The sequence below is a fragment of the Schistocerca americana genome, chromosome 2, assembly GCF_021461395.2.
Source record: "Schistocerca americana isolate TAMUIC-IGC-003095 chromosome 2, iqSchAmer2.1, whole genome shotgun sequence".
Classification (NCBI taxonomy): Eukaryota; Metazoa; Arthropoda; class Insecta; order Orthoptera; family Acrididae; genus Schistocerca; species Schistocerca americana.
This window is the reverse complement of record NC_060120.1, coordinates 1,103,195,609-1,103,339,787: the sequence shown is the minus strand read 5'-3', so window position 1 is coordinate 1,103,339,787 and position 144,179 is coordinate 1,103,195,609. Positions and strand designations below refer to the sequence as shown.

Genomic DNA, 144,179 nt, shown 5'->3' with positions numbered 1-144,179 from the left:
GCCTGAGGATGCAGTAGGCAACTGGAAACTACTGCATTAAAGACACGTAACGTGTATCCACAGGACATGTGGCCTGAGGATGCAGTAGGCAACTGGAAACTACTGCATTAAAGACACGTAACGTGTATCCACAGGACATGTGGCCTGAGGATGCAGTAGGCAACTGGAAACTACTGCATTAAAGACACGTAACGTGTATCCACAGGACATGTGGCCTGAGGATGCAGTAGGCAACTGGAAACTACTGCATTAAAGACACGTAACGTGTATCCACAGGACATGTGGCCTGAGGATGCAGTAGGCAACTGGAAACTACTGCATTAAAGACACGTAACGTGTATCCACAGGACATGTGGCCTGAGGATGCAGTAGGCAACTGGAAACTACTGCATTAAAGACACGTAACGTGTATCCACAGGACATGTGGCCTGAGGATGCAGTAGGCAACTGGAAACTACTGCATTAAAGACACGTAACGTGTATCCACAGGACATGTGGCCTGAGGATGCAGTAGGCAACTGGAAACTACTGCATTAAAGACACGTAACGTGTATCCACAGGACATGTGGCCTGAGGATGCAGTAGGCAACTGGAAACTACTGCATTAAAGACACGTATCGTGTATCCACAGGACATGTGGCCTGAGGATGCAGTAGGCAACTGGAAACTACTGCATTAAAGACACGTATCGTGTATCCACAGGACATGTGGCCTGAGGATGCAGTAGGCAACTGGAAACTACTGCATTAAAGACTCGTATCGTGTATCCACAGGACATGTGGCCTGAGGATGCAGTAGGCAACTGGAAACTACTGCATTAAAGACTCGTATCGTGTATCCACAGGACATGTGGCCTGAGGATGCAGTAGGCAACTGGAAACTACTGCATTAAAGACACGTAACGTGTATCCACAGGACATGTGGCCTGAGGATGCAGTAGGCAACTGGAAACTACTGCATTAAAGACACGTAACGTGTATCCACAGGACATGTGGCCTGAGGATGCAGTAGGCAACTGGAAACTACTGCATTAAAGACACGTAACGTGTATCCACAGGACATGTGGCCTGAGGATGCAGTAGGCAACTGGAAACTACTGCATTAAAGACACGTAACGTGTATCCACAGGACATGTGGCCTGAGGATGCAGTAGGCAACTGGAAACTACTGCATTAAAGACACGTAACGTGTATCCACAGGACATGTGGCCTGAGGATGCAGTAGGCAACTGGAAACTACTGCATTAAAGACACGTAACGTGTATCCACAGGACATGTGGCCTGAGGATGCAGTAGGCAACTGGAAACTACTGCATTAAAGACACGTAACGTGTATCCACAGGACATGTGGCCTGAGGATGCAGTAGGCAACTGGAAACTACTGCATTAAAGACACGTAACGTGTATCCACAGGACATGTGGCCTGAGGATGCAGTAGGCAACTGGAAACTACTGCATTAAAGACACGTATCGTGTATCCACAGGACATGTGGCCTGAGGATGCAGTAGGCAACTGGAAACTACTGCATTAAAGACACGTATCGTGTATCCACAGGACATGTGGCCTGAGGATGCAGTAGGCAACTGGAAACTACTGCATTAAAGACACGTAACGTGTATCCACAGGACATGTGGCCTGAGGATGCAGTAGGCAACTGGAAACTACTGCATTAAAGACACGTAACGTGTATCCACAGGACATGTGGCCTGAGGATGCAGTAGGCAACTGGAAACTACTGCATTAAAGACACGTAACGTGTATCCACAGGACATGTGGCCTGAGGATGCAGTAGGCAACTGGAAACTACTGCATTAAAGACACGTAACGTGTATCCACAGGACATGTGGCCTGAGGATGCAGTAGGCAACTGGAAACTACTGCATTAAAGACACGTAACGTGTATCCACAGGACATGTGGCCTGAGGATGCAGTAGGCAACTGGAAACTACTGCATTAAAGACACGTAACGTGTATCCACAGGACATGTGGCCTGAGGATGCAGTAGGCAACTGGAAACTACTGCATTAAAGACACGTAACGTGTATCCACAGGACATGTGGCCTGAGGATGCAGTAGGCAACTGGAAACTACTGCATTAAAGACACGTATCGTGTATCCACAGGACATGTGGCCTGAGGATGCAGTAGGCAACTGGAAACTACTGCATTAAAGACACGTATCGTGTATCCACAGGACATGTGGCCTGAGGATGCAGTAGGCAACTGGAAACTACTGCATTAAAGACACGTAACGTGTATCCACAGGACATGTGGCCTGAGGATGCAGTAGGCAACTGGAAACTACTGCATTAAAGACACGTAACGTGTATCCACAGGACATGTGGCCTGAGGATGCAGTAGGCAACTGGAAACTACTGCATTAAAGACACGTAACGTGTATCCACAGGACATGTGGCCTGAGGATGCAGTAGGCAACTGGAAACTACTGCATTAAAGACACGTATCGTGTATCCACAGGACATGTGGCCTGAGGATGCAGTAGGCAACTGGAAACTACTGCATTAAAGACACGTATCGTGTATCCACAGGACATGTGGCCTGAGGATGCAGTAGGCAACTGGAAACTACTGCATTAAAGACACGTATCGTGTATCCACAGGACATGTGGCCTGAGGATGCAGTAGGCAACTGGAAACTACTGCATTAAAGACACGTAACGTGTATCCACAGGACATGTGGCCTGAGGATGCAGTAGGCAACTGGAAACTACTGCATTAAAGACACGTAACGTGTATCCACAGGACATGTGGCCTGAGGATGCAGTAGGCAACTGGAAACTACTGCATTAAAGACACGTAACGTGTATCCACAGGACATGTGGCCTGAGGATGCAGTAGGCAACTGGAAACTACTGCATTAAAGACACGTAACGTGTATCCACAGGACATGTGGCCTGAGGATGCAGTAGGCAACTGGAAACTACTGCATTAAAGACACGTAACGTGTATCCACAGGACATGTGGCCTGAGGATGCAGTAGGCAACTGGAAACTACTGCATTAAAGACACGTAACGTGTATCCACAGGACATGTGGCCTGAGGATGCAGTAGGCAACTGGAAACTACTGCATTAAAGACACGTATCGTGTATCCACAGGACATGTGGCCTGAGGATGCAGTAGGCAACTGGAAACTACTGCATTAAAGACACGTATCGTGTATCCACAGGACATGTGGCCTGAGGATGCAGTAGGCAACTGGAAACTACTGCATTAAAGACACGTATCGTGTATCCACAGGACATGTGGCCTGAGGATGCAGTAGGCAACTGGAAACTACTGCATTAAAGACACGTATCGTGTATCCACAGGACATGTGGCCTGAGGATGCAGTAGGCAACTGGAAACTACTGCATTAAAGACACGTAACGTGTATCCACAGGACATGTGGCCTGAGGATGCAGTAGGCAACTGGAAACTACTGCATTAAAGACACGTAACGTGTATCCACAGGACATGTGGCCTGAGGATGCAGTAGGCAACTGGAAACTACTGCATTAAAGACACGTAACGTGTATCCACAGGACATGTGGCCTGAGGATGCAGTAGGCAACTGGAAACTACTGCATTAAAGACACGTAACGTGTATCCACAGGACATGTGGCCTGAGGATGCAGTAGGCAACTGGAAACTACTGCATTAAAGACACGTAACGTGTATCCACAGGACATGTGGCCTGAGGATGCAGTAGGCAACTGGAAACTACTGCATTAAAGACACGTAACGTGTATCCACAGGACATGTGGCCTGAGGATGCAGTAGGCAACTGGAAACTACTGCATTAAAGACACGTAACGTGTATCCACAGGACATGTGGCCTGAGGATGCAGTAGGCAACTGGAAACTACTGCATTAAAGACACGTAACGTGTATCCACAGGACATGTGGCCTGAGGATGCAGTAGGCAACTGGAAACTACTGCATTAAAGACACGTAACGTGTATCCACAGGACATGTGGCCTGAGGATGCAGTAGGCAACTGGAAACTACTGCATTAAAGACACGTAACGTGTATCCACAGGACATGTGGCCTGAGGATGCAGTAGGCAACTGGAAACTACTGCATTAAAGACACGTAACGTGTATCCACAGGACATGTGGCCTGAGGATGCAGTAGGCAACTGGAAACTACTGCATTAAAGACACGTAACGTGTATCCACAGGACATGTGGCCTGAGGATGCAGTAGGCAACTGGAAACTACTGCATTAAAGACACGTAACGTGTATCCACAGGACATGTGGCCTGAGGATGCAGTAGGCAACTGGAAACTACTGCATTAAAGACACGTAACGTGTATCCACAGGACATGTGGCCTGAGGATGCAGTAGGCAACTGGAAACTACTGCATTAAAGACACGTAACGTGTATCCACAGGACATGTGGCCTGAGGATGCAGTAGGCAACTGGAAACTACTGCATTAAAGACACGTAACGTGTATCCACAGGACATGTGGCCTGAGGATGCAGTAGGCAACTGGAAACTACTGCATTAAAGACACGTAACGTGTATCCACAGGACATGTGGCCTGAGGATGCAGTAGGCAACTGGAAACTACTGCATTAAAGACACGTAACGTGTATCCACAGGACATGTGGCCTGAGGATGCAGTAGGCAACTGGAAACTACTGCATTAAAGACACGTAACGTGTATCCACAGGACATGTGGCCTGAGGATGCAGTAGGCAACTGGAAACTACTGCATTAAAGACACGTAACGTGTATCCACAGGACATGTGGCCTGAGGATGCAGTAGGCAACTGGAAACTACTGCATTAAAGACACGTAACGTGTATCCACAGGACATGTGGCCTGAGGATGCAGTAGGCAACTGGAAACTACTGCATTAAAGACACGTAACGTGTATCCACAGGACATGTGGCCTGAGGATGCAGTAGGCAACTGGAAACTACTGCATTAAAGACACGTAACGTGTATCCACAGGACATGTGGCCTGAGGATGCAGTAGGCAACTGGAAACTACTGCATTAAAGACACGTAACGTGTATCCACAGGACATGTGGCCTGAGGATGCAGTAGGCAACTGGAAACTACTGCATTAAAGACACGTAACGTGTATCCACAGGACATGTGGCCTGAGGATGCAGTAGGCAACTGGAAACTACTGCATTAAAGACACGTAACGTGTATCCACAGGACATGTGGCCTGAGGATGCAGTAGGCAACTGGAAACTACTGCATTAAAGACACGTAACGTGTATCCACAGGACATGTGGCCTGAGGATGCAGTAGGCAACTGGAAACTACTGCATTAAAGACACGTAACGTGTATCCACAGGACATGTGGCCTGAGGATGCAGTAGGCAACTGGAAACTACTGCATTAAAGACACGTAACGTGTATCCACAGGACATGTGGCCTGAGGATGCAGTAGGCAACTGGAAACTACTGCATTAAAGACACGTAACGTGTATCCACAGGACATGTGGCCTGAGGATGCAGTAGGCAACTGGAAACTACTGCATTAAAGACACGTAACGTGTATCCACAGGACATGTGGCCTGAGGATGCAGTAGGCAACTGGAAACTACTGCATTAAAGACACGTAACGTGTATCCACAGGACATGTGGCCTGAGGATGCAGTAGGCAACTGGAAACTACTGCATTAAAGACACGTAACGTGTATCCACAGGACATGTGGCCTGAGGATGCAGTAGGCAACTGGAAACTACTGCATTAAAGACACGTAACGTGTATCCACAGGACATGTGGCCTGAGGATGCAGTAGGCAACTGGAAACTACTGCATTAAAGACACGTAACGTGTATCCACAGGACATGTGGCCTGAGGATGCAGTAGGCAACTGGAAACTACTGCATTAAAGACACGTAACGTGTATCCACAGGACATGTGGCCTGAGGATGCAGTAGGCAACTGGAAACTACTGCATTAAAGACACGTAACGTGTATCCACAGGACATGTGGCCTGAGGATGCAGTAGGCAACTGGAAACTACTGCATTAAAGACACGTAACGTGTATCCACAGGACATGTGGCCTGAGGATGCAGTAGGCAACTGGAAACTACTGCATTAAAGACACGTAACGTGTATCCACAGGACATGTGGCCTGAGGATGCAGTAGGCAACTGGAAACTACTGCATTAAAGACACGTAACGTGTATCCACAGGACATGTGGCCTGAGGATGCAGTAGGCAACTGGAAACTACTGCATTAAAGACACGTAACGTGTATCCACAGGACATGTGGCCTGAGGATGCAGTAGGCAACTGGAAACTACTGCATTAAAGACACGTAACGTGTATCCACAGGACATGTGGCCTGAGGATGCAGTAGGCAACTGGAAACTACTGCATTAAAGACACGTAACGTGTATCCACAGGACATGTGGCCTGAGGATGCAGTAGGCAACTGGAAACTACTGCATTAAAGACACGTAACGTGTATCCACAGGACATGTGGCCTGAGGATGCAGTAGGCAACTGGAAACTACTGCATTAAAGACACGTAACGTGTATCCACAGGACATGTGGCCTGAGGATGCAGTAGGCAACTGGAAACTACTGCATTAAAGACACGTAACGTGTATCCACAGGACATGTGGCCTGAGGATGCAGTAGGCAACTGGAAACTACTGCATTAAAGACACGTAACGTGTATCCACAGGACATGTGGCCTGAGGATGCAGTAGGCAACTGGAAACTACTGCATTAAAGACACGTAACGTGTATCCACAGGACATGTGGCCTGAGGATGCAGTAGGCAACTGGAAACTACTGCATTAAAGACACGTAACGTGTATCCACAGGACATGTGGCCTGAGGATGCAGTAGGCAACTGGAAACTACTGCATTAAAGACACGTAACGTGTATCCACAGGACATGTGGCCTGAGGATGCAGTAGGCAACTGGAAACTACTGCATTAAAGACACGTAACGTGTATCCACAGGACATGTGGCCTGAGGATGCAGTAGGCAACTGGAAACTACTGCATTAAAGACACGTAACGTGTATCCACAGGACATGTGGCCTGAGGATGCAGTAGGCAACTGGAAACTACTGCATTAAAGACACGTAACGTGTATCCACAGGACATGTGGCCTGAGGATGCAGTAGGCAACTGGAAACTACTGCATTAAAGACACGTAACGTGTATCCACAGGACATGTGGCCTGAGGATGCAGTAGGCAACTGGAAACTACTGCATTAAAGACACGTAACGTGTATCCACAGGACATGTGGCCTGAGGATGCAGTAGGCAACTGGAAACTACTGCATTAAAGACACGTAACGTGTATCCACAGGACATGTGGCCTGAGGATGCAGTAGGCAACTGGAAACTACTGCATTAAAGACACGTAACGTGTATCCACAGGACATGTGGCCTGAGGATGCAGTAGGCAACTGGAAACTACTGCATTAAAGACACGTAACGTGTATCCACAGGACATGTGGCCTGAGGATGCAGTAGGCAACTGGAAACTACTGCATTAAAGACACGTAACGTGTATCCACAGGACATGTGGCCTGAGGATGCAGTAGGCAACTGGAAACTACTGCATTAAAGACACGTAACGTGTATCCACAGGACATGTGGCCTGAGGATGCAGTAGGCAACTGGAAACTACTGCATTAAAGACACGTAACGTGTATCCACAGGACATGTGGCTTGAGGATGCAGTAGCCAACTGGAAACTACTGCATTAAAGACACGTAACGTGTATCCACAGGACATGTGGCCTGAGGATGCAGTAGGAAACTGGAAACTACTGCATTAAAGACACGTAACGTGTATCCACAGGACATGTGGCCTGTAGGTGAAAAAGTGTCATGATGATCTCTCCATTGGCGAAAGATTCCGGAATAGTCCCCCATTCAGATCTCCGGCAGGGGACTGCCAAAAGGGAGACGACCATGAGAAAAAGATTGAATAGTCAACCAAAGCATAATGACTTAAGAGTCGGGGCGTGAAATGTCAGAAGCTTGAATGCGGCGGGGAAGCTAGAAAATCTGAAAAGGGCAATGTAAAGATGGCTGGCTCTGAGCACTATGGGACTTAACATCTGTGGTCATCAGTCCCCTAGAACTTAAAACTACTTAAACCTAACTAACCTAAGGACATTACACAACACCCAGTCATCACGAGGCAGAGAAAATCCCTGACCCCGCCGGGAATCGAACCCGGGAACCCGGGCGTGGGAAGCGAGAACGCTACCACACGACCACGAGCTGCGGACCAATGTAAAGACGCAATCTAGATGTAGTTGAGGTCAGTGAAGTGAAATGGAAAGAAGACAAGGGCTTCTGATCAGATGAGTATAGGGTAATATCGACAGCAGCTGAAAATGGTTCAAATGGCTCTAAGCACTATGGTACTTAACATCTGAGGCCATCAGTCCCCTAGACTTAGAACTACTTAAACGCAACTTACCTAAGGAAAGCACACACATCCATGACCGAGGCAGGATTCGAATCTACGACCGTCGCAGCAGCGTGGCTCCGGACTAAACCCCTAGAACCGCTCGGCCACAGCGGCCGGCAGCAGCTGAAAATGGTACAATGGGAGTAGCATTCGTTAGGGCAAAGAGTGGGTTACGGGGAAAAATTCAGTGATGGGGTTGTTCTTATCAGACTCGACAACAAACCAACACCGACAACGATAGTTCGTGTATACAAGCCGACGTCGCAAGCTAAGGATAAGGAGACAGAGAAAGTATATGATGATATCGAAAGAGTAATACAGTACGTAAAGGGAGATGAAAATCAAATAGTAATGAGGGACTGGAATGCAGTTGTGGGGAAGGAGTAGACGAAAACGTTACAGGAGAATATGGGCTTGGGACAAGGAGGAGAAAGACTAATTGAGTTCCGGAATAAATTTCAGCTCGTAATAACGAATACTCTGTTCAAGAATCACAAGAGGAAGAGATATACTCCAAAAGGCCGGGCGATACGGAAAGATTTCAGTTAGGTTACATCATGGTCAGACAGAGATTCTGAAATCAGATTCTGGATTGTAAGGGGTACTCAGGAGCAGATACAGACTCCGATCACAATGTAGTAGTGATGAAGAGTAGGCTAAAGTTTAAGAGATTAGTAGAGAAGAACCAATAGGCAAAGAAGTAGTAAGGAACGATGAGATACGCTTTAAGGTCTCTATGGCTGTAGATACACCAGTAAAGAATAACTCAGTTGGCTGTACAGTTGAAGAGAAATGGACGTCACTAAAAGGGGCAATCGCAGAAGCTGGAGAGAAAAGCATAGGTAGAAATAAGGTAATTTCAAAGACACCACAGGTAACAGAAGAAATACTTCAGCTGATCGATGAAAGAAGAAAATATAAAAACGTTCACGGAAATTCAGGAATGCTGAGGAATGAAGTAAATAGGAAGTACAGGGTAGCTAAAACGAAATGGCTGCATGAAAGATGTGATGACATCGTATAAGAAATGATTGTCTACGATGAAATTAAAAAACGAGGGTGGTAACATTAAGAGTGCAACGGGAATTACACTGTCAAATGCAAAGGAGAAAGCGGATAGGTGCAAGAATACATTGATTCTATGAGGGGGAAGATTTGTGATAGAAGAAGAAACAAGAGTCGATTTAGAAGAGATATGGGATCCACCATTAGAATCAGAATTTAAGAGAGCTTTGGAGGACTTAAGATCAAATAAGGAAGAAGGGATCGATAACATTCCATCAGAATTTCTAATATTATTAGGGGAAGCGGCAACAAAACAACTGTTCACGTTGGTGTGTAGAATGTATGAGTCTGGCAATATACCGTGTGACTTTCGGAAAAATATCATCCACACAATTCCGAAGACTGCAAAAGCTGATAAGTACGAGAATTATCGCACAGTCAGCTTAACAGCTCATGCATCCAAGTTGCTAACGAGGAAAATACACAGAAGAATGGAAAAGAAAATTGAGGATGTGTTATATGACGACCAGTTTGACTTTAGGAAAGGCAAAGGCACAAGAGAGGCAATTCTGACGTTGCGGTTGATAATGGAAGCAAGACTAAAGAAAAATCAAGACACGTTCATAGGATTTGTCGACCATGAAAAAGCGTACGACAATGTAAAATGGAGCAAAATGTTCGAACTTCAGAGAAAAATTGGGGTAAGTATATGGAGAGACGGGTAATATAATGTACAAGACTCAAGAGGGAATAATACGAGTAGAACGAAATGCTCGGATTATAAAAGGGTGTAAGACAGGGATGTAGACTTTCGCCCCTGCTGTTCAAACTGTATATCGAAGAAGCAATTATGGAAGTAAAAGAAAGGTTCAGGAGTGGATTTAAAATACGTGGTCAAAAGGTATCAATGATAAGATCCGCTATCGACACGCAAGTCGCCGAAGGGGCGTCAAATCGAAAGACTTGCACCTGGCGAACGGTCTACCCGACGAGAGGCCCTAGTCACACGACATATAAGATCCGCTGATGACATTGCTAACCTGAGGGATGGTCACCAAGAAGATGAAATTAAGGAATTCTGCTACCTAAGCAGCAAAATAATCAGTGACTGCTTCCATTTAAGTGAGGTGTTTAAGTGAGAGCCAGTTTCCCTGAATACACAACTGAATGCACCTTCTAAACGATCTGCAGACGAGATATTGAACTGCGACGATCTTCCTCGACGCGCTAATTGAAGTCATGTTTTTCGTAGAATGTATCCTTACGCCGCCGCAACAAGGCAGGTCGGAATGCAGAAACATTCTAAATTTAGTCTTCTATGGGTACTGACGTGGAATAAACGTAGCATTCACATCCATCGACTACGTTGATATGTTGCTGATGCTCGGCGAATACTGACACCGTGCCAATGAAGCAGTCGTCACTGCTCCTGTAGCTTCTTACGCGCTGAACAACAACTTAGAGAAACAAGTACTTTGAGAAGCTGCAGCGGTAAGAGACAAAGACTGCCAACAAATGAGGATACGCACAAGCTTTCTAATTAAAATAAACCACGATCCTCCTGTCAGCTTACGAGAATCTGTTGCAGCAATTGGTATCAGCTTTTCATCTATATGGCGAGTAGGACACGGTCACAAATTTCACACGTACGACTCACATCTATATGGCGAATAGTACGTGGCAACCAATTTCGCACGTACGACCTGTCACAAACACACAGGAGTTGCATGGGAGCCGTTTCAATCAGAAAAATAGTTACTGCAAATGAACTGCGAAAAATTTTACCCTACAAGCCTTTTTTATGTTCTTTGATGAATACTAGTTCAAAAATTATGGTGCACGGAGTCGTCGTAATAAGCATCCTATGTGAGTGCTTTAATTCCATCGTCAAAGCAGGTAGTTAATTAATGTGTGGTGTGAAAACCTTATCAATGATCTAGTATCTCTCCTTCCAAATGTCAGACCAGACGTTAGAAGAACTTGTGGCTGCAACATAATGGTCACCAGACCATTCTACGCGTGTTGTGCGCAAATTAACAACAGTTTTCATGTAACACCCGCAGATTTCTTTTAGTGGGAATGCCTAGAAAATCTTGTTTATGGTAACGAACACACGAACACAGAGAACACTAGCAACTTCATATCTCGTCTGCAGGTCGTTTCGAAGGTGCATTCACTTGTGCGTTCAGTCAAATAGAATCTCCTTTGAATACTTCATTGAATGAACATTCTGACAACAAAGCGTGCAAAATAATAATAATAATAATAATAATAATAATAATAATGGTTCAAATGGCTCTGAGCACTATGGGACTTAACATCTGAGGTCATTAGTCACCTAGAACTTAGAGCTACTTAAACCTATGTAACCTAAGGACATCACACACATCCATGCCCGAGGCATGATTCGAACCTGCGACCGTAGCAGTCGCGCGGTTACTGACTGAAGCGCCTAGAACCGTTCGGCCACATTGGACGGCAACAGAGCGTGCATCTGAACACAGCCATCTGTGTATACCAAGTTATATCTCCGCTAAAAATTTTAATTTTTCTAGCTCCCTTACTAAAAGTGATATACATTTGATTGAAACTAATTTATACGTACTGGGTTTAAAGACACAGCTACATGATTGAAAAAATATACTATTCAGAGAATTATAGCTTGTTGCTACAGCTCTCTGGAAAATAGCAAAACAATTTATGGTTCTAACACTGCAGAAAGGGTAACGTTTCTCACGATTCCCTATCTAAATGAATGTTCCTTTCGACCACTATTTTGTAAGGTACAGAGAAAAATATCTGCCCTGTAATTATCATAATCGCTGCCTTTGAATGTCATTCAGATGGAACCCATTAAATTCTAACTCATCTTTTGACAGAATTTTTTCGGTACCGACACGCAGTTTACTATCAAAAAGTTACAGTTGCCATGCCATGGTCAGCTGCCAGGAATAACTGGTTGCAAAGACGGTGCGTGTTTGTTTGTTTGCTTGCGGCGCTGTGCTTACCCAGCCGAATTGGACTCTCTGCACACAGCTGGCGATTCTATTTCTTTGTTTACAGTCTGTAACGCCGCTTGCCATTAACGAAATGATGAACTGTTGACATTTTGAGCTAGCTTTGAGTTTCTACGGTAATAAAGACATTTCATATCTCCCTAATTCCAAGAGGAAGCCCTCTGTTTAATACAAACTGTATTGTACTCTTGTCATTGTATAACATCCTTTTGCATTTTGAGCTAAAAGCTTTACATCAAATAACGCAAATTACGTAACACTAGAAAGTGTACATTTACTAGTACTAAAAAGGAATTATGAACGGATCTGATTGTGATACCACCTCATACTCAGAGGAGCGTAGAACTGCTAAAGTAATTCACTTGTAAGATAGTCCATGAGATTTCGAAAATTAGTCTGATTAAAACGATGAGTTTAATCGCTGGAGTTGGAGAAGACAGCTTGCAATCTCCTTCCTATTGTATTCTTAATTCAAACAGGTTTCTTTGCGGTTGCCAGACATGAGTTAGGCATAGTTAACAAAGAGAAAATTCTCCGTACGAAACCTGAACTTCGCGTTTAAACAAAAGCGTGTGTCTTTCATATTGTGCTTCAGTTTTAGGCGACAAACGGAGATTCGAAAGGATAAAAGTTCATACCATTTACTTCGCTTATTATGTTCGTAAATAATGCGCTTCCTAACGTGGCTACACCCATCCAGGCTCGTATTGCCAGGTACGTGTTTTTCTATTTTTACACGGAAGTTTTCCGTTGCTGTGTTACCTTTCTAAATCAAATTATTCTGCTATAACATTTCCATGTAGATGTAATAATTGTTAGTATAATAATGTAGCCCAGCAGTACATCCTGCTAACTGAGAATGACTGAGAATGATTTTCATTTGTCCACTGATTTCATGTCTAATTATGTGCACTGTCAACGAATATACGAATCAATCGCTCACTGCTGCTCTACCAAACGACGGAAAATTTCAAAATTTATATTTTATCAATATCTGCACACTATTCATTTGCAGCGTACGCTCGATCCACACACAGCCTCAACGATTGCTTTCACCTCCCATAAAGGGGCGTCAGTGGTAGCGATTGGAGTTCGTAGAACGAAACAGAAAGACAGTGACTCTTGCGGGAAAAGGCGGCTCTGCTCCGAATGTTCCAGAGAACCAGACAGGGGCTCGTAAAGAGTATGACTGACTACGTCATACACCGTCTATAGTAGTACCTCTTGCGAGTCTCATGTCAGGGCTGTGAAAATTAATTTTGCTTGAAAAACGAACCAGAGCACCTCAACCGAAATAGAGGTACAAAGAAGCAATAATGAAACACGTTCTTTTTTAATTCTAAAATAAGCAGATTATACTGAAAAATTAATATTTGTGCATATTTGGTGGATAATCAGATAAAGTTATTAGTGAATCAGATAAAGTTATTAAAATTGGCGAGGTCCGCGTTCTAAATAAACTTGTTATTTGTTGACATAATTATATTTTTCATAATCCAAGCTTAGTAAGGATTTGCAATTTCATAAAGCTCGTCACTGCAACGCAACTTTTACGTTGTCTTTAAAGAAGGAAGTATAAGGGGATGTAACAAGCTGATGATGACGGACCTATCACCAGTTATCAGCAAAACATGCTTTAGCTACCCATAAAACTACATTATTTGAACTTCAGCAATTCGTAGTGAAAGGTGGGTATTCCATCCATTTAATTGAGACCTTCTGAAGTGTTCATATCTAAGATAGGTTTCATTGACAAACAATAATCGATGGCAATAACAATATTCTGTATAATTAACGATAAAAAATTACAGCTGCTTTTGGACAGTGTGCTTCGCGTTTCATTCCGTACTAGAGATTCGTCCGCGCAAGCAGTTGTACTTCGATCTTCGTACCGGCTTCTCAGGACAACATAAACCTCAAAGTATCTGCAATGAAAAATACTGTGAATAATTCTTCATGGTATTCCGAAGAAACCGATGAGTATACATGTCGATATATTTAGCTCAACGAAGGACAATCCTCTGGTAAAAATTACGAAAGTCTTTTGGGAGAACAGATAATTTCTGTGGTTGAGAGGTTATTTCTTGCGTGTATGCTCATTTAGAGAAACGAGAAAGCTCCTGTTATTTCTGATTTTGTGTTGCAGTTTCCTCAGAATGGAGACCAATTTTTGCAAATTTTATGAATCGTATAGAACAAACATCACAATAAAATAAGTTTTCTGTTGACTTCATGAAGTAGAAGAGTCTGTATTGTCAACAGCCTCGAGATCTCTGTAATTTGAAAAGAATACTTCGGCAAAGGATTATACAAAATTTCGCTGACTCCAAAAACTTAGGCACACACACACGCACACACACACACACACACACACACACACACACACACACACACACACACACAAACGCGTGCGCTCTCTCCTTGTGTGTAAGTTTAGCGTTTAATCTTCCATTACTTTTATTACAGATAGATCTATAAGCAGACCACATTCCAGATCGCTCGTGATTCTGTTGCTGCAAGTTATTACAACGTTTCTTGTTTTCATAGTCGAAAGGACTGAGTTTACTGAAGAATATTCGCACCAATCGTAATCGTTATCATCATCATCATCATCTTAAGCGGTTCTGCCTGTTGGGAGGTTCCTGGCCCCACTGCTGTCATCACCTCATGCTGTTTCAGGCCAACTGCTTCGTAATCTGATATCTTCCTCTTTTCAGTTCATCCAGCATTTTTATTCTTCTTCTGCCTACTTTCTTACGTCCTTCCACTGCATCTACTATAACTGTTGCTATAGCGGGCCGGCCGGTGTGGCCGTGCGGTTAAAGGCGCTTCAGTCTGGAACCGCGTGACCGCTACGGTCACAGGTTCGAATCCTGCCTCGGGCATGGATGTATGTGATGTCCTTAGGTTGGTTAGGTTTAAGTAGTTCTAAGTTCTAGGGGACTGATGACCACAGCAGTTAAGTCCCATAGTGCTCAGAGCCATTTGAACCATTTGGTTTTTCCTCGTAGTATATGACGCGGTCACTCTGTTTTCCTTTCCTTAACCAGCTTCAGGAACGTTATTTATTCCTTTATCCTTTCCAGTACATCACCGTTCTTCTCTTTATATACCCGTTTTGTTTTATCCATTCTCACCAAAATCCACATATCGAATGCTTCAGTTTTGTTTCTTTTTCTCTTCTTCACGGACTAAGTTTCACAGCCGCAAAGAAAAACACTCCGCACGAATCACGTAACGACCTTTTTTCTTAACTCTGATTCCCATTTTCTGCAAAGTAACCGTTTATGTCGTTGGAACTCTTGGTCTGACTCTGTAGTTCTTGATCTTATTTCTCTTTCTCTCACGCAGCTGTCAAGTTAGAATGGTTCCCAAATATAAGAACAGTGCATTATGATCAATTAATTGTCATTGTTATCCTCTAAGAAACCACAATGGACCCACGTAGACCCAATATAAATTCATCATATGAAACGGCACAGGTGTCTTCCTACGTAAAAGAATCAATGCTGTTCTGTGAAAAACGTACTCGAACCCTGAAATCTTTACACCATACCTATACAATCTGTTAGTTTCGGGGCGTGTGGTTTTCAAACAATCTGGTACCTCAAATTCGTCGCTACGTCGCAACTCATGCTGTTTACAAAGTGAGATGTGTGAAGGTGTACGTAACAGAACGTTCACTTCTCCCTTGTGGCAGCTGTCCCAGTTCCTAGCAGCAGGAGGCCTCCATTTTTGTGACATGATGCGCATTGTTGACCTGCAATGCCCGTACGCCATCTGCAGAGAATTGCTCCCTTGTCAGCTGCGGTTCTCAAGAACACGACGACTTAATTAAATTTCCTTGCTTTTGTTTCTGCAGCTGACTGTGCCCTTCACGCAAATGGAAGTTTTCACGCCTCAGGCAACTCGAATACGCAGTACCGACTCCCAGGGCTTTCATCAGCCTAATGACGATCTGCATTTCGTAAATGGCGCAAAACTGAGAACGGCGTTCCATTGTCGTAGACGCTGTAGTTTCTTCTACAGGCTTTCGTAGCTAAGAATGAGAAAAAATTTGCAAAAATTGACGGGATTTTTTTTTCTTTAAACGATAGTTTTATTGGAGTTGAAGTAAATTGTGTGATGTGGCTCTGGAGAAGAAAGTGCAACAATTCTGATAACAATTTACTTCTTATTAAAATTAAACTGTAGGATAAAGTGCCCATATTTCTGGCGGGTCCCTAATTCCGGTTAACTGAGTAGCTCCTTGCTTGGTGCTAAAGTCCTTCCGAAAACCAGTAGCGGAGGTCCTTCTGATTCGCCATGTGAATTGTTACCGGTGCTGTTAACGTTAAGTTCTCCACAACTACCTTTGCATTGTGTTCAATATATATACAGTTTTGATAGTGTACAGTTTGAAGTCCATCCTCTAGCCGGGTGAGACGTATTTTCAAATATTTCATATCGGACACTAGTTTGAAGCATGCTTTTTCTTATCTAATTGATAAACGTGTCGTCCACTGCTCACGTAAGGATCATACTGTGCTTAGGTCGTGCCTAAATAGAAGTAAGATGGTTCAAATGGCTCTACGCACTATGGGACTTAACATCTGAGGTCATGTCCCCTAGACTTAGAACTACTTAAACTTAACTAACCTAAGAACATCACACACATTCATGCCCGAGGCAGGATTCGAACCTGCGACCATAGCAGCAGCGCGGTTCCGGACTGAAGCGCCTAGAACCGCTCGTCCGCAGCGGCCTAGAAACAAGAGATGGTCCCTAATAATAGAGGGTAGTAGTAGGTTGCAGTATATCGGGTAACCGAAACTTGGCTTTAGTTTGTACAAATAGATGTTCTGAATTTTATCCCCGATGGCATCTTGGCAGTGATTGAGAGACAAAGACGTTGAGCCATTGATTGGTTGGGCATATTGCAGAGCTACAACATTAGATGTGGCTGCAAATGGTTTTAAAAAATGTGGGATTTGCCCTTGTGACTCTTAGGTTTTTTCATCTATGGACTTTCCTCCTCAGCAATCTGCAGCATTTGCTGATAAGCATTCAGAAGCTACAGCAAGGCTATCGTCGATTACAGTGGACTGGAATGAAGCAACAGCGGTTTCTACTTTTGAAATCATATCACCTCCTCTGCTTCCACCATTACATCCAACACGAAGACCAGGTAAAGTAACACCGTTGTCGTCATCTCGTTTTAAAATGGCTTTGGAGGAGTCCCTGGATAAAGGAAAAAAGAAAGCAAGTACCAAGATTACAGGGCAGGCACCATCTTCAACAAAACTTACTCCAGGAGCTTCATGTGACGTATCTGACAGACCATCAACATCTGGCACTACCAAAAGGAAGCTCTTCGTAAGAAAAGAGTTCAAAGTCTCATCATCTGAATATGAAGAGGACGAGGAGTGCATTTACTGCAACCAACTGTGCTCAACTGACACTCCTAAAGATACCTGGATTAAGTGCATCGGCTGCTTTCGCAGGTGTCTGAGGTGATACTCGGAAAGACTATAAATTCAACTTCTGTATAAAAAATCACAAACACTATTATGGCTGAAACGTCTGCAGACTAACCGACAATTACGGCATACTGTTTATGTTATATTGCTAGAGAAGGCCGAAATGCACGCTACAAGCTCACGCAGGATGGCGCGAGGTCTGAAACAGGATACGTAATGAATGCTATAGAGAAAAGTAAGTAGCTGCTGGAATACTTAACTTTAATCCATCATTTGTATACATCGTTCTTGATGAGACATGCTTCATACGATAACTATCAATTGCTATGGCGCCTTGCTAGGTCGTAGCCATTGACTTAGCTGAAGGCTATTCTAACTATCTTCTTTGCAAATAAGCGAGGCTTCGTCAGTGTAGTCGCTAACTAAGTCGTCCGTACAACTGGGGCGAGTGCTAGTAAGTCTGTCGAGACCTGCCGTGTGGTGGCGCTCGGTCTGCGATCACTGACAGTGGCGACACGCGGGTCCGACGTATACTAATGGACCGCGGCCGATTTAAAGCTACCACCTAGCAAGTGTCGTGTCTGGCGGTGACACCACAGTTTACTTCTGAAACAAACATGTCGTACGAATAAAGGCTGCGTTCCTAACTCATTACACTTTAGATTTATTTTCAGTCCTTAATTAGGAAACCCGATAACCAAGAAGCAGGAAATGCATTTTTCGGAAAAAAAATTGGACGTTGTATGTCCTGTTATCACATAATGAGAAAAATTTGGGAAATCTTTTGTAATGGTAGTATTTAAATATTCCCAAGTAATAGTGCAGCACAGTTTCCGTGATTTAAATACTGGTTGGTGATCTTAAGTTTGAAAATAATACACGATAAAAAGACACTACCTCCACTAGCCCTCAAAGATTTGTGAAACACTGGCTACAGAACAGAAAAGAAAAAAACTTGTTGCGGTTGATATGTGGTGTTACTGAAGGACGTTGAATTATAAAAGAATTAATAATTTTAAAAACAAAGAAGTTCTCTGAAATATCAGAAATAAGTGAAGAAAACAAAAAGAAGAACTAACAAGATTTTGGGACATTTGTTAATACATCATGAAACAATTTCTACGGTAAAAAAGGAGCCATCGAGGACAAAAACTGTAGGATAAGACAGAGATGTAACAAATACAAGAAATAACTGAGGGCATGTGGTACAGGTAACACTTTCAAAAGACAACATTGGTACAGGAGACAGGACGGGATCTAGTTGAAGGGGGGAGGGGGGGGCGGCAAACCGGGCTATCTACTTCGGGCAGCAATTTCAGGGGGCGCCAAACTCAAATTCTTGAAGGAAAAAAAACCCCTTGTTTCACAAAGTACCTAACATCCAGTGCACGCTAGTCTATCGATTATTCCTGTGTTTTTGAAACCCATCTCAGTTGGTCTTTGAACATTTTTGCATACATTCAAAGTTAATTTCTTGGCGAATCATAAGTTGAATTTTGAATGCACGCATAGTGTACGTGATTTCTCTACCAGGGAAATCCGCGTCGCATCTAGAAATAAAAAGATTTCCCGTAGAGAAAAGGAGACAGGGTTGTACGAGCTGAGCCGAATAAACCCAAATGGCTGAATGCCAATCGCTGCTTGTTTATGTGCTTGATTGGGAGTGTGAATAATCAGTGTTGTTATATTTATTGACGAAATCCATAGATTCAGACTACCAGAGTGGAAATAGACGACTAACAGGAATAACAGGTGAAAAGCCCTACACTACTAATGGACAGTTGTACAGTCCCAGTTAGCAGCCACTTAAATTAAGTACTCAGAGTAGCACAAAAAACGCACTGTACGAACACATAATAATGTGTAACTGGTGAATATGCATGGGATAACTGGTGAGTATTGGGACAAAGTATGATCTACGCCAAAGTACCTTTATCCAAGTTGGCGGCGATGACGTCATTCAAGATGGTCCTCCCCTCCCCCAGAAAATGGGAGGAAGTTCAAATTCCAACTGGGTAATGCATCAAACCATGGTTATCTCTACTAACCTAAGAAAATCGCAGGAAGATTGGCCATTTGGCTACCTCCACTAACTTATGTCACCTGACCACCACCTCTTCCTAGGGATTGGTGGGAAAAGGACTCAGCCTGCACTGGGCTAGTGGAGAGAGGAAGGAGTGCACCTTACTCATTTTGGAACAATTTATTTAGGATGGAGTATATTTATCACAGTGATACAGAACACATGCTGTGACATGCTACACAGTATACAGACCTGCAAACTACTGCTAAATAACTCATGTATATTGCTCTACACACGCACCTGCTAGTTGTTAACTGTCAAAATAACGCATCGCACAGCCTACAGACATGCAAACCACTCATAAATAATGCGGTACATTTACGTCCAGTGAGCCAAAAAACTCGTAAATTGTCAAAATAATATTCCATCTAAGAGACTCTGCAAACATGCTTGCTATTCGTCAGCTGTCGAAATCATACACCAGTCTTCGTTTAAACAATTAGAGACAGCACCACGATCCAGTGTGTTCACTTGGCCCACTCTCCAACTGACCTAGTACACTGTACCACCACCAGAGGGCTCTGTCGTCCGTTCCTTGATGTATGGTGGCCATGATGTCAGCTGATGACGCAAGTACCATTATCCAAAATGGCGCCAAGCAGTGTCTTCACAACGAGGTTTGGACCTAGTACACAGTACCATCACCAGAGAGGGGTTGTCGTCAGTGTCGTGATGTAATCTAAGATGGTGGGGGGGAAATGGTGGGAGAACGATTCTGCCTATGTTGGACATAAGTTTTTATTTTGCTTGCAATGTCTCCATCACAAGATCTTGACTCCAGCTGACCTAGTACACAATACTGCCACCAGAGAGTGCTATTATCCCTCCTGTGATGTAATCCAAGATGGTGATCTGGAGGTGGGAAAAGGCGCGAAAATGATTCAGCCTGCACTGGGTTTCTGGGTAGGGTAAGGAAGGTGTGTCCTTTATTTATTTTGGAACAATATATTTAGAGATGGAGGATATTTATCACATGGATACAAAACACATACTTGGGGTCACATGTCACAGCCCACAGAACTGTAAACTACTCCTAAATAATGTTCTGCAGACATGCAAACAGCTCCTAATTTACCGAAATAAATTCAGTACAGGCATACAGTCTCCTTCTAAATACGCCATGACCAAGCAGTTCTAGTCTGGAACCGCATGACCACCACGGTTGCAGGTACTAATCCAGCCATGGGCATGGATGCGAGTGATGTCCTTAGGTTAGTTAGGTTTAAGTAGTTCTAAGTTCTACAAGATTGATGACCTCATCTGTTATACAATAGTGCTCAGAGTCATTTGAACCATTTTTGAACTCCTGCTAAATAATGCAGAACACAGATGTCAAGTTCGACCTCAGTGGTTTAGATTTTGAGCTTTCTTAAGCACCGAAATGGCACCCGCGGCGATCTCTTTCTCCATCATGCTGATGACAGTTCATTCTGTTGATTTTCGTTCTGCACGATGCTGTTGAGATAGCCGTGTGAACTTCCCCTTCTGTTTTACTGTGGTCTTATTTTGCGATGACACCTGTTGTGCAGTGGTGGCCGCATCGATCCACTTCCAATCTACTTTCAAGAGTACCTCTGTCAATTGCAGATGGAAAGCCAATAGCTCGCGACCGTTTAAATCCAGCTGCCTCCTAGTGAAGTGTAACCTTTCCCGCAAGAGGGCAGAGCTTATTCTCCCAGTTACAAATAAACCCACACAGTATTAATTGTAGGTTCTTTGTGGGACGTGTAACACCAAACAGACTGACTGGGAGCAGGAGAGGCACCACAGGGCATTTAACTTTCCACTGTCCTGAGTATAGGCTTGATGACCTCCATTACCAAATATACACGTTTGAATTCCACAGAGCGAAATACAGTGACATGAGATACAAGAATGCTGAGTGAAGAGGCGTGACATTGCACTATGTCAGACCTAAGAACAAATAACATGTGATACTTTTCCTCGATTGTACGTGTTTCATATATCAAAGTGTTCAGGAAGTTGTGTCCTACAAAACGAACATATTTTTGAAAAATCTTTTTTAAAATTTTTTTATATCCTATTTCAAACGCTAGAGTGAAGAAGAGGGCGCCACCATAACGCTTTTTCCCCAGTTCTCCAATGTCGTAGATCTGGGGCTGACAGGAGAGAGAGAACCATGGTGGGCTACATCAAACATCGCCCCGACCGTCCTCCATCGCCAGAAAATAAGAAAAGGACACAGCGAAGTAGATTTCTCATTAAATCAGGAAGAGAGCAAGGGTGAATTTACAGCAGCTTTGGTGTATGATATTACGATACTGGTGGTTATACCTGCAGCCAGAAATGGTGGTTGGTGTGGGTTTGGTGTATTTGAGGGAGCAAACTGAGGTGAGAAAAGTCATGTAATAGCTCGTGTGCTGGCGTACCATGGCGTTAGCAGACCATTTGGCATAAGGGTTACAAGAGTATCGATAGAGGCCAACGACAAGACTCGCTGAAAACGTGCCGCCAACGGCCTCTCAGCCGCCATTGTTTAGGATCGCCACCACGGACCAGAGGGCCAGTTCATTAGTTTACCCACTTAGTTCGAGCCTGTTACGTCAGTTAGTTCGAGTCTGCACTACATGGAGTTCCAGTGTGTCACCGAGCTGGAGCCACAGACTTACCATCTAGCACAGAGACACACAGCACATAGAAACCTTGTAGTCAACATAGCGGAATTCTACTTCAACAAAATTGAGGCTACGTGGGTTATACAGAAGAGAGCTTGTAACACTGCTCATGGAAACTGAAGTCAAGCCGCTCTTCGTTTATGAATAAAGAACCCATTTATTAATTGCCTGCAGTTTGTGCTATAGAATGAGGATACCGGCCACCAAACAACCTCCTTTCCTTGCTTCCCATGGTATAGCCCTACTGAGACAACGAGACTACACAAAAGCGCCTAAAGAGAATACAACAGCTGTTAATATCGAGCTGGACCTCCTTTTTCCCAGTATAGAGCAGCAGCTCGTCGTGACATGGACTCCACAAGTCGTTGGAAGTCCACTGAAGAAATATTGACCCACGGTGCCTCTATAGTAGTCCAAACTTACGAAAATGTTGTCGGAGCAGGATTTTGTGCACGATCTTACCTCCTGGTTATGTCCCACAAATATTTGATGGGATTCATGTCGAACAATTTAGATGGCTAAATCATTCGCTTGAATTGTCCAAAATGTTCTTCAAACAAATAGTGAACAACTGTGGCTCAGTGAGATACTGCATTGTCATCCATAAAAATAATGTCCATGGACGGCTGCAAATGGTCTCCAAGTAGTCGAAGATAACCATTTCCAGTCAATGATCGGTTCAGTTGGGCCAGAGGTACTAGTGTACTCCAAGTAAACACAACCAACACTACCAGTTTGTACATTGTCGTATTGGCAACTTGGGTCCACGTGTTTGTGGGGTTTGCACAACACTCGAACACTACTACAGCTCTTACCAACTGCAATCGGGACTCACCTGAGCAGGCCACGGTTCTCCAGTCATCTAGCGCCCAATCGATATGGTCACGAGCCCAAGAGAGGCGCCATAGTCGATGTCATGCTGTTAGCAAAGGCGCTCGGTCCTCTGCTACCACAGGTCATTAACACCAAATTGCGCCGTGCTACCCTAATAGACAAATTCTTCATATGTCCCACATTGATTTCTAGGGTTATTTCACGCAGTGCTTCTTGTATATACATACACAGACAACTATACGCAAACGCCGCTGTTCTCGGTCGTTAAGCGAAGGCCGCAAGCTGCTATGTTTTCCTTGTTGAAAGGTAATGCCCGAAATTTGGTATTCTCGTCACACTCTTGACACCTTGGATCTCAGAATAATGAATTCCTAAATGGTTTCCGAAATAGAATGTCCCATGAGTCTAGCTCCAACTACCTCTCCACTTTCAGCGTATGTTAATTCCCATCTTGCGGCCCTAATCACGTTGGACACTTCTCACATGAATCACCTGAGTACAACCGATAGCCCTGCCAGTGCACTGCCCTTTTGTGCCTTGTGTATGAGATTCTACGGTCATTTGTATACGTGCACATCGCTGTTCCGTCACTCTTATCACCTCAGGGTGTATACGTGCGGGGAGAATGTTAGCGGAACAGCTGTGCTAACTGCACTTACAATGGTATATTTAACGTCTTAGCGTGAGTTCTCTCCTACTCCTCTTCCTAATAGAACCCCATCTACTCGAGCTTACTGAAGCGATGAGACCACTGCTAATTATCGTGAGGTATAGCAGCTGTTCGCATTGGGACAGCAGCTCTGCTAACCTTCTCTCAGTACACGAACATTTTGATGGTAGTCAATGAAATCCTTGTAACTCCATTTGTCTATGAAAACTCATCATTCCAGTAACCAGTAGCTCCATTAGCAAAGAGAGATTTGTAAGTGTATGGATCTCACTAATCTGTCAATAACTAAGCTTCTACTATATTGTTTGTAAAGTGTCCGGATTTTTCGGACCTTACATTAGCTTGATGACAGTACGATACAGTATGAGATCCTCGGAAAATAGTAATTATATTATATCAACAAAAGGCAGTTGCAGTAATCTCATGTACCAAAAACCAACAAAACAATATCTACTAGTAGGGACAGGAGCACTAATAAATAAGTCAATGTGAAACGTGTTTTGGACACGAACCAAGCACGTGGTTCAAATGGCTCTGAGCACCATGGGACGTAACTTCTGAGGCCATCAGTTGGTTGGTTGGGGGTTGGGTTGTTTGGGGAAGGAGACCAGACAGCGAGGTCATCGATCTCATCAGGTTAGGGAAGGATGGGGAAGGAAGTCGGCCGTGCCCTTTCAAAGGAACCATCCCGGTACTTGCCTGGAGCGATTTAGGGAAATCACGGAAAACCTAAATCAGGATGGCCGGACGCGGGATTGAGCCGTCGTCCTCCCGAATGCGAGTCCAGTGCCTAACCACTGCGCCACAGGCCATCAGTCCCCTAGAACTTAGAACAACTTAAACCTAACTAACCTGAAGACATCACACACATCCAGGCCCGAGGCAGGATTCGAACCTGTGACCGTAGCGGTCACGCGGTTCCAGACTGAAGCGCCTAGAACCGCTCGGCCACTTCGGCCGGCTCAGGTGGTTAATGGCATCGGAAAACCCAGTTAACAAGATGACAGTGAGCTTCAGAGCAGAAAGGGATAAGGCGAGAACAATACATTATTCCTTTCAACGTAAATACGGCTAGAACCAAGGGTAAGTGGCTGGATGACTTTTTAACAGGACTACGCTGCGACCCGGCACGAAAAATAAATTAGACGGCGATTGGCTGAAGCCATACTGGGCGAAGCAAACGCGACACGTTGGGGAGATCCCCATTATACAAAAGCATTTTGAGAACTAAAATTTCAAGATATCTCTGTCGTCTCGCGGCGGACCGCACAAGTGTTTGGAAAACAGCAAGGGCGTTGAGAGCTTTGCTTTCTGTGAAGTGTGAACGATACGCTTCACGTATCTTGGCGACCGATTGCAAAGAGGTGGTTAATTATTCCCGCAGGAATCTTTACGTGAAAAAAATTTGTGCACGTCGCTCCAGCCCTTGGCGAGTGTGCAATAGCCATTATTTCTACGAGGGAAAATTTAACTTTCTACAGAATGCAGGAAAGTTGAGACTGAATGAGTTCAGTCAAGGCCAGACAAGGGAGTTAGCGTTTCAGGTCCAGCATGGAAACAACACCATTGCAGATGCCGCTTGGTAAAGTACCAGCCCACATTAGGCCACAGTAAATGTTGAGACGAGATTATGCTCACTCCAACTTGCCTATGTTTTGACCATTAAATATCAACGCTAGGATATTAACCTACCCTCACATTGAGTACATGAATCCTCTCATTGGTTTAAAAAGTAAATTTATACCCCACCAATTCAGTGCATTGACCAGTTACGACACTGTAGATGTAAATGAGCTAATGAAGATTTTAATCATTCTTTCCTGTGATAAAAAATTTATCATATGTAGAGATAACGATTTTCATAATCGTCAACAATATGTCCAAAAGTTAAATATTTTTTTATTTAGTGTCAGAAGTAACTGAACATGGTTGTTGCGTATCACTTGACCCTTGAAAGCACAGCTGATAATGTTTATGTAGAGAAAAAAAGGTAATAGCTGTTTTATCTTTCTAGAATAAACCCAAAACTTTCACTTTTATTGATTCATGCCTTCTAGTTACGTGACAGCAGCATTTCTAATGATTCTTGTTACAATCCGCACCTTATCGCAGCTGCGTTACAGGGCCATCTTTATACAGAATGTCTGTTTAACACCCTGGGTTTGAGAAGACCGTTCAGTCGGTTTGCCCATTTGCGCGCTAAGTGGTAAGCTAAGTTTGCACACATTAGTCAACTCACTGTGCAGATACAAAGTGCGGACAATCTCACAAATGGCGACTCTGGCAGGATGCGAAATTACAGCATTCTGATAGATTGAGGGTTTGATTTTTATGGGTACAAAACACATCATCCCTCCAAACAATAAGCTGATGCAAATTGGAGAAGAAACATGTAAATGTAAATGTGACTCAACTGTGTAGTAAGTGTAGATAGAATTGTTTTCATGTATTTCTCACTTGCTGGCGCAACACATCGTTGAACTAGGTTGTGTTGACTTCTGACTCAACTCCATTAACCAAAAGGCTAAATAAAAGACCAGGAAAATGATTCAAATATTGAATATAGGACCGTGGATGATATACAAGTTTTATGATCAGATGTTGACGCGTAGTCAGGTTCAGAAAATCAGCAAACAGCAATGCTTACTGAAACGCTCAAAAATGACAGAAAATAATAGATTAAGACAAAGAGAAGTTATCGAAGATCTTGCTAGGCTCGATCTGGATACGCAACAGGTAGACCAGAGTGAACAACACGAGACAGAACAAGTGGAAATACCGAATGAGGCCGAAAATGCAACACCTGTTGCTCGATATGGTCCAAAGGATGGTCATAAGAACGGCGTTGTTCAAAATCGTTCAAATGGCTCTGAGCACTATGGGACTTAACTGCTGAGGTCATCAGCCCCCTAGAACTTAGAACTACTTAAACCTAACTAACCTGAGGACATCACATACATCCATGCCCGAGGCAGGATTCGAACCTGCGATCGTAGCGGTCGCGCGGTTCCAGACTGTAGCGCCTAGAACCGCTCGGCCACCCCGACCGGCACGGCGTCGTTAATGAATCAGACGCTGAGTCTGTAGTGATTTACAGCATATTGAACCACATATATATTGAATCAGGCAGGCTTGTAATTGCATGACAGAAAGAGTGTTAGTGCTCTTACACTATGTTCGGAAGTGAAGAAAACAGTTCACGAAAAACGAGATAGTGAACGGTTACATTACGTGGCAACTGGCGAAAATGGCGTAGATGAAAACGCCAACATATTTGGAATGTTGCAGCGTTTATTAAAACAATCTAAGGAATCAGAAAAGCGCATAGAAGAGCGCATAACACTGCGGCTGAAAGAAACTAACAAGGAAATACAAAAGACTCGTGATAATATTCAAGGCCAATTAGATCAAACACGAACTGAAGCAAAGGAAGTGCAAATCACGCTTCAGACGCTCGTTACAGGACACAAACACCTGAGAACAAGCATCGACACTGTCCAAACAGACTTGATAACGTTGCGTGAAGTTACGCAACAAAGTGTCAAAAAGGTTAAACAGCAGGTCAAAGCTTTTCCCATCAAAGCGATTACGAAGGCGAAACATGTTATTGCTAAGACGACGTCTCACGGAAGAACGACAAAAGCAGCATTAAAGAAATTCGATGCTCGTATTCTAAAAGTACAAGAGAACATCAATTTCAACGGCTGAGATCGGAAGTCTTACGTTCGATCGAAAGCCGAGGTAACGTAGAAGGCGTTAGTGAGGAGTCGCAGACGACGACAGAATCCACTTCAGTGTCGGTAGATACTGAAGTGTTGGCAAAAGAGCCAACACCGTGTTGCTAGAGGAGGCCGAAATGCACGCTTTTAAGCTCACGCAGATTGGCGTGAGGTCTGGAACATTACAAGGAAATGAGAACTTAGAAAAACGGACGCAGTTGCTGTAATACTTAACTTTAATCCATAATTGTAGAACATCTCTCTTGACTGTACATGCTTCAATAATTTCAGTATTAACTGGTAATGGTGCCTTGCTAGGTCGTAGCAAATGACGTAGCTGAAGGCTATGCAAACTATCGTCTCGGCAAATGAGAGCGCGTTTGTCAGTGAACCTTTCCTAGCAAAGTCGGCTGTACAACTGGGGCGAGTGCTAGAACGTCTCTCTAGACCAGCCGTGTGGCGGCGCTCGGTCTGCAATCACTGACAGTGGCGACACGCGGGTCCGACGTATACTAATGGACCGCGGCCGATTTGAAGGCTACCACCTAGCAAGTGTGGTGTCTGGCGGTGACACCACAGATACTACTGCGAAGACCGCAAAATCAACAGTTGCCGATAATAAGACAGGAAGGTTACGCGAAATTACGTGTGACGTAAGACGGAAAGGCACATGTGTATGCCAGTGCGAAACCGGAAACGGAGAACGGGAAATTAGTCCAAACCAGTGTATGCCAGAATATCACGGTAACCGTAAGGAACAGTGTGGATGGCGACGACTTGTTCAAGAAAGAATAACAGGTCAATCGGGAATACAAGAGTGTGGTTTGCAGCAAGGTTCAGTACGTCAAGTACAACGCATGACATACCCTGATCAAACCATAGAGACGCGTTACGCAACGCCACAACCTGTAGGACGAATGCCGACGGGTTTTACTACGGCGTCTAACGAGCAAGAATCGCTTACACGTCAAGATATAGAACCGGTAGCGGGCGTTATGCACCCATATTGGCAATGAGACCTGCAAGTGATTCGACGGCACAAATGTCACAGAATGAGTCAAGTTACACACGTTTGCGTAGATCTGACGCAAACTAAGGACAGAATTCCAGTCTTCAAAAACCCAGAAGGTACATCTGAGAGAAGCGAGAGATTTTGATGATAACCACTTTCTTACAGCGCGCAGATACCAGCACTATAAGGAAGATGCAAATATTCTTCTCCACCGCATGTTTATTGACCAATTCAAAGTAGGAATACCGACAGATTGGCCAGTGAAACATAAGTTAGATTTCATTTGTGCACATTTGGAAGGAGGTGTTGCTGAAACCATGCAGAAGATAGCAGAAACTTGCGATTCATATGATTCGCCTAGACCTGACTTAATAGAAAGATATTGGTCACCTGAGGCTCAGATGGGAATAAAATATGGATTATCATAAAATCATTGGAAAATTCGTGTGAGAAAACAGGTCACATTCTTTGAGAATATGGCTAAAAGGAACCAATACTCAGATACCCCATATAACGATGGAGAATTGATTCAAATACGCAAAACGAAACTGCCTATGAAGTATCAATAAGCCTTGATAGGACGGGGGGGGGGGGGGGGGGGAGGGGGGAGGGGGGGGATAATGTAGAAACTTTCAAAGGTGTTTTGAGAGAAGTAGAATTCATGTATGAAAACGACGCTCAAAGACGTCGCGATTAAGGACAAAATAATTTTGAAACAACACTTAATAGTAAGGAAAATAACAATAATGGTAGCGATGGCAGGCCGGTGCTGGGAAAGAATTCTGGACGAAATGGGAAAATTACGGAAATGGGAATAGTGGAAACACTAGACCACAGCATAATGGATATGGTTTTAATAGTGGTTGGAACAGGCGGAGTATAGACGAAAACAGAAATGGAAACTGGAGAACTCGGGATAACCGACAGAATGATTTTAATCAGCGATCTCCAGGTCCATGGAGAGAAAGCAGATGGAGAGGTGGTGCGGGAACGCAGCCGCAGGCAAATGCTTCGGGTAATTACTGGAGAAATGAACCTCAGATGTATGTTGAATCACGACCACCAAATCCTGGGAAGGGTGAGGATTGACTGACGTCAGATATTGCAGGAGTTCAAACAGATTATACACTTTCAGCAGAAACGGATGATAAGGCGACCGCAGCAACAAATACACTACTGGCCATTAAAATTGCTACACTACCAAGATGACGCCCTACAGACGCGAAGTTTAACCGACAGGAAGAAGATGCTGTGATATGCATATGATTAGCTTTTCAGAGCATTCACACAAGGTTGGCGCCGGTGGCGACACCTACAAAGTGCTGACATGAGGAAAGTTTCCAACCGATTTCTCATACACAAACAGCAGTTGACCGGCGTTGCCTGGTGAAACGTTGTTGTGATGCCTTGTGTAAGGAGGAGAAATTTGTATCATCATGTTTCCGACTTTGATAAAGGTCGGATTGTAGCCTATCATGATTGCGGTTTATGGTATCACGACATTGCTCCTTGTGTTGGTCGAGATCCAATGGCTGTTAGCAGAATATGGAATCGGTGAGTTCAGGAAGGTAATACGGAACACCGTGCTGGATCCCAACGGCCTCGTATCACTAGCAGTCGAGATGCAGGCATCTTATCCGCATGGCTGTGACGGATCGTGCAGCCACGTCTCGATCCCTGAGTCAACTGATGGGGACGTTTGCAAGACAACAACCATCTGCACGAACAGTTCTACGACGTTTGCAGCAGCATAGACTATCAGCTCGGAGACTATGGCTGCGGTTTCCCTTGACGCTGCATCACAGACAGGAGCGCCTGCGACGGTGTACTCAACAACGAACTTGTGTACACGAATGGCAAAACGTAATTTTTTTTCGGATGAATCCAGTTTCTCTTTACAGCATCATGATGGTCGCATCCGTGTTCGGCGACATCGTGGTGAACGCACATTGGAAGCGTGTATTCGTCATCACCATACTGGCGTATCACCCAGCTTGATGGTATCGGGTGGCATTGGTTACACGTCTCGGTCACCTCTTGTTCGCTCTGACGGCACTTTGAACAGTGGACGTTACATTTCAGATGTGTCACGACCCGTGGCTCTACCCTTCATTCGATCCCTGCGAAACCCTACATTTCAGCAGGATAATGCACGACCGCATGTTGCAGGTCCTGTACGGGCCTTTCTGGATACAGAAAATGTTCGACTGCTGCCCTGGCCATCACATTCTCCAGATCTCTCACCAACTGAAAACGTCTGGTCAATGGTGGCCGAGCAACTGGCTTGTCACAATACGCCAGCCACTACACTTGATGGACCTGTGGTATCGTGTTGAAGCTGCATGGCCAGCAGTACCCGTGCACGCCATCCAAGCTGTGTTTGACTCAATGCCCAGGCGTATCAAGGCCGTTATTACGGCCAGAGGTGGTTGTTCTGGGTACTGATTTCTCAGGATCTATGCACCCAAATTGCGTGAAAGTGTAATCACATGTCAGTTCTAGTATAATGTATTTGTCCAATGAATACCCGTTTATCATCTGCATTTCTTCTTGGTGTAGCAATTTTAATGGCCAGTAGTGTAGGTTAAGGTGTGATCAAAAGTTCGACACGCTACAGAATCTACTAAAATCCTTCCACAAAACTTTGAAAGAAAAGCAGAAAAAGTCTGACGCGTTGCGGATAGCAGGAATCGAACAGAATCAGGAAGAACAAGGCGATAATGGAAAGGTAAATGACAGCGAAAATATCCCTTCTGGGATCGGGAAACGAACCAGATTATAAAACATGTGATCAGTATGATAAATCATATTCAAAAATATCAAATTTTGGCACATACGAGGACATAGTATGGGAGTATTACCGAGACTATGTAACTATCACACCAGACACAGAAAACAGCTTCGTAATAAATGACGGCATAGCTGAAAACTTGAAACTCTCAGTGTCAGATAACAAATATAACGAGTTGAATCAGGGTGCGAGTACAGATACAATTAATGTACGAGGGCAGTTCAATAAGTAATGCAACACATTTTTTTTCTGAAACAGGGGTTGTTTTATTCAGCATTGAAATACACCAGGTTATTCCCCAATCTTTTAGCTACACAACACTATTATTCAACGTAATCTCCATTCAATGCTACGGCCTTATGCCACCTTGAAATGAGGGCCTGTATGCCTGCACGGTACCATTCCACTGGTCGATGTCGGAGCCAACGTCGTACTGCATCAATAACTTCTTCATCATCCGCGTAGTGCCTCCCACGGATTGCGTCCTTCATTGGGCCAAAAATATGGAAATCCGACGGTGCGAGATCGGGGCTGTAGGGTGCATGAGGAAGAACAGTCCACTGAAGTTTTGTGAGCTCCTCTCGGGTGCGAAGACTTGTGTGAGGTCTTGCGTTGACATGAAGAAGGAGAAGTTCGTTCAGATTTTTGTGCCTACGAACACGCTGAAGTCGTTTCTTCAATTTCTGAAGAGTAGCACAATACACTTCAGAGTTGATCGTTTGACCATGGAGAAGGACATCGAACAGAATAACCCCTTCAGCCTCCCAGAAGACTTTACCGGCTGACGGTATGGCTTTAAACTTTTTCTTGGTAGGGGAGTGGGTGTGGCGCCACTCCATTGATTGCCGTTTTGTTTCAGGTTCGAAGTGATGAACCCATGTTTCATCGCCTGTAACAATCTTTGACAAGAAACTGTCACCCTCAGCCACATGACGAGCAAGCAATTCCGCACAGATGGCTCTCCTTTGCTCTTTATGGTGTTCGGTTAGACAACGAGGGACCCAGTGGGAACAAACCTTTGAATATCCCAACTGGTGAACAATTGTGACAGCACTACCAACAGAGATGTCAAGTTGAGCACTGAGTTGTTTGATGGTGATCCGTCGATCATCTCGAACGAGTGTGTTCGCACGCTCCGCCATTGCAGGAGTCACAGCTGTGCACGGCCGGCCCGCACGCGGGAGATCAGACAGTCTTGCTTGACCTTGCGGCGATGATGACACACGCTTTGCCCAACGACTCACCGTGCTTTTGTCCACTGCCAGATCACCGTAGACATTCTGCAAGCGCCTATGAATATCTGAGATGCCCTGGTTTTCCGCCAAAAGAAACTCGATCACTGCCCGTTGTTTGCAACGCACATCCGTTACAGACGCCATTTTAACAGCTCCGTACAGATCTGCCACCTGTCGGAAGTCAATGAAACTATACGAGACGAAGCGGGAATGTTTGAAAATATTCCACAAGAAATTTCCGGTTTTTTCAACCAAAATTGGCCGAGAAAAAAAATGTGTTGCATTACTTATTGAACTGCCCTCGTAGAATCTGACGAATCCCCAGAAACCAATTATGAAGTATGGTCACACTTAAAGAATACTTGGCAGGCTCTGAAATCCAAATTAAACACTATTACACAGATGTGTGATGAGGAGACAAACTTAAAGGAAGTGGCAAGGTGTGAAAATGAGGATTCCAAATCTTTACTGTAGAAGCTGATCTAGGAGCAGTGAGACCACAGTTAAACAATTAAAAAAAGGTAAGGACTTCTCCTGCCCAGTTTGCAAGAAATCCTATAAATCCTACTCTGTTCTAAACGTTCAAATGGTTCAAATGGCTCTGAGCACTATGGGACTCAACTGCTGAGGTCATTAGTCCCCTAGAACTTAGAACTAGTTAAACCTAACTAACCTAAGGACATCACAAACATCCATGCCCGAGGCAGGATTCGAACCTGCGACCGTAGCGGTCTTGCGGTTCCAGACTGCAGCGCCTTTAACCGCACGGCCACTTCGGCCGGCGTTCTAAAAGTGTTTAACAGAATGTGCATAACAATATTCCAAGTAGAAGAAGCAGGAGTATGCCTCCTATATTTCAGTTTACTGGCAAACTACATAGCGCATGGGGATTCATTTGTTATTAGCGTTTTTAGTGCTTTTTGAGGAGGTTACAGGAATGATGTTATCCTCCCTCTCGTCTTCCTGCTGAGTATGTTGTCACTTATGGTAGGACCACAACCATTGCTGTGTGCTATTTCTTTATAATTTTTCATTCATTTTCAAAATCTTGTTAGTTAATGGTATAGATAGTAGTTGGTATTGATGTGTTGGTAAATGTGCCAACACCTTGTAGATAGAGGAGGCCTAAATGCACGCTATTTACTGCAGACGGGCGTGAATTCTGGAACAGGATAAGTAGTGAATGGTAATAAGAAAAGTACGCAGCTCCTCGAATACTTAACTTTTATATAGTCCTTTGGTACATCGCTCTTGATAATACAAATAAGACTATCTTCAGATACGGTTAATGGCGCCTTGCTAGGTCGTAGCCATGGACTTAGCTGAAGGCTATTCTAACTGTCTCTCGGCAAATGAGAGAAAGGCTTCGTCAGTGTAGTCGCTAGCAAAGTCGTCGTACAACTGGGCGAGTGCTCTTCCGTATCTCGAGACCTGCCTTGTGGTGGCGCTCGGTCTGCGATCACACAGTGGCGACACGCGGGTCCGACATGTACTAAACGGACCGCGGCCGATTTAAGCTACCACCTAGCAAGTATGGTGTCTGGCGGTGACACCACATTCCTCCCCCGCAAATCGGCGAACGGTCGTGTTATAAGGCTTCCGCCCGCCGTGGGGAGGACCCCATGTTGACGTATGCGATGAGGTGGGGAGCCTAACAACAGGCGAGGCTGTGCCACCCGCACCCGGCCATTCGGTCCGAGGGGAGCTAGTAAACGCCTGAAAACCTAGTCCAGGGTGCACGTCAACATGCGGTGTATGCGCCCGTAAAGAGACAGGAGGGGCCGAAGGGTCGACCTCCATTGCGTCGGGGTACCCGACGCGCGATGACGTCATGTGGTCCGGAGTGGGCAAGAGTTCCATGGCGGAGAACAGCTGGTCACGGGAAGCGATCGGCGGCGCGTGACCCAGGGAGGCGCTTGGCGGCTGCAGCGAAGCGTCGAATGCGGGCGGCGCCGGCGGGAAACAGGCGGCGGCGGCGGCGGCGGCGGCGGCTGTGGCGGCGCGTCGCCATGAGGCAAAAGGGAAGGCATCGTCGGTAACACCTGGGGATGAGGCGAGCCAGTAGATGGGTCCCCAGGGCGCTGACCGGACGGCACCGTCGCTGAAAGCAGACGGGGAGCGGCAGAACCAGTGCGACGACAGAGGCGCAGCTGATTGAGATGCCGACGCACCTCACCAGAGGCCCCCAAAACCAAATACATCGCGCGGCCGAGGCATCGAAGAATGCGCCCTGCGAGCCAACGCCGTGAACCTCGATAGTTGCGATAGAATACAACGTCGCCTGGAGCAAAAGCAGGAGTCTGCCGCTGCACAGGAACCTGATGCGGCGGATGCAGCAAAGACATCAAGGTTCGATGAGGACGACCATGGAGCAACTCAGCCGGCGAGCGACCATCTCGGGGCTGAGAGCGATACGATGACAAAAAGAGAAACAACGCGTCCTCCCGAGAATGCGACTCTTTCAACTTCAACATCTGTGACTTGAAAGTCGGGACCAATCGTTCAGCGGCACCGTTTGACTGAGGCGAAAACGGCGCGGATGTCAGATGTTGAATACCATTGGCCTGGCAGAATGACCGAAATTCTGCGGACATGAATGGTGGGCCATTGTCGGAAACAATAGTCTGCGGAAGACCTTCAATGCAAAAGATAGCAGACAACGCTTGGATGGTGGCAGAGGACGTCGTGGAAGACATCCGGACAACAAAAGGAAAATTACTGAAGGCATCTACCAGAACCAACCATCTAGCATTCCAGAATGGACCAGCAAAATCGATGTGCAAGCGTTGCCAAGGGGAAGTGGCTTTTGGCCATGCAAAGACTTTCCGCGGCGGTGCGGATTGTTGTTCGGCACGCGCCATGCAAGAAGAACACATATTCGTAATCGCAGCATCGATTCCGAACCAAGTACAGTGCTGACGAGCAAGTTGTTTCGTTCGCACTATACCCCAATGTCCTTGGTGAAGAAGCCGTAAAACAGAGAACTGTAACGAACGTGGGACCACGACTCTGGACTGATCATTATCAGAACGCAACAACAAAACACCACGTCGAACAAAAAGTCTCTCCTTGTGAGCAAAGAATCGGCGAACCAACGGATCCTCGATCCGAGACTTTGACAAAGGCCATTGCGTAGCAACAAAACGCAAAACGGTAGCAAGGACAGGGTCAGCAGCCGTGGCTGTAGCTACACGACGAAAATCAATCGGAAACGATTCGACCACTTCATCGGTTTCCGCATCAATGAACATGCAAGCAAGTTCGGAAGAATCGAATGCTCTATCCTCAGCAACAGGCAAACGGGACAACGCATCGGCGTTTCCGTGCTTAGCAGTGGACCGATACAAGATATCGTAGCGGTACTGCGAGAGGAAAATAGACCAGCGAATGAATTTCTGCGCTGTACGCGGAGGGACAGGCTTGTTCGGATGAAAAAGCGACGTCAAAGGTTTGTGGTCTGTGATGATGGTAAAGTGACGACCATACAAGAAATCATGGAACTTTGTAACACCAAAGACGAGAGCCAAAGCTTCTTTCTCTATCTGGGAATAATGTCGTTGCGCAGACGAGAGCAATTTGGACGCAAAGGCAATAGGGCGATCATACGACCCATCCTTGTGCGCAAGCACAGCCCCGATCCCGAAATCCGAAGCATCTACCATCAACAAAAGGGGTTTCTGGGGATCGAATGGCGTAAGGCAAGTATTTGAAAGCAACGCCGATTTCAACTGGCGAAAGGCGCGTTCGCATTCCGTGGTCCAGACGAACGGAACACCCTTACGGCGTAAGCTATGAAGCGGAGCTGAAATAGAAGAGGCATTGCGCAGAAAGCGATGATAGTAGTTAATTTTACCCAACACACTCTGTAGCTGCTTCACATTTTGTGGTGAAGGCAAATCTTGTATGGCACGGAGGTGCTCTGGACTCGGATGTATGCCTTGGGCATTGATAACATGTCCCAGGTATGGTAAGTCACGAGCAAAAAACACACATTTGTCCTTCCGCAAGCGAAGACCATTTTGTCGCAATACCTGAAATAATGTTCGTAGGTGTGCTAAATGCTCGTCGGCTGTCTTTCCGGAGATCACAATATCGTCCAGATAGTTCGCAGCAGTAGGGACCGACGCACAAACAGTTTGTAAATATTGCTGAAACAATGCAGGGGCGGATGCACACCCGAATGGCAGTCTTTGGAATCGGTACAAACCAAGATGCGTGTTAACCACCAAGACGCGCTGGGATTCGGCGTCCACTGGGATTTGCAAGTACGCATCTGCTAGGTCCAACTTGGAAAAGTATTTACCCGGGCACAGTTTATCAAAAAGATCTTCCGGGCGGGGTAAAGGAAAAGTTGCAATCACGAGTTGTGGATTCACTGTTGCCTTGAAGTCCACACAAAGTCTCAGTTTTCCGGAAGGTTTTGCAAAATTACTAAGGGTGAGGCCCAGAGAGAAGCTTGCACACGTTCAATTACACCCTGTGATTCTAAATCATTTAATGTTCTTGCGACCTCATCACGCTATGCGTGGGGAACATTGCGCGCTCTGAAAAATTTCGGTTGCACGTTGGCTTTCAGTTCCAAATGTGCTTCATAGTTTTTAGCGCAACCTAAGCCCGGTGCAAAAATGTCTGCAAATTCTTCACATAGACGAGAAACACTGTCGGAAGGCACAGTCTGATTCACTGATAGGACCTGATTTACTATAGACATGTTAAACAATTGAAATAAATCTAAAACAAACAAGTTCACTGCAGTAGAAGAACGAAGAACGTAAAATGACACAAGTTTTGTTTGTCCCTTGTATGTTGCAAGAAGAGTGCACTGTCCTAACACAGGGATCTGCTGTCCTGAATAACTTTTTAACTGAACATTTGCGGCACGCAACGGAGGTTTGCCCAGTTGTTTGTACGTGTCGTGATTGAGCAGTGAAACTGCAGCTCCGGTATCCAGCTGGAATGGTATGACCTTGCCATCAAAGTACAAATGTACAAAAAGTTTATTGTCCTGCTGACGACAAGAGCGACTGTTTTCTGCAATTTGAACAGACACTGGTACAGAACCACTTGTTAATTGACATGATTTCCGGCGACGTCGACGCACACGTTTTGTGGGACGAACACAGTCACTGTTAGAGAAAGTGGCACTGGACGAAGTGGAATTAACTACATGAATGTCCATGGGCGAAGGTTCACGAGCCTGAGTGTCCTTGGTTCGATTCCGCCACGAAGCAGAAGGCCGGGAATGATTGTGATTGTCTGATCTGAGCTTTTTCTGGCGAACACTTTGAACATGTCCTTTCTTATGACAGAAAAAGCAAATAGCTTGGCGTGAAGGGCAATTTTCACGCGAATGTCTAGTTGCACACCGCGGGCATGATTTCAGCACTGCATTTGCTCGCTTTCGCGGGACACGTGGTTGTGCGGACGTGTGCGAAGGCCGTTTACAGTTCCTTGCAGCGCGCCCGGCGGGCCGGTTAATGCTACACACTGCTGGCGAAGTTTCAAAAGATTCCTGAGCACAGTCAAGTGTGTCTTGTCTATCCAATATGTCTATCACTTGTTGAAGGGAGGGATTAACTAGTTTCAAAATCTGTTCCCGTATACGAACATCAGAAACGTTCTGTGCAATTGCATCACGCACCATAGTATCTGAATAAGGAAGGCCACAGTCACATTCAAACGCACAATCCCTTGTAAGGCCTTGCAATGTTGCAACCCACTCCCTATTAGTTTGACCGGCCGTACGTTTTGTACGAAATAAAGTATACCTTTTTGCAACTACATTAACTGTTTCTTTGAAATAGGCGTCCAATGCCGACAAAAGTTCTTCGTAGGACAGAGTTGCTACGTCGCGTCGGGGAAACAATTTCACTATCACACGGTACGTTTGCACGCCGACACAAGACAATAAGTGAGGCTGCCGCTCGTTACCTTGCATTCTGTAGGCGGCGAGATGAAATCCAAACTGGCGTGACCATTCCGTCCAGGATTCGTGCGCCGCATCAAAACTGCGAAACTGCGGCGCAACTGCAAGTTGTGGCTGCGGTAGCGGTGAAGCGGCGGCTGCCGCATCGTGTTGCAGTGCACGTTGACCCTGGACGAGCTGTCCAAGGGCATCCAATAACGCCTGCGTCTGCTGATTCTGCAAGCGATAAAATTCGGACAGTACATCTGGCGAAGCCATGACACCAGTAAATGTAAGCAATAAGAAAGAACAAGACCCTTTCCGTTGCCTCGTCGCCAATGATGTGTTGGTAAATGTGCCAACACCTTGTAGATAGAGGAGGCCTAAATGCACGCTATTTACTGCAGACGGGCGTGAATTCTGGAACAGGATAAGTAGTGAATGGTAATAAGAAAAGTATGCAGCTCCTCGAATACTTAACTTTTATATAGTCCTTTGGTACATCGCTCTTGATAATACAAATAAGACTATCTTCAGATATGGTTAATGGCGCCTTGCTAGGTCGTAGCCATGGACTTAGCTGAAGGCTATTCTAACTGTCTCTTGGCAAATGAGAGAAAGGCTTCGTCAGTGTAGTCGCTAGCAAAGTCGTCGTACAACTGGGCGAGTGCTCTTCCGTATCTCGAGACCTGCCTTGTGGTGGCGCTCGGTCTGCGATCACACAGTGGCGACACGCGGGTCCGACATGTACTAAATGGACCGCGGCCGATTTAAGCTACCACCTAGCAAGTGTGGTGTCTGGCGGTGACACTACAGGTATACCACAGAATGCAAAGCTACGTAGTGTTACGGGATGCTGAGAACGGACAGGTACTAATGTAGAAGTTACTTTCCTCTATATCTTGAAAATATGTTGTCACTTACTATTATCAGTGATAATGTCAGTATTGGGGCAACAATCATACGGCACCACTCTCCATTGTTGCCAGATGTATCCAAGATGGCTGCCAAAACGTCATCCAAGATGGTGGATTCTGGCGGGAAGTTTGTCTTTTGGTGGGAAAGTGCCTTGCCCCCCTCCCCAAGAAAAACTGGCAGATAGCTCACTTGGGCTACCTACACTACCTAACTCACCTGACCGCCAGTTCTGCCTATTAACTGGCACCAAATTTTGGTGGTAAACAAAGGTCCATTGGGGTTTTGCTACCAACCTAAGAAACTCGAGAGTTGATAGGTCACTTGGCCTACCTCCACTAAGTCATCCGACTGCCACTTCTTCATATGAACTGGCGCCAAGTTTGAATTTTGGCGACAAACAGAGATCAATTCGCATATCTCTACTAAGCTAAGAAAATGGCACGAAAGAAAGCACACTTTTACTAACCTTAGTCACCTGACCACCACCCCCTCCTAAGAATTCGTGGGAAAAGGACTTGGACATAAGGCTTTATTTAATCATTTTCATGCAGTACGGTCATCCAGTGTGTTCACCACGAATTCCGGACTCCAACTGACATTGTACACATCGCAAACACCAGAGGGCCCTCTCATCTGTGACGTAATCCACAAAGGCGGCAAACAGTGTGTTCGCCATGAGTTCTGCACTCAAACTGACTTAGTACACAGTAGCAGCACCAGAGAATGCTACCATGAAGACAGGTATTGATGCAAGTACCATTATTCAAGATGGTGGCATGCACTGAGTTCGCCACAAGGCCTAGTACATACTGTGGACTTGGAATGAATTTTCGCTAATGCCACACCCACCTGGACTAGGAAGTAAATAGTTAAAGCCTCCACCACGATCCTCAACCGACCGCCACGTACCCTAATCAGACAACAACATATACTAATGTGCACTAACGTGTACTAACGTGCACAGTGCATGACGTCATCCAAGATGTTGGGATGAAACGGCGAGAAAACAACTCTACTTATGATGGACGTAAGTTTTTGTTTTGAAATGAATTCACCATGAGATCTAGACTCCAATTGACCTAGTATACAGTACTCCCACCAGAGAGTACTGTCATCCCTCCTGTGACCTAATCCCAGATGGTGGTCTGCAGAGCGACAATGGCACAAAAATTAGGCTGTGCTGGGCTGCTGGGGAGAGTAAGGAAGCAGTCCAATCTATTTATTTTGGAACATTTTATTTAGGGATCAAGTATATTTATCACACCAACACAAAACACTCGCCCTGATGTGCTTGGGGTCACAATACACAGTATGCAGACACACAAACAACTCCTAATTTTCCAAAATAATTTCAGTACAGACCTGCAAATTGCTCCTAAAAATGCAGCACAGTGATGTGTAGATACGCTCAGTAATCATAACCTGTCCAAATACCGCATGGCACAGCCTACAGCCCCACTCACAAAATAAAGCAATCAATGCGTGAAAGCACAACCCCACACTCTCTCCACTGCACCGTGAAGAGACGCAGTCGTCAGCTGTCAAACCACACACAGATGCTCGCACGTACGAGGCGGGGATCTCCCTTTCATACTTCATTTCAGAGAAATTCCTGCTGGCCGGAGTGGCCGAGCGGTTCTAGGAGCTACAGTTCGGAACCACTAGACCGCTACAGTCGCAGGTTAGAATCCTGCCTCGGGCATGGATGTGTGTGATGTCCTTAGGTTAGTTGGGTTTAAGTAGTTCTACGTTCTAGGGGACTGAGGACCTCAGGTCCCATAGTGCTTAGAGCCATCTGAACCATCTGAGAAATTCCTATCCAATACGTAATCACCTAGGGGCCATTATGACTCGATCGGACGGGAGCAAAGACATATACAGAGCGCAGATGCTCCAAGCCGGTCCAAGCAGGTGGGCTCATCTCTACCCTCCCTCTAACTGTGGTCTGGCAAAGACGCAGCAGAAATCCATTCAAGGATAGCACAAACTGCTTTCTCCTTAGCGCTTCTACTGGACCATGCATGATGTGTGGCAGACGGATCACCGCGCACAGCTACTCACGATTGCAAGCGCATCTACCAACATTCCCAATGTTATACAATTCTATCTAATATAATAACCAAGTCGAACTCTAGTAAATTAACCTGCGCCTCTGTAGGAGTTTTCGTGTTGTCTTAGCTTGTATGCACGGTAATTCTTGCCCTAACAGAACCTCTTTACGAAAATAATGCAGAATAACGTCAAATGCAGTCTTCCTGGCGGACTTAGCGTGGTACCCACTGCATCACGTGCTGCCCATCCTGCTCTAAACATATGCTAATTTTCTCACAGCTATGTAGAGACTCCTATATCCCAGCACAGAAGATGTGAATGAATCGAGCATTATGACTGGCTCCTATCGAATTTACCTGTCGAATTACTGATGCTACCGGTATCCAAGCACCATCCGCCTCTTCTTTCTGGGACTTCCAGCGGTAAAATTATTTTGCACAGATCGCTAAAGTGAATTGCCAGTTAAACCCATAAATTCGTCTATAGATCATCAAATACAAGACAGACTCACAAGGATATTGGAAGCCAGGAACATATCTACTATCGTAACTACATTTAAATATTACCATTGCTGCTACATTCTGACACCGATCGTTGTATAGTTAATGTATCCTCTTGACAGCTGTTCTTCTGGAAGCAATCTCAGTACCTATAGCACACGTAATTTTCCACATAAAAAATCTCTTATGGTTACCGATTTTCTGAATCTGTACGTCCCTCATGATAGAACACACAGTCATACTCTCTAGTCATGCCACAACATAAACCACAGTAACTTTACAATGCAATATATACACAATTTACACAACATAAGCCACAGTAACTTTACAATGCAAAATATACACATTTTACACAAACAGTGCAGTTATCTTTTATATCTTACAGCACCCAAAAAATTATCGTATGCTTACACTCACACTGGCTTTATGTCACGATGCTCCTGAGTCCTAGGGAAGCACCATCCACCTTTTCTTTCTTTCTACAGACGTGACATTTAGCGGCAGTAAATTGTTTTACACTGATAGCCATATTGCGCAAACAACTAAACTTCGGAAAGTGCCATACATTTCATTAAATACGGAATGACTCTTAATCAATTGCACTGTTCTCCCACTAATTACAGGAGCTTGAATATTAGTGCATCAAACTGATCTCCAACTCAGCAATATACCAGTGCACGCTGTGTCGATGTAGTAAACATACAGTTCATATCCTCCGCCATACAAAATCATCCCTTTTACCTGAGAAAGCTGTCAGTGGATCGAAGTCAGTCTGAGAAATGTTGTGCAAATACTGGCTCTCCACCCCCCCCCCCCCCCCCCCGGTATAAACGTGTTACTGTTTCTGGTCCAGAGTTGCCTGCTTGCTCGCGTTTCTACACCTTTCTCCAGACTCTGGGATTACAAGAACATATCTAATTTCGCATGGTTCGCACACAGCAGTATCCTCCGAAGATATAGCCTGGGAATTATTTCTATGCAAACCCAAAATTTTAGGTTTGTGGAGCATGCTCTAGACCACTCCGTAACTAGAAACAAACAGACGGAAAATGATATATCCACCCGTGAATACCGATCTTGGTAATGTAACAGATTCGAAATCATCCCTATAATTTACAATGTCAACTAAGGTGTTTCTTATAGCTAGAGAACTGCCAAACGTGTCTTCTACATGCTAGATGCACACCCCACAACCTTTCTTCTCTTGACTAAATAAAGGCACGAAATGTGCAGAAGCAGTAAATTGAACAATTTACATAGGAGGGAATAATGGTCCAGCGCAAATGCACCTCCATATTCATTCTCAAATTTCCACATGATCACGAAAGGTATCAAATGGCTCTGAGTACTATGGGACTCAACATCTGAGGTCATCAGTCCCCTAGAACTTAGAACTGCTTAAACCTAACTAACCTAAAGACATCACGCACATCCATGCCCGAGGCAGGATTCGAACTGCGGCCGGCACGAACGCTATCCAACACATACTATTAGTTCGCTATTCAGTAGTCTAGAAGACAACACCTTAATTCATCTACATTGCTACACTCCAACAGGCCTCTCCATTCTGACAGCTGCTACCAGTAAACTGAAACGTGAATCACACCCGCACAGGTCACCGGTGCCACAGGCAAAGCACGCAATGTTAGAATCGATCACATATATATATCATCCCTGTTCTTACACTATATGTTAAGCGTTGCTGTTTCTGGTCCAGATCTGACTGCTTGCTTGCATTTCTACACCCATCTCCAGACTTGGGGATTACACGGACACAAGTATTTCTGCATCGCTTGTCAAAATATTATATCATTTTAGCGGTACTTCTCGATAGCCAGCACACAGCAGTAGCCTCCCGATTGCTCACGCAACATAGCTCCAAAGATATAGACTGGAAATTATTCCTATACAAACCCGAAACTTTAACTAGGTGGAGCATGCTCTAGACCAATGAGTAACTAGAAACAACATGATAAAAAATGATATTTCCACCCACGAATACCGATCTCGCTCATGTAACTGATTCCAAACAATCCCTCTAATTTACAAGCGAACTAAGGTCTTTCCCATGTCTAGAGAACAGGCAAACGTGGCTTCCACATGCCACATGCACACACCACAATCGATCGTCTCTCAACTAAATAAAGGCGAGAAATCTGCAGAAGCAGTCAACCAAACAATTTTTATGGGAGGGAATAACGGTCTAGCACAAACGCACCTCCATACAGAATCTTCTCAAATTTACACTTGATCACGAAAGCCGTGCATCTTATGATCGCTGTCTCAATTGTCATTCGATAATGAGCGAAGTATCGTAAATACACCCTGTTATTGGCAGTGTCTCTGGAAATATAAATATGACTACCTGTCTTATGACTTGATGTACTCTTCCCTTTGATATCACAGTACTCCAAGTCAAATCCATACCCTCCTTACGGCTGGACATAGTCCCTTCCTTTACACAAACACATACTTTGTAAACCTGATGCTCAAATGCGAACATATCATGTATACCCCACTACTAAGTATAATACCTTGTCAATAGATGATTGCCTACGATACGAAATAATACTGAGCGAAAATTAACGATGGGTGTGCATGTCTCTTAGATTTCTTCCTGCGAGTGCTACCACTGTGTTTTAGATATAGACATAATCGGCCAGATTTAAAAAAAAAAAAAAGGGGGCTATCGCAACAACTACCACATGTTACTGTCAAATGTTATTGGTTCTACACATGCGCACAAGTATCCATGTTAAAGGCTATACCCGCTTTACGAAGCGAGGTACGACATTACCTCTGAATGAGGTGGATTTTTCCTGAGAAATACATGGGTGGTGATGGTAGGAATGTGTATTATCAGCCCACGATGCAACCTCATGATAAAATTACCACATTTTGAAAGTGATTCATCTAAGGAACATAGTAAGTAAGCATCAGGTTTATGAAGTATGTGTTCGTTTATAGGAAAGGACTATGTCCAGTCGTAAGGAGGGTATGGATTTGACTTGGAGTATTGTGATATCAAAGGGAAGAGTATATCTAGTCATAAGAAAGATAGTGATATTTATATTTCCAGAGTCACTGCTGACAACAGGGTGTATTTCCAATACTTTGTTCATTGTCGAATGATGATCAATTGAGACCGCGATCATAGCATGGATGGCTTACGTGATTAAGTGGAAATCTGAGAAGATTCTGTATGGAGGTGCGTATGCGCTGGACTGTTATATCCTCCCGTGTAAATTGCTCAGTTGAATGCTTCTGCAGATATCTCGACTTTATTTAGTTGAGAGAAGATCGATTGTGGTGTGTGCATCTGTATGCGGATGACACATGTGCCTCTTCTCCAGACATGGGAAAGACCTTAGTTGGCTTTAAATTACAGGAACGATTTAGAATCTGTTACATGAGCGAGATTGGTATTCGAGGGTGGAAATATCTCCTTTTATCATTTTGTTTCTAGTTACTCATTGGTCTAGAGCATGCTCCACCTAGTTAAAGTTTCGAGTTTGTAGAGAAATAATTTCCTGTCTATATCTTCGAAATTATGTTGCGTGCATGATCGGGAGGCTACTGCTGTGTGCTTGATATTGATAAGAAGCATCAAAATGATATAATAGTATGGCAAACGATGCAGAAATATTTGTTTTCTTGTAATCCCCGAGTCTGGAGATGGGTGTAGAAACGCAAGCAAGCAGACCGGTCCGGACCAGAAAGAATAGCGTGTTTGAACCGAGGGGGGAAACGAGCCTGTCTTTGCACATCAGTTTTGAGAGTGACTTCGATTCACTGAGGGCTTTCTGTTGTAAAAGGGGTGATTTTGCTTGGTGTAGGATGCGAATTGTATGTTTACTACATCGACAGGATACGCGTTGATATATTGCTGAGTTGGAGATCGGTTTCACGCAGTAATAGTGGGAGAACAGTGTAATTGATTAAGAGGCATTCCGTATTTGACGACATGTATGGCACTTTGCGAGGTTTATTTGTTGGCGCAATATGGGGATCAGTGTAAAATAGTTTACTGCCGCTGAATGTCATATCTGTAGAAAGAAAGAAAAGGTGGACGGTGCTTCCCTAGGACTGTGGAGCATCGTGACATAAAGTCAGTGTGAGTGTAGGCATACGATAATTTTTCAGGTGCTGTAAGATATAAAATATAACTGCACTGTTTGTGTAAAATGTGTATATATTGCATTGTAAAGTTACTGTGGCTTGTGTTGTGTAAATTGTGTATATATTGCATTGTAAAGTTACTGTGGTTTATGTTGTGGCATGACTAGAGAGTATGACTGTGTGTTCTATCATGAGGTATGTATAGATTCAGCACATCAATAACCGTAAGAGATTTTTTACGTGGAAAGTTACGTGCGCTATAGATACTGAGATTGCTTCCAGAAGAACAGCCGTCAAGAGGAGACATTAACTGTACAACGATCGGAGTCAGACTGTAGTAGCAATGGTAATATTTAATTGTAGTTACAATAGTAGATATGTTCCTGGCTTCCAATATCCTTGTGAGTCTGGCTTGTATTTGATGATCTATAAACCAATTTACAGGTTTAACTGTTAATTCACTTTAGCGATCTGTACAAAATAATTTTACCGCTGCGCTCTGTAAATAAGTCTTCGCGCCCATGCTATCACAACGGTGATTACGTATATAGATAGGATTTTCTCAGAAATGAAGTATGAAAGGGAGGTCCCCACATCATACTTGCGAGCATGTGTGTGTGTGTGTGGGGGGGTGGGGGGGGTGGGGGACGGGGGGGGGGGGTGGGGGGGAGCGGTGCTTCCGCGTGTTGATTGCATTATTTTGTAAGCGGGCCTGTGGGCTATGACATGCGCTATTTGGACAGTTATGACGACTACTCAGCGTGTCTACACACCACTGTCGTGCATTATTTAGGAGCAGATTGCAGGTCTTTACTGAAATTATTTCGAAAAATTAGGAGTTGTTTGCGTGTCTGCATGATGTGTATTGTGACCCCAGGCACATCAGAGAGAGTTTTTTGTGTCAGTGTAATAAACATACTCCATCCCTAAATAAAATCTTCTAAAATAACTAGTGCGCACTATTTCGTTACTCCCCTCAGCAGCCCAGCGCAGCCTGAGTCATTTTTGCGCCATTTTCCCCCTACATACCACCATCTGGGATTAGGTCACAGGAGGGACGACAGTACCCTCTGGCGGCAGCAATGTGGATTAGATCTGTTGGAGTCTAGATCTCATGATGAAGACATTGCCTGCAAATTAAAAACTTATGTCCATCATAGGCAGAGACTTTTCCCGCCCTTTCGCCCCACCATTGGATGACATCATGCACTGTGCACATTAGTACACTCGAAGTCTTAGTTTCCCTACACTTCCTATTTATTTTGATCCTAATTGACTTGTATTTCTGTATCCCTGAATTTCCCCAGATATTTTTGTACTTCCTTCTATCGTCAATCAGCTGAAGTATTGCATATGTTATCCGTGGTATCTTCGCAGTTGTCGTGGGGCTTGTACCAATGGTTTTCTTTCTGCCCTACCTTCCTATTCATAACGAAACCTAATCCCGTTATACAATTTTACGCTATTGTTGATATTACCCGGTACTCATCTGACCATAAATTCTTGCCCTCTTTCCATTTAACTTCACTGACCCCTACTATATCTAGATTGAGCCTTTGAATTTCTCTTTACAGATTTTCTAGGCTCCCTACCACGTTCAAGTTTCTCACATTCCACGCCCCGACTCGTATAACGTTACCCTGTAGTTAGTTATTAAGTCTTTTTCTCAAGGTCACCACCTCCTTGGTAGCCCCCTCCCGGAGTTCATAATGAGGTGGTTGTAATTAAACTGCAGCTAATCACGGTAGTCCAATGTGGACTGTACTTAGTATGGTAACGATACTTGATATATAAAAGCTGAACATTAAAAAGACCGACAGACTGCAAAGACAGATTTCTGACTGACAATGGAGGAAAAAATGTCCTATGAACATGTGCCCGGAAATGCATCGTTCCCATGGTAGAAGGGCCCTGACGAATGAAGGTTCCTCTGGCCACGTGACGTGTTTTCCACCTGTGTTGTAGGCTGTATGACTGACGCAGCATACCGAAAGCAGCTTAATGGTCCGGTATTCATGTCGGGCACAAGCCGAGATGGTCTTTGTGTACGGCCAAGCCGTTGGAAACAGTCGAGAGGCAGCGCGGCTGTAACAAAACAAGTACCCTTACGAACACCAACCACATCCGACAACGACTTGTGTGCTCGTGGGTCCTTTCACAGACAAACGTGCAGGGAGGCGGTGAACTGTGCTTACATTAAGTTTGGAGGACGGGTTTCTACAGGATACTGAAACGAACCATAGTAAAAGTGGCCCGCCAACATGGTGTAAGACAAAGTATGATTATGTGTGTGCTGTATGATAACCGTTACTATCCCTATCACATGAAATCCCATGGAAGCTACTTTGAGCATCTGTTGTGATGTGGATGCGATGAAGCTTCTGTACTGTGTTCCGGAGATCTGTTGATATGTTAACAGAATCTTCCGTCGGTTCTTGGTAGAACAACGTTATAATAAATGAAAAGCACCAGTTCGCTTTTGTTCTACTATACTGTAGAACAAAAGATCTGTTGTCGTTGCGCCGGCCGGAGTGGCCGAGCGGTTCTAGGCGCTACAGTCTGGAACCGCGCGACCGCTACGGTCGCAAGTTTGAATCCTGCCTCGGGCATGGCTGTGTGTGATGTCTTTAGGTTAGTCAGGTTTAGGTAGTTCTAAGTTCTAGGGGACCGATGACCTCAGCAGTTAAGTCCCATAGTGCTCAGAGCCATTTGAACCATCTGTTGTTGCACACATACTGTACATTTCCGATACATGTTCATAGGCGCTTTCTTCCTCCATTTCCACTCCTGAATCCGTCCCTGCATTTTGTCGTTTTCATTAATGTTCACCCTGTCTATGCTAATCCGTTAACGTGGAGCTCATTAATGATCGATAAAATTATTTACAATTTTGGCCACGACTTCCGAATCTGGGTCTATGCACTGTTTGTATGACGCTATGACATCTAAGCTGTCATTTGACAAGTCATAACTTGAGGTAACTGGATGGTTATCGAGAAGAGAGACAATGCACTGTTTGTAAAATTGTTTTGTGTGATGGCAGCAATCACAGTGTTACGTTGTGAGACTATCACCGACTAAAAGGTCTGGGGAGAGGCCTGATATCGTTAAATGGTTTAAAGAATATGATAATGAAATTCAAAAATACGAGTGAGTTTGGTGTGGCACTTAGAAGAAGAGGGAGTGCAATCCCAGTGGAGGTTATTGACGAGGTTGCTGCTGATCATACAGAGAGCGCCTCGGGTAGTACTAGTGCTGGTGCAGTGTCACTAGAATTGTCGGTGGTAGGGTCAACAGCACGGAAAGTTTCATGATCCATTACACACTGGTACCCTTACAAGATACAACTGAATCCTCGTGATCCACAGCAACGTTCTGAATTTGCACGTCAGTTTCTGGAAGGGATCTAAGTTGATGACGTGTGACTGGGAAATATTCTATGGAGTGATAGGACCCACTGTACACTGCAGGTTGTGGTGAATACACGGAGCTGCCGAATTTGGGATACTGTTAAATTGCGTGTTGTGCACGAAGAGTCGATGAACTCGTCCTATATGACTGTGTGGCGTGGATTCACAAGCACCTTCATTCTCAGTCTGTTCTTCTTAGAAGAGAATACAGCCAGAGGACATGTCACGTGAACCGTGACGTTTGCACGTTATCGAGACCTCCAGCATGTAATTCGTGCGCTGGAAGAGCGCGACTTTGTGAAAACCACCTTTCTCATGCGATATGCGGCAACACCTCATGTCGCTCATCCAGTGACAATCTGCTTAATACAAACTTCCACGAACATATTACCTCCAGGGGTTTCCCAGATACATGCCCTGCAAGATCAACTGATCTAAATCCATGTGACGTCCGGCCCTGCGGGGATCTAAAAGAACGCTTTTACCAGGACACGTTCGGCCTCTGCCTGATCCGAAGTCCAATATACAGGAACACGTTGCTCAGATTTCACCACAACTGCTACGAGCAACTGTTGATGACGTCGGTTTAGGAATGCAGCATTTCTTCGATGTCTCCGATGCTGCTATTGCTCAGACTATGTAAGCAGCGGTTAATAATAAAATTAAAATTACGCCTTTCTCACTTGGCCCATTCTGTCTACCTCCTGGTTCTTATCCATTACATACGGAGCCATTTCTACACGTCTTTCTTGCATATATAGCTCCAGATTTGCCAGTTTTGACAACGACATCATTAAGCTTCTCTGGGACGTGTGTGGCTCATGTAGCAGACCTGGTAGTTGTTGCTGGGTCATCAGCAAACGAGAGAAATTTGGCATTGGTTTGAAGTTATTATTTATTTACTTATTGATTTTTTCTAAAAAAAAAAAAAAAAGAGACAGAAGATAACATCCCGTTGTATTAGTGTTATCAGCAAACGTTAAGAGCACAAGGCGGCTACAATAATCATTTAGCGACACAAATGTGGTCTTCTCACCATCAGTATCTACTGAAAAGCAAATGGCAGCCAAAACGTGAGACCGTCAGTCGTAATTTTACCAGCTGGAGTGGTCGTGATATCAGAAACAACGAGATGGAAGTGTGCCAGGAAGTGCGTTGCAGTTGAAGGGCCATGGGATGAGCACACGAAGAAGTGGGGGGAGCTATTGGCAGCCGTGCTCAAAACGATATCGGAACTTCCATCTGTCAGCTGCAGCAAAACGTAATTTTGGGGTAAAAGGAAGCAGGGGGCGCGACGGCTGCTGGACGCTGGCCGCACCTGGCTCACTCCCCATAGGTCACAGGTTCAGCTGCGGTGACCGCCCAGAGACACAACTATGTAACACTTGTCTTCATCAAACTTTCAGCGACTGAACACTTCCCATAAGCTGATTTACTAATTGGTGTATGATTTTCTGTGGAAACTACGAAATTAGAACTAGTTGCTCATTATTTGTAGTTAGTGTTTTCGGTTTTGAATGGACTGTGCTTAGTTTATTTACGCTATTTTGAGAATCAGTGCTGGATGTCATTCTTAACCTGTATTATTACGGATTTCATTTATTTCTATTGTTCTTCACGGTTTAATTCTTTTAGGTTGAAAGCAACTGGGTTCTCCGTACGATATTTACTTGGAAAAGGCCGAGTTTTCCGTTAGATTACATCAAGATCAGGCAGAGATTCTGAAGTCATTTATTGGTTCGTAACGCGTACCCAAGGTCATTTATAGACTCACATCACAATTTCGTAATGATGAAGAGTAGGCTCAAGTTTAAGGGACATATCAGGAAGAAAGAATGCGACAGGAAATGGGATACGTAAGTACTATGGAATGAAGGGATACGTTTGAAGTTCTCTGAGGCTATAGATACCTCGATAATGAACAGCTCATTAAGCAATTCAGTTGAAGAGAAATGGGCATCTCTAAAAATAGTAGCCGTAGAAGTTGGAGAGAAAAACGTAAGTACAAGGAATGTAACGGCAAAGAACCTGTGGATAAGGAAGGAGTGCTTTAGTTGATCTACGAAGGTAGGAAGTACAAAGACATTTAGGGAAATTCAGAAATACAGAGGTGCAAATCACTGAGGAATGAAATAAATAGGAAATGCAGGGAAGCTAAAGCAAAAGGGCTACGCGAAAAGGTGACGAAATACAAAGATCGACTGATTCAGCATATAGAAAAGTTAAAACAACCTTCGGAGAAAATAAAAGGAACGGAGGTAACATTAAGAGTGCAACGGTAATCACTGTTAAATATGGTGGAGAGAGCGGATAGGTGGAAACAGTATATTGAGGGTCTCTATAAGCGGGGGAACTGATCTCACTAGGCGTAAGATAGATACTGCCTACAGGAAAATTAAAGAGACCTTTGGAGATAAGAGAACCACTTGTATGAACATCAAAAGCTCAAATGGAAACCCAGTTTTAAGTGAAGAAGGGAAAGCAGAAAGGTGGAAGGAGTATATAGAGGGTTTATACAAGGGCGATGTACTTGAGGACAATATTATGGAAATGGAAGAGGATGTAGATGAAGATGAAATGGGAGATACGATACTGCGTGACGAGTTTGACAGAGCACTGAAAGACCTGAATCGAAACAAGGCCCCGGGAGTAGACAACATTCCATTGGAATTACTGAAGGCCTTGGGAGAGCCAGTCCTGACAAAACTCTACCATCTGGTGAGCAAGATGTATGAAACAGGAGAAATACCCTCAGACTTCAAGAAGAATATAATAATTCCAATCCCAAGGAAAGCAGGTGTTGACACATGTGAAAATTACCGAACTATCAGTTTAATAAGCCACAGCTGCAAAATACTAACGCGAATTCTTTACAGACGAATGGAAAAACTAGTAGAAGCCGTCTCGGGGAAGATCAGTTTGGATTCCGTAGAAATGTTGGAACACGTGAGGCAATACTGACCTTAAGACTTCTTAGAAAAAAGATTAAGGAAAGGCAAACCTACATTTCTGGCATTTGTAGACTGAGAGAAAACTTTTGACAATGTTGACTGGAATATTCTCTTTCAAATTCTAAAGGTGGCAGGGGTAAGATCCAGGGAGCGAAAGGCTATTTACAATTTGTACCGAAACCAGATGGCAGGTATAAGAGTCGAGGGGCACGAAAGGGAAGCAGTGGTTGAGAAGGGAGTGAGACAGGGTTGTAGCTTCTCCCGGATGTTATTCAATCTGTATATTGAGCAAGCAGTAAACAAAAGAAAAATTCGGAGTGGGAATTAAAATCCATGGAGAAGAAATAAAAAGTTTGAGGTTTGCCGATAACTTCGTAATTCTGTCAGAGACATCAAAGGACTTGGAAGAGCAGTTGATCGGAATGGACAGTGTCTTGAAAGGAGGATATAAGATGAACATCAACAAAAGCAAAACGAGGCAAATAGAATGTAGTCGAATTAAGTCGAGTGATGCTGAGGGAATTAGATTAGGAAATGAGACGCTCGAAGTTGTAAATGAGTTTTGCTGTTTGGGGAGCAAAATAACTGATGATGGTCGAAGCAGAGAGGATATAAAATGTAGACTGGCCATGGCAAGGAAAGCGTTTCTGAAGAAGAGAAATTTGTTAACATCGAGTATAGATTTAAGTGTCAGGAAGCCGTTTCAGAAAGTATTTGTACGGAGTGTAGCCATGCATGGAGGTGAAATATGGACGATAAATAGTTTGGACAAGAAGAGAATAGAAGCTTTCGAAATGTGGTGGTACAGAAGAATGCTGAAGATTAGGTGGGTAGATCACGTAACTAATGAGGAGGTATTGAACAGAATTGGGGAGAAGAGAAATTTGTGGCACAAGTTGACTAGAAGAAAGGATCGGTTGGTAGAACATGTCCTGAGGCATCAAGGGATCACCAATATAGTACTGGAGGGCAGCGTGGAGGGTAAAAATCGTAGAGGGAGTCTAAGAGATGAATACACTAAACAGAATCAGAAGGATGTAGGTTGCAATAGGTACTGGGAGATGAAGAAGCTTGCACAGGATAAAGTAGCACGGTGAGCTGCATCAAACTAGTCTCTGGACTGAAGACCACAACAACAGATTGAGAAAAATGGTTCAAATGGCTCATGGGTCTTAACTTCCGCATGCTCGTGGGGCCTTACACGATATTAGACAGATGTACCAGTTTCTTTGGCTCTTCAGTGTAAGCTAAAAAGTGGTCTGGCTTATCTATAGATACTAGACCGTTTCTAACAAAACAATGGTGAAAATTGCGTCGTAACTTATAGGCGTTTCAACAGGCACTAACTTCATGCGATGCGGTGGCACAGTGGTTAGCTTCGCGGTTCAACACTTTCGCGTTCTGTGTTCGAAACCCCTTTTATTATTTGTATTTTATTTTTTATTTCGTTTATTTATCCATGACCGAAGAAGATTACTACACGAATACTTCTTACCAAATTAGGGTATACAACGGCGATATATTAATTTTAAAATCGCAACTGGGTTTCACGATGCGTCAAACACTTATTACATAATGTATGTGTGTATCGTATCTTCAGGGGTTAAAAACTTTCTAAATTCTCATTTCCTGGTTGTTCATTCTTAATTCTAATATTTTGTTCTTATGTTCATTCTTCAGGAAGATTTGATGCATTCTCTTGCATGATACCACTCTTAGAAACAATGGAAACACAGGAATTCCACCTCTACATCTACATCCATACTGCGCAAGCCGCCTGACAGTGTGTGGCGGAGGGTACCTTGAGTACCTCTACCAGTTCTCCCTTCTATTCCAGTCTCGCTATTATTCGTAGGCCTTGGTGGCCGAGCGGTTCTAGGTGCTACAGTCTAGAACCGCGCGACCGCTACGGTCGCAGGTTCGAATCCTGCCTCGTGCATGGATGTGTGTAATGTCCCTAGGTTAGGTTTAAGTGGTTCTAAGCTCTAGGGGACTGATGACCTCAGATGTTATGCCCCAGAGAGCTCAGAGCCATTTCTTTTTCGTATTGTTCGTGGAAACAAAGATTGTCGGTATGCCTCTGTGTGGGCTCTAATCTCTCTGATGTTATCCTCATGGTCTCTTCGCGAGATATACGTAGGCGGGAGCAATATACTGCTTGACTCCTCGGTGAAGGTATGTTCTCGAAACTTCAACAAAAGCTCGTACCGAGCTACTGAGCGTCTCTCTTGCAGAGTCTTCCACTGGAGTTAATCTATCATCTCCGTAACGCTTTCGCAGTTACTAGATGATCCTGTAACGAAGCGCGCTGCTCTCCGTTGGATCTTCTCTATCTCTTCTATCAACCCTATCTGGTACGGATCCCACACCGGTGAGCAGTATTCAAGCACTGGGCGAACAAGTGTAGTGTAACCTACTTCCTTTGTTTTCGGATTGCATTTCCATAGGATTCTTCCAATGAATCTCAGTCTGGCATCTGCTTTACCGACGATTAATTTTATATGGTCGTTCCATTTTAAATCACTCCTAATGCCTACTCCCAGATAATTTGTGGAATTAACTGCTTCCAGTAGCTGACCTGCTGTATTGCAGCTAAATGATAAAGGATCTTTCTTTCTATGTATTCGCAGCACGTTACATTTGTCTATATTGAGATTCAGTTGCCATTCCCTGCACCATGCGTCAATTCGTTGCAGATCCTCCTGCATTTCAGTACAATTTTCCATTGTTACAACCTCTCGATACACTGCAGCATCATCCGCAAAAAGCCTAAGTGAACTTCCAATATTATCCACAAGGTCATTTATATGTATTGCGAATAGCAACGGTCCTACGACACTCCCCTGAGGCACACCTGAAATCACTCTTACTTCGCAAGACTTCTCTCCGTTGAGAATGACATGCTGCGTTCTGTTATCTAGGAACTTTTCAATCCAATCAGGCAATTGGTCTGATAGTCCATGTGCTCTTACTTCGTTCATTAATCGACTGTGGGGAACCGTATCAAACGCCTTGAGGAAGTCAAGAAACACGGCATCTACTTGGGAACCCGTGTCTATGGCCCTCTGAGTCTCGTGGACGAATAACGCGAGCTGGGTTTCACACGATCTTTTCGAAACCCATGCTAATTCCCACAGAGTAAATTTATAGTCTCCAGAAAAGTCATTATACTCGAACATAATACGTGTTCCAAAATTCTACAACTGATCGACGTTACTGATATAGGTCTATAGTTCTGCACATCTGTTCGACATTCGTTCTTGAAAACGGGGATTACCTGTGCCCTTTTCCTATCTTTTAGAACGCTACACTCTTCTAGAGACCTACGGTACACCGCTGCAAGAAGGGGGGCAAGTCCTTCGCGTACTCTGTTTAAAATCGAACTTGTATCCCATCAGGTCCATCGGCCTCTCCTCTTTTGAGCGATTTTTATTGTTTTTCTATCCCTCTGTCATCTATTTTGATATCTACCATCTTGCCAGATGTGCGACAATCTAGAGAAGGAACGACAGTGCAGTCTACCTCTGTGAAACAACCTTGGAAAAAGACATTCCGAACAACACGATCATCGCGTGAAAGCAGGTTTGATACAGCGTATGAATCTCACTCGGAAAAGAAACGTCATTGACATTGCTGAAGATTTCACGCGTTAGTAATAATTTCACGGGAAACTACGCATAACGGATCCTTTTTGCTAAAACTGGTGCTTGCAGTTGATTATGACTGAAAGTACACTACACGAAATTCACCAAAACTATTTCAGATAATTTTCTCCTTTTTCGTTCATTTATTTATTTATTTTCTTAATTGACCAGACAGACAATTAGTAGAGAAATAAGGAGACATTGTTAAACATTAGAAAACGTGTAATAATCTTCTGCGGACACGTGTAGATAAATGAAAAATAAGAATAAAAACAGTAATCGGGTTTCGAATTGGGGCGTAAATGTATGGATCCGTAACGGCAACCATTGTGCCACCACGTCCGTGAAACTTGTTACTCTCTAAAAGACATATAAACTACCTCGAAAACTTTGTCTTTTCTCAGAAAAGATCGAGTATCTAAGAATAGCCCTCCAGGTTAGCCGTGCGGTCTAATGCACGGCTTCCCGGGATGGTAGGAGCGCCTGGTCCCCGGCACGAATCCGCCCGGCGGACTTGTGTCGAGATCCGGTGAGCCGGCCGGTCAGTGGATGGTTTTTACGCGGTTTTCTATCTGCCTCAACGAATGCGGGCTGGTTCCCCTTATTCCGCCTCAGTTTCACTATGTCGGCGATCGCTGCACAAACAAGTTCCGTACGTACGTGTACACCACCATTACTCTACCACGCAAACATAGCTGGGTTACACCAGTCTGGTGTGAGACGTTCCCTGGGGGGAGCGGGGCGGGGGGCGGGGGGCGGGGGAGGGGGGGCGCGGCGGGGCTCCACCGGGGGCCGAACCGCACAATAACCCTGAAAGAGTGGTTCGGTCTGGGCCGGCGGGGGGGGGGGGGGGTGAAGTGAACTGCGGTAGTCGTCGTGGGGTTGTGGACCACTGCGGCTGCGGCGGGGACGGAGCCTCTCCGTCCTTTTTAGGCCCCCGGTTAACATACAATACAATAAAATCTAAGAATATGTCGAGACACGTGTTGCCTTATTTTGAAGCCTCTTCCACTGAGCGAACTTGCTGGAAAATCATGTGCTGGTACTTGCCCTGTTCTCCTCGTGAGTAGGCCAGCGCGGTGTCACCCGCTGCTGGGCTGCTGCTACATTCTGCTGTCTCGGTATACGCCACTCGCTGCTTACTAGCCTTGTGCAGCTCTTGGGCTCCTATCGTCGCACTGGTTCAGAACAGCAGCTAATAGTAAATAATGTTCCGTTAAGAGTGTATTCCTGACTCCGTCGTCGCTTCTGTACTGGCGAATCCATCCCACAACTGCCCACACACGCATCATCGTCGTCAGAGGTGCACACACAACAACAGTGCGACAGCAGCTGCAGTATTGGTATCAGAAGGGCCAGTATCTAAGAGCGAAGTCAGAGAGCGAAAATTTGTTATATCGTCTCAGTGTGGTGAGCGAAAACGAACTCTAATCATCTGAATATGATGCCTGTATATTAAGCCAGGGAATGTAAGGAATGCCCACTGTACACTCTGAGGCAAAGCCAGATATAGACGTGAGTATTTATCACTTTCGGAGAGGTTTCGTGGGTAATACGTCACGTGGAAACAGCACCGTGAATCTGCTCGCCGGCAGTGTCCGAGAATTGGGCAAGATCTCAGACAGTGGCACTCTGCGAATTTAGACCTCTGGTATAGACGGAAACCTCCGTTTATAGAGGGCTGCTCGCCGTAACATTCAGACGAGAAAAACTGTACCGTCATTGTCGTGAGTACTGAGAGTGGTGAGCGGCCATATTGCGTCCCAGATTTGTGCCGTATTTAACGGTATGTACACTACATTATCTTGATAACATACTTCGCCGTCGTCATGCACATGTTAAATACAAGTACACGCAAAACTGTGTTTTGAGCCATAACGAATGGAACTACCCGTTAGCCTATTTTGAAAGTTCTAGATTTAAACAATTCTACACGTCAAATAACATACAGAAACATCATATGCATATTTTGTAGATCTAACAAACAAAAATGAAAAGAACTGCCATTGACTAGACTCGATCCCACGATAATAAATAAAGTAGTGAAGAAAGATGCCAGGAAGTGGACTCCGGCTAGAATTGTGCATTTAATTAGTCTGTATGAGTTAAAAACAGCATTATGGAACGTATAGTTAGTGGACTACAGAACTGACGCAAGATGCAACGATTGTTTGCTGTGAACAACTCCATAGAAGAGATTAACCAGATTATCAACAAATGAAGAAATCAGGCAAACTAGTTTTCTGCATAAAAAGTTCTCGGTTTACTTGCCGCGTCAAATTTGGATAAAATCCCAAGCTTTGTTTACAAAGGTTCCAGTGGAAGATACGTTAAAAATGTTGGCTGCTCATTTCTCTCCTGAAATACTGAAGTTATTTCGACACATTTTGACGACCACCTATTTTTTGTATGGTGGAAAATATTATGAAATGATTGACGGAACAGCCATGGGTTCGCCACTGTCACCAGCCATAGCTAACCTCTTCATGGAGAATTTCGAAGAACGAGCGTTGAACAGTGCTCTCTTACGTCCATCCTGCTTCTTCAGGTATGTTGACGATACATTTTTAATCTGGCCACATGGCAATGAGGCACTGCAGCAGTTTGTTGAACATTTGAATGGTATACATCAGAACATAAGATTTACAGTGGAGGTGGAGAAGGATGGAAAGTTACCCTTCTTAGATGTACTGGTGAAGCGAAAATCAGATGGACGTCTCGGACATTCTGTGCACAGAAAACCGACGCATACAGACTTATATCTAAACGCGCGTAGTTTTCACCACCCAGCTCAGAAGAGAGCTATGCTGAACACCTTGGTACACAGAGCAAGGACTATTTCGGACAAGGATCATCTCGGCTCCGAGATTAACCATCTGACGACGGTATTCATAAAAAATGGTTATTCTGTTCGTGATATCAGATCTACTCTGGCGAAGAAACCAAGGAAGGACGCTGTTCGAACAGATCAAGAGGACCAACACATCGCGCGGCTACCATTCTGCGGTGCAACGACCAGCAAGATCGGCAGAGTCCTGAGCCGGCAAGGAAACAGACCAGTCTTCCGGCCACCCAGGAAGATTAAGGAAATGCTGCGACCCGTGAAAGATAATCTTGGCCTGAGAGTACCGGGAATTTACAGCATTCCTTGCGAGTGTGGCAAAAGTTATGTGGGCCAGTCTATAAGAACTGTCGCCGATCGCAGTGTGGAACATCAGCGTCACCTGAAATACAGGTATCTAGAAAAATCTGCGGTGGCTGAGCACAGCTTGTTAAATAAACATAAGATTTTATTCGATGAAACAAGACTACTTGCTCACGCTTCAAACTATTGGGACTCTGTCATCAGGGAAGCAGTTGAAATTAGACTCTGTGAAAATAATTTCAACAGAGATTCCGGTTATGCACTCAGCAACGCATGGAAGCGCGCAGTTGATAAAGAAAGAGCGCAGAGGGAGACTTCTTACATTCCTCGCAGTTCTCCGCCTGTTGCGATGGATGGCGCTGCAAGCAACGCTGGATAAAGCGCGCAAACAAAATCTATGGATATAGAGGCCGCCAACTCAGTACGCATCGGTTTCACCGTGACGTCATCCAGCCAATGAGAAACCGTCCACTGCTTATAAAAGCGGAAGCCTCACCGGTCCACGACAGTCAGTTTTACCCCTGACGAAGATGACGAAGGTAGTCATCGAAAGCTTGGGATTTTATCCAAATTTGACGCGGCAAGTAAACCGAGAACTTTTTATGCAAGGACTCCGTCGCGAAAGACTTCGTAGTCAAACTAGTTTTCTAGCATAAACTAATCAACATAGAGAAGCAAGTGAAGTTATGTTTGAAAGTAATAGTTTTGCAAGTCGTAGAACTGTTTTTTAACTTCGAGTAATACAGCAGTATCTATAATTATAACATTATACGTACAGCTGTATTATCGACATGGTGTTTATATATACTAATATATTTAAATATATTAATAAAAACTTTGAGGTTCGCCGATGACATTGTAATTCTGTCAGAGACAGCAAAGGACTTTGAAGAGCAGTTGAACGGAATGGACAGTGTCTTGAAAGGAGGATATCAGATGAACATCAACAAAAGCAAAACGAGGCTAATGGAATGTAGTCGAATTAAGTCGGGTGATGCTGAGGGAATTAGATTAGGAAATTAGACACTTGAAATAGTAAAGGAGTGTTGCTATTTGGGGACCAAAATAACTGACGATGGTCGAAGTAGAGAGGATGTAAAATGTAGACTGGCAATGGCAAGGAAAGCGTTTCTGAAGAAGAGAAATTTGTTAACATCGAGTATAGATTTAAGTGTCAGGAAGTCGTTTCCGAAAGTATTTGTATGGAGTGTAGCCATGTATGGAAGTGAAACATGGACGATAAATAGTTTGGACAAGAAGAGAATAGAAGCTTTCGAAATGTGGTGCTACAGAAGAATGCTGAAGATTAGATGGGTAGATCACATAATTAATGAGGAGGTATTGAATAGAATTGGGGAAAGAGGAGTTTGTGGCACAACTTGACAAGGAGAAGGGATCGGTTGGTAGGACATGTTCTGAGGCATCAAGGGATCACCGATTTAGTATTGAAGGGCAGCGTGGAGTGTAAAAATCGTAGGGAGACCAAGATGTAGGCTGCAGTATGTACTGGGAGATGAAGAAGCTTGTACAGGATAGAGTAGCATGGAGAGCTGCATCAAACCAGTCTCAGGGCTGAAGACCACAACAACAACAACATTATTTTATTGGGTTCTGAAGAACAGACGTTCAGGAACTTACGAGAGATTCCTTAAGTCAATATAAGTAAATATGTTCAAATAAATGTGTGTCCTAATATGATACGTTTATCAGATGTCAGACCTATTTGCCGTTGGAACTTCTTCGGGTATCAAGATGAAATTGGTGTAATGTTGTTTCAACGTAATTGTTACTTTATCAAATATTAAAGAGAATGAACGTAGCTGATTCTAGAAATATTAGTGTCACAAGCAGTCCGTCCTTAACGCGAATGCATTTAAGGGTAATAGTATCTAGATCGGTAGTTTTGTGTCCAATTATGAAGAATATTTCTTCCATCGCCGCGTTGTCACTCCCGTAAAATTTCGATGTTGTTGTGGAGTTTCCATCACAGGCTCTAAGATGAGATTCTTGCATGCTCCAAAATCATTCCACCACCTGATCCTCTCTCCGATCAACACGAGCCCTGTAGTTTACGCCCTTCCTTTGCTACTAAACGTATTAAAAGTGCAGTTGCAACCCGACGCTCATCTGTCGCAATCTCTTCATTCGCGCACAGAACTACAGCCGAAAACTCTCACACCAACTTTCGGCCTGCTGTGTGTAAACGCTTGCGGCATCTGCTCTCGCAAGACTCTCAGACACTTACACAAAGTACACGCAAGGAACTAACAGCGAATATCCGCCCTTCGTGTAAACAGTTCTGTGAGTACTTGGCCTATCTGAGAGTACCGGACCGCCTGACAGCAAAAAGCTCCCCTGTATCCCAGTCCAAAGAATCAGGTGTGTTCAGTGGCAGGAAGTGGGACTGTGGTGCTGGTGTCCAGTTCTTTCCTTTTAGTTTCGTTACAAGCTTTGTAATGGACGAACTAGGGCCGGATGAGTTTACCAAATAAGAGGCGGTTCAGACCCTGCAAATGCGGTCAGACGACATGCAGCCCCACAGTCAGTTGGATCTGTTGAGACAGCATCGGAGGGATCGGTCCTCGTCGAGTGTGTAAGTACCCATTGCAGAGCTAGTACCGCTACCCTAGATTCACCTTTTGTGTCTAGGGCACGAGAGTACGTGTTCGTAGGCAAACTGTGAACAAATGCAAAGCTAGGATGTTGATGAGAGGACCAGCTTTTAAATTTTGGAAACAAAGACAGCGAGGAGCTGAGAGTGGACACTGCCTGTTGTAACGGCGACCGGAACGGTCGCGGGGTAGTAGTGACTGAAACGCTGCGGGACCCACGGAGCGACCTGCGAACAACAACACAACGGGAGAGGACGGACACGACCAACGGAGGACCTTACGACACAACAAGAACAGACAACGGAGTCACGAACCGAACAAAGACAACCACGTCCACTCGTAAAGAAAACGCGAAAGTCAGTACGCTGTCTAATGTGAGGCGATATGTCCGGAGATGCACGCGAGGTTAGACTGCGTAGCTGAGCGAGAGGCGGGCGCTGAAGTACGCTATCGGGGCCGCCGCTATTGGCCGCTGGAACCACGTGTTCCACTGTGGTGCCCTCACTCTAAATGCAGGCCAGGAGACGCGCGCCACTACAGCTTACGGCGCGATGGTGCAGAGACCTCTATGGGTCTTCGATGTCCATGACGTCTGGCGCGGATTCAAATTCCGCAGCGTGCGGTACCAGATCCCTCCTCCCTGAAACTTGCGCTTAGGGGCGGAAACACTCCGGACGGTGCCGAGGTGTGCGGCAGTGGGAAGAGGAACTGGGCGTATCAACCGCAAGTGGCGGGAAGGAAGGACACCCGAGGTATCCATGACAGCCGATCCAGAGTCCAGGGCGGGGGAGGGAGCCGCCGATCCACCCGGAGGCGGAGAGGGCCGGCGGCAGGCTCACGCGGAGACGGCAACCGGGGGGCTGGGACGGTGACTCGAGGACCACGTCCGTACCCGAAGGAGGTGGGTAAAGAGGCGGCGGCGCGAGTCCTGAGGCAGCATGAGGGCGGAGCTAATTATGACGGCGGCGCTCCAACCCTTTCGATGTCTGCACCGACGACACATGCCGCCCATGGACCGCGACGACCGTGACGGGTGTCCAACCCGCCTTGCGCCTGTACTCGCTGGCCCACACGGCCGTGCCAGGGGCATACCGCCGAGAGGGCCGGGAGTGGGGGCGGGAGGAGGACTGCATCAGCAAATGGAGCAGGGTGCGCGACTGTCGCCCATGAAGGAGCTCTGCCGGACTGCGTCCGTCAATGGGCGTAGTGCGATAGGTGCTCAAAAACAGGGTGAGGGCCGACGTGGTTGGGCATGTGTCGACTGCCTTAGTCAACTGGTGTTTATAAGTGTGGACAAGCCTCTCCGCCCCGTCATAGGACGAATAGTGGAAAGCGGGCTACAGATATGTTTGATACTGTTGTCCTGACAGAAGTTGTATAAGGAGGATGCTGTGAATTGGGGACCATTATCGGAGACCAACGTGTGGGGGCAGGTCCTCAATGGCGAGAACCCGGGCCAGGGATGTGGGTGTAGCCTCCTTGGTAGTGGATGCCATTTGGACAACATAGGGGTATTTGGAGTAGGCATCAACGATGAGTAACCACATGGACCGCGAAAACGGGCCTGCAAAATCGATATGGATGTGATCCAAGGGCCAGCGAGGCACAGGCCAGGGTGCAAACGACCGAGGGTGGCTCGCCTGGTGATGTGCACAGACAGTACACCCATGGACCAGGCGCTCAATATCGCCATTGATGCCAGGCCAATACACATGCCAGTGAGCCAAAACTTTCATACGGGACATACCCCAGTGCCCGCAGTGTAACAAATTGAGCACCCGAAGCCACAATTCCGGAAGGATGACCACCAGGTGGGCATCCGTGGCCAACAAAAGGACATCATCGACCACGGAGAGCCTGTGGGACAGGTGGCGCCAGGGGCTAAATTTGTACTGCATCTGACGAGTAACATAGGATGGCCACCCGTGGACCACATAGTTGAGAACCTGCCACAAGACAGGGTCGCGGGGCATAGCCGCAGCAACATAGCAGCCACAAGAGGAAGACTGTCCAGCGCACCCCGTTGGGTGGAATCATTGTGAATGCAGAGGACCTCCTGTTGGTCAAAGGCAGGATCAGGGCCTGCTGGGAGACGTGACAAAGTGTCTGCATTAAGTGTAATTACGTAAAAACAATGCCCAGCGCTGGAGACATTGAGCCATCCGCTCGGGAAGGTGAGAGTGGGGACCGTAAAGTGTAAGCAAGGGTTTGTGTTGGATGGTGAACACGATCGCCAGGGCCTCCTTTTCAATCTGGGAGTAGTTCCGTTGTGCTGGGGTCAACATCTTAGAGGCATAAGCGATGGGCTGTTTGGAGCCATCAGCATCCCAGTGCGCGAGGACGGCCCCAATGCCGTATGCCGACACATCAGCCGCCACAACCAAGCGGCGATCCGGAGAGAAGGGAGTAAGGCAAGGGGTGGACTTCAGCAGCGCCTTTAAACAGGGAAAGCCTGGTCACAGGCAGGAGTCCAAACAAGAGGTACCCCTTTGTGACGCAAGTGATTGAGGGGTTGAGCAACAGAGGCAGCCTGTGGCAAGAACTTTAAGTAATAATTAACCTTGCCCAAAAACAACTGTAGTTCACAAAAGTCCTTGGGACGAGGAAGGGCCTCAATGGCCGCGACATTACTACCCGAAGGGCGAATGCCATCTTTGCTAAGCCAGTGGCCTAAGTATTCGACTTCCGGGTGAAATAAACAACACTTGTCCAGCCGACAGCAAAGACCAGCAGACTGCAGAGCGTGAAATAAGGCGCTGAGGTATTGCAAATGGTCCTGGTGGGGACGCCCAGTGACTGTCATCCAGATAATTCACACAGGAAGGGATAGGCTGTGTAAACTGCTCCAGGAATCGCTGGAAAATGGCCGGCGCCAAAGAGACACCGAAGGCAAGGCGCTTGTACTTATGCAGCCCGAAAGGCATGTTAATAATCATGATGTTATGATATTCGGGATCCAAGGGCTACTGGTGGTATGCCTCAGCCAGGTCGATCTTGGAAAAATACTCTTTCCCAGCAAGCTTGGCAAGAAGGTCTTCCTGTCGGGGAATGGGGTAAGTGTCAACGAGGGACTGAGCTTTGACTGTAGTGCCGAAGGGACCCATTGGGTTTCCGTATGGCCACCAGTGGTGTCGCCCATGCACTGTAAGTTACAGGTTCCAGCACGCCAGCGGCCTGGAGCCGATCAAGTACCTGCTTGACCGCTGGCCGTAAGGCCACCGGAAGGTGCGGCAACTGGTTGGGGGTGGAGGGGAAGGGAGACACCAGGCGGGTGAGGGGGATCAAGGTGGCGGACAATATATAGTGTGCAGATGTGTTCAAGGAAAAGGAGAAGGTGGGGCAAGGGGATGAGGTCATAGAGGATGCGCATGGGGGACGGAAGGCGGATGCGAAAGGTGAGGCGGAGCACATGGCGTTCGAGGATTTGGAGGGCCTTATAGAACCGGGGAGGGGCGGAAATTCAAGCGATGCTGGCATAACAAAGGATGGGGTGGATCAAGGATTTGTAGTTGTGAAGGATGGTGGAAGGATGCAGACCCCATGCCCGGCCAGACGAGTTTCTGGGGGCAGAGGCGGTTGTGAGCTTTGTTTTGGATGGTAAGGAGATGGGGAGTCCAGGTGGGGTGGCGGTCGAGTGTGAGGCCAAGGTACTTGAGGGTAGGAGTGAGGTGGATATAACGGCCATAAATGGTGAGGTAGAAATCATGGATGCGGAAGGAGCAGGTGGTGTGGCCTATGTTGATCACCTGGGTCTTGGAGGGATTAACACGGAGGAACCACTGGTTGCACCAAGCGGTGGATTGGTCAAGGTGGGTTTGGAAGGTACGTTGGGACCGTTGAAGGGTAGGATAAAGGGCTAGGAAGGCGGTGTCATCAGCGAACTGGAGAAGATGAACACGAGGGGGAGGTTTGGGCATATCAGCAGTGTACAGGAGATAGAGGAGAGGGGAAAGGACAGAACCTTGGGGCATGCTGGCAGAGGGGTAGAAAGTACGGGAGTTGGAATTGTGGATAGTCTCATAGGAGGGACGATGGGAGAGGAAGAAAGCAACGAGACGGACGAAGTTGATGGGGAGAGCATAGGTCAGGAGTTTGAAGAGGAGCCCGGGATGCCATACACAGTCACAGGCGTTCTGGAGATCAAGGGAAACAAAGATAGAGGAGCAACGAGAGTTAACTTGGAGAGAAAGAAGATTGGTAAGGTTAAGGAGCTGGTCGTCGGTGGAGAAGGAAGGCCGGAAGCCACATTGGGTAAGAGGAACAAGGCGGTGCTGGTTAAGGTGGCGGGGAATACAGTGAGCGAGGATGGCCGCAAAGACCTTACTGAACACGGAGGTGAGGCAGATTGGGCGATAGGAAGAGGTATCAGAGAGGGGTTTGTTAGGTTTAGGGAACAGCAGGACGCAGGACGTCTTCCACAGGTCGGGGTAAGATCCAGTGGAGAGGAGGACATTGTACAGGGTAGCAAGGACAGACAGGAAGGATGGAGGGGATTCCTTGAGGTGACGGTAGGTGATGCCATCATGACCAGGGGCGGTGTTGCGTTTGGAGTGGAGGATGAGTGTGATGTCTTGTGTGGTGATGGGAGTGTTGATGTCTGAGGGGGGTAACCGATCCAAGTACTGGAAGCTAGAGGCGAGTGGGGGGACAGAGGTGTCAGTGCGGTCAAGGACGGTGGGGATGAGGGAGTAATCAAAATGGGGATCATCAGGAATGGAGAAGACCTTGGATAGGTGGGAAGTAAAATGGTTAGCCTTACTGAGGTTGTCAGGAAAGGGTCGATCGTCATGGAGGATGGGGCAATGCGGAGTGGGATGGCTACCAGTAAGGCAGTGGAAGGCTGACCAGTACTTGGAGGAGTTGACAGGGAGGGTGGAGTTGAGGCGTGTGCATGTCTGGCGCCAGTCCCGGCGTTTCTTTGCTGTAAGGAGGTTCCAGATATGTTGCTGTAATTGCCGGTGGTGGGTGAGAGTATCCCAGTCATGAGCTCGGAGGAAGGAGCGGTAGAGCCTGCGGGATTCACGCAGAAGAACGGCCTGTGGAGGAAGCGTAGGGCAGTGAGGGTGGATGAGTTTGGTAGAGACATGAGCCTCCACAGCGTCAGTGATGGTCTTCTGAAGGAAGGAAGAGGCATGGGTGATGTCATCAGGGTGGTGAATGGTGAGGGGGTGGCTTTCGACCTGTAAGGCAATGGATTCCCGGTAGGCATCCCAACTGGCAGGGTGGTAGTCATGGACAGACTTTGGAGGGGCAGCTGGGTGGGTGGCTGCAGTAGCAGGATTGGTAGAGGAGATGGTGAGAAGGACAGGGAGATGGTCACTACCGACAGGATTGAGGACATAAACGGCGATGCGACCAAGGAGGTTGGGGGAAGCGAGGACAACATCAGGTGGTGGGAGGCAGGGCCCTCCTGTGGGGCAGTAGCACTAGATGAGAGGGTAGGGCTCTGTGTGGCGGTGACTGTGGCGCGGCGGGGTGGTGACTCGGGCAGGGGAAGCAGTGGCAGTTGCAGGGGGGAGAGGGGGAAAGTCGTCTCGGCGGGCGACAGGAGCGGGAGGGGGGTGGGAGCAGGGGCAGGCGCAGGAGCAGCAGCAGGTGCAGTAGCAGGGGTAGGAGCAGGAGTGACATACAGGTGGGGATACAGTGATGGAGAGGAAAAAGATGGGGAGGAGACTGTGAGTAGGGGAGGTCGATGAGATGGGTTAATCCCAGAGTAAGCACTCCGTGACGTTACAGTGGGGGCAGGTGAAGGGGAGGTGTAGATGATGGTGGTAGTTGGGGCGTCCATAATTGCAGGCAGCAGCGAACATCGAGAGACGGCGGCAGCGGCAGCGGCAGAAGCGACGAACACCGAGAGACGGCGGTAGCGGCGGCGGCAGCAGAAGAAGCGGCGAGCACCGAGAGATGGCGACCAGGCGGCGGCGGTGGCGGCAAGCACCAGGCAGCGACGGCGGCGGCGGCGGCGGGCAGCAGTGATGGCGTGCAGATGGGCAGTAACATGACAGGCACGGCTGGGGCTCTTCCACGTCGAAGATACACCCTGAGAGGAGCCCAGGCAGTGCGAGTCCCTGATGAGGAAGTGAGGGAATCCAACCCTCGAATAGCAGGCTGAACTTTTTTTTTTCCTCTATTGATTTTCAATTCCCCCCGAAGGGGGCGGGCTGGCAGCAGCTTAGTACGCTGCTCTACAGCCTACAGACTTTTATTTTAAAGAACAGAAGATGAAAAGAAACAAGAAAAACAGGCGATAAAACGGTGACGTCAAGTGTAAAATGGCGGGAAAATGCGGAAAGTTAAAACAGAAAGCAAAAGGGGTTGGCAACGTTAATAAAAGACACAGGAATCAGACAAGTAACATATTACACACACAATTAAAAAACATGGCGACAGTCTGGTTTCTGTTCGCAAGAGATAAAAGGCACACCCAGTGACAGTATGATGGCCATTCACAACACTTTCAAAAAAACACAACACGGAACACTCACTGTAAAACACACACTGTAGAACACTCACTGTAGAACACTGCACGAAAGTGGCGGCACAAAGATGACACTCCCGAGCCAAAGGCAGATAGGGGGGGGGGACCTGGAGGAGGGGGAAGAACAAGGAGGGAGGAAGGAAAAAAACGAAAAAGGGGGAGGGAACCAAGGAGGGAGAGGACTAATAAAGGGGGAGAAGGGCAGACGCGAGAGGGAATGAGAGGAGGCTGAGAAGGGAAATGTAAAAGGACTCGGGGGTGAGAAGGGGGGCAAAGAGAGGGGAGATGGGGAAGAAAGAGGATGGAACGGGGGAGAGGGAGCCCGGGAAAAGGACAGAGGAAAGGAGGGGGAGTGAGGATCAGAGTTGATAGGAGGGATAAATGAAGGGAGGGAGGGCATCATCCAGGAGGGGGAGTTGATGAAAGCCACCTTGGGAAAGGAGATGTAGGGTGTAGGGATGGAGGGTAGGGGGGACACAACAGTGAAGACGTGGCAGGGGGCACGGATGGGAGAGAAGAGGAGCAACCAGGGGGTGAGGGGGTTCAAGGTGGTGGGAGGTGTAGAGGATGCAGATATGTTCGAGGAATAGGAGCAGATGGGGGAAAGGAATGAGATCATAGAGGATCCGCATGGGGGACGGGAGGCGTATATGGAAGGCGAGGTGGAGTGCATGACACTCAAGGATCTGGAGGGACTTATAGAATTTGGGGGGGGGGGCAGATATCCAGGCAGGACTGGCATAACAGAGGATGGAACAGATTAAGGATTTGTAGGTGTGGAGGATGGTAGAGGGGTGCAACCCCTATGTCAGGCCAGAAAGGAGTTTGAGGAGTCGGAGGCGGTTGTGGGCTTTGGATTGGATGCAGCGGAGATGAGGGATCCAGGTGAGGTGACGGTCAATGGTGAGGCCAAGGTAGGTGAGGGTGGGGGTGAGGTGGACAGGACGGGCGCAGACAGTAAGGGAGAAATCCAGGAGCCGGAAGGAGCGAGTGGTACGACCTACGATGATTGCCTGGGTCTTGGAAGGATTGATTTTCAGGAGCCACTGGTTACACCATGCAGCAAAAACGTCAAGGTGATTCTGAAGAAGGCGTTGGGACCGTTGGAAGGTAGGAGCGAGGGCGAGGAATGCGGTGTCATCAGCATATTGCAAGAGGTGTACTGGAGGGGGGAGGATTGGGGAATATCTGCCGTGTACAGGAGGTAGAGGAGAGGGGAGAGGACAGAGCCCTGGGGCACACCTGCAGAGGGGTAGAAGGTGTGAGAATTGGCATTACGGGTGATAACATAGGAGGGGCGGTGGGAGAGGAAGGAGGCCATCAGACGGATGTAGTTGGTAGGAAGGGTGTAGTTTTGGAGTTTAAACAGGAGACCGGGATGCCAGACACGGCCGTAGGCCTTTTCGAGGTCAAGGGAGACAAAAATGGCAGAGCAACGGGAGTTAAGCTGGAGGGAGAGGAGATGAGTGAGGCGGAGGAGTTTGTCATCAGCAGAGAAGAAAGGTCGAAAACCACATTGGGTGTTGGGGAGGAGGTGGTTTTGGCGGAGGTGGTGATGGATGTGCCGGGAAAGGATGGATTCCAAGAGCTTGTTGAACACTGATGGGAGACGGATAGGACGATAGGAAGAGGCATCAGATGGAGGCTTGTTGGGTTTGGAGAACATCAGGATATGGGAGGTTTTCCACAGGTCGGGATAGAAGCCAGTGGCAAGGTTGACATTGTAGAGGGTGGCAAGGATTGAAAGGAAGGAGGGAGGGCAGTGTTTGAGGTGGCGGTAGGTAATGCAGTCGTGGCCGGGAGCAGTGTTGCATTTAGTGCGGAGTGTGAGGCTGATGTCCTGTGTAGTGATGGGAGTGCTAAGGTCAGATGGTGGTGTGTGGCCCAAGTACTGGAAGCTAGGAGCAAGGGGAGGAACAGAGGTATTCGTACGGTCCATGACGTCAGGGAAGAGGGAATAATCAAAGTGGGGATCATCTGGGCTGGAAGAAACATCGGAGAGGTGAGAGGCAAAGTGGTTGGCCTTACTGAGGTTGTCAGGAAAGGGATGGTCATTAAGGAGGAGAGGGTACTGGGGGGTGGGGCGGTTCCCAGTAAGGCGGTGGAAAGCAGACCAATACTTGGAAGAGTGTATGGGGAGTGTGGTGTTGAGTTGTGTACGTGTCTGGCGCCAGGCACGGCGTTTCTTTGCAGTAAGCAGGTTGCGGATGTGTCGTTGTAATTGCCGGTGGCAGGTAAGTGTATCCCAGTCACGAGTGCGAAGAAAAGAGCGGCAGAGGCGGCGGGACTCTCGATGGAGAAGGACGGCCTGTGGAGGCAGGGCGGGGCGGTGAGGGTGGATGGCTCTGGTGGGGATATGGGTGGCGACGGCGTCAGAGAAGGTCTGGTGCAGGAAGGCAGCAGTGCGAGAGATGTCATCAGGAGATTGGAGGGTAAGGTTGTGGCCGGCAACCTGAGTGTGAATGGAGTCCCGGTAGGCATCCCAGTTGGCACGGGAGTAATCATGGACAAGTTTAGGAGGGACGTCAGGGTGAGGAGCGTTGCGGGGACGGCGACCATTAGAGGTAGTGAGGAGAACAGGAGCATGGTCACTGCCAATGAGGTCAAGGACATCTGCGGCAGGCTGAGCGACAGGCAGGCGCTTAAGTACTCTATCAGGGCCGCCGCTATTGGCCGCTGGAACCACGTGTTCCACTGTGGCGCCCTCACTCTAAATGCAGGCCAGGAGGCGCGCGCCGCCACAGCTTAGGGGCACGATGGTGCAGAGACCTCCATGGGCCTTCGACGTCCATGACGTCTGGCAGGGATTCAAATTCCGCGGCGCGCGGTACCAGAAGACAAATAATAGTAAAGAATATACCTGTTGAAAAAGAGCTCGCTGTGGCACTGGTGAATGCATCTCACTGCTTACAAGATCCTCCCCCCCCCCTTCCATTCCCCGCACTTGTACTAAACACCCAGAAATGTCTCCGTGAGTCAGTAGAGGATAGTACAGGAGTATGACTAGCTGTGCTTGTCCATCCGAGTTTTGCGGAGATTGAGACAATCCGTTCTTGGACTGTTTTAGTGAGCCGACGTGTAGGGTTCTTTCTACCCATTTTGTCTATAAGCTGTCGAAGTTATGTCCCTCGCGGAAGTATTATAGGGTTCTCTGTGAAGTGTAATTTCACATTCTGTGATTGTAAATGACGAAGCAGGAAGATATATTATTAGTAATAACGTTGAATACGGATGTCATTATGACGCATTTATTTACTAAACACCATACACTGATAATATTTAAACAATAAGTAATGATTAACTGAAAACTAACGATTTCCTGAGAGCATGGTCTTACGCCAGACGCTACGAAGGTCGGAAGGCATTGTACCGGCGACTGGCGGCTATGGCGCTCATCCTGTACCTCGTACTTACGTTCGTGATATTTCGTAGCCGTTCGTACATTTTCGTTAGCTTAAACATTATTCATTTATTTATTAAGATGATCTATTTGCGACGTTCTGACGCTCGGTTAGAGGCACCATGTAACGAATTGCGCGGCCGGAGATTCGAGTCCTCCATCGGGCATGGGTGAGCTTTTAAAGCAGTGTGTAAGTCTGGGGACCGATGACTTCAGCAGTTTGGTCCCTTAGGATTTCACACACTTTTGAACATTTTTGGCGTTATAGTGTTGTTGTGAGAAAGTACATGTGACCTGTAGGTCTATCCTAATATACGTATTAGAAAAAGCGACTTTCGCTAGCAAATACTTATTAAGCAAGGTTACTTGCCTCGCGTCAGCATAACTGCGCCTTCCCTACGAACCTCGCTGCGGACGTAACGGACGTTCTCACGTCCAGGCCCAGCACCTTACACCACCGCCCACTGGCAACACCATATGGTCCACCGGCTCCTTCAGCCAGCGTGGGAACTGAAGAAATCTCCCAGCTGTGTGCCTCCTACGGTACCGCTTTACTCACTCAACGCTACATGATATCTCCAGACACGATTCAAGACTGTAAAACTGGCTTGAATAGAAGGGGTACCTTACAGGCTTCCCGCACACCCATAATTGCTGTCAAAGGGTGTCACAGGCTGCACTGATGACAGCCCTCTGTTACAGTACGCTCACTTGGCAAACGCAACATGTGGACGTGCTGCATCAGTATCGGCGTATCCTCACTGTAGTAGTCCAATATCAAAGGCCACAGAAAACACATTACCCAAATTTTTAACCAAGAGCTGCTCTATTCCTCTGTGTTTCAATCACTTTATTTAAACTGCACATTGCCGGCCGGGGTGACGGAGCAGTTCTAGGCGCTAGAGTCTGGAACCGTGCGACCGCTACGGTCGCAGGTTCGAATCCTGCCTCGGGCCTGGACGTGTGTCATGTCCTTAGGTTAGTTAGGTTTAAGTGGTTCTAAGTTCTAGGGGACTGATGATCTCAGAAATTAAGGTGGTCGGTAAAAGACGAATTTTGGGTGTTAGTTCCATTTTTTCTTAAAAGATGTCCTTTGTATCTGACTGTAAAGCCACGTCCTGTTTGTCCTATGTACTAAGAAGAGCAGGTGCCGCGAAGAATCTTATAGACACCAGAGCTTTTCAAGGAGAACGGGTCTATTTTGAACTATGAATAAAAAATTTTCTAACTATTATTGGTTGAAAAGACGACATTACAGTTGTATTTATTACGAAGAAGGCGTTGAATCTGATAGGAGTCGGGCCTCAAGAAAGGAATAGAAAAAATTTCTTCTTTAGGCTGGACTCAATGATAGAGGTGCCGAGTGCAGTAACTATTTTAACAGTTTTCTTTGTAATGATATTATCCACTATGGCAGGTTCGCATTCGTTATAACTGCTATTGTTTTGATTAAATTAATTCCTTTCTCGAATTTTACTTTCGAGAGTGGAATAGACGCAACATTTTTAATCAATGCATTCCATAAGCAAATGCTTATCAACATGAAGAAATGTTAAAAAAAGTGTAACACAGATTAGTTGATCACATAAGGCGTGGTTTCAAATGAAGTCACCGCCAGGATCGGATTAACCTGTCGGCGCGCCTGGGTAACGCACGTCTTAGAGCCCCTTTACCCCTTTCTAAGCTCCAAAAATTTTTATCTTCTACCACAACGCAATTTTTCGTAATTACGCTGTTTCTTTTAAAACATTTAGAAGGTATGCCATCAGCCTATTCAATAAAAAAATTGGAAGAAATGAAAGGAAAATAAGCGTATTTTTTTATTAAATCATTGCGTAAAGTACAATTTGAGTAAATGTTAACACTTCTTTTTAATCGTTTCCGACATATATTTTAGACGCCATTATCGTCAATGAATTTAAACGGTTCTGAGACATTCTTGAACGAAGACAGTTGTTGACTATTTTTAATGTCGAATATTTACGTTCGCCCTTGGCGTTTGTAATTTTCAGACTTCTATATACATATCTGCAATGCTGTTATTACATTCGGGAAAGCTGATTGTGCAATATTACTAGAAATCAGTTTTACAATTGCCCAGAAGGTATGGTTTTATTTTTTGTGGCATCCTCAAATTGTAAGATGAAGTACTTGAACTGCATCATCTCGTCTATAAACTCAGGCTCAATGTCGTGGGAATAGTGTTCCCTAATGTTTGCTCAAGCGTTTCTAATTTTATCGTTGGTATTTGTCTAGGCACCTATTAGAAATAGCGACAGAAAATTAATTTCCTAGCATGCTTCTAGTTACAACGACAATTCTCTAAAGAGCACAGGCAAACAAATTTCAGTTTTTAACTTCTTTCCTCTCCAGTATGTCAGCCCAGAATACTGCCATTACATCATTTTCTTTTCTTCCTTATCGTTTGATAGATATCTGGCCTCGTGAAACATTTTCGACATCTGAGTCCCATCATCAGCAATAGACTGCAAAGCTTCTTAGAAAATGTTGTAACCTTTTGACAAAACGCCCCTTGTGTCGGGCTCTGGCTCTGAGCACTATGGGGCTTATCTGCTGTGGTCATCAGTCCCTTGTGTCGGGAAGTCTTTTCAGAACTAATGACGAGTACTGTTTAGATTCATCATCTTTTTCAAGACGTTGGAGCGTAATCGCCCAGCGATGTACTGACGCCGAAAAAAGTTGTATAGTTGCCTGTACAGATCCGAAGAATGAGATTGCTCCAACACAGCTAGCCACAGCATGTACTCCAACCGTATTCAGCGAATGTGCTGCACATGGAACATAGTGTGGGGGGTGATTTATTTTCTTAGTATGCGTCTGTAGACATACTGTAACAACCAGACTCATTTAACGCGATATCGTAATACTCGCCTATCAAATTTTGTATATCATTGTTACATTGGTTGAAAAATTTAAAATGGTGGTGGCTAGTTCCTCCTCTTTCTGACTTCCTATGAGAATAAATGCAAGAACACGTTGTGCTACTTCTCCATTTGACGTAACGTATCTCTGCAACACAGACGACTCATCAGTATGAGATACATCCGGTGTCGAATCGACGCTTATTAAGAAATATTTGGCTTCAGTAATTACATTAAAAATGGAGTTTTAAATCTTATTGCCCAATATATCAGTAAATTCCTCGCAAATCTTTGAAGAAAAATATGTTTTCCCTTGCCTGTATTGCCGTATTTGGCTACATGCGAACTAAGGAACGCGTTGTACTCCGCGATTAATTCTGAAGTTCCCCAGAGGTGTTGCCATTATGTTGAGTCCCAATAATTTCCTTATCACAACGCGATGCTAATCCACGAGATGACAAAAGTTTCATCACCAGGACCACTTTCATCCAGTATTGTCCTTCTTTGTTGAATGTAATTTCCAATGAGGTGTCGATTCGCCCGTGAATACGTTGCCTACTAATAATCAGTGTCTGTACACATACTCGGCGCAGTGTATTAGTCTCATGCCATTAAATATGGCGCGAAGCATTCTCCCAATCAGAAAATCCAGTTTGAAATTGTGACTGGGTCTGAGCATCACCAACAAGAGCAAATGGAAAGCAACACACTTTTCCAGTAGACGGAGATACGTGAGTCACTCTCGCTAAATTTTACTACCACTTATATACTTTCGAAAAAACGTGGGTTGCGAAAAAACTTTTACTATCATCGTATTGTCGGCTTCAAGCAGAAAAATCACACACTCTAGTACACCAAAAATTTTGTATTTCGTTGGTAAATATTTTGCAATAGACCAGTGTCTTTATGGAAGTCTACTCCTAGATGGATTACGTTTTGATGTAGTAGTTGGACCTCGGTCTTACCTCTACACCCACAAAAGCTGCTGTCCCTTGATTATGATCAGTCCGTTCAGCAAACTTTCAAGGGCTTTCTACTGGGTGTGACTCTAAGACGTAACTGGAGACACGTAAAATTGGTTTTCTGTGGTTTGTGACTAAATCCCAGTTGAGAAACGTCTATTGCCTTCTTTAATTGTTCATCGCGCTTCTTTTGTTGCACTCGCCGCTTTATACGTTTCCCCGATTACTTTGGTGTTTTTTCTTCACGGGTACCCAGGGTTCGTGAAAGAAAAGGTAAATAATCGACGGATCAGTGTACGGATCTGAAATTAACTCCATTCGGCGATGGCATGCGCAGTTTAGCGCTTCTGGATGCCTCTGTAAGGGGAAATCAACGGGTCGGCGTGCAGTGAGCGAAGAAACGGTTGAACGCGTGCGGGCAAGTTTCACGCGTAGCCGCGGAAGTCGACGAATAAAGCAAGCAAGGAGCTAAACGTACCACAGCCGACGGTTTGGAAAATCTTACGGAAAAGGCTAAAGCAGAAGCATTTCTTAAACAGTAGATTGGAAAACCGATGGATCGGTCGTGGTGGAGATCATGATCAACAATTCATGTCATGGCCTCCACGCTCTCCCGACTTAACCCCATGCGATTTCTTTCTGTGGAGTTATGTGAAAGATTCAGTGTTTAAACCTCCTCTACCAAGAAACGTGCCAGAACTGCGAGCTCGCATCAACGATGCTTTCGAACTCATTGATGGGGACATGCTGCGCCGAGTGTGGGAGGAACTTGATTATCGGCTTGATGTCTGACGAATCACTAAAGGGGCACATTTCGAACATTTGTGAATGCCTAAAAAAACTTTTTGAGTTTTTGTATGTGTGTGCAAAGCATTGTGAAAATATCTCAAATAATAAAGTTATTGTAGAGCTGTGAAATCGCTTCAATCATTTGTAATAACCCTGTACTTACGGTGATTTTCGCTTGATTTCTCGCTTACATCGGGAAATGCCGTCTGCTAGCACATAGCTACTTTTTTGCGTTAGACACTGATTATTTTGGTGTAATATTTAGTTGTTCTGCAGCACTATGCATTTCTTATGTTTTTCATAACACTTTTTTTGCAGACCACTGTATTCTGTTTGTTTTCGTAGTTCTATGTGTGTGTTGTGATTCGTGTTTTGTAGTGTTGCCAACATAACCTTTCCATTACTTTGTCTTTGACCTACAACCATTTTTTTTTTACACATTACTGTGTGTTTGTAAGCCTGTTTAGTTATGTTTCTGTGTATTTAAATACTGTGTAAGAGTAGGGAAGAACTAGTGATGGAGGATTTTTTTTTCAGTATAGGAATGGAGAGACCATGATGAATGGACATGAGTGCACAACAGTGTGATGGAGTGTGAGTTACAGAAGAAGGTGTGGAACAAGGAGTAAAATGAAATTGTGAGTAAAGCAACTACGGACACTAGGGCCACACAAATGAAGAATTCATTTGACAATCACCTACTCATCTATTTGAATATAATTAACTGAACCTAAATACTTACCTACCCTCTACATATGTATCATTACGTCATTTATTATTTTTCTGCCTTGCTATTAGACGAACGAGAGAAAATGAAGAGAGGAGTATATCTACACAAGAGAAGTCTCAGCAGTTCACATTCATCACATTCTATAACATTAGAAGAAGCAAGTATGTAATATAAGATCTCTTAATTAAAGTTACGTGATATCATATACGTAACTTAAGTTTATTACACTCGTCGTCTTGCCGATTTAGTCGAAGCACTTCAAGTCCTTGTAAACATCCAACACTCTCATCAAAAAATGTTCAAATGTGTGCGAAATCTTATGGGACTTAACTGCTAAGATCATCAGTCCCTAAGATTACACACTACTTAACCTAAATTATTCTAAGAACAGACACACACACCCATGCCCGAGGGAGGACTCGAAGCTCCGCCGGGACCAGCCGCACAGTCCATGACTGCAGCGCCTTAAAGCGCTTGGCTAATCCCGCGCGGCTAACACTGGTATCCCAATACATAAGTTTTGAAGCACAGAGCACAGTAAAACTTTTTAAATTTAATTAGCGGTCGCAAAACTTGCAAATCGCAGTTTCTGCACTGAGCTTCTTGAGGGCGCGCTTGATCACACTAGCGCCACTCGTGCGCGCGTACCATCGACTCTGGCCGTCGGCGCGTCATATTTCCTGGGTTGTGTGTTCCCTCTGGTGGCGAGTGGTTGGTCGGACTTGGAGCTGGACTGGTGAGTCTGAGTCCTCGGCGTCCTGGCGATCGCTGCGAGTTAACACCACTGACGACCCCCGGGCTACGGGCGACCCGCGTCTCCCTGCAGCGCTGACCGTGGCTGCCGGCGAGTTTAGCTGGCAAGGAGCGGCTCTCGTCGCGTTCAAACGGGGCACGACGTGTATGTGTCAGCTGTGGTGTGGCAAATACGCCGAGATGTACTGAACAACTTGTTAGCAGCCACGAGCAGCAGGCAGTATTATCCGGTGCCTACCCGAAGTCCTGAAGCTATCCTTGGCATTTGTTTGGAATTATCGATGGAGAATGTTTAGTAAGTACTGTACTTAAAGACTGTTAATTCTAGCCGGTGTGAGCTGGCCAAGAATCCAGTTTCTTAATGGCTTTCGGTGACTCCTGTGTGCCAAAATCTTAAGGTTTCTGCATGCGCCAATTTGCAATGTTAATCTTGTACTTCAAATCATAGTTTGGTAGTATTGAGCAGTCGTAATTACTGACTGTAATTTCTGTTTGTTATAAGCCTCATGGCCCTTCCTGGGGCGAGTTATTGGATTTGACCTGTAACTAAAATTATGTGCGCTCAGCGTAAAGGTACGCACATGTGGGTCATGTGTGTGAGCGTGCTTGTACTTGCACACACTCTTACTCCCAACTGAAGAGCCGTTATAGGTGTACAGTTTAACCGGCCGTCTGCCATTTGGTGCGTATCCGAATTGCAGTCTCTATTAGCACCTAAGAGGCCCCAGTAAAGGTAAATAATTTTTTAAATCTTGTTTGAATTGTTATGTAATTCTTCTTTTAGGTGACCTTGTACATCGCTTCTTGTTATTGCTGGGATGGTTAACTTGCAATCTTAATGAAGTTGCCCGTTTAACTATTACTGTGTATGTCAATTTTTATGAAACTAGTTTCGCTCTTTGTTGTTCAGTATACGTTGACAGCCCTGTATCGACAGCGGTCGACGTGTTGCTGTTGTGCTGGTTCGGGGCAGGGTCGCGTTTTCCTTCTGCTCTCGCGCCTTTATCGTCATCGCACGAGGGCTACATATTTGCAGGTCACACGCTATTCTGCGGAACTCCCGTTCCAGCCTCAGGTTCAGTAGTTTGTCATTTTTTTTGGTATCGCGCCAAGGCGGGAGTGTCGCCGGATTTGAAAGTAATGGACTCAGTACTTCTGTTATTATAAGGTCCTTGACGGCGTGTGATGAAAGTCTTTGGGAAAACTGAGCACTGAGTTTCTTGATTTCATAAAATAATTAGGGCTTTAATATTGTCATTATTAGTTTAATTGTATTTTGGGACCCCGTAGTTTAAGTACTTAAGTAACTAACAGGCTTGTGGCAATCAGTGAAGTACTATTGTTCCTTCAGTTGCACATCTGGGTAGCCTTTGGGCAGCTCGGCTGTTGCTTGTCTATATGAGAGCAGAATAAGTTCGTTGAACTTATATTGAAGTCCTGTCGTGGGATTAGCCCACAGTTGCTATTAGGTTGCGGGAACAAAGTGCCGCCACAGGTTTATTTAACTAATTAAGTGATTGTAGTTGGGCCACCATTATGTTGTACAATTGAAATTTTTGAGTACTATTTTTAATTTCATTTATTATCCAAATGTCCTTATATATTACGAATTTAATTTAAAAATCTTTGGTATTTGTATGTATTTCGCAAGAATCTTGGTAACTGTCAGATGATTCGTGGTTGAATTGTTATTAAATAAAAATATTTGTTTGAGTATGTTCAAGTTGGGCCACCCTTCCACGTGTTTTCTTTAATCCCGATTAATTCTCGATCTCAATAACAAAATGAAAATTAAACAACACAAAGTGTTTCGAAACTCTTGTTTATGATACAACAAACGTATCCAACCAATCGGGAACTCCCCCAGTGCTCTTTGTCGAGCAAACTAGTACTGCCAACCTCATGAAAGTGACATAGAATAAATTACTACATGTATCAGAAAGTGTTCATTCATAATGTAGGATTTCTGAAGCGCTTTTCGTTTAAAAAGAAGTACTTGCCGTGCCGTCCTCTGATTAGTCGGCATTAAAAACGTCACGATAAAGTATAATATTATCGTAGACCTACAATAACTTGAAATGCGTTTCAAAATGCAGTGAAATATGACGATGTAACATAAAAACAAACAAGGAATTAAGTTGTAATGTATGGATTGTTACATACAAGTCTTCAATTTTAATTTTCACTCGAAGAAACATTTTCAAAAAAAGTTTTGTTCTCGGGGCGGGGGTCCCCTAAGCAGTTGCCTACACTGCCTAGTGAACTGTCCAGCCCTGGCCACTGCGTAGGAAATGTCATTGCTTTGTGTGGTAAGGTAAAGTCCACATTCTTTCTGCAGTTAGGTATAGGGAGACAACAGTAAATACTTCTTTGCTCTCATTTTCTGAAATAATACAGGCCAACACTGATGTTTTTGTTCGGAAATCGAGGTCACTGTCTTCAGCTAACACATCATCTCCATTATTACTGCTACTGTCAGTCTGACTCGGCATCAGAAGAAACCTCTTACAAAATACACGCCAGAATTTCCTCTTCTCTTATTCTGCTAGAGTATATGGTGTTAAACTGGGAATACAACAAACAGTCACAGCTAATCATGTTGCCCTTAGAGACGCAGTAGTTTCAAAATTAACCACCACAATAATTATGAAAATAAATACCTAAATTTAATTATTATCGCAATACACAGTGTAATTTAAACACGACAGTTTTATGTACCTAATCCATGCGAAAAACATGCCTTTTAGAGATAAATTCAATAACAGTTTGAAAACAAGGACAATTGTGAACTGCATACAAAAGTGGCTCCTACGTTTGCTTGTCTAACTGCTAACAAATAAATTTCGAAACATATGAAATAGTTCAAGCTGAAGACGCTATAGGGAAACATCTACTGAAGACCTAAATGGTGCCTACACATGTAGCTATTGTGCATATCCCACGGAATGTGAAAATCCTAGGTGGTTTCAAACGGAACCACAGCGTCTGAAACAGTTAAATATAATATAAAACGTACTATTTGCTACTGTCTCCACTCGAGATTCCCCTTTTCCCCAGAGCAGCCCACCCTCCACCCGCCCCCGCCCCCCACCCACACACACACACACACACACACACGCGCGAGGAAACATACATGAAACTACATAGAAACGCCGTAACAGGAACAAAATACAAACGAAAATACATAACGACAGTTGACAACACTATACAGAGCAAACACTCATGACTAATACAAAGTGAAAGCTAAGTGTTCAACCCATATATGTTCGAAAACACCTACTCACGGCTACTAAACAAACTCCAGGACGACACACATGCATTAATCAGATCACAAAATTGTCAGGAGAACCCAACAGTAATTTGACCTTTCTAAACTTGTGCTCCAAAATGTTGTTTGTTACATATCGATAAGAGAACAAGATGAAAAACTGTAACATAGTAACGTACATGTAATCATTATATAACACACTTAGTATGTACCGGTACATAAAACAAAAATGTATTACGAGAGACTGAAAATGTTTCATAAATAAAAAGAAGTGAAACGCATATGACGCAAAACAAGCATCCTTTCATTTAATTGTATAAATGTACACCTTCATATCTGTGATGATGGGTTACATGGTAAAATATGAAAATCTCTTCTGGCAGTGTTAGATTTACTGTACTGTTATACAGCAGTTATTCCCCTACGTTGAAAAGTACAGGCCGCACAGGAATTCTGTGTACAGCACAGCAGTGTCCGGTGCAGCCCTGATAATACTCTAATAGGTATGTCGATAAATTGCTGGAATTGTTTTCAGTTGGTAGTGGTATTTCCAATAAAAATATTTTCGTAAGGATTCGTTTATATTTAAAAAACGGATGTGTCTATTGGAATGCAGTTTTTCCCACTAAAACACCCACTGCGGTCGTGAAACATCTATAACGTCATGAAAAGTATGTAATCTTGTCAAAAACTATGGATGTCATGACATCATGAACATTTCCCGCTACATCGCGTCATGGGATAAAGTCATCTGAAAATAGTTTTTCCTCGTACTTAAGAGCTAGAAAAAAATCCCCCGTGATGACGGAAAGAATAAAATTCTGTGGATCGTGGTTAGGGTGTAGGCTAATGAGGCGTCAAAGAAATACGAAATCGAATTCGCTTCAAACTTCCGAAAATTTCACTAACCATTTTTCTTAAATTCACAGCGATTTTTCAAAGTGCTATGTGAATCTGACGTGAGGGATAGCTGTTCGCTGAACAAGTCCAAAAAAAAAGAAAAAAAAGTCTACGTCTCGTACAACTATAAGGAAGTATGCAGAACGCCATTAATCCTACGTTGGGTGGATTGAGTCTGAAGACCTGTAAGAAAATGAACAAGTTCTCCAGATAACGACAGACGGCACCACTGAAACTTTTTCCCTTCTGCTTTCATTTGGTATCTAGAAGTGACGGTTAGCACCAGTTGATGTTTTGGTGGCATTGCTCCTGTATTTATGTGTCACTTGTCCTCCCAAAAGGCTGAGAGACCCAAGCCACCCGTTGGTGTATGTGTAATAGAAAAGGTAAATATTTTTTAGTTGTAATAACGATATAGGCGCTAAGTTTCATTATAATCGTTAGGCATGTCTACTCCTTATTTCGGCAAGAATTCCAGAAGTGAGTCATGCTAACAAATGTTTTCGTGCGTTGATGTTCCAATAAGAACAGCTTTTCTCGAGGAGTTGCGAAATGGAAAGAATGTGGAGAAGATGAAGAATATGACTTTTCAGGCGATGATTCAGACACAGACCCAACTCTCTGCGTAACTAGCGATTCCAATAGCAGTTTGGAGCCATCGGATGACAAAGAAGAAGTGGATGATGACAGAAACGAGTCAGAAAACCAAGATGAAGCAAGTTATTATTTACAGGAGAATCTTACAAAATGGAAGAAAAATTTTTCTCCTTAGATTGAGCGAACTAGAAGTTGCAACATTGTGAAGAAACTTCCTGGTGTCGTCGGTACCGCAAAACAAACAAAAATTGACAGTGAATGTTTTACTTGTTCGTTAGTCCAGCAATGATATCAGAAATAACTAAAACTACTTACACTGACATTTATAATGTAAAAGAAGACTGTGTTGATAAATCTAGACTCAGAGAGATGTCAGAAAAAGAGATAAGATAATTTATGAGTATACTGTATTTGTTGGGTATGTGAGAGAGATGTCAGAAAAAGAGATAATTTATGAGTATACTGTATTTGTTGGGTATGTGAGGAAGGACAAACATTGAGGAGTTCTGGTCTAAAAATAGTTCAGGAATACAATGTTTTCCTGCCCACATGTCACTCTTTCGCTTCAGATTGCTGATGAGAGTAATTCGCCTAGATGACCTTACATTTAGGCCAGAAAGATAAGTTGACAGATTAGCACCCGTGAGAGATGTATTTCAAAGTTTTCTAGAGTACAGTCAGAAGTACTATTGCTTGGGAGAATTTTCCACACTTGATGATATGCATTTAGCACTCAGAAGTAGACTTGGATTCAAAGGTTACATCCCATCAAAAAATATGGCATAAAGGTGTTTTCATTAGTTGATGCCCAAATTTGCTAGAGACATCTGGAAATATACTGTGGAAAACAGCTTACAGGGCCATTTGAAAGCACCAGATTTAAAATCCTACGTCATATCCTCTGATGAGGAAACTGACTGAACATATTTGAAACAGTTAGAAAAAAACAAAACCAGACTTCCACCAGAGTGCACATGCTCAAGAAACCGAAATGTGCACTCCTGTTTGTTCCAAGAGCGCTTAACTTGTGATTCCTGTGTGTCAAAGAAAGGAAAGACAGCTACATTATTATCTATTATCTTCTATGCACTTCGGTGATAACACTGATACAGAGCGTAGCGACCATGAGGAACAGGTGATCATATCGTGCTACAATCAGCTGAAGCCGGGGTAGACTGTGTCGGTGAATTATCTCTCCATATCGTGGCCAGGAGTACCAGACGATGGACTTTGGCAATGTTCTACTCAGCACTGAACGTCCAATTATTGATTAAACCGTTTATTTATCATTCTCACGTATTAAGTGGATAAGCACACTGAAGCGCTAAAGAAACTTGTGTAGGGATGCGTATGTAAATACAGAAAATTTGGAAATTTGTGGTAAGGTCTTATGGGACCAAACTCTGAGGTCGTCGGTCCCTAAGCTTGCGCTTTACTTAGTCTAACTTTAAGTAAATTACGCTAAGGACAACACACACACCCATGTCCGAAGGAGGACTCGAACCTCGGACAAAAGGAGCCGTGCGGACCGTAGCAAGGCGCCCCTGACCGCGCTGCTACCACGCACGGCTGTAAATACAGAGATTTGTAAGACGGCGCTGCTTTCGGCTACGCCTACATAAGACAAGTGTCTGGCGCAGTTGTTAGATCGGTTACTGCTGCTACAATGACAAGTTATCAAGATTTAAGTGAATTTGAACGTGGTGTCATAGTCGGCGCACGAGCGATGAGACATAGCATCTCCAAGGTAGCGATGATGTGGAGATTTTCCCGTACAACCATTTCCCAAGTGTACCGTCAATATCAGGAATCCGGTAAAACATCAAATCTCCAATACCACTGCGACCAGAAAAAGATCCTGCAAGAACAGGACCACCGACGACTGAAGAGAAACGTTCAATGTGACAGAAGTCTAACCCGTCCGCAAACTGCTGCGCATTTCAATGCTGCGCCATCAACAAGTGTCAGCGTGCGAACAGTTCAACGAAACATCATCGATATGGGCTTTCGGGGGCCTCGCCTGGGCCAGTCAACACGGACACTGGACTAGTTGCTGACTGAGGACGCGTTGCCTAGTCGGACGAGTCTCGCTTCAAATTGTATCGAGTGGATGCAGGATTCACCTGTAAGGGTATAGAGACGAGCTCATGAATCAATGGACCCTGCATGTCAGCAGGGGACTCTCCAAGCTGTTGGAGGCTCTCTAATGGTGTGAGCCGTGTACAGTTGGAGTGATATTGGATCCCTAATACGACTCTGGCAGGTGACACGTAAGTAAGCAACCTGTCTGATCACCTGCATGTATTCATGTTCACTGTGCATTCCGAAGGACTTGGGCAAATCCAGCAGGACAATGCGACACCCCACACCTCCAGAATTACTACAGAGTGGCTCCAGGAACACTATTCTGAATTTAAACACTTCCGCTGACCAGCAGACTCCCCAGACATGAACATTATTGAGCACATGTGGGATGCCTTGCAACGTGCTGTTCAGAAGGGATCTCCAACCCCTCGTACTTTAACCGATATACGGACAGCCCACTAGGATTCATGGTGTCAATTCCCTCCACCTCTACGACAGACATTAGTCGAGTTCATGCCACGTGTTGCGGTACTTCTGCGTGCTCGCGGCGGCCCTGCACGATGTTACGCAGGTGTACCAGTTTCTCTGGCTTTTCAGTGTATTTTACAAAATCACAAACAAGATAATTTTAATTTTTAATTTTTAATTAAATTCTGTACTTTCAGTCTCAACGCAACTATTCCTATTAAATTTTCTCACCCATCCGTTGCATGGTTAAAATAAATACGTTCACTTTTTACATTTAAATTTTGATGGTGTTGGTCCCTTTACGACGTTCGCATAGCTCCGATAACGGAACAGAAAGTTATTCCAGGTCGTCTCCACAACGTTAGCGTGAATGGCTGCTTCTTGCTATCGTGCAGCCTTCTCTATGGTAAGCATTCCTGCGGCAGGTGTTTGAGGAGCCCCCCCTGGAACGCCAGTGGCGCCCTCCCGCTCTTCAGCAGACGCGAGCCGGCCCTGCTGGCAACTGGCCCGTCGCCGCGGCCATTAATCAGGATTATCTGTAGCGACTTGCCCGGCCTGCACCGCTCCGGCGCACTGGCTTCCGACCTCGCGCCACACAATGGGAAGCCGTGTAATCCCTTAACGCTTTGCCCTCTTCTGCCGTCCTATTCGGCTACGGTCAAGCTTCATTACCATTCACAGACGATGTACCACGATGGAGTTACTACCGCTCCAGACTTAAGGATTATGCCCTCTAACTTTGGGCTGCTCTTCAGCAATAGGCCTTTGACAGTGACATGGGTTTCAAAGGACAGCCTTCAATTCAGAACGCGTTACGATAGGAGAGTCTTCTAATGAGAACGTGACGGGTGGTATGACTCCAATGAACACTTTAATTTATCAATAATTTTCATTCAGTAATTAGCGAACTTATCTTTGCTGATAATCTGGCAAAGACAACTCGTTAACGAGTATCTATGTATACAGCTCTGGTTCATTGATTTTATCCCTTTGAGATGTTGTGGAGGAAACGTGGTCACCTCTGACGGCATCAGGGCGCAAGCAGCCAATCAGAGCACTGGCATTTAAAATTACATTCTTGCAATTTGCTTTGAAACAATCAATCGTATTCTACGGGACAGTTATGGCGTGTTTGCAGTTACTGAAGATAATGTTGCACTTACACTGATGGGAAAAAATCGCAACACCAAAAAAATAATTAATGTAGACTAATGAAATTTCGGGAATACATTTGTCAAGGTAACACATTTAAGTGATTAACGGTATAATGGGAATAGTGTTTTTAAAACATCTTCCGAACCTAGAGTGAAAAGTATGCATGGGTGACTGATACATAAATTTTTATTACTGTTATACACTTTTAAATCTATGCACTGGTCACCCACACTATCAGCTGATTTTTTATCATTTTATTATTATTTTAAGTAACCAGATAGTGGGGTAAACTAGATAAAAGAAAAGAAAAGTAAGTTTAAACTTTTATTTTTATTTTAAAATTCATCAATGTTCAATAAACGGATAACACATGCTAAGTCTGTCTCAAAGCTGGAGGCTTATTTACTATTGTAAATTAATTAAGAAAAGTGTTACTCAAAGGGGGTTCAATTGACATAAAATGTGATTTTGGAAGAATAGGAAAGCGAAAGAATAGAAAACAGGATGGAATACCGCATTCAAACAAGCACACAAAGATAGTTCAACGATACGCAAATAAAGGAACTGAACCATCACCAATCCATTCTATTTAGGCTAAGAAATCCTGCTCCTAGCGTAGTCGTGTTCCCAATGGATAACTGCAGACTGGTATTGGAGGTTTAGACAAAGATCATGTGGTTCAATATATCCAAAATCTTACCAAAAATGCCCTATAAAAATATTTCTAGAAATTGTGAAACAATAAAACTGCTCGCGATAGCGATTAATTAGTTTGAATACGCGAAATATTATGCAAAAGAGTAGTTGAGGGGTGGTTTTGTTACTACACCACATGTTCCACGTGCACAATTATATTACAGAAAATATTTAATTCCACAACTATTTTAATGAAGTCAAATGCAAACACATCACTTACAAAAGAAACTTCTCAACTGCGTTAATAACGCCATAGTAGTGACTAGATGGCCTGATAAACAATTTTTACTAGCAGGTTGTACTGTTGCAACAAAGTACACACCACGTGGGTTGAACACAACGAGAAATTATTAAGTTGAAGAATTTCAACGAGAAAAAACGCTTATACGCGCATACATACTAAATAGCGATGATTTTAATCATAATTACTCCTCATGACTTCCACTTACCTTTATGGGATTGGAAACAAAGCAACTACCGCAGTAAAGTCCGAAACCAACACTGAAATCGCACTGCATCGCGATTCAAAGTAATGTAAAAAGCATTTTCGATATAAATCTATAAGAACAGTAATTAATATTTCAATTAGGCTGAAAACTTAAGAATTTCATTGTGCTTCGAACTTACCAAACACGCGGGTTATCACATAAGAAACTTCCCACAGACTGACTAGCGTGGGCCCGTCCGAGGGTACCCCACAGATCCAACAGGAAGTGACCAGAGAGGTAGCTTTCTTTAGCAACTTGACAAGGAATGAGCAGAACCACACCAAGGAGACAAACTCCTTTGCCTTGGGAATCGTATCCACCTACTCAGACGTTGGTAATGCTGTTCTCTAGCAGAAAGAAATTCTCTGCTACCACCGAGTATGCAACTACAAATACTCACACCCATTATTCCTTTCACACCAGAAGGGAAGGAGATGACAATATCTTAAGAATATCACGTACACTACGTAAAGGGGGCGAATGTGAGTTTCATAGGAAACAGTGTATGATAAGAATTATATATAAAAATGTGTTTGAAAGTGTTGTACGACACGTTGTTCATGTTTATATGTCAATGTAACATATTCCACTGCTCAGTCTCCTCCCAAATAAATTTAGAAATGCCACAGAAAATTAAAGGTGCAAATGTAAACAAAATAGCATGAAAGGAGTCTGACAGAGACCTTTCAACATTTTAAGATCACATGTTAATGTAAGCGCAAGATAAACTATTGCAATTATAAAATAGTGGTTCACTAATAACAGGACGATCAACAACGAAGTGCTCGTATTAAGAAGGGTGTAAGACAAGGCTGTAGCCTTTCGCCCCTACTCTTCAATCTGTACATCGAGGAAGCAATGACGGAAGTAAAAGAAAGGTTCAGGAGTGGAATTAAAATACAAGGTGAATGGATATCAATGATACGATTCGCTGATGACATTGCTATCCTGACTGAAAGTGAAGAAGAATTAAATGTTCTGCTGAACGGAATGAACAGTCTAATGAGTACACAGTATGGGTTGAGAGCAAATCGGAGAAAGACGAAGGTAATGAGAAGTAGTAGAAATGAGAACAGCGATAAACTTAACATCAGGAATGATGGTCACGAAGTCAATGAAGTTAAGGAATTCTGCTACCTAGGCAGTAAAATAACCAATGACGGACGTAGCAAGGAGGACATCAAAAGCAGACTCGCTATGGCAAAAAAGGCATTTCTGGCCAAGAGAAGTCTACTAATATCAAATACCGCCCTTAATTTGAGGAAGAAATTTCTGAGGATGTACGTCTGGAGTACAGCATTGTATGGTAGTGAAACATGGACTGTGGGAAAACCGGAACAGAAGAGAATCGAAGCATTTGAGATGTGGTGCTATAGACGAATGTTGAAAATTAGGTGGACTGATAAGGTAAGGAATGAGGAGGTTCTACACAGAATCGGAGAGGAAAGGAAAATGTGGTTCAAAATGGTTCAAATGGCTCTGAGCACTATGGGACTTAACATCTTAGGTCATCAGTCCCCTAGAACTTAGAACTAGTTAAACCTAACGAACCTAAGGACATCACAAACATCCATGCCCGAGGCAGGATTCGAACCTGCGACCGTAGCGGTCTTGCGGTTCCAGACTGCAGCGCCTTTAACCTCACGGCCACTTCGGCCGGCTAAAGGAATATGTGGAAAACACTGATAAGGAGAAGGGACAGGATGATAGGACATCTGCTAAGACATGAGGGAATGACTTCCATGGTACTAGATGAAGCTGTAGAGGGCAAAAACTGTAGAGGAAGACAGAGATTGGAAACGTCAAGCAAATAATTGAGGACGTAGGTTGCAAGTGCTACTCTGAGATGAAGAGGTTAGCACAGGAAAGGAATTCGTGGCGGGCCGCAGGATGACAGAAAAAAAAATTTACAGGTGTAATCGCCTGAATGTTGAATGCAAGCATCGAAACGTGGGTGCATTTTGTTGCACAGGCACTGAACGTCAGCTTGTTTGATGGAGTTCCATGCCCGTTGCGCTTGCTCATTCAGAACAGATACGGTTAACGCTGGTTGTGGATGAAGATTGAGTTTACGTCTCATATGCGCTCGAGGGGAGACAGCTCTGGTGATCGAGCAGGCCAAGGAACATTTCGAAACTCTGTAGACCATGTTGGGTTACAACCGCGGCATGTGGGCAAGAGCTACCGAGTTGGAAAACACCCCCTGGAATCCTGTCCGTGAATGGCAGCACAAAAGGACGAATCACCAGACTGACGCAGAAATTTTCAGTCAGGATGGGTGGTATAACTACGGGAGGGGTCCTGCGTAATCGCACTCCACACCAAAACTCCGGGTGTGCGTCAGTGTGTCTGGCACGCTGACAGTTTGGTTGCTGGCCCTCGACTGGCCTCCATTTAACGAACGCACGGCCATCACTGACACCGAGGCACAACCAGCTTTCATCCAGAAAGCCACACCGGACCTCAACCCTGCCTCCATTCAAATCTCACCTGACACCACTGGAGTCGCAAATGGTGCTGGTTTAGGGCCGATAGAATGCACACTACACGGCGTATAGCTCGGAGCTATCCTTGAAGTAACCGATTTGTAACAGTTCGTTGTGTAACTGCGGTGCCAACTGCTGCCCAAATTTCTGCTACAGATGCAGTACGATGCGCCAGAGCCACGTGACGAACACGACAGTCACCCCTCCCCTCTCGGTAGTGCCACGTGACCGTCCGGAGCCCAGTCTTCTCGCGACCATCACTGCCAGCAAACATGTACAGCGGCCACACTTCCGCCAAGTCTTCCTGCAGTATCGCAGGAGAAACATCCAGCTTCTCATAGCCCTACTGCACGACGTGTTTAAACTCAATGAGTAATGGTGTCTTTGTCACCTTAAAGGAAACTCATCACGTCAGTTCTCAAAGGTAACTAACGCTCATGGCCATTACAGTGTATGTTTAAGGCAAATAGTCGCACTAGTTCCACTCTTATGCGACTAACGTGAAATTCGAAGAGACATCATCTTTTAGATGTAGAAAGACGCTTGCCAACTTTCTCTTATGTCACACACCTACTTCTTGGTTCTGCGATTTTTTCCCAGTCAATGTATTTGCTATTATTAAATTGGCTGCTCACAGTGAAGATTTATCTCTCATCTCGTTCGTGTGGCATTTACATCGCTCGGATAAATTTTTCGCATTTCGTGTACTAAACATGCTATGAATTCGGAAGGCGAACATATACCCACGCTTGGAGTGTTACAAAGTTTCGCCCTTTGTCGATTTGTTGAACGTGAAGTTGGTTGCAGGGTATTGTTCTTATTGTTGAATCCCTAATGTTATGCAGTCAACTCAATCAATGTCTCCAGCTATTTAGCTCATTTTATGCTTTTCATGAAATCGTGTGATCATATTTGAATCTTTGTGACAGCGCTTACACTCTCAGTTGAAGTACACGTGACTTCTGTACTGCGTCTGCCAGATTCTGAAAACATTTATACGATCTAATTGCATACGCTGTTTCTCATTTTCATTTTAATAAGTCATTCAATTAAATATTTACTCATATTCTGAGATGTACTTTATCCGCCGCAGTTCTGAGTTCATGTGTGGCAAGTTGCCACCTTTGTCTACATAACAGTTCTGTATAACAAAGCTTCCATTTCTCAAATGGTTTCCTCCTATTTATGGTAATAAAGCTGTGGAGGCAGTTCGTAAGGACAACCGGTGTGTGGAGGAACGCTGTGGCTGAGACGATAAAGTGTATGTTCCCAGAACTAAATTACAGAGAGTATTCGCGTTGATATGGCCAGTATTACTTAACAAGCATATGTTTTCAAATCTTTCGAACTGCACCTTATTCAAATGGTTTTGAAGAGTATCGTCAACAACCGTTCACTCTTCGTACTTGACTATCGCCATTACAGAGATGCGCCTCGATCCGCATTGCACAGCTATAGACTGAAAGTTGACTACTACTGCACTTAGTAAATCTGGTAGGATCTTACGAGTGACCTTACAACTCAAGGATATCAAAATTTCATCCCATGATTGCGCAATTTACGTAAATATGAGCTATTCTGTTCATTTCCTTTTTCACTATCGAAATCAAACAGCGTTATAAAACTGGTTAATTGGATCATGAGTTTGATTATAACAAGGAATAGTTTCACTAAATCAGAGCTTAATGGTTCTTTTTAGAAGCAGTTCCATTGCATAAAAGAGTGGCTGACTTACAACGTTCCTAAGATTATTTTGAAACTATCGTAACGTACATCACTTTGGGATTATGAGTAAAATTGGCAGATTAATATTCTTAACTGTGCTGGAGGGAAACTCAACGTTGGTGGCTTCTGGTGTGGGATTCGTGATTTGCCTTCGCTGAGGCAGACCTTTGAGGTCACAGAGCTGGACCTGGCTCGTCACAGCCCTATGAATACAGGATGCCTTAAGGCCTTAGCCTCTCCCCAGCTGGGCTGCTGGTTCGCGGAAGTGCTGTAGCAATACGCTGGCCAATTTCCGTTGCCAGGGAAGCGACATGGTCTTGGAATATAGCCGGGCGACCAAGAATCCCCTAAGCATTTCTGTTGTGACGGCTCTGTATTTCCCGTCAGCGGTTGAAAATATGCAACAGCCACATTGTGCCGTGTTCAGTCTGGGAAAGTGCTAGAATCTAACTGTCTAGATGATGACAGCCAATCAGAAGGATCATCGGCATAAGCGCTGTAGCGTAGATGTCTGAACCAACGAGTGGCGACGCATCATTCCAAGATGCTACTCCAGGAAGGTGCGCAATGGAAAATACTGAACGCGAAAATGTGGATTTAGCCCTGTCTGACTACTCCCTGAAGCAGATCTTAGGATCTCTTAATGGTGATATTATTGCCTCCATCTTACTCTTTATTATATAAATTACAACATAAAAGAATGATTAAGGGAACTAGTAACTGCAAAATGATAAATGTTCTTTCTGCTTATACATTTATTTTAAAGCCGCCTTATATATCACAAATGTTTATATATCAATGTCCAAAGGACATAAAGAAATACAAATGAATTTCCTAGCTAATATTACTGATCAACTGCCCAAACCTGCCCTTTTATGGCTACGTGATCTAATATAAATAACGCGACATGACTGACATCATCAAGGTACCAAATACTTCTTTCAAAGATGATCTACAGCGGTGTGCAACTTCAATGGAAATAAAGTTACGTGATCACAGCTCTTTAGCTTTATAGCCCTAATAAGCCGAAGAGGTTAGCAATATCACCTTATGTACTGCATCCGGCGCGTCGGAGTCACCGTTCTCGTACACGTCTGAGACGATGGAAGAATATACACTCCTGGAAATGGAAAAAAGAACACATTGACACCGGTGTGTCAGACCCACCATACTTGCTCCGGACACTGCGAGAGGGCTGTTCAAGCAATGATCACACGCACGGCACAGCGGACACACCAGGAACCGCGGTGTTGGCCGTCGAATGGCGCTAGCTGCGCAGCATTTGTGCACCGCCGCCGTCAGTGTCAGCCAGTTTGCCGTGGCATACGGAGCTCCATCGCAGTCTTTAACACTGGTAGCATGCCGCGACAGCGTGGACGTGAACCGTATGTGCAGTTGACGGACTTTGAGCGAGGGCGTACAGTGGGCATGCGGGAGGCCGGGTGGACGTACCGCCGAATTGCTCAACACGTGGGGCGTGAGGTCTCCACAGTACATCGATGTTGTCGCCAGTGGTCGGAGGAAGGTGCACGTTCCCGTCGACCTGGGACCGGACCGCAGCGACGCACGGATGCACGCCAAGACCGTAGGATCCTACGCAGTGCCGTAGGGGACCGCACCGCCACTTCCCAGCAAATTAGGGACACTGTTGCTCCTGGGGTATCGGCGAGGACCATTCGCAACCGTCTCCATGAAGCTGGGCTACGGTCCCGCACACCGTTAGGCCGTCTTCCGCTCACGCCCCAACATCGTGCAGCCCGCCTCCAGTGGTGTCGCGACAGGCGTGAATGGAGGGACGAATGGAGACGTGTCGTCTTCAGCGATGAGAGTCGCTTCTGCCTTGGTGCCAATGATGGTCGTATGCGTGTTTGGCGCCGTGCAGGTGAGCACCACAATCAGGACTGCATACGACCGAGGCACACAGGGCCAACACCCGGCATCATGGTGTGGGGAGCGATCTCCTACATTGGCCGTACACCACTGGTGATCGCCGAGGGGACACTGAATAGTGCACGGTACATCCAAACCGTCATCGAACCCATCGTTCTACCATTCCTACACCGGCAAGGGAACTTGCTGTTCCAACAGGTCAATGCACGTCCGCATGTATCCCGTGCCACCCAACGTGCTCTAGAAGGTGTAAGTCAACTACCCTGGCCAGCAATATCTCCGGATCTGTCCCCCATTGAGCATGTTTGGTACTGGATGAAGCGTCGTCTCACGCGGTCTGCACGTCCAGCACGAACGCTGGTCCAACTGAGGCGCCAGGTGGAAATGGCATGGCAAGCCGTTCCACAGGACTACATCCAGCATCTCTACGATCGTCTCCATGGGAGAATAGCAGCCTGCATTGCTGCGAAAGGTGGATATACACTGTACTAGTGCCGACATTGTGCATGCTCTGTTGCCTGTGTCTATGTGCCTGTGGTTCTGTCAGTGTGATCATGTGATGTATCTGACCCCAGGAATGTGTCAATAAAGTTTCTCCTTCCTGGGACAATGAATTCACGGTGTTCTTATTTCAATTTCCAGGAGTGTATATACAAATCCATTCAAACACTCGGACGGCAGAAGGCGGTCCTCTGACTAGTGTACTCTAATACTATCTTCTTCTCTCTATGTTCTACAGACGAGAAACGCGAACTCCAAGCCACAACGACGGAATTCTGATAGCGTCTCAACGTGAGTATTAACAGAAGTAGTGTTCTCAATCACTGAACGCTGCGTACACAACGACGACTCTCTACTCGGAGGCGAAGTCCAGAATCGTATAAGTTCGCAATAGTACAGTGCCTACCCGTTCACTTACTATAAAATCTCCTTACAGCAAAGACAGCAAGTCAACCAGTACCAACAAAAGCTGATACTAAGCGACCGTCGAACACGGGCGCTCACAACGGAAGAAGACACTTTCCTCTCCACCGCTGGCTTCCCAGCAAATTTCGGCTCCCTCCCTCGTAATTGCAAGAAGCGAATAATATTCTCGAAACTACGGAATATTCTCCCTCTCTACAGATTCTTCCGAACGCCGACCAACCATATTTTAGTCTTTCCTCGACCAGCGCGGAAAGTTTGCGGGGAAATACCTGTTCCTGTTAATTAGGAATTCATACAATGGTACGCTTCTCAGAGTAAAAAAATCCTCGGAAATAATCCGGCCTCAGGACAATTAAAAACCGATTTTTCCCATCCGAAGTGATATGACCTTGCCGTCGTGACTGGGCTTACGTAACTAACAGTATCACACCTGCACACCCATTCACATTGAATAGTACAGATTGTTTAAAGTCAAACGTACACCTTACGGATTGTTGTATGATTCATTTGCCATTTGTAGTCGACCACTATTAAATTATGATGCATACAGTGCCTTCTATTGCTACACTTTGTAACTATTTATTTTTCTTCTACCATACCTTTTCCCCCCTTCTCCGATAATATTCTGTTGCAATCTGACGTGATTCTGATCAATAATTTTATTTCTACAGCGGTTTGAAAGTTTAACTTTAATTATAATCACCCTGTACACACACACTTTAGCCCAGCAGCGCTCGCCTGTGCGACCACCAAGCGATATGGTGCAATGGAATCTTATTCGGTAGGGCGTCGCTTCAAATCCACGCACGGCCATTCACTATGATGGGCCACAATATTAGCTAAATCACCCACTAGGACAGTTGATGTTTTTAAAAATATTGGGAATCATACGTATCGATACTTTAAAAAAATATCACCATCGGCTCTTGATATATCGAGAAAATGTATCCATCTACCGATATATCGGCACAAAGATATCGACGTTCTGTCCCATACGAATTTCTGGTTCACATTGTAAATATGCTACCAGTTTCAGAGCTGTTTCTTTAAGTTTGATTTATTATTAGATTTTCTGTACGTGAAGAGACTGGCAGCATGCCTAACCCCCGTGGAGCAAGAATTTAAAGGAAGAAGATGCACGTTGATGCTTGGTGATGGAAATGGAAATGCCACATGGCTATGGCCTCCCGTCGGGCAGACCGTTCACCTGGTACAAGTCTTTCGAGTTGACGCCACTGTGGGGACTTGCATGTCGATGGGAGTGGAATGATCATGATACGGACAACACAACACCCAGTCCCTGAGCGGAAAAAACCTTCGACCCAACCAGGACTCGAAACCAGACCGTTAGATATGACATTCCGTCGCACTGACCACTCAGCTACCACGGGCCGACATGCTTGGTGATAACAACTTTGCTAACAATTGTAACTGCATGTAAGTGCCCCCCTGAATGTTGCCTAATGGAAGTAGTAGGAAAACCTTCGTTTAAATCCATTGTGGGCTGCCTGCATCAGGGGCAGTTATACATGCAGGGGCAAACTCATATTTCTCCACTGATTGACAGGTACTTTAACTATTGTTCTCGTTCGATTAACAGGTATGTAACCTAATGTTCTGCTAAAAGGATCCTTCCTTCTGGTTGACAGGCACTTAACCTATTGCTCCCCCTCCCACCCACCCCCCCTCAGGAAACGTCACCCTCACTGCTAAAGGGACGCTTTCAGGTCTGAGTTATTGGATAGCCCCTCTCACTCTTATCAATTTGCTTCACTACTTAATTAAGTTGATCAATTAATGAAACCCTCCTGCCCTCTGATAAATCCCTTCCCCTCCCACCCTCCCCCTCCGGAAATTGACTCGAAAAAAACTCAGTTGAACGATCATTTGGAGGGAATTAGATTGTAGTGTATGGAATATTGTTTAAACAATTTAGACATTGTCTGAAATATTATAAATTAAAACAATTTAGGGGATTCAACGCAGTGTATGGAATGCATTGAAACTGGTGGAGAGGAAGGATCTCATAACAGCAAATTCAAGGGTATATTCATTATTTCCTCCCATGAACAATGGACCTTGCTGTTGGTGGGGAGGCTTCTGTGCCTCAGCGATACAGATAGCAGTACTGTACATGCAACCACAATGGAGGGGTATCTGTTGAGAGGCCAGACAAACGTGTGGTTCCTGAAGAGGGGCAGCAGCCTTTTCAGTAGAAGCAGCGGCAACAGTCTGGATGATTGACTGATGTGGCCTCGCAACACTAACCAAAATGGCCTAGCAGTGCTGGTACTGCGAATGGCTGAAACCAAGGGGGAACTACAGCCGTAATTTTTCCAGAGGGCATGCAGCTTTACTGTATGGTTAAATGATGATGGCGTCCTCTTGGGTAAAATATTCCGGAGGTAAAATATTCCGGAGCTAAAATAGTCCCCCATTCGGATCTCGGTGACTACTTAGGAGGATGTTGTTATCAGGAGAAAGAAAACTGACGTTCTATGGGTCGGAGTGTGGAATGTCAGATTCCTTGATCGGGCAGGTAGGTTAGAAGATTTGAAAAAGAAAATGGATAGGTTAAAGTTAGATATAGTGGGAATTAGTGAAGTTAGTTGGCAGGAGGAACAAGACTCCTGGTCTGGTGAATACAGGATTATAAATACCAAATCAAATAGGGGTAGGTTTAATAATGCATAAAAAATAGAAATGCGGGTAAGCTACTACAAACAACATAGTGAACGCATTATTGTGACCAAGATAGATACGAAGCCCACGTCTACCACAGTAGTACAAGATAATATGCCGACTAGTCCCGCAGATGACGAAGAGACTGATGAAATGTATGATGAGATGAAAGAAATTATTCAGATAGTGGTGGGAGACGACAATTTAATAGTCATGGGTGACTTTATTTCAATAGTAGGACAAGAAAGAGAAGGAAACATAGTAGGTGAATATAGAATGTGGGTAAGGAATAGAAGAGGAAGGCGCCTGGTAGAATTTTGCACAGAGCATAACTTAATCATAGCTAACACTTGGATCAAGAACAATGAAATAAGTTTGTATACATTGATGAAGCCTGGAGATACTGGAAGGTTTCAGATAGATTATATAATCATAAGATTTAGGAACCACATTTTAAATTGTAAGACATTTCCAGGTGGAGATGTGGACTCTGACAACAGTCAATTGGTTATTAACTGTAGATTTAAACTGAAGAAACTGCAAAACGGTAGAAATTTAAGGAGATAAGACCTGGACAAACTGACAGAATCAGAGGTTGTACAGAGTTCCAGGGAGAGCATTAGGGAATGATTTGCAAGACTGAGGGACAGAAATACGGTAGAAAAAGAATGGGTAGCTTCGAGAGATGAAATAGTGAACGCAGCAAACGATCAAATAGCTAAAAAGACAAGGGCTAGTAGAAACCCTTCGGTAACAGAATAAATACTGAATTTAATTGATTAAATGAGAAAATATAAAAAAGAAGTAAATGAAGAAGGCAAAAAGGTATAAAAACTACTCAAAAATGAGATCGACAGGAAGTGCTAAATGGCTAAGTAGGGATGGCTAGATGACAAATGTAAGAATGTAAGGTCGCGTATCACTAGGGGTAAGTCAGATACCGCCCAAAGGAAAATTAGAGAGACCTTTGGAAAAATGAGAACCACTTGCATTAATATCAAGAGCGCAGATGGAAACCCAGTTCTAAGCAAAGAAGGGAAATCAGAAAGGTGGAAGGAGTATATAGAGGGTTTATACAAGAGCGGTGTACTTGAGGACAATATTATGGAAATTTAATTGGATGTAGATGAAGATGAAATCGGACATATGATACTGCGTGAAGAGTTTGACAGAGCACTGAAAAACCTAAGTCGAAACAAGGCCCCAGGAGTAGAAAACATTCCATTAGAACTACTGATAGCCTTGGAAGAGCCAGCTCTGAAAAAACTTTACCATCTGGTGTGCAAGATGTATGAGAGAGGCGAAATAAACTCAGACTTCAAGAAGAATATAATAAATCCAATTCCAAAGAAAGCAGGTGTCGACAGATGTGAAAACTACGGAACTACCAGTTTAATAAGCCACTGCTGCAAAATAGTAACACGAATCCTTTACAGACCAATGGATAAACTGGTACAACCCAACCTCGGGGAAGATCAGTTTGGATTCCGTAGAAATGTTGGAACACGTGGGGCAGCACTGACCCTACAACTTATCTAACAAAATAGATTAAGGAAAGGCAAACCTACGTTTCTAGTGTTTGTAGACTTAGAGAAAGCTTTTGACAATGTTGACTGGAATACTCTCTTTCAAATTCTGGAGGTGGCAGGGGTAAAAGACAGGGAGCGAAATGCTATTTCCAATTTGTACAGAAACCAGATGGCAGTTATAAGAGTCGAGGTGCATGAAAGGGAAGCAGTGGTTGGGAAGGGAGTGAGACAGGGCTGTAGCCTCTCCCCGATGTTATTCAATCTGTATATTGAGCAAGCAGTAAAGAAAACAAAAGAAAAATTCGGAGTAGGAATTAAAATCCACGGAGAAGAAATAAAAAATTTGAGGTTCGCCGAAGGACCTGAAAGAGCAGTTGAACGGAATGGACAGTATCTTGAAAGAAGGATATAAGATGAACACCAACAAAAGCAAAACGAGGATAATGGAATGCAGTCGAATTAAATCGGGTGATGCTGAGGCTAGTCGATTAGGAAACGAAACGCTTAAAGTAGTAAATGAGTTCTGCTATTTGGGGAGCAAAATAACTGATGACGGTCGAAGTATAGAGGACATAAAATGTAAATTGGCAATGACAAGGTAAGCGTTTCTGAAGAAGAGAAATTTGTTAACATCGAGTGTAGTTTTAAGTGGCAGTAAGTATGGAAGTGAAACGTGGACGTTAAATAGTTTAGACAAGAAGAGGATAGAAGCTTTTGAAATGTGGTACTACAGAAGAATGCTGAAGATTATATGGGTAGATCGAATAACTCATGATGAGGTATTGAATAGAATTGGGGAGAATAGAAATTTTTGGCACAACTTGACTAGAAGAAGGGATAGGTTGGTAGGACATGTTCTGAGGCATCAAGGGATCACAAATTTAGTATTGGAGGGAATTGTGATGAGCAAAAATCGTAGAGGCAGACCAAGAGATGAATACACTAAATAGATTCAGAAGGATGTAGGTTGCAGAAGGTACTGGGAGATGAAGCAGCTTGTACGGGATAGAGTAGCGTGGAAAGCTGATTCAAACCAGTCTCTGGACTGAAGATCACAACAACAACAACAACAATGTTTGTTTATAAAAAATTCAGTTTGTGATGTTGGAAATTTCTTGCCCATCATTCTCTGCTGATTACAGACATGTAGGTCTTGTAACAAGCAATTGCATAGGGCAAACATGTTGCGTAACCTAGTGTTCAGCACTGTACTTTATGTTTGGGCCGTTGTCAGCACTTAACCTGTTGTTCAGTAAGTGATTTTCCATGTCACTCCCCCTTTCCTTAAACTTTTGAACCACATTTGGTATCAAATTATGTAATTAGTTATCTCCTCCCACCATTTTCTGGTACACTTTTCGAATTTCACATGCTTTCGAAAGCCATTTCTGGCGCCCTCTTCTTTGTCACCCATCAACTTAAACTATTGTAATGCGTTTTACATAAAAATTATACAAATTAACCTAGTTTCTGCATGTAACCTGCTGTTATGCTCCATGTGATCCACTCACACACAACCTCCCTTAACTACTGTACTGCTAACACTACGTAGATATCAAAATTTATGAAAATTAATTAAATCGGTATTCTTTACATGTATAGGTTAGATTTTCTTAATTAGCAGCATCCTATTGGTCGGTGATATCGATGGGATATAGTTTAAACAAAAGATCACTAATAAAAATCACATCCGGCCACCCAATGCCCAACGCCAATGCCGGAGTCCAGGTGAATTGGTGGTCCCCACGAACTGGCGACACATCCGTCAGCTGCCTAGTGATGCACAGATGTCAGCTCAGATCCTGCAAGCATGAGGCAGCAGCATCCCTTTCATACTTCACACCTGAGAAATTCTTGTCGAAATACATGTTCACCTAGGCACCATTGCTGGCGTAATGATGCATAGCTGAGGTGTGGGTCCAGCTGCTGAGAGATGTTGCAGTGTTTTCCAGACTAGCACAGGGTGCATAGTTCCTAGCAATCCTAAAGGGACAGGCTGTTCATCACTGAATTTACCCATCAAACTGCTTCTGCTGCCAGTGTGGGAGCCCTCTCTGCCCTTTTCTTTCTTCTGCAGATGTGACTTTCACTACCAAAATTGTTTAATTATTTCGTACAGGTTGATACATTGCACTGACAGTTAAACCCCGCAAAAGTCGTCTACAGATCATCAGATACATACAGGTCTCACAAGAACATTTGGAGCCAGGAACATATTTACCAGTGTAACTACAATTAAATGTTAAGATTGGTGCTACAGTCTGACAATGATCGATGTACAGGTAATGTCTCCTCTTGATGGATGTGGTTCTGGAATGAATCACCATTATCTATAGCGCCCATAATTTTGAATATATACATCCCTCACAATAGGACACACACTCATTGTCTCTGATCATGCCAAGCTATAACCCACAGTAAATTTGCACTGCAACATATACACATTTCAGACAAACAGTGCAGTTATCTTTTATAACTGTACTGCACCTGAAAAAATTATGGCATTTCTACACTGGCACTGGCTATACATCTCGATTCTCCTCAGTCCTAAGAAATTATCTGACAAAGTCTGTGAAGCAGTGCATCCTGCTAAGATTCTCTCAAACAAGTGTTATAAAGGACGGATGTCCGGCACTGTGTCTGATAATGTATACCACACTGGTGGACGTAGCACTTGGAAAGACGTCACCAACGTGTGTTGGTGTACTATAATCAACGTCATTATAGGTAGAACAACAAGGAAAATGCGAGGGTACACTCGGGGGTGCTAATGAAGGGACGTATTGTTACAGCTGTATTACCTATCCTGTTGAACATGTGAATTCCTACATTGTGCAGCCATTTACAAAATGAATCTATCACCACTTATGTTTGGATATACTCCTCAGGTCGTTGAAATCACAATTCACCATGTCCAATCTATCCTTCCATTATGACTAGGCATACATATTTTTCTTTTCTTTTTTCTGCCTTTACAATAGTAGTTCGATTACTTCCCACAAACATATGTCGGTACATAAGCCATGGTACCTTTATGTTCAAGCAGCAGCTTGTGCACCAACAATTAAACCTTGCAAAGTGGCCTACAGATCATCAAATACGAAAATTACACTGCTCTGCCACTGAGGACAGGAGCTTGAATATTAGAGCGTGAAACCGATCTCAAACCAGCAGTATATCACTGTGTACTGTGTAGATGTAGTAAACATACAATTCGTATCCTGCTGCCTTTTACATCATTTGTATATCTACCGACCACCAGACACCCGTAGATATACCGCAAACACAGGCAGCAAAGTATATACTCCTCACAGTACTAGATATTTTCCCACAGCCGATGGTCACAAGTCATCCACTCACAATGTCTGACCAGAGCGCCCTCAGTGGACTGAAGTCACTCTCAGAATTGTTCTACAAATTAGGGCTCGTTTCCCCTTGGCAAAAACGCATTACTGTTTCCAGTCCAGACTTGCTGATTTACTTTCCTCCACTCATATCCAGACTCTGGGATTACAAGAACACTGGTATTTTCGCATCTCGATATCAAGCCCACAGCAGTATCCTACCGATCACTCATACAACATAATTCCGAACATATAGACTGGAAATTATTTCTCTATAAACCTGAAACCTTAGCGAGGTGGGGCGTGCTGTAAACTACTTAGTAACTAGAAACTTACCCATCTGTGAAGATCTGTGCGTGAGAACTCGAAAACACAGAGGAAACTGATATTTCCACTCGTGAATACCCATGTCGGTGATGTAACAGATTCCAAATAATCCCTATAATTTACAAAGACAACTAAGGTGTTTCTCGTGTCTAGAGAACCAGCAAACATGTCTTCCAACTTTCTCTCACCTGCTAGATGCACACACCGCAATCGGTGTTCCCTCAACTAAATAAGGGCGTGTAATATACAGAAGCAGTCAACCGAACAATTTACATGGTAGGGAATAAAGGTCCAGTGCAAACACATCTGTGGTACCTGCTTGGAATTTGAAGCAGCACCACAATGCAGTAGCAAAATCCACATCCTTCTCCAAGTTCCCATACCATCTTTTATACTACCTCATGTTGCAGGAGCAGGCTTCATTTCCGTTGAATGGTCAAGCCACAGTTCTGTCACAGTAACTCAGCTTCGCCTGTTTCTACATGGTTTGCATAAGGTGGTAGGTATAGCTTTCTCTGACTTCTATTCAGTTCCAACTTACATTGGAACAATCACATGCACAAAGTGGCAGGGATGGTAGTGCAGATTCTGAGGGTTGTTGCAAGATGCATAGGGGCTACCTAAAACCATGTTGGAATTTTACTGTAGCAAATAGATTCGAGAAGGGTAGCTCGTTTCAAGATATGGGAGTGCCAGAAATCTGATTCACTAGTGGCTGTAATCATTAAGAAACTTCTCCATAGGATCCATCGCAGGTATGCAGTTGAATGACAAGACTTGATTCCAAATCATAGACATCAATTATACATAGCACTAGAGATCTGAAAAGCTAGTGTACATTTCTTATGACCTCAATCATCACACCATTTACTACCGTTTGTGATCCTTCTCAGTCTCTCATCGCCTATAACTCAGTGGATAGTTTTCAGAACCTCTGACATAGCGTTGAGACAGAATGCATTATAAATACTGTAGAAATATACAGTGGCAGCGGCATGAGGGAATTGTAAATACCGGTTCCAGACCATGCTCCTTAGTTGAATCACTTCCAGACTTTGATAATTTTATTACGTGGCAACGTGTAACCGCACTGCTGATGTGATAATATACACTCCAGCGATCACTGCCTGTATGCAGTGTCATGCTATTTGTCTGGAAAAACCACGTCATTCATAGGTAATGCCATACATGGATTTATAAAGCCAATATATCTTTTAACATGGATACTTGTGTGGACCTGTAGAACCAAGACCGATTGTGATGGTAATATGGTTGTGTGTGTTTTTTTTAACATATAGCGGTTTGTAAGACGATTACACCTCTCTTTCTAAAACATGATGGTAGCACTCGCAAGAAAAACTTATGAGACATGACCATCCATCGTTGATCCTCGGTCTGTACTATTTCGTATCGCCAGCAATCAGTTATTGATGAAGTATTATACTTAGTGGTAGGGGGTGTGTGATAGTTTCGCCTTGAGCATCAGGCTTATAAAGTATCTGTTTGTGTTCAGACATGTGGAAAGGAAATGACTATGTCCAGTTGTAAGGAAGGTGTGGATTTGACGTGGAGTACTGTGATAGCAAAAGGAAGAGTAGGTCAAGTCACAAGAATGGTACCGATATTTCTATATCCACAGCCACAGACATCAGTGTGTATTTCTGATACTCCGCTCATTGCTGAATGTTGTTCAACTGAGACTGCAGTCGTAACATTTAGTCGTAAGTACAGGCATAAAATATATATGAGGCCAGTTTTTTTCCTAGGATGATTCTGTCTATGCATGCTTGGTGTGCAGCACCAGTGACCTGTGATGGGAATGATTCATGTTTCCTGTTAACAGTAGGGGCTGTCCAAATTCAGAGGCCTGTTGGAGTGTAGGAATATAGCCAACTTAGCGGGGTTGTCCTCTAGACAGCCAAACAGTGAACTAATACTTAGTATGTGTTAGATAGTTTTCGTGATCACGTGGAAATTTGAGAAGATTCTATATGGACGAGTGTTTGCACTGGACCTTTATTCCCTCCCATGTAAATTGTTCTGTTGACTGCTTGTGAACATTTCGCTTCTTTATTTAGTTGAGAGGACATCAACTGTAGTGTGTGCATCTATCAGGTGAAAGACGCGTGGAAGACACATTTGCTGGTTTTCTAGACATGAGAAGAACCTTAGTTGACTTTGTAAATTGTAGGGATGATTCTGAATCAGTTATATCACTAACATCAGTGTTCGTGATTGGAAATATCAGTTTCCTCTATATTTTAAGTATGAGTGTAGGCATACCATAATTTTTCCAGCGCTGTACAGATATAAAAGTAAACTGCACTATCTGTCTGAAACGTTTATATGTTGCAGTTCAAAGTTACTGTGGCTTATGTCTTGGCATGATCAGAGAAAATGAGTGTGTGTCCTATCGTGAGGGATGTATAACTTCTGCACATCAATAACCTCAAAGGTATGAGACAGATTTTTACATGGAAATTTTTGTGCACAATAGATACTGAGATTCATTCCAGAGCCACAACTGCCAAGAGGAGACATTACCTGTACATCGATTGGTGTCAGACTGTAGCAGCAATCGTTATATTTAATTGTAGTTACACATGTAAATATGTTCCTGACTCCCAATATTTTTGTGAGTCATGTATGTATTTGATGATCTGTAGGCAACTTTCGCTGGGTTTAGCTATCATTACAATGTAGCAATGTGTACAAAATAATTACGGTGCTGAAAGTCCCATCCGCAGAAGAAAAAGGGGAAGACAGTGCTCCCATACTGGCTGCAGCAGCAATTTGATTGGTAAATTCAGTGATGAACGGGCTGTCCCATTAGAATATCTTGGAAGAATGTACTCTGTGTCAGTCTGGGAAGCATTGCAACATTTCTCAGCACTGGACCTGCACGTCAGCTATGTGTCATCACACCAGCAATGGTCCCTAGTTGAACATGTATTTCGACAGGAATTTCTCAGGTGTCAAGTAGGAAAGGGATGCTGCCGCCTCGTGCTTGCAGGACCTGAATGGACACCTGTGCATCGCTAGGCAGCTGAGCTGCATCGCCAATTCGTGGGGTCTACCGATGCACCCGGACTCCGGCAGTGGCATGGGGCATCAGGTGGGTGGATATGTTTTTACAAGCGATATTTCGTTTAAACTATATTCCATCGATTTCACTCACCAATAGGATGCTGCGAATTAAGAAAAACTACCCTGTACATGGGAAGAATACCGATTTAATTAATTTGCATAAATTTTTATGTCAAAGTGGTGTTAGCAGTACAATAGTTAAGTGAAGGGTGTGGGTGAGCGGGTGACATGCAGCAGAACAGCAGGTTACGTGCAGAACACTAGGTTAATTTGCATAACTTTTATGTAAAACACATAACAATAGTCTAAGTTGATGAGTGACAAAGAAGAACGCGCCAGAAATAGCTTTCGAAAGCATGTGAAATTCGAAAAGTGTACCAGAAAAATGTGGCAGGAGGTAACAAATTACATAATTTGATACCAAAGGTGGTACAATAGTTTCAGCAAAGGGTGGTGACATGGAAAACCACTTACAGAACAACAGGTTAAGTGCTGACAAATGCCCAAACATTGGGTTAAGACACTCAGAGTTATGTTTGCCCGATGTAATTTTCTCTTACAAGACCTACATGTTTCCAAACAGCAGAGAATGATGAGCAAGAGAAATCCAACCCCCAAAAACTGAATTTTATATAAATAAACAACATACCCTTGAATTTCCTGTTATGTGATCCTTCCTCTCCACCAAAGAGCCACCAACTTCCATATATTCCATACACTGCCTTGAATCCCCTAAATTGTTCAAATAAACAATATTCCACACATTGTCTAAATGGTTTAAACAATATTACATACACTATAATCTAATTCCCTCGAAATGATCGTTCAACTGATCTTTGTCCCATCAATTTTCGGGAGGGAGGGTGGAAGGGGATGGGTTTACCAGTGGGTCAGGGGGGTTATTTAATTGATCAACTTAATTAAGTAGTGAATCAAACTGATAAAGTGAGAGAGGCTATCCAATAACTCAACCTGAAAGTGTATTTGTAGCAGCGAGGGTTGAGGTTTTCTGAGGGGAAGGGGAACGGGAGTGGGAGCAATAGGTTAAGTGCCTGTCAATCAAAATAAAGGATCCTCTTAGCAGAACAATACAGTAAGTACCTATCAATCAAAGGAGAACCATAGTTTAGTACCTGTCAATCAGAGGAGAACAATAGGTTTTCCTCTGAGTGCATACCTGCCCTTAATGTAGGCAACCTGCACTAACAAAATGGACTGAAACGAAGGTTGTCCTACTGCTGATGGGTCCGTCATTTGGTTTTGTCACATATCGTATTTGTTCGGAAGATTTCTGCCAACCCCAGCGACATTGTAGTTGTAGTGTCAAAATTGCATGGTGAAGTTAAACATTGCAGTTTCTGTTGCTAGCGCCAAAAACCCCTCAAACGTCTCTGTCCACTGCAAAGACCAATCTCGTCATTTAGATTTATGTTCATTATTTTCAGTAGAAGAATACCGATGTTTAGAAATAGCACACTAGTTGCGAAAAAATTGTTTTTTACCGCAACTGGTGCGCTATTTCTTCATATTGGAAATCTCGTTATTCACACCGTCAGCCCCCAGTGCTATTGGTCTTCTTATTTTGTGCCACCTATACTTGCTTCACATAGTCAAAGAGAAAGATTGGAAATACTGAAAGCTCAGAAACCAGTAATAGTCCTTTACACAGTGAAAGAAAAATTATGTTCTACTACAATTGCAATAGAACAACTTCAAATATGCACCGAAATTTGTGATGAAATTATAAAATGAAAGAAAAATATCGCCACCCGACTTTGCCAGTCCGATATCGATATATCGATTTATAGACGTTGAAAGTATAGCCAGTGTATGACATTGTACGAGAAAATATCTATACATTGTCAACACATCTATCTCCCCCCACTTGAACCAATGGCGCCTGGTGGCGCTGCAGACACGCCACGCGGTAAAGAAAGTGCACGCCGTGATTCTTATTAACGTTTAAAAACCCTCGAAGTGACGTGGATGTCCCTGAGACAAATAATTCAATACCGGGCCCATAGGACCGCGTATGAAGGGAAATAACCCCAAAGTGGATGACAGATGTTGAAGAAGTGACGTCGTCACATGGGGTACTTCGCCGCACGTGTGGCGGTCGGGCTTGTCGACCGTTGTCCTGTGTCATACGGTAGTGCTCGCAGTAGAAGTGAGACTAGGATGAATCGGTTTACAAAAAAAAAAAAAAAAAAATGGTTCAAATGGCTCTGAGCACTATGGGACTCAACTGCTGTGGTCATAAGTCCACTAGAACTTAGAACTACTTAAACCTAACTAACCTAAGGACATCACACACATCCATGCCCGAGGCAGGACTCGAACCAGCGACCGTAGCGGTCGTGCGGTTCCAGACTGTAGCGCGTTTAACCGCTTGGCCACTCCGGCCGGCAATCGGTTTACAGTTAAGGAGCTTGCAGAGATGCAACTATGATACCGTGCTGCTAATTCCAATGTGCTTGCAGCAAGACGTATTTTACGCATACGTTTCCTACTGCGTGCTTTACTTCTCACGCGTTGTTCGCTACAGTGGGTCGTCAAAAACGTGAAATAGGAACGTTGCAAGTAATTGAACACTGAAGGCAAAAAATGCATTGATGAAATGTAACACAATAGTCAGACACGAAATATTCTGAAATAAGGGGTAATTAGCAGATAAGATCTAACGTATGAAATAATTTCAACATTGTTGTTATTTGCGAACACTATCGTATCACATCTGATAATTCAAGAGCGAAAACAAAGTAGTTTAGCAGAGCGAAGTTTACACTGCCCACCCGCTGCACATGCGGCGAGGAAAATTTGTCTTCTTCTTTGGAGGTATTTCCCGAAATTTGCGACCCATTGTGTCTTATATTAAGTTCAAATTTTGTATTTGAGAGATCAACAAATTCAATATTCTTAATAAAACTAAGCATGGTACGAAGCAGGCTGTAATGCTATGTTTATTTAATCGTGCGATTAGCTAATTTCGACTAAGCGTCATTGTCAAGCACCTGCAAAATCTACAGGGAAAAGTACTACATTGTCAGCGTACATCGCATTTGTAAAATCTGTATTTCAAGTCATTTACAAATCAGTCTTAATTACAAATAACAAGTAACCGTATTCCGTCATTTCACGAAAGGATCCACACTACAGTGACACCTATTAACATCGTATTCTGAACGTTGCTGTATGCACAACATGGTAACTGACAGCAGCTGGTGATTTGTTGTCACAGATACGTGTTCATTCAATGACTTTAAGACTATCGATAACTCATATCATAGGCACGTTACAAATATTGCTGGCGTGCCAGACTTCGTTAGATATAGTGTACAACAATCAGCGACCAAATAACACATTAAGGATATACAAATAGGCATAAAGTATTGTATACATTATATGGCATATCCCCAGACAAACTGAATTATTTTAAACATCATATTCCCAAAAATATATACGAGGTACGTTCAAAATTTCGCAAATAATTGAAACAGAATGCGCCATTAATTGCTGGCTTGGCAGGTACAACGACTGCTTTGTATCGTAGGTCATCAAAGTCTGAAAGCTATTTCTAGAAACACAGAAGCCATACCTGACTATTTGTACAGAAAGATAGCCCACAGAATTATTTTACTTCAAGTAACAACCAATACACAATGCGTGAAAGCTGGGAACCACTTGTCAACTCAGTTATAAAATGTAGCAACCAGTATAGGGAATATCAAGTACCCAATGACGTACAATGTATGTTGGTATCATAATATTAAACGCATTAAAAACCATGCGATCTGTTCACTATATAGAGAAATCAATTGGGAAATAACTATAAAAAGGGGAGAAAGGAAGCCTCAAAACAGGAAGGGTTATGTGGCCACATGAAGTAAGCATAACACCTAAATAAAAAATGTGTAGAAACCAATATAATACTCCTCAAGGACGAGCAGTTTGTTACAATATGTATTCAATATTCACTAAATCATACATTTTTGGATGTGTAGCGGTTCCGAAGCAATGTGCTCACAATCATATACATGCTTCTAATATTGAGCAAATACATGGTAACACACCACATTCTGTGAGGAAATATATATTATAACCAATAGCAGAATTAAGACGGGAACAGGTATTCTATTTTAATTATTTGTGGAATTTTGTACGTACCTTAGATATATTTTTGCCATGTTTAGAAGGATGTAGTTTGTCCGGTGATATTCTATGTACTGTATACAATATTTTATGCCCTCATTGTATTCTTTGGTCGCTGACTGTTTGTTATACATGATGCCATCTAAGTCCGCTAAGCCAGAAATAGAGGTAACGTGCCTATGATATGTCCTACTGACAGTCTTGAAGTCTTTGGATCATTATGCATCTGTGACAAACAAATCACCAGCAGCTGTGAGTTACCATGTTGTGGTACACAGAGCAAAGTTCAGAATACGATCTTACAAGGTGTCACTGTACTGAGGATCCTTTAGTAAAATGATGGACTATGGTTACTTTTTACGTGTAGACCTAATTAAGACTGGTTTGTAAATGAATGAAATACAAATGTTACAATTGTAACTAAGAAATCTGTACAGCAATATTTTAGCTTAATGTGAGGTGTTTTAAGTGTAATTTATACATGGTGATGCATACAGAGAACGTAGTCCACGTTGATTCTACAGGTGCTTGACAACGACGCATTGTCGAAATTAGCTAATCAAACGATTAAATGAACATCGCATTACAGCCCATTACAGACCACGTTTACGATTATTATGTCAAATTACTTGTCTCGGAGTCATTTACATTGCTTCCGGGATTTTTAAACTTTAATAAAATTCACACAGTACAAACTGAGTGTAAGCAAATGAGGAATCAATCTGGCGACGATACGGGCCACAGATGGGGAACTCAACTGACACAACAGACTTTCACGTGGCATATTGTTATGGACTGACGCCTCAGAACGATAACTTCGGAAACGGTGCAGATACCGCTCTTCGCGCACTACTTTCGTGGCCGGCACAACCACGAGTAGGTGAAGAGCTGGTGGATGTCTCCACCAAAAAAAAAAAAAAAATGTGAAGGTCGCAGTCTTGCAGAGTTGATGTTGCAGAGTGCGATGCTAGTGAAGGCACAAGTATTTCAGAGCATGCACGTTGTTGAACATGGGGCTTCTCTGCAGACTGTTCCTAGGTGTTCCCAAGTCCACTTTCCAACATCGTCAGTCATGATTGTAGTGGGCATGAGATCATCTAAGTTGAACCATGGACCAATGGATACGTGTCGCCTGCTCTGGTGGATTACGTTTTGTTGTTGCACATGATCGCGGGATCGAATCCCGGCCGGACCTCGGATTTTTCAATTTGCTTTTCAACCTAGCCTCCACCTCTCAACGGTGTGAGGAGTTGCCAGAACGACACCTGTTTCGGATTCCACTTAAATTCTAGGTTTCATTTCTCCAGTTGGATAACTTGGGCAGATTAGGCAGATGCAAGTCACCGAAGAGGCGTCCAATTGAGATAACACGACATTATTATTACGAGGTCGTTGATGGTATTAGGATACCCTATCATCTGGGTGAACGGCATTTGAAACATGACTGTGCTTGACACAGGCTGGTGGAGCACTTCTTAGGCTACGAGCTCACTCACCTGTGCTTCCATAAAACCTATGGTAGAAATCTAAGGCTCAGTGAAAGCTGTGAAATACGTGAACACTGTTGCGGACCACCTGCTCCCCTTCATGTTTGTAGTCTTCCCTGACAGCGCTTGCATCTTCCAGCAGAATAAGTATCGGTGTCAAAAGGCCATAATCGTGCTACAGTGGTTTGAGGAACGTGATAGTGAATTGACTTTCATGTCTTGGCCAGCAAATTCGCCTCATCTGGACCCGATGGAACACATCTGGAACGCTACGGGGCGCTAGTTCCGCACCCACAAGTGACTGACCCGCAATTTATGGGGTTTGCGTGACTTTTGTGCAGACGTGTGGTTCTATGACGCTACGGTCGCAGGTTCGAATCCTGCCTCGGGCATGGATGTTTGTGATGTCCTTAGGTTAGTTAGGTTTCACTAGTTCTAAGTTCTAGGGGACTAATGACCTCAGCAGTTGAGTCCCATAGTGCTCAGAGCCATTTGAACCATTTTTTTGGTTCTATGACCCTCAGGAAACATGTAATTAAACGCAGACATCGTCACACACCAGTTTGGAATATGCGCACCAAATTCCTTATAGTTAGCTTTAACAAATATTTCTAATTTATATTATGGAGAAGAACTGATGCGAGAACCTTGGTTAGTCAATACTGTAAAATGTTCAGGTAATGCAAATTACTTTTGTAATGCCGGGATATGGTACATCATAATTGCCACTGGTGAAGTAGCATTTGGAAATCTTGTTAAGGTTTTCGTGAGTATATTCTAATCAACTCGCACTTACATATCATAACATGAAGGTTCACGAGTTATGTGTATCTATATTGGACAGATTCATTCTGCTTTTGTTCTCCATAAAACATTGTGCTGTACTTCTGGATAAGTATTAAGTATCATTCGCTTGTGAAGGCGTACTTACTATTTTGAGTGTTATCAGATGTTTCTCACTGATACCCTTTTGTAGATCCTTTAAAAATCCTAATGTCGAAACACATAAGCTATAATAAAACTGATAAAATACTCTGGTTAACACGATAGTGTAATTAGAGTGCAACTAAATGACCACGACACCTCATAGGGCGTCTATGCAACATATCTCTGTAAACCCATGAAGAGCTTTCCGATATTGTGCTATGCAGAGTCGCTGATTTCCGTAAAGAGCTCATGATGAATAGCCGAATGTTTCCTCTAAAAAAAAAAAGGCACTGCCAGCTTCCATCCATACCTCTTCCCCATCCCTTGCTACGCTCCGTCTCTAACAATATCCTTGTCGAAGGGAACCTAATCTTCAGTTCCTTTACTGTGTGACTAGTGCGAAGGTAGTTCAGTGAAGAGACATTAAATGCCAGAGGAAACATGGAAGCAATTACCAGAACTGCTGCTAGTATCCAAAGGACGCAGTGCCATGTTGTGACAGAGCACAAACGGGACAGAATAATCGGTATTTGGAAAACCAGTATGTAAAACCAGTGTGCAACAACATATCTAAGTGCTGGTTCTGCACAACATAATGTGACAGCAGTACAAGGTGAGCAGTAGTTGTCAGCAATGGTGTGATATGCAGGGCATCTATAACCTCATCGGTCAAACTGAAACTGGTAATACTGGGTCCACAACGAATTGAGACGGGAACCAATGGTCGGAAATGCATATTTATTGTGTTATGGACATAGGAAACGTCCACCACACAAGAACAACGTATCTTGTAGTAGTTGTTCAGAGTGACGACCGTGTCTCAATGCATGCATGACAACACCGTGTGAAGTCCTGTGGCTCTCTCTCAAACATCCCTGATGCCTGTTGAACAAGGAGAACCTAGCAAGCAGGTCTTCATCCGTTTATACGGAGGTTTCATACACCAAGGTCTCGACCTAACCCCGGAGGGAAAGGTCCAGAGGTGTGGGATCCGGCATCGTGCTGGCCATGGGACATTGCCACACCGCCCAGTCCAACGATCAGGGTACGTGTTGTCCAGGTGCTCGCGGACATTAAAATCGAAGTGGGTTGGTGCAGCGTCGTGTTGAATCCGCAGTCTCCAGCATCTGTGGTAGCACAACCCGCAGAAACTCCAGGTAACATGGGCCAGTAGCAAATGAGTTCCTATTAGGTGACCTTGGACAATGCTCGCCCATACGTTGACGGAGAATCGTTGCTGGTGCCCACCGATGTGGGTGGCGTGGGGTTTGTCCTCACTCCAGATATGGCTGTTGCAGCTGTCGACAACATAATCACAGGCGAATGAGGCCTCATCCGCGAACAATACAAACTGTACGAATTTCGGCACTACAGTACTACGACAGAAATGAACGCAGGGCCCAAAATCCGTTGGTACAGCGGTTGCACACGTTCTTTATGACAGGGGTGTAATACCTGTCCCACACAGTACCCTTCGAAGTGTGCGTTTCACAGGCAACTTGACATGTGCATATTTCTGGGTGGTCGGCCACATGATTCATCACCATCTCCTCCAAGTTTGGTCTTTGGAAATATACTTGACGGAAACGTTGGCCAGCTCTTTGTAGCGTGAACGACCCCTTGTCTCGTTGGTATTCATCCAATTAGAATGACGCCTGTTGGGAAAGTGTTCAAAAATGGTTCAAATGGCTCTGAGCACTATGGGACTTAACTTCTGAGGCCATCAGTCCCCTAGGACTTAGAACTATTTAAATCTAACTAACCTAAGGACATCACAAATATCCATGCCCGAGGCAGGATTCGAACCTGCTCGCTTACCAGATTTTTGGTGAGCAAGACGAATGATGTAACTCTTCAGACTTTCCTGGCGATCTAATGACATCTTGGGTTGTCGGGTGTTCTGCCGGATATCAGCGTCGTACTTGCACGATATTTCGGTCACGTAGCTCGTAACCTTCATCAGGTGCGACCTGAGACTGCTCCTCGAGTAAAATAACGGATGGGGGCCCTCCACGCCCACACCAACGTGGTGACCAAACCAAAAGTTCTACTGTCACCTCCGTAAACATGTTAGTTTTTGAATCAGGCGTCACAGGATGAGGGCTGAGATGTTATCCATGCGTCTGGGTAAGATTACTCATTAACATGGTCCATCAGGAGATAGAAGTGGACGAAATCGATTGAAGGGTAGCGGTTGTAAGGGCAGAGGAAAAAAAGTGCCAAGGCCAGCGCCAAGGGAAAAAAAACTCTGCGACAGTAGGACGGGTAGTAAGGGCAGTAGCGGCTTGCTAGCTGCGACAGAGCATGCAACGTGAGGTAAGGTTAGCGTGAGGTATCGTGCATCGTTACCTGCGTGTTCGCTAGCTGGGTCAGTCCGGGAGCTGCGGCTCGGCTCGCTTGTAATCTCCTGGGCCGGCCGCAGTGGCTTCCTCCCTGTAACATAAGAGTTCGGCGCGGCAACGCGTGCGTTGCTGTTAGGCCCTCTGCTGCGCCTTGTCGTCAGTGACTTGGTGCAGCTTCATCAGGCTGGTGCAGAACGGCGGTGATCGGCTACCGTTCAGCGTCCTCCTCTACTGCACGGCGCAGGACTTCTGCAGTGTAGCTTCGAGCAGCTCCGTATGTTCAGTGAGCTGCGCCGCTTGAGCGTCGGAGAAGTGCACGCCATTCGCTCGCGCTTGCGCGATGATGGCTGCCTTTTTGTCTTCTCGGTCCCTTGGAGCGGCCGCTCCAGCAGCGGTCGGCGTCACCACCGGTTCCGCTGGGGCGGCGGTTTTCTTCTTTGCACCCGTCACCTGCGGTGCTGCTGGGGCGACCGCTGGGATAGGCGCGCGAACGTCCTTCGGCGAGGTCGCAGTAGTGTTCGCAGGTACGACTGCGCTGAGGCCTTGGGCGAAGACTGCTCGCAGTTGCCTCAAAGCCTCTTCCTTCTCTGCAGCCACGGCGGCTGCCATGACGGCTTTGAGGGCTGCTGTGGCCTCCTTCACGGCGGTGCCGAGTTCGAGGTCGCATCTCTTCACGGGAGAGCGAGCTGCATCCTGACTGCCCGTTTCCGAGCGGTGGTCCCTGCCACTGGCAGGTGGATCTGCTACTGCGCCGTCCCTCAGCTGCGCCGGGCTGTTGTGTGCCCTACGCCGTTTCCGACGTCGTCTTCGCTTCTGCCGCTGCGTCGGTGCGGCCGCGGCCGCTTCGCCGCTCCCGGCACGGTTGCGGCTCGAGAAAGCCGCACAACCGCGCCAACTGGCGACGTGCGGGCCGCCACACCGGACACAAGTCGGCAGAACGTTGCTGCTGCGGTCGCAGGCGCGGCTGTCGTGCTCGCCTTAGCACTTGACGCACCGCGCCGCGTTGCGGCAATACTTCGCAACATGGCCCTCGCCCTGACACCTGAAGCCCTGGGGCTGAGGGTCGGTGGCGCTCGGGAGAGCCTCTGTCGTAACTGGGAAGCCCAGCAACTTCCGCAAGTTGTCCGGATGTGCAACCTCGCGGTTGCATTACCAAACCCGGCTCGCAGCAGCCCTTCCCGGACCGCTGCCTCATCACAGCACCGAGGTAACCCCCTGAGGAGTTCCTGGGTCGTCTTCATCCTTCCTACGGAAGGTGCCTTCACATGCGCCGGCGGCGCGTCGACGATGTGGTCGGCCACTGCGACCTCGATCGCCCTGTGGTCGGCCACGTTTGCAGCTCGAACGCAGATCGGCGAGTCTGCATCGACAGACTCGTAGACCACCTCGTTCCGAGCGCAATTCGTCACGGTGTCGAACAGCGCTGTCCACCCGCCTTTGCACTTGACGTACAAAGGGGGGACAGGCCGCGACTCGTCTTCTCGGGAGTTCCTTGCACGGTCTGCAGACTCAGTGAGTTGCACAACCGAAGGACCCTTCGTAGCGGCAGGTTTCCTCTGCACACCCTTCTTTCCCATGCTGCGAGGCGCGGAACACGACAATCTGCACGCCTTGTAAAAACAATGCACGACACTTTGCTCTCCGCGGCACCCACGGCACAGAAACCTCTTCACGAGCTCTCAATGGCCGAGTAAGCGTAGCGCGCAACGACAGCGTTGCGCTCGTCTCGCCAGCTCAGGCCGCTCTGCGCTCGAGTGGACCTGGTCCAGTATTTATGCCTATGGCCTTCCCCCTCCACCAACGGCTGCAGGCGCTTCCTCTGTGGTCCACGCCCATTCCCTGCGACCTGCTGGAGCGTTGCTACTCCGTTTTGCTTCGCTTCTACCTTACGAGCTGTCCTTTGCTCGCGTAGGAGCAGGGTAAACAATGTTTTGTTGTTCCTGCTATTCCTGTGGTTTTGGTTATGGATCCTGACTTATTGGTTCGGCCTATGGGGGTGCAGTTCCATCCTGCCTGCTGAGGGTTGTTAGTCCCTCAGTAGGTCAGGCCAACATGTGGTTGGCCTATGGTGTATGTTTTGGCCCAGGTCCTGAATGAGCCGGTTTTCAGAATTCTCGGCCTTGCTGTAGAACAGTCGTGCAGGCTGCCTGAAGTGATTCCGCAGTTGCAGGATGCCGGTCTGTTCATGTAGCAGAGTGTAGGAGTATCTTCTTGGAAGGCGCAGGGCGAGCTTTAGGGCTCTGTTCTGCACCCTCTGCAGCATGCCTATATGAGTGTCAGCTGCCGTGCCCCACACCACGGCTGTGTGCTCTAGTACTGGTCTGACCAGCGCTAGGTACAGGGTGGTGCCGTACTAGGGGGCCAGCGTCGACGTGGGGTTAAGCAGGGGGTACAGGGTGTGAAGGCGCCCTATAGCCCTGCTCCTAACGTCCTGGACGTGTGGTCTCCAGGTAAGCCTCTGGTCGAGTGTGACCCCGAGGTATTTGCTGGTTTTACTCCACGGCACGGGGCTTCCCGTGATAGTAACCAGCGGCAAATCGGGAGGCAGCAGTCTTCTAGTGAATGCTACTGCCTGGCTCTTTGCGGCGTTCTGCTTGAGCCGCCACTTGGTTGACCACGCGCCCAGGGTGTCGCAGCCAATCTGGAGGAGGCGTCGCATTTCCCTCACGTTCATGCTCTGCACGAATAGCGCGGTGTCGTCAGCGTAATGTGCTAACTTCACTGGCGCCACTCGTGGGGCATCTGCGATGAAAATGGAGTCCAGCATTGGGCCATGGACGGACCCCTGTGGTACTCCTGCTCGTATCGGCCTGTGGGTCGAGGTGCCATCGTCTAGTAGGACGTGGAAGGTCTGGTCGGCCAGGTAGGAGCGGATGAGGACTCCATGTGATGTCGGTACCCCGTGCACAAAGAGTTTGTACACGAGGCCGTCGTGCCACACGGAGTTGAAGGCTCTGGAGACGTCAAGGAACACCGCCCCAAGGTATTCCCTGGTGTCCAGGGTGCGCATGGCTTCTTCCACCATCTGCAGAAGCTGATGGGTGGTGGAATGACCGTTCCTGAATCCGAACTGTTCGTCCAGGATGATGCCCTCGGCCGTCACATGTCGTAGCAGCCTCTTGGCGTAGAGACGCTCGAACACCTTGGAGAGAGATGGGAGAAGGCTGATTGGCCTGTCGTTTTCAGCCTACCGGGCGTCCTTATTCACTTTGGTTATGGCTACCACCTCCGCGTGTTTCCACTCAGAAGGGTAGACCCCAGAGCGAAGGACCTGGTTGAAGATGCCTGTATGGAGCTGGTAGGCCCCTTCCGGCAAGTTCTTCAGCAGGTGGTTGTTGACGCCGTCGGCGCCTCCCGCTCTTTTGGTGTTGAGCGTCTGTATCTGTTCTGCCACTTCCTCCTCTGAGATGGGGTCGATCCTTTCCCCTTCTTCTCTCGCTACTAGGAAGATGGGGAGCTCTTCCTCCACTCTGCCAATGTGGGCCACATCGAGATTGTCATCCACTGGGGTGAACGACGACTCGAAGTGGTCGGCCAACAATCCTGCTTTCCCATCTGGACTGCAGACGACCATCTGTCCAGCCTGCAGCGGTGGGACTCGCTGCCGCTGGCGCAGGAAGGACTTGACGACTCGCCAAGCACTGCCGTCCTGTGTGTTGAGAGTGGCGACTAGGTCGGCCCAGTCGCGGTTTCTATGTTCCTCAACCGCTGCCTTGATCTCCCTCCTCATCCTGTTTAGGAGGCGTTTGGTGGCAGGTTGTCGCGTGAGTTGTCATTCACGGAACACTCTGTTCTTCTCCGGTATAATCTCTCGTATGTGCAACGGGAGGGTAGGGGCGAAATGCTTTGGCTGGCGCGAGGGAGGAGGTGATGCTTCTTCAGCTTCAAGTAGCAGCTGGCGGTTGAAGTACCGTAGTACGTTGTCTACCCCCACTTCCGTGGGGTCTGGAGCACCCGAAAGAAGTTCCAGGACGTTCTCCTGAAACCTCTCGCTGTCCATTCGGTGGTAGTTCCTACGGCGGGGTGGGAGGGTGGCCCCCCTTACGTCGATGTCGTAGACCACTGGTAGGTGGTCTGACGACAGTGCACACTGGGTGGTGGCGGTCATGTGGTTCCCAATGCCCTTAATAAGGGCGATACCGAGAACATCTGACTGCCCTCGGTGTGGATAGATGGTGTGGTCCTGCGATCCGAGCGCGATGGCGCCGTTGCGGAGGGCGGCACGGAGGACTCGACGACCGCTGACGCTGGTAAGACGGGAGGTCCACTCCGTGTGCTTAGCGTTAAAGTCGCCAGCTAGGAAAACCCGTCCCCCAATCGTCAGTAGCGTGTCAAAGTCTGCCTCCAAGAGATTACCGCGTGGCGGCCTGTAGGCGGCCACGAAGGTGATCTGTCCCACCATGGAGGAGACATTGACCCCTGTGGCTTCAAGGGTTACCAGGGCTGGAGATGGATCTGGTGGTGTCGTAGGGAGGTCCTGATATAGATGGCAGTTCCTCCTCCAGCGGTTGGTCTGTCGTGGCGGTAGCAGGCATAGTTTGCTACCTTTACATAAACTCCTGGTTTCAGGTGAGTCTCGCACACTAGGCACAGGTCGACTGCCTCGTCCTGTATAAATTGGCGAAACTCACGTTGTTGTTTTACCAGTCCGTTTGCGTTAGATACGCTTACTGACAGACCATGGATCTGCTGTCTGTCCATGGTGAGCTGCTGAGGGAACAGTGACGGCCTGGAGGGCCCCCATTACTGCCGTGATGAGCACTGGCAGTTGGGTCAGTAGAGTGTTGAGTGAGTGTAGTAGCTCACCCAAACTGGTTGCATCGGTACCTGGAGAAGTGGCGGCTGCGTGGGAGGGCGCCGAGCAAGCAGCTACGGTTTTGCGGCTGTGACGCCGCTACCGGTCGCCGCACGGGGCGTTCCGCACTTTGCAGTGGGTTGCTGGTGGTGGGGGGCACTTGGGGGTGTCCACACACTTAGTTGTTGGACAAGGGCATGTCCATCATTCCTGAGTCCTCTGTGACTGTGAGGTTGATCTCCGCATTTTGGTGTTGGGATGGAGACTTCTGTGCTTGCTGGCGCGATGGGGTGGCAGTGGTCCCCTTGGCAGCTGCAGCATAGTTTGTGCCTGGCTGTACCTTGCGCGAGGGGGGCTTTTTGCCTTGGGGTCTGCTTGTGCGCTTAAATATAGTGCAGCCCCTGTAGCTCGCCACAGTTGCAGCACTGCAGGGGTTCTTCCCTCTTTTTTGCACAGTCCCGGCTTTGATGTTCTCCTGCACACTTAACGCAGCAGGATGGCATGCTGCAATAGTATGCGACATGATCCAGGCCCTGGCATGAGTAGCACTGGGCCCTTCTTCGTTTTGCGTGTAGTGGCTCGACCGCCACTGTCACCCGCGCTACCCTCTCTACCTGGAATATTTTCCTGTTATCCAGGTTGTCAGGAAGGATAGCCAGGAACAGCGGCATGTCTCGTTTGGTCTGCGGTGACTTCATCAGAGTCACTGAGCTGACTGGGTAGCCCATGGCTACCAGTTCTTCTTTGATGTGATCTGTCGCCATCTTCATTGGTAGGTGGCGAAGGACCACCTTTAGTTGTTTCTGGGGGTCGGCGTTGTGGGTAAAGCATTTGAGCTCCTCCTGCTCGACGACTTTCATAGCTCGACGGTAGTCGTCCATCGAGCGGACAGTTGTTTTCAACAGATCACGTCCCTGAGTCTTTACTGTCAGGGAGGGGACGCCTTTAAACAACTGTAGGAAGGAGTTGTAGTCCTCCTCCCACTGGATTGTGATCGGAGGCGGTGCAGGCGCCCGTTTTATGGGCACCTGCCCTGTCTCCATGTCATCGCTGTCGTCTTGGACGGCAGCAAAGGAGTTAGTCGTCTGCAGCGGCGCCACGGTTTCGAGCATCTTTGCCTGAACCGTGTGCCTCCGCTTGGGGACGGAAAAGTCCCCCTCTTCTTCTTGGGCGGCCTCCTCATCTGTGGCGCCCTCTGGTGCGTGTTGTTTCTTCTTCTGGAGCAGCCTGTGGACAGAAGAAGGCGCGCTTGCTGGTGGTTCGTCCTCGTCCGTCGTCGCTGGCCTCTTACGAGACAGCAGCGCGACGTCCATTACTTCTTCATATAGAAGAAGCTGTTCCAGGTTCGCTTCTGGAATCGTTGTGCCCTTTTGTGCTGCAGACGGCAGGTCAACAGCCTCTTGATTGGTCTGGACCGGAGGGGTGGCCAGCAGAACATTGGTTGCTTGGGAAACCAAGCCTGGTGGCACTGCTCCCTTCAGGGCTGCCTCCGGCAGGGCAGTGACCTCTTGTTTGGACACGCCTGGCGGGGCTCCTGTCGGTACACAGACCTCTTCTCTGGCTGCGCCTGGCGACGCAGCGGCACGTTCGAATTTTCGGAACCGTTCGTAAGCCTTCTCTGCAGCCTCTCTTTCAGAGGCTGTGGTGGCTTTGGCCATTCGGTTCATTATGGCAAACAGTTGTAACCCGGTTAACGGGATACATCCTGGAGGCGCAGCGGAGGGCACCACCGTGGTCGTGGCCTCAGTTGCCACAAGTGGTGGTGCGGGTGCGGCCGCCGCCTGAGCATGCTCAGACAGGGTGGCAGCCAGCGCGTCAGTTGTTTGTGCTTCCATAATGAGGAAGGCAGAAGAGGAAGAGACAGAGTCTAGACGAGTGACCGCGGACGGGTCCCACATGAAGGGGGTCCTGGCTCACAGCGTGCCCTATCGGTCCCTAAGCGAAATACAAATTGATGCTGATCAATTTGTATCGCAGCTAAAATAACGTAGAACACGTCAATATTTCTCCTAGCGCACTCGCGAGCGAGTCGTTAGCTGTAGCAGTTCGCTGTTGCTTCCGCCACGTGGCCGCCGTCGACCAGTGTGCCTTCACAAAGGCGCGCGGACAAAGGTGCACGAGGACAAAAGGCGCGAGCGAGACAATGCGCAGCGGCGAGCCCGAGCGACCTGTCGCTACGGCGGCTCAGCGCAGACTCCCGACAACGACAACGTTGCTGCTCCGTTTTCCGTCCGCTGCGGTTCTAGGTGTTCCCTCTGCGGTCCGCGCCCACCAAACCCGCTCCTGGGGGTTTCGTCTACGGTCTGGGGTATCAAGCGTTCCCCCTGCGGTCCGCGCCCGCTCACCACGACCTGTTGGAGCGTTGCCGCACCGTTTTTCGTCTGCTGCGGCTCTGGATGTTCCCTCTGCGGTCCGCGCCCACCAGTCCCACTTCTGCGAAGATGGAACACCCAGAAGTGGGACTGGTGGGCGCGGACCGCAGAGGGAACATCCAGAGCCGCAGCAGACGTAAACGGAGCGGCAACGCTCCAACAGGTCGTGGTGAGCGGGCGCGGACCGCAGGGGGAACGCTTGGTACCCCAGACCGTAGATGAAACCCCCAAGAGCGGGTTTGGTGGGCGCGGGCCGCAGAGGGAACACCTAGAACCGCAGCAGACAGAAAACGGAGCAGCAACGCTCCAGCAGGTAGCAGGGAATGGGCGCGGACCACAGAGGAAGCGCCTGCAGCCGTTGGTGGAGGGGGAAGGCCACAGGCATAAATACTGGACCAGGTCCACTCGAGGAGCAGTCTCAGGTCGCACCTGATGAAGGTTACGAGCTACATGACCGAAATATCGTGCAAGTACGACGCTGATATCCGGCAGAACACCCGACAACCCAAGATGTCAAGACGAATGATGATTGAGGCGGGCAGTTCCCCACTTTTCTGTCAGAGTCGTTTATAGAGGAGCATATTGTCTTTTTTGTGCTCCGACAGGAGCGCTTTTCGGCTGGCTCCCTCTTTTTCCCTGTTGCAGCAGGGTCTGCTGCTTATATTAAAAGAACTCTGTAGGTCAGTACCGGTTTGTACAGATAGTTTATTTATGCACTTAGGCACATTTAAATTCATTGACACATACAAACAAGAAATAAGTACGCTTAATGTAAGGTTATTACGAAATCGTGTTCCATCCAATGCAAGTTCCCTTTATAGTATTCTGAATAAAAATTCACAACATTTTTATGCTACAACTACAGGATACTAAAATGCGGTGTTCGATTTGCAAGTATAAATGAATTCTTATAAAAACTTTTCATAAGGTGCTTACCCGACCATGTGTCATCATCGAATAATTTCAAAGTCAAGACAGCCTACATAGGTGTGAAATACCTATTATACAGATACCGCGTCATTAACTTTTACTGGTAAAAAACTGGCAACTTGTGCCCTCAAAATCTTTCCCATGATTACACAGTCCTTTTCATTTAAAACTACATTTACGTCTCATACTGTGCGTTATGTGCATATTTTACATGCATACGTGCGGTAAGTTTGAACCTCTGGATCTCGGTAACATAATGATATCGAAAGAAGTTCCAAAGTTCCACGATAACATCATCTTAAGAATATATGGCAAGAAGTTTGGTACTCAATATTATTGTTTCTCGGGGTTTTCTCAGGAAACGCCCATGAAGAAACGCTGTTTTCCTAGGTCGCCTATGGGCCACTGTAGAACACACTTAATGCTAAGGAACCTAGCGATTTCCGCAATTTGCCTGGACTAGAGGAAATGTGTAATGGTTAAATTTTGACCACGTGCTGCAGGACAGCTACAGGACGCCCGTTTTTCCTACTGGATGCTAGAAATGGAGTCTAGACCAAGGGCTGTCTCTGTGATCAATAGAACGCGAGATACGTCAACCTGCAAAATCGCGCAGCCTTCGGGAGCATAATGACAAAGTGCACTGTCATGCATGGACCAATTACTGTTTCTTAAATATATCACAGTACCCTGATATGGGGAAATTAAACCCCAAGGAATTTCTAAGAAAACACTTGTATGGAAAGAGTTTGCCTCAAGGTTGTTCAACAGCATTAACCATTTAATTTCAAACACAAATATATACAGGGTGTTACAAAAACGTACGGCCAAACTTTCAGGAAACATTCCTCACACACAAAGAAAGAAAATATGTTATGTGGACATGTGTACGGAAACGCTTACTTTCCATGTTAGAGCTCATTTTATTACTTCTCTTCAAATCACATTAATCATGGAATGGAAACACACAGCAACAGAACGTACCAGCGTGACATCAAACACTTTGTTACAGGAAATGTTCAAAATGTCCTCCATTAGTGAGGATACATGTATCCACCCTCCGTCGTATGAATCCCTGATGCGCTGATGCGGCCCTGGAGAATGGCGTGTTGTATCACAGCCGTCCACAATACGAGCACGAAGAGTCTCTACATTTGGTACCGGGGTTGCGTAGACAAGGGCTTTCAAATGGCCTCATATATGAAAGTCAAGAGGGTTGCGGTCAGGAGAGCGTGGAGGCCATGGAATTGGTCCGCCTCTACCAATCCATCAGTCACCGAATCTGTTGTTGAGAAACGTACGAACACTTCGACTGAAATGTGCAGCAGCTCCATCGCGCATGAACCACATGTTGTGTCGTACTTGTAAAGGCACATGTTCTAGCAGCACAGGTAGAGTATCCCGTATGAAATCATGATAACGTGCTCCATTGAGCGTAGGTGGAAGAACATGGGGCCCAATCGAGACATCACCAACAATGCCTGCCCAAACGTTCACAGAGAATCTGTGTTGATGACGTGATTGCTCAATTGCATGCGGATTCTCGTCAGCTCACACATGTTGATTGTGAAAATTTACAAATTGATCACGTTGGAATGAAGCCTCATCCGTAAAGAGAACATTTGTACTGAAATGAGGATTGACACATTGTTGGATGAACCATCCGCAGAAGTGTACCTGTGGAGGCCAATCAGCTGCTGATAGTGCCTGCACACGCTGTACATGGTACGGAAACAACTGGTTCTCCCGTAGCACTTTCCAGACAGCGACGTGGTCAACGTTACCTTGAACAGCAGCAACTTCTCTGACTCTGACATTAGGGTTATCGTCAACTGCACGAAGAATTGCCTCGTCCATTGCAGGTGTCCTCGTCGTTCTAGGTCTTCCCCAGTCGCGAGTCATAGGCTGGAATGTTCCGCGCTCCCTAAGACGCCGATCAATTGCTTCGAACGTCTTCCTGTCGGGACACTTCGTTCTGGAAATCTGTCTCGATACAAAAGTACCGCGCCACGGCTATTGCCCCGCGCTAATCCATACATCAAGTGGGCATCTGCCAACTCCGCATTTGTAAACATTGCACTGACTGGAAAACCACGTTCGTGATGAACGCTAACCTGTTGATGCTACGTACTGATGTGCTTGATGCTACTACTGTAGAGCAATGAGTCGCATGTCAACACAAGCACTGAAGTCAACATTACCTTCCTTCAATTGGGCCAATTGGCGGTGAATCGAGGAAGTACAGCACATACTGACGAAACTAAAATGTGCTCTAACATGGAAATTAAGCGTTTTCGGACACATGTCCACATAACATCTTTTCTTTATTTGTGTGTGAGGAATGTTTCCTGAAAGTTTGGCCGTACCTTTTTGTAACGCCCTGTAGTTATCAAATTGCTGCAGACTTCAGTGCTGGGCCATCAATAAGTGTCAGCGTGCAAACTATTCAACGAAACATCATCAGTATGGGTTTTTGGAGCCGAAGGCCCACTCGTGTACCCTTAGTGACTGCACGACATAAAGCTTTACGCCTCTTGTGGCCCTGTCAACATCGACATTCGACTTTTGATGGCTGGAAACATGTTGCCTGGTCGGACGATTCTAGTTTCAAACTGTATCGAGTGAATGGACGTGTCCATGTATGGAGACAACCTCATGAATCCATGGACCCTGCATACCACAAGGGGACTGTTCGAGCTGGTGGTGGCCCTGTAATGGTATGGGGCGAGTGCAGTTGGAGTGATATGAGACCCTTGATATATCTAGATACGACTCTGACAGGTGACACGTACGTAGGCACCCTGTCTGATCACCGCATCCATTCACGTCCTTTGTGCATTACGACGTACTTGGGTAATTCGAGCAGAACTGTGTGATACCCCACACGGCCATAAGTGCTAAAGAGTGGCTTCAGGAACACTCTTCTGAATTTAAACATTTCCGCTGGCCACCAAACTCCTCAGACATGAACATTATTGAGAATATCTGGGATGCCTTGCAACGTGCTGTTCAGAAGAGATCTCAACCCCCTTGTACTTTAACAGATTTATGGACAGCCCTGTAGGATTCATGGCGTTGTTTCCCTCCAGCACTACTTGAGACATCAGTCGAGCCCGTTCCACGACGTGTTGCGGCACTTCTGCGTGCTCTCGAGGGGCCGTACGCGATATTGGCAGGTGTACCAGTTTTTTGCCTCTTCAGTGTACAAGTAGGAGAACACTATTCCCATAACACTATTGATCAGTACACTGACAGACCAGATGCAAGAACATCAAACAGTACAGTAAGCAACTTCTTGGAACATGAAGAACAAATAAATTTCAATTGTTATACGAAATATTAGAGGCGTAAGGCCAGTTTCAAACCGCCATGAAGAGGAACTCAATTTTGCCAATTATTTACGTGGACTCGTTGCGACAGGCACAGTATACAGACGGAATCCCTCTGGAATGGTTGCACGTAACAAGGTGTGTGGCTCGATGTGTAGGTGTCCCTCCGGGATCGGAGGTGTGCAGACAGGTCAGATCAGCACTCTCACCGACCCAAGCGTGGACGACTAACGTAAGCAAGGTAGACCTACACGGACAAGTACACTAAATATTAGGACGGGAGGCAGACGTAGGATACCAAAACTTATTAGTCCAGATACAAGAGGGAAAACTCGCGTTAACTGCACAGAGTGGTGTGTCAAATTTGATCTACGGTACGAACATTAAACGTTTTTACCAAAATATTGAATCAGAACTGTACGCCTGAGACTGACAAATTTAGACAATCGCCCGAAATACGTGGTCCTTGTTTCCTTGGAACCTCAATAACATGAAAAAGCTTACAAAAACGGTAAAATTCAATTTATGTGCTGACTAGACGGCACCAGAAATTAACAGAAATCTTATATATATAATTTACAGTAACGTTTTAACTAAATCACAAATTTACATCACCAAGAGCTACAGCTATGCGCAAAATTCCGGAATTTAAGACAAAGAAAATTAAGCTTCAATAGCTTACAGTTTACCACACTTCCAGCAGTGTGCACACGTGTAAATAACAGTTCATAATACCGCCAGCGGAACAATCCTCCAATTACGTAACCATAGCTGAAACTTAGCAGCCTAAGAGGGCAGCACTAGAACATACCGAGATTTCCTCAGTTTTCGAGAGGAACAAGTGCGTGAATTTAAAACAAGTCGCTTACACACAAACCTAAACCGTGTCACATTGCACATAGCCGTGACTCACAGCCGGTGAAGGCAATCGCTTAAAATACAATCTGAAACCAGCTCTCAGCCACGCTGGCAATATAAATGCATTGGTCCAGAGTTTTCTTCCAGAAAATCGGTTTATTTCTCCACAAATATGGCTTTAATGGACAAACAGAGGACGGCAGAAATTAGTGCTGCGCATCGGCCAACGTGTAACCAGAATACGGCGCTACCACCAGGACTGGGACCACTGCAAAATGCTGCCGGCCCCTGTCGCCCTGGGAGCTACCACCGGCACGTAGCCCCATAGCGCACACTTCCTCGTAAACAGACTTGCCAAGTTCGATGCACTAGCATCACTGCCGCTACTCCAACTTCCCATCGCTCGTCTCACCACCCTGCAACAGAGCGCCACCTAGCCACGCGGCGCGGCAGCGAACCAAAAATGCAGCGATGGATCGACTCGAAACTAGCCGCCGCGATGCATACACTGTATTTTGTCGAAGGTTGTAGATAATTTCGTTAATATCAGCCTTAACAGTCGACAACATGGTTTTAATAATTTAACAGCGATTGGAATAAGAAATTAATTTTGCCTTTCAAATTTTCCATAACGTTGAAATTTTACATTGCACGCATTCACGTTGCGATAATGGTGATATTTGTTTTATGATAATTTTTCGTGGTCCAAGCAATAATTCCGCCCTCTCGAACAGACAGCTTCGTGGATATAAAGCAATAGTTCGCCTTGCTTGAGCTTAAGATAAAACAGCTTTCTGAATCGTTAAAGCCTCTGATGATATCCACAGTACTGGAAAGCTAAACGTTAGCAGAGAATTATGCCATGGATCACGGCTTAGTGCCCGTAAAACAAGTATCACAAAAACTGTTAATTTAAAAGGGGGTATAACCAAAAAAACCGGAATAACTTTGCCACGGGCGGAGCTTGTGTAGTACGCATTTCTGCCGCTAGGCGTGTACGGCACAACTTATTACCAGTTCAGTGTCGCCTGTGTTGTCGACCTGGCTTATTATGTTCATCTGCAGTGATTGTTTTTGATAACGCTGTTCTTGTTTCAATTTTATGACAAGTTTAAGTGAACAACATGCAGCTGTGAAATTTTGTTTTCTACTCGATAAATATGCCGTTGAAGCTGTTTTAATGTTGAAAACAGATTACCAAGATGACATGACACTATGGGGAAAACTCAACGGTAGAAATGGTTTTCTCGGTTTAAACATGGCGACATGTCTACTGATGACAAACCTTGTTCAGGACGTCCATCAACTGCCCGAATCGACGAAAATATTGAAAAAATTCGAGAGTTTGTGCTCACATACCGTGGACAGACAATTGATCAACTGCCAGAGATTAGTGGATTATCTTGGAGCTCGGTTCAGCGAATTTTCGTAAATGAAAAGGGTTGGTGCCATGTTTCTTCCTCGATTTCTGACTGAACGTAGAGTTGAAACATGTCCTTCTGTGGTGGGGCGAGGTTTTTCTGCGTGAAGCAAGCTGCCAAATTAATGTCTACCTACCTCAGTATAGCGTCAGTTCACCATCCGTTACTCTGCATTGGAAGGTGTAACGCCGGAAATACATATCCTCCTATTTCCATCTATTGTACTATAATAATTTTTCCTTGTTTTGTTACCTCAAGATATGACATTTCTGTCTCTTTATATATTGTAATTCTTTTACTGTTTGTATATATATATATATATATATATTTATGCACTTATGTCGATGTATAATTGGTTTGTTTCGCAAATATTAATTGTATTTTTACGCTGGGTCTTGCCTAGGGAAAACTGCTGTCGAACGATTACATCGATGGGTCGTGTGAAGAATCAAAGTGTGTAGGATCTTTGGTAGTGTTAACTCTGCCGCGTGGAGCGCGGGCAGAGGGAGTCTGGCGGGAGTAGCGAGTGGAGCAGGTGTGTGGTGTGAAGCTCCCGCGAGTTGCCGCGCTTTCGGGGTTTGGCAGCATGTAATTGCGCTCGACTTGCGATGATAGTTTCTGACATGGTGTCGCGTACGGGAAGCATTAGCTGGCGCACATCAAGAGCCCGTTTCGTCTGGTGACCGTGTCGAGAAGAAGGCGCGCCAACATCCAGCTTCTGCAACAGCGACGGCCGACAATGAGTGACTGTCGCCACATCCTCGATCGACGGCTTCAAACCTTCAATCAACCAACAAGGAAGACTGGAAGCACGCAAAGTTTTAGAACTGTACGGCAGACCTCAACTTTTCAAACTTTTAAAATTGTTGCATCACATAATTACAGCTACTTAGCATGAACCTTTGTTGCTCATTGTCCCAAGTGCTTTACCAAGCAGGGTCCCTTCCTTTTCCGAAATGAACCCGAGTGTCGTTGAAATTCAAACGCCAGCATAATTCCATTTCACTGCTTTAATTTCAAAGTTCAGTTAAAGTATTCATAGCTGGTTACAATACTTAGATTACACAAGCACAAATTAAGAGTGCGAGTTTTGTTACCATATTTTAGCTTACCTGTGACTGCAGCTCAGCTTGGTACGTACTAAATGTTACTATTGTTAATTGTTCAGAATCATTTAATTCAAGTTCAAAGCTAAATCTCTTATTTCTAAATTGCGTAGATTCAAGTAGCTTTTGAAATGATTGTTGAGGTAGTCCAAGACTAACCGTATTTTACTGAATTTCGATTTGCCTAAGAAAGAAAGCTTCTTATTAATTTCAGTCACTAAATTAACTTTCAGTTTTCCGGTTTTATTAATTCTTTTGCTAAATTAAGTCAGAGTGCAGCGAAAGTTATTACTTCTGACAAACTTTCAGTTTTCACACTACACGTGTCAACCTTCAGTTGCCACGCTTCTGGTGCTAATTATATGTGTAATTACCTTTCTTTTTCAGTTACTATAGTAATTGTCCTTAGGACTGGCGACCGTAATTTCCCCCAAATCTTAAATATCTAATTACCGCTAGTTAATTGTTAACGTAACGGCCGCACATTTACTTTCTTTATTAACTTTACCCCTTTTCAAAATTAATTTCCACCAATTTCATTTGCTTTTTTACTTTCATTTAGATGTAACCCTTTCCTCCCTCTTTACCGACAGATTAACTTCGGTGACGATTGCTTTTCCCAAATTTCCATTAGGTACACGCGGTTTAATTTTTCGCTGTCATTAAGGTCGATAAGTGAGGGGGAGGTTACACGTGGCGGCCTGGTGACAGGACAATCTTCAGTTTTGAGGTTGTTCTGGACACGAATTTTCTATGGTGCAAATCTCGTAACAAAGTACTGGTTACGTACAGGCCGTTACGTCAGCGAGAATAAGTAGTGGGAGTAATCCTAATTATATTTGAGATTTGTTATTTATATTGAAAATTATTAAAATGAGTGAAGGCAACAATTACCAAAATTTGGTAGACTTGGATACGGAACAATCGGTCGAACAGTGGGAAACGCGCACCGCGGTACCCATTGTTCAGGGGCAGGCGGCTAGCATGAAAGGCGCGACCGCCGAAACGCAACAAAGAGCAGAAATGGAATTCCAAACTTTAGAAAATGTTTCAGAATCGGAAGTGAAATTCAAATCTGAATCCCTTGATGACGAATACGGGGGGACAATTAAAGAGGAAGCCGCTACGGAAGTAAAAACGGTAGTTTCCGGGAATTTAACTGATTTATTGAATGTTTTGATTAACGAAATCAAGAGTCAATCGGGCAAGCAAGAAGATCAGGCTGCCAAGCAAGAAGCTCAGGCTGCCAAACAAGAAGCTCAGGCTGCCAAGCAAGAAGCTCGGGCTGCCAAGCAAGAAGCTCAGTCTGAAAAATTTGAACGGATGCTAGACAATCAGAACAAAGCTATTAACGTTGTTATCAACAATGTTGGAGTTGTTAACACAAAAGTTGATAAAATCAAAGAAGATATCGTTGTAATTAATACCGAAATCGGTAATCTTAAACAGGAAATGATAGGCGTTCAGGCGGAAATTGCGAACATAAATACTCGTTTTTATTCCGAAATTAGCAGAATCGAGAAAAGTGTAGGAGAATCAGTTGCTCCGATCATCGAGAATAAGGTGACGGAACAAATTCAATTAGTGAAAAAAGAGGATCAAAAGAAAGTGGAAACTTTAAAGGCTTTAGTATCCGAAGTAGATACCAAAGTGACGAAGCAGGCTAATACCTGCGAAGAGAAAAAAAAGGGAAGTAGAAACGCTTGCGACAACCACTTGCCAAGTAATTACGAGAGTGTCGGAATTAGAAAAGAAACTTGACGAAAAACAGAGCTTTGTGCCAATCTATGCACATAGTTCGGAATTGTTGACGAAAGAGGAGCGGTTCGACCCCTTGAAAAAAGGCGGTATACACGCGACGGATTTCATTAAGAATTGTGAAAGGGTTTTACCCAGATCATGGACTAATGAGAGAAAAATTAATGCGATTATTGATGTGTTGGCTGGTGATGCCAAGCGTTGGGGCTTAAACCTCAACATTACGAACCTGACTTTTGACGAATTTAAAAATTTGTTTCTGGCTGAATACTGGTCAGAGCAAAAACAGCAAAGTGTCTGGCGCGAATTTGTCGTATCGAGGCCTTTCGATGCGAATTCGCGCGGTTCGATGAAGGAGTTTTGTGAGGGCTGGATCCGAAACTTGGAATACTTGCGTGATCGCCGCACGGAATCCGAAATAGTCTGGGAACTCTACAAAAAGCTTCCAAATGATACAAAACGGTACGTAGGAAGCAATTACAGGACAGTAAATGATTTCCTGGAAAGAGTGGAGGACGAGGACAATTGGCGCAATAATCGCGACAGTGGTAGAGGCCGTGGTAACAACAACGGGTACCACAGCAACCACAACAACGATAACCATGGGAATAATGCATACCGCAACCATGGCAGCAATAACAATCTGTACAATGCAAATAATAACAGGAATGACGGAAACCAGTATCATACTAACGTGATACGGGTTTCACAGAATAGTAATAACGCCAGAGGGTGTGATCAGCCGCCTCAGCAGCATCCAGGGAGCGTATCTGCTGGGACGAGACAGGGAAACCATTAGCCGCGCCGGTGAGGGGCCGACCGGGGGTGGAGAAATTTTGGCGGCCCAATAACAGGAGAAAACCCAGGTGTCGTCGTTATGAAAATTCCGTGTGGAATAATCAACGGCGGGAGAGTGTGCCAGTGTTAGGAGAAAGGAGTGCGCCCACAAGTAATAGATCAGCTGTAGACAAGGCAGTAGAAAATACATTCACTGTCAGTGAGAACAATTTAAGTAGTGTTCTGGAAATCGATTATAAAGTGGCAGCTGTAATACCCACAGCGTAACTGGAGATTGAGTTTAAGAATGATTCGCAGTTGTTGAGAGAAGATCAGATGTCGGATAACTCGTCCGTCATTGAGCGAGGGGATGCAGAGAGGGATGAGGTCTGGTTAAGGCAGTTCGGTCGCTTATACGACGAACTAAGAGATTATAGGGGCCTGTACGGGAGAAGTATTTATGGAGAGCGCGAGCGCAATTTGCCGCGTCTCGTCCCACAGGAAGATAGTATTTGTGAAGTGATGGAAATTTCTGGCCCTAACCGGCAGACTTTATCAGAAATAGTTGATGTTAGTGGGGAGCACGAGCAAGATTCGTCATGTTTCGTCCCGCAGGAGTTAGATGTTGAAGTAGTAACGGAAAGTTCTGGCCTTAACCGGCAGACTTTACCGAAAGTTATAGTGGTAGAAGTAGCCGACCCATCCGACGCAAACCTCCAGTTTAAACATTGCGAGAGTATTAAGGAGAAAGATTACGAAAATTTAGTGATAGCCGGACACAATTGGTAGAAAAGCACATAGATTACAGCGTGTATGAGGTTAGAGCTGACATTATACGGTCAGACGATAGCAGTGTGGGTTGCGCAGATCTAGAGCAAGTAATTGCAGATACTACTGGGCATATTTCTCCAGGTAGATTGGCAGATGAGATCAATCTGACTAAAGAAGAATCAACGAAGGTGACAATTAGTGAATTGATAGCAAAGCAACACTCACTAGTTGACGAGTTACAGGAAAAGGTTTCGGTATTGGAGGCGAAGCTACAGACTAAGCCTCAGGACAGACGTGTTGAAATTAAAACTGTATGTGAACAGAGGCTGAAAAAGCCGCCAGATAAACCGGATTTAGGATCAAAGCCGGATGGTTTTTTCTGGAATGACTTGGATATAGACGAGGATTTACTGTGGGAAAATAAAGAAACAGTCGAGGACAAGTGTAGACAGATAGTAGTGTCTGTTAATATGCACGACCTACAACTAAACGTGTTGATTGACACCGGTGCAGAATTGAGTGCTGTATCTGGGAAAATATTTGAGTTACTGAAAGACGGACCCGGCATCGTAGTTATGCCAGTAACAGGAGTGAAAATTATCGGTACTACTGGGAAGGCCAGTAAACCGGTCGCAAAACAGATTTTTGTCAACTTCGAGATATGTGGGGCACGATACGAACAAGAGTTTGTCGTCGTGCCAGACTTAACTACGGAAGTAATTATCGGGTTAGATTGGCTATTAAAGTACCGTGCAGTGATTCATTGCGAAAGCAAAACTTTTACATGTACGTCACAAGATAAAACAATAGTAGTTAGTTTTAACGAGGTAGGAGACGGTGTGCATAGGCAATACCAGCCCATACACATTGTTAACTGGCCGGATGCTATTGACGTAGGTATGAATTTGAACTACTGTAATGTGAGGAATCTCGGCATTGACAAAAGTGTAGAAAGTGAATTGGAAGAGATAATCAAATTCCCTCCACGGATTGACATTAGTATTGGTGTGAAAAAAGATCGTTTGCGAGAAGTAATGAAGCTAAAAGCCGATGGTCGCATACGTCGTCATGGCGCTAAAGCGCGTTTTGCTAAGTTTGCAATCAGAGACTTAGTACTTGTAAAAGCTCATGAGAAATCGAGCGAGTTAGACCATGAAATCTCTAAATTTAAGTTTGTTTATAATGGACCATATAAAGTCATTGGTATACCTCACACAAGTACTTACTGCTTAGAGTATCCAAGCTCTGGAAAACTATTAAGTATACGGAACATTGTAGACTTGAAATTGTACTGACCTAGGATCGATTAATACCACACAATGGGTAATTTGTACGGTATGTAAAATAGAGTGTAAGATTTAACGATTTGCTAGATTGCCATGCTTTTGACTGATCAAGGTCATTAAAGAAGTTGTAATTAATTTTGGTTAATCAATTTAATTTTAATCAATTTAATCATGATCTAATCAACTAAAAAAATCCAAGCTGCTAGTTTAAGTTTTCAGCTGAGTCACAGTAGATTAAGGAATGTAAATGTGATTTTGTAAATAGCTGTAAGATTTCATAAATATGTGATTTACTAGTCATTGCCGATGTACTTAGACGCTGTTTTAAGTTTCAGGCTAGTACATGCGTGTGATGATGGACAGTGTTGAGTTATCCACTGTGATAGTATTAAGGGACTCCTTGAGATTACTCGGGAGTGAGTTTTTCCTAAAGAATTCAGTGAAACGGACGTTCTGGAACGCCGTTACAAGGGCGAGTGAGATCAAGCGTGCCGCACAGGCGGGCGCAACAATACTGGCGGGGCGGAACCGCTGTCGGCTCTTGTGCCGCTGTCGGCATTCTTTGTACTTGCGAGTACGGAAGGTGGAGTTGTTTTTTTCTTCCCAGACAGTTGATGTGAAAGAATTCTGCTGTTAATATTTATGTTTTTGTCGATCTGCTGTACATTATTTTCTTGTTTAGCGTCAAATATATTCTCGTGATGAGAATATTAATTATGAAAAGGTTATATAAATGTGTAGTCTATTTAATTATTTATTTGCGTATTTTGATCTACCTGTTTTTATGACCATGCACTCTAATTAATTTTGTTTTCTCATAGTGTTACGAATTTTAATGATTTTGGTATAGCTAAACCATTTTCTATGAATTTTAATATGTTGTCAACCTGCTTTATTTTGTGCAAGATGACAGAGTGGAATAAGATTAGGAGTGTCTCCACTCAATTATTATGGTCTAAAAATTGATTTGTGGTTAATTAGACGAATCCTAAATATTGTTGATGTTTTGAGCATATGCATTTCCGCTGTTTCTTTTTTGGGACATTTGCTGAGTCTGTTTACGTTACACGAACATCCTCAGACAATGTGGGGCACGTGTAACGCCGGAAATGCATATCCTCCTATTTCCATCTATTGTACTATAATAATTTTTCCTTGTTTTGTTACCTCAAGATATGACATTTCTGTCTCTTTATATATTGTAATTCTTTTACTGTTTGTATATATATATATATATTTATGCACTTATGTCGATGTATAATTGGTTTGTTTCGCAAATATTATTTGTATTTTTACGCTGGGTCTTGCCTAGGGAAAACTGCTATCGAACGATTACATCGATGGGTCGTGTGAAGAATCAAAGTGTGTAGGATCTTTGGTAGTGTTAACTCTGCCCCGTGGAGCGCGGGCAGAGGGAGTCTGGCTGGAGTAGCGAGTGGAGCAGGTGTGTGGTGTGAAGCTCCCGCGAGTTGCCGCGCTTTCGGGGTTTGGCAGCATGTAATTGCGCTCGACTTGCGATGATAGTTTCTGACATGGTGTCGCGTACGGGAAGCATTAGCTGGCGCACATCAAGAGCCCGTTTCGTCTGGTGACCGTGTCGAGAAGAAGGCGCGCCAACATCCAGCTTCTGCAACAGCGACCGCCGACAATGAGTGACTGTCGCCACATCCTCGATCGACGGCTTCAAACCTTCAATCAACCAACAAGGAAGACTGGAAGCACGTAAAGTTTTAGAACTGTATGGCAGACCTCAACTTTTCAAACTTTAAAAATTGTTGCATCACAAAATTACAGCTACTTACCATGAACCTTTGTTGCCCATTGTCCCAAGTGCTTTACCAAGCAGGGTCCCTTCCTTTTCCGAAATGAACCCGAGTGTCGTTGAAATTCAAACGCCAGCATAATTCCATTTCACTGCTTTAATTTCAAAGTTCAGTTAAAGTATTCATAGCTGGTTACAATACTTAGATTACACAAGCACAAATTAAGAGTGCGAGTTTTGTTACCATATTTTAGCTTACCTGTGACTGCAGCTCAGCTTGGTACGTACTAAATGTTACTATTGTTAATTGTTCAGAATCATTTAATTCAAGTTCAAAGCTAAATCTCTTATTTCTAAATTGCGTAGATTCAAGTAGCTTTTGAAATGATTGTTGAGGTAGTCCAAGACTAACCGTATTTTACTGAATTTCGATTTGCCTAAGAAAGAAAGCTTCTTATTAATTTCAGTCACTAAATTAACTTTCAGTTTTCCGGTTTTATTAATTCTTTTGCTAAATTAAGTCAGAGTGCAGCGAAAGTTATTACTTCTGACAAACTTTCAGTTTTCACACTACACGTGTCAACCTTCAGTTGCCACGCTTCTGGTGCTAATTATATGTGTAATTACCTTTCTTTTTCAGTTACTATAGTAATTGTCCTTAGGACTGGAGACCGTAATTTCCCCCAAATCTTAAATATCTAATTACCGCTAGTTAATTGTTAACGTAACGGCCGCACATTTACTTTCTTTATTAACTTTACCCCTTTTCAAAATTAATTTCCACCAATTTCATTTGCTTTTTTACTTTCATTTAGATGTAACCCTTTCCTCCCTCTTTACCGACAGATTAACTTCGGTGACGATTGCTTTTCCCAAATTTCCATTAGGTACACGCGGTTTAATTTTTCACTGTCATTAAGGTCGATAAGTGAGGGGGAGGTTACAAAGGTACTATGTAGACGATGTGAAAAGCAGCATTGTAGAACACCACCGTCCATACTTACGATTGCAAAGTCCGCGCAACTCCGGTAACAAAATAAACCTGTAAATCCCTAGTAATAATGGGAAAACGTGGATGCTTCCTTCCTTCATTGAAAACGTCTACTTATGGATACTAATGTGTTATACTGTCTTTTAGTTATGGTGTCAACAAGCCCACATTTACGTCGATAGTACATCCACTTCTAGTTTAAGCAGCTTATATCACACGCAAGACAGCCAGAAATGCACTAAGTCCAAACGTAAATATTACGAGATTAATACAGTCAATATTCTGCTAAAAAACGAGTTTCACGCTCGGTCCTTTTCAGTGGATTCTTGAAATGAAGATGCTCGCCAAAAATGTTCTGCAAATGTATACTGAATACGCCACGCAGAATTCTATACAAAGGCCGACAGTTTTACACGCAGTTTTCTCTACAACCAACACCCAAAAATCTCCCAAAACTTCACAGAACTGTCCGTAACTGCATCTGCTGGAACGGCGATATAAACCAAACGCGATGTAACAGTCATTTCCTCATTTTGCAAATAATTTTTTCGGACACGTCTAATATGATCTTCTCGTCCGGCAGCTAGTCCACGACTGACTGAACACTGTTTCTTTCAGGGCATATGACTCATTCCAAAAAACTTTACTCTCATTGGTTGATCAAAACGAACAGCCAATCAGATTAATCTTTCATGATCATATTCGCGCTCAAACTGCTTTACTCCAATCAACAGTCGCAGGTGCATCTACGTCATTTCATGCTGTAAATATTAACAAAATGTTCTACCGAACCAAACCAAACGAAAACTAAGAAAAAACTATGTTTGAAATATACTTTAGAACTGCTTATCCTCTTATTACCTTTCTGGCTGCCTTATTACAAAAGAAAACGCTCATAGACATACGTCATCCGTCAGTTACGGAGATTTAAATATTTAACAACATCTTGGTTGCGTAACACTTGCTAGTTACTCAAGGTGGAAATTTATACAAATTTGAAATCTGACGTAGGTCTCTCATGCACACTCACATTCACTCTCATTTACTCTCTCCCTAACACAAGATATATATATTAACTCTTAAACTGTTATTTTCATTACGAAAGAAAAAAAATCATTGAAACCTAGAATAGGAATTCTTTAAAAATAAATCGGAACACAAGAGTGCTATTACTGTTTTCAAATAACAAAAGAAATATAAACTGTTATTGTTACTATCTTAATTTACTTTCTTAAGCGTCGGTTAAGTGCTTTTAATAGCTTTTTTATATCTCTGAATCTATTATAGGCAGCGATATCAAATTTCAACACAAAGCTCGTCTGAATAACATAAGGTCATGCACCAAATTTGGAAAAAACAGCTAATATTTAACGTAGTTACTTATTGTCTTAGGTGAGGTGAAGAAGTGATTTTAGTGCGCGCCACAGTGAGCATTCTCAGGGTCCGCTTTAGCGACAGGTGGGGCTATGACGCATACGGCAGGCCACATTCCGGCCGCCACCAAACGCTATTACACTGTAGGCTTCCATAACAGCTTGCCATAACGTAACAAACTTACTGCAAAAATCTGCAGTCGAGTGATAGCTGCGTCGCTACACTTGGAAAACACAGCTGGAAACTGATCCAGATCTTTCTGTCAAATATCATTACTGGTAATGAGACATGGTGGCATGGTAGCATGGTTACGACCCAGAAACAAGGCAACAGTCAAGCTAATGGAAGACGCCATCCTCACCTCGTCCAAATAAACGTCGCCAAGCCAAACCAAACATCAAAACAATGCTGATCTGCTTTTTTGATGCCAAGGTCTTTGTTCATTCAGAGTTTGTTTCCCCATGTCATACCGTCAGTCAAACCTTTTATTTGGAAGTTTTAAGATGTTTGCGCAACAGTGTTCGTAAAATGCACCTGCATGCACAGCCGTCTCTGTCAGAGAGTTTCTGGTTAAAATTGTCATGGTACCGCTGCGCCAAGCACCTTACCCGCCTGGCTCCGTGCAACTTTCACTTACCTCCACGCATGGAAAGGGGCGTGAAAGGACACTGAGCTGATAACACTGAAGACGTCAAGAAGAAAGAAGCGAGAGAGAAGCTGTCAGCCATTTCTAAAGATTACTACAAGAAATGTTCCGAACAGTGGAAGCACCGTTGTGGACAATTGTAATGGAGAATATTTTGAAGGGGATGAGGTTGTTTTGTAAACAGTTTGTAAACATGTATCTTTTAAAAAATAATTTCGGTTATTTTGGTTACCACCTCGCATATGATTTTCACAATAGGCTGCCCATAGTTTCATAGTTTTATCACACATTGTTAGTTTGGGCAATTACTATACGAAGGAAAATTCTCCGGAGAATAATAAAATTTGAGAATCATTTATGCAAAACTAAAAGACAATGAAAGATTGAAGGGATAAATTACGAATTCGAAATATACGATGAACTGGGTTGTGCATTATGTTCGTATATCACGGTCTGCGATACTCCTTGACGTTGACACTGATACAAGTGACGGTGGTGTGCTTAGTGACTTTGACTAGAGGACTGCTGCCTGAGTCTGCATTTGTCTCTTACTTGGCTCGGGCGTGTTGTTTGTCTGTCATGAGCCTGTTTGTGTGCTTACTTGAAAATGAGACCTGGCAAGGCGAACTGAACGACGTGTCATGGTCCCAGCACCTTCGAGTTTACACCTGTGAGAGTGGTATGTATAAACAGCGTCCACTCCTATAGCTTTTTTTAATGGAACACTGTCCTCTGCCAAAGAGTGTCTAGGCTAATGACCTGTTTAGTATAACAAGTAAACATAGCTCACAAAAGACAAGGTCGTGTGTTCGAGTCTCGTCACACAGTTTCAAACTGCCAGGAAGTTTCAAACCATTGAAAGAATCATTGTGGAAGTTGAACGATCGTTTATGTCGATGTACTTTCCTCAAGTTAAAGGCGAAGGTGGAAGTATGAATTTTTGGCCAAGGCCTTCTATAAATAGCACATCGCATGGAAATTGCACAATGCGACGATTGGTTGTTATTGCAATATTTTATTATAAAGTAAAGCAAATGTGATGCGAGGTTTATACCTGATAACTTAGCGTCCGCTGCTTCTCTCTATTATAGTATACAGGGAGATTTTTGTTTTTCTTTAATCGAATTTTTATGTTGTTCACAAATTGCAACACCTTCTAAGGTTTTCACGCTAATTGTGGCTATATAAGCATGGTCTTTTAGGAATGTACTTCTGACCTGAAAGCGATTCTGGTAGATGGAAACCAAAGTTTTTGTTAGTCATGCCTCCTGCGTTCTGTACAGATTTTCCATAGCAACTTCCATCCGCTAACAAGTATTTCTTTACATCTAAACCAAAAGTAAAGTACCAATCTCCATAAAGACAGCTTTAAAATTTCTTGATGTAACGAAATATTTTCTTAAAATTTTCGTGCCATATTGCACTCCGTTAAATGGTTAAATTTCCAGATACACTGCAACACATTTTTTTTAATTATTATTTCTAACCGAATAGTCGAAAAAGAATTGTCGTACATGTTGCATTAAAAATCCTGTAGTAGTTCTTTAGTAATTATTTATTTCTAAAATTACTTTCTCACACCATTGTACCCCCATAGTGGTTGAATTTCAAAAAATACTGAAACATGTATGTTTTCTTTTCTGACTGAGAAACCAAATACTCGTTTTCCTAGTTGTAGCATTAGGTGTATACTGCGGTGAATACTGGTCGGAATGAAGTGCTGAAGATATGTGTAGTAAATCCAGGATTGTTTACTGCAGAAACATTTTACCCCAGCGATCAGAGTGGGATCAACGAAGGTGACGAGGCACTGCCTGCTATCACCAATAGACGTCAGACAGATTACATTGGGTAGAAGAGAAACCTGGAGGATGAGTAGCATCCGGGTAGAGGAGTTTAAAGGAGTTTAAAATACCGGCAAGAATATTACATGTTGAAATATTTTAACTAAATACTCAAACTGAGTTTGCTCGGTTTTACATGTTTCCATAATTAGGTGCGTTTTATTGAAAAGTATATGAGATAATGGAACGAAATTTTCAGGAGCTGTTGAAAACATGTAGCTCATTGCAACTAAAAAAATACATTAGCCTGTAAATATATTCTCATTTCGAAGGATAGTAAGTTAACAAAAATACTTAACTCTGTGCAAAATTAAAAACTTTGTAAATTATAAATAAATTAAATATAAGTTAGGTGATCTTATTCCCTCGGGGATCCACACCTAGTGAGTACGTGGCTGGCGACCAGTCGGTCCATAGCTGAGTGTGGTATCGATTCTACTTGTCTACACCAGCCTCCTCTCTTTCCATCTTTCCTGTCTGGCCATACACGGCCTCCTCTTGTTTTTTTCTGACCCCGATGCCAATATCTCTCGAGGGCTAGGTGTCAAACTCTGCCTCTCAGGCTGAATGGTCAACAGCTTGGAAGACTGAATAGGGCTGTCTGTAACGCCCCAACGACAGAAGGGGCGGATGAACCATGTTTTCACCGAAAAAGAAGTTCTAAATGGCAACTGCAGAGGAGATGGAGACCATCGATACAGTGCAGTTGACAGATAACTAAAATAAAAAAAAGTAAAGTATGTTCTTCAGAGGAGAGGCCACGAAAGGCGCCTGTTCTCTATGTGTGGAGCGGCCAACTGTCACATCCTCGTGCGAATGCTGTCCCAAGGGCTCCGAAAGCGACGCGCGTTGGCAGGACGCAGTCAATGTGGCAAGTGTGCAAGGGTTACTGGCGCAAGGGTGTCGACGGCTAAACAAGCGAGCTCAAACATTTTGTCTAGTATCAGTCTATGACTGGACGATGCACCACTCGAAAACAGACGTGTCCACACCTGTGCAGCTCAGGACACTAAGTGTAGTGGGCAAAAGTCATATGACATTGGTTGTGATTACAAACTGACGTACAACGGAACCCGCAGAACTACCAGCGGCGTCGGGATTGTCATATCAGCGAAATTCAATGCTTCTATGTCTGAGTCACAGCGTTACTACGATCGTCTTGTGAAATCTCTTCATTGCAGACAGGTGGAAAGGCCACTTCGTCGTGGCCTATGCCTCACAGATCAGCCTGAGTGCAGAAACCAAAGATGCTTTCTGGGCACTTGTTGACGACGAGATTCCTGAAGTCCCGGCAGAAGACTACCCCATCGTCGCTAAATAGACGTGTCAGGCAAGGGAAAGAAGATCATGACGCACATAGTGGACATAAATATGGAGAGAAGATAGATGACGGCCAGCGAATCCTCGATTATTCAGAAACACTTGGTTCAAAGCGCATGAAACTCATCTAATCACGTACTACAGTGGATCAAATGCAAGTGAGATTTACTATGTCCTAGTAAGACGTCGAAAAAGCAAAGGTGTGTTAGACACGAAAGTTGTTCCATATGAAACTGTCGCCATCCAACACCGACCAGTCATCTCTAAGCTTAGAATAAACCCACCAAGATCTTAGTATTCTGCCAGAAACGGACCATAAAGAAACAAGTGATGGCACTTCAAGGAGAAGAAGGCTGACGTTATGACAGAAATTATAGTGCCACTAATTACAGCAGTCGAAGATAGCTGGACTAAAGTAAAGATCTCTGTTAATGAAGAAGCACGCTCTGTTCTCGGGACAACGAAATCAGGACAATGAAGGATCAGCAAAGACACATTCTGAGAACAACGAAACCAGTACGACGAAGGACCAGCAAGCACACGTGGCTTTGGAATGACGATGTTAAGGATGCCGTACACAAGCAGAAAGAAATTGTACCATGAGTTTCTGGCAGACAAAACAGTATCCCGTTGGAACACTTACAAATATGCCAGTAGAAAGTCATTGCAGTCACAAAAGCAGACAAATATTCAGATCTCTACACGCAACTAGACACATGCGGAAGCGAAAGTGACATTTATCGATTAGTCAAATCAAAACATCAGATAACGGAAGACATCCAACACCTTTATAGCATCAACGAGAGAGGATTTCTACCGAGGAATTTCCCCATCCACCAATACTAGCCGTGTCAGCTGTTGCAGGACCAGTTAAAGAAATTAACAAGCGGAGGCTGCTCTGAAGGAAATGAAGAGAGGGGAATCCACTGACCGCGATGACCTCGCAGGAGAGTTATGGTGTTCTCAACAGTCGAATGCAGCAGGTTGCCTAACGGATTTTTTGAACCAGATCATCAGAGAAGGTAGAATACCAACATACTGACAGCGGAGCGTCACTGCATCAGCCTTCAAAAAGAAAGGAAGTCCTGCTGAGTGTTCGAATTACCGCCCGATCAGGCTGCAGAGCCGCGCGGTGAAGATCATTGAATGTATTCTCGACAAAGGGTACGCGAAATAGTTCAAACCACTAGGAACCAAGAAATATTTCTGAAAATTGTGGCACAACTGACACAATCCATGCTGCGCGTTTCCTGGTTGAAAGACACCGGGAAAAGAACAGGGCACTGCACCTTGCCTTTCTATACCTCAAAAAGGATTTCGATCGCGTACCACATGATTTAGTCTAGTTAGCGCTTCGAGACCACAGGATTCAGGAGTACCTTCTTAACTGCGTACGCCTTCTTCATGTAAAACCGAGGAGCTATGTCCAAGCGACAGCAGAAGCGTCAAACGACTTTCGCATCACAGTTGGAGTCCACCAAGGCTCGTTCTTATCACCACTGCTGTTTATTCTTGCGATGGATATTGTCACATCAGACCTGCACTTGCCACTACCATTGACACTTCTCTACGCTGATGTCATGTTGGCTGCAGAGAACAAGTTTAATCTCCAGGACCCGAACACGGGAGTGGAATGACCGACTCGCACAATGTGGCCTGAGGCTCAATAAAAGGAGAACTGAGTACATGACGTCAGATCCGCGAGAAGTTGGGACCATCAGCGTTGACGGAAAAGATCTACGCAGAGCGGAAAAATTCAAGTACCTCAGTTCTACAATGTCAACCGAAGGCCATCTTACAGATAAGTTCAACACAAGGATGCCGGCAGCCCGGCAGCCTGGACGACAACAGGCATCACCTGCGATAGTCGGATTAAGGATCATTTGAAGTCAAAGGTATACCGGACTGTTATCCGTCCTGTTGGTCTCTACGCACCGAGCTACAGAAGAGGCACAACGACGATTGGGGGTCATGGAGACTAAGATGCTTTGGTGGACAGTTGCCATCAGTCGACGGTATCATTCCTCAAATAACATTACCAGGGAACGTTTTGGAGTCGCACCGACCCAGAATAAAATGCGAGAAAGCCGTCTGCGATGGTTTTGACAACTGCTGCTTGCAAAGGACAATACCACTGCAAAAGCAG

General features: G+C 44.9%; 1 protein-coding gene across 1 annotated transcript; it reads right to left on the bottom strand.

The window, feature by feature from the left end:
- Nucleotides 1–81,035: 81,035 nt before the first annotated feature.
- LOC124594703 lies at nt 81,036–121,386 on the bottom strand. The gene is made up of 2 exons (XM_047133071.1): nt 120,415–121,386; nt 81,036–81,119 (listed from the first exon to the last, which is right to left on the bottom strand). Exons 1-2 carry the CDS (start codon nt 121,384–121,386, stop codon nt 81,036–81,038), a joined length of 1,056 nt encoding a protein of 351 aa, XP_046989027.1.
- Nucleotides 121,387–144,179: the final 22,793 nt, after the last annotated feature.

What these genes read in the sequence shown, in the direction of transcription:
- LOC124594703 (XM_047133071.1), bottom strand. Translation starts at nt 121,386, where the DNA reads ATGTGGGACCCGTCCGCGGTCACTCGTCTAGACTCTGTCTCTTCCTCT. An exon ending in AAGGCGTCCCCTCCCTGACA is followed by an intron (nt 81,120 to 120,414) that starts GTAAAGACTCAG and finishes TAACTGTTTCAG; the next exon opens with ACGCTGTGGTTCCGTTTGAA.